Raw genomic sequence first — 103,084 nt, 5'->3', positions numbered from 1 at the left:
ACACGAGAAAAAATTAGATCTAGCTCGTATTTATGCTAAGCAAGTCTTTATAAACTTTCAAATTTTTGTGAACTGTTAGTGATGAATACAGCGGCAAAAAAATTAAAGCTCCTCAAAATAGAATTTGTTAAATTTAGAAGGGAAGTGAAAGACTGGCTCACATTTTGGAGTCGGTTCAGTAGAATTCATGACGATACTTATGAAAATACGTTTCAGTATCTCATGTCATGCCTGAAAGTTGCTAGTAGGGTTCTAGAAATTGTAGGTGTCTATTGGCCAACTGCAAAAGCCACTGATAGCCTAAAAACAAGGTTTAGCTAGGAAAAGCTACTTGTTGAGTATTATTGTCGCAAACTGCTATCATTGGTAGTAAAAGATGCTAAGAATGTGAAAACAAAGATGAATATTATGCAGCTGTATGTTAGATTGGAGTCACATCTGAGGTCTTCAGAGTCGATTTGCGTCACTACCGACAGACATTCTGCCATATTATTCCCATTGGTGGAATAATGCATTCCCAAAAATTTAAAGGGTTTGGTTACATAATCCAATCAATAAAGAAGAAAAATACTCTTATGGTGATAAACTATCCCAGTTATTGTTGTTTCTTCAAACAGAAGTTGAAGGTGAAGAACGAATTTCTTTATCTGAAACTGGTTTTAAATCAAATGAAATTTCAAATAAAAATCAAAAGTACACAAATGACAAAATTTCTGTTCCAACGGCTAAGGATCTAGTTTCAGGTACTAAAGTTATAAAACCCGCTTATGTATTTTTTGGCAAATAACATTATTCTCAACACTTGTTTTAAAGGCCAAGAAATGTCTTTTGAGAATAAAAAGGATATTTTAAAGAGGAGGGGGAAGAAACCTGTTTTGCATGTTTGAAAATCAGACACTTAAAAAAAGTTGAAGAAAAATCTTTGATGCATAATTTATGAAAAGAAACATTGGACTTATAGTATGTCCTGAACTGCTTGATGTTGATAAGAAAACTAATTCAAAGACTTCTCACATTGATGAAGATGTAACGTTCTCTAACCAAAACCAAACAGTTCATATACAAACTCTGCTTGTGTCATTGAAGCAGAAGAAAAGAACTGCAAAATATCAGTTGACACAGAGATCATATATTCTTAAATCTACCATGAACCAAATGAGGGTGATTGCTCAACAAAGTGAAAATTAAACATGTCATGTTTGAGGGTATTATTTTCTAGAAAGCAACATAAATGCTATAAAGTACTGGTGAATAATTAAAGAAGAATTAATTTTGTGAAATCCAAGTTTTGGACCAGCAAGTTACTTGCAGGCACATTGCTAGTTTTCAGGAAGAACCCTGGATGGTTGAATTATGGGATAAAGAATTGAAAACAAGTTTAGTGTAGAATTGGAAATGGCTGTATTGGATCACTTTCATAAGAAAAAATAATGTGGTAGAAATGAAGTCACTTTGCCAATGATCGACGATCGGGATAATTTACCAGTCAATATACAGATTGCTCAAGCAACAAAGAAACTTAAATTAGAAGAAAATTTGAAGACTATAATGCAATAATCCAATATTGGTTACAATCAAGAGTGGTAGAAGAAGTGCCAAATAATGCAGCAGAGGGGGGAAATACACTACCTTCCACAAACCAGTTTTTAAAGAAAATTCCTCGACAGCAGTTAGACCATTATTTGATGTATCGTGTAAAAAGAAAACACTTTCATCCCTAAATGACTACTTAGCAAAGGACCAAATTTTCTTACAGTTGCTTCCAGCAGTACTGCTTAAATTTAGAGAGTGGAGGACAGGTATTATTTCAAATATAAGGAAAGTGTTTTTAGAAATTTCTGTGGAACACTATGAAAGACATCTAAGGTTTCTGTGGTGGAAGGATGCTGAACAGCTTATGGAGAAATGGTACGACCCATTCAGAAAGTTTTTTCCCTGGAGATATCTTCAACAGTTCAAGAGGATCCGAAACAAGAAGTAAAACATTCTTTGCCTCATCCATCTCTTCCTGCCTAGTCAATGAAACAAGGAAGGACTACTAAGTTACTTTCTAGATTTCTGGAATAAACTTTAAGCTGAATTATTATTTTGAGCTGAGAACTTTATTGCATGTTTTTTATTAATTCTATATATTACAGCACAAAGTTTGAGATCAGGACTTTGGTGATTTCGGATTTTTCAAAACTTAACAGACAAGTTGTATTAGATTCACTTGGCTCGGGAGTCATGATAGGCATATTCACACAAGAATGAGATGCGAATTCGGGAATCTTATGCAACTTTAGCCATTTATTTAAATCATTTTGACTGAGAGCAGCCAAAATACATTAGGCAGTACGAAGTCTGAGATCTGGACTCCTCGGGACATCTGCGATTCTGGATTTTTCCAGATTCCAGATCATCATTGTAAATCTACTAAGATAGCATTAGAAATTATAAAATTAAAAATATGAAGTCGTGATTTATGAAATAATTAAGCACTTATAATCTAAAGGGGAAAAAAATTAACCAAAAAAAAAGCTTAATATTTATTTGTTTACTTTATTAAACATTTCTTTCAATGTAAGTTGTTTGCTTTTTTATGATAATATATGATAATATTTTCTAGTTATGATAATATTTTCTCTTTAATTCTGTGGGCAGACATAATTTCGTATTCAGTTAGCCATTCCATTGTTCAAGTCCTGTAATTGCTGTGTTGAGAATTCCGACTAACTTGTGAATAAAAAATTTTTCGTTTTTAATAACTTCTCTATCACTTTCTTCACTATGGGTAGTGGTATCTAGATCTAAAACCATACTACAGATGTTGCCGTCCATTAACTTATTGATAATTGAGGCATTGTTATCACAATGAAAAACTTCTGTTATATTGTCTTTATTTATTACCGCTTCTCCACATTTCTTTAAAAAATCCATTAAATTGGAAAATTTAACCTTTGATTTGTGATATCTGAATACCTTCACATTCGCGGCTATCATCTTCATCTTCCTCACCATGAAATATGATAGCTGGCCATAAATTATGCCAAGCAGGTTTTAAAGTATCTGGAGACACAACCTCCCACAGTCTTGCAATGCTCAGTGTTAAGTCATTAAGACTATTTAACTGTAAGATTACGTCATTTTTTCTCTTCTTGGCGCCTTGCATGGCGCAGATGTTCATTACAGCAACCCTGTAAACGCTTACTCAGTTTTATTTTTTATTGCTGTTGTTGTTAGTAGTAAGTCATCGCTTGAAAGATGGCACGCATTTGATTAAAGTTGTCGAATAAAATATTTAGTACAGTCGACTTCTAGTTAATTTGAAATTGTTGTATAACAACGCACGCATCGCATGAACACTTTATGGCCCGTCGAGCCACAGGTAAAAGACATTGTTGCTAAAATTAACTTTTTAGAACATTTAGAATACTTTCGTTTGGTTGTATTACGCATAACTTCATATAGAGTGTTTGGAATGCTTTCGTTTTCGTGTGGATTACGCAATTAAGATTGAATACTGTGTCATCGTTCATTTCCTGTGTTGCTGTCGAGAAATCTGCAATCACGGTAAGTGATAAATTATTTATTTGTTCATGATGAGTGAATTGAAAGCAATTAAAGCTAACAAAAAGAGTTTAAAATGCAGTATCAGAAAGTTTGAAAATAAGGTAAATTCTACAGTGGATGAAGCAGATATTTCCTTATTGGAGTTATACGAATCAAAAATATTAGAATTTAAAAAGGAATTAAGTAACATTTTCGATTCTTTATTTGCACATTGTGAAGAAAAGGACACTGACGAATTCATTAAGGAAAAGGAAAATGTAGTAGATAATCTTGATGAAATTCATTTGAAAATTAAAAGAAAAATTTCTGAGATCCGTTCTCAAAGGAATAGCTGCTCAAATGAAAACGGTTCGAGTAAAGACATAATTGTTTCGGATATAAAATTGCCTAAATTGTCTCTTCCAATATTTAGTGGGAAAATCGAAGAATGGATTGAATTTGAGGATTTATTTTCCGCAGCTGTGCATAAAAATAGCAAATTAACTAATGCGCAAAAATTGCAATATTTAAAGAGTTCGTGTAAGGCAGACGCTTTAAATATTATTCAGTCCATTCCAATTTCAGATTCGAATTATGACATTGCATGGAATCTGTTGGTTGAGCGCTATAGCAACAAAAAAGATTTGATCAATTCTATCATAAAGAAATTAATTTCTATACCTCAAACGAGTGATTCTACTTCGTCGCTTTTAAAATTTATCGATAAGGTGCATGAATGTTTACGATCCTTGGAAGCATTGGAGCAAAAGGTGGAAGAATTTTCAGACACGTTAATTGTTTATTTATTAGTTGAAAAGTTGGATAGAAATACTCGGTGTTGGTGGGAAAGGTCACTTAAAAAAGACGAGATAGGAACGGTTAAACAACTGACATGTTTTTTGAAGGAACACGCTCGCACCCTATCGCATTACAAACCTCCGCATGGGGAATCGAAACGTTCATTTAATACCAAGGCTCTTACATCACTTTCTGAAAATTCAAAAAATTGTCCTTATTGTAAAGCTGATCATTTATTGTTGAAATGTGCGCAATTCTTAAATCTAACAGTCAAGAAACGATTGGAATTTGTAAAGACAAAAAAATTATGTTTCAATTGCTTATCTTCGGTCCACACAATCAAGGACTGTAAAAGTTCTAATACATGTAGAAAATGTCAGAAATTTCACAATTCGCTCTTACATTTTGATCGAAATGAAGAAAATTTCGATAGAGCAAACGGCACATCGAATCAAATCACAAACAAGACTAATAAATTTAGCAGTAATCTTTCTCCAAATGCTGATACATTTACTCCAATGGCAAGCAGCCAAAAGGTTAGTGACACTAATGAAACCAACCAAACAAAGTCCATTAACGGTACTGCGCTGAATATTTCCAGTTCTTTTAATAAACAAGTTCTACTTTCAACTGCAATTATTTTCGTTAAGGGTAATGATGGAAAATTTATCTCGTTGAGAGCCTTGCTGGATTCCGGTTCTCAAAATAATTTCATTACTAAAGAAGGTGCTGAGTTATTGAATTTGAAGAAAAGAAAAATAAACGCTTCTATTTCAGGTATCAATGGTACAGTTATGGGTGTTAAGGAAAAAGCTATAGCAACCATCGCTAACGCTACTAGAGATTTTATTCGTACCTTACAATTTTTTGTTGTTCCAAAAATAACTCGAGTAACGCCTGCTAGATATATAAACATTTCTGATGTTAAGCAGTTGCAACTCATTGGTTTAGCTGATCCAGAGTTTTATAAACCTGGTCAAATACATGTTTTATTATCTAACGAAATATTTTTTGATTTACTGGGAACAAATAGAATAAATATGCAAGACCTGATTCTCCATCAGTCAGTTTTTGGATACATTGTTAGCGGGTCAGTGCGCATGCCGCAGCAAGGCAGTGTTGATAATTTTTGTGGGTTTGTGGAAAATGGGGATAATTTATCTGACAACATGAGAAGGTTTTGGGAGATTGAAGGTATTAATGAAGCAAAAAAAGTGAAAAGTCAGGAAGAGGAATTTTGTGAACAGCACTTTCTTCGTACACACGCGAGGCAAGATGATGGCAGATATGTAGTGGAAATGCCAATTAAGGAGGAAGGACTTAGCCTTTTAGGGGAATCGAGAGAAAACGCTAGCAAAAGACTGAATTATCTACTTAAACGCTTCACTCGCAATCCCGCAATGAAACACTTATACGAAGATTTCATTAAGGAATATAATAAATTATGCCATTCCGAAGAAATTGATGAAGGGGATAGCTCTAGTTTCTCATATTATCTTCCTCACCATGGGATTTTCAGACCCGAGAAACCTAGCACTAAACTTAGGGTAGTGTTCGATGCCACTGCTCCTACGACTACTGGAATTTCGTTAAACGATATTCTGCTGAATGGAGGGTTAGTTGAAGACGAACTATTTGATATTATTTGCAGATTTCGAACGCATAAAATTGCCTTCACAGCAGACATTGTAAAAATGTATCGTCAGATTTTGATTAAAGAACATCAAAGAGATTTATTACGCATCTTATGAAAGAGTAGTGAAGAAGAACCAGTTAAGGTCTATAGACTGAAGACTATAACTTACGGTACTTCCAACGCACCATATCTAGCAACACGCACACTTAATCAATTAGCAGAAGACGAGAAAAATAATTTTTCGTTAGCAGCGCCAATAGTACAAAGGGATTTTTATGTCGATGACGTACTCACAGGAGCCCATACTCTAATAGAGGCTAAAGAATTACAGTCGCAATTGATTAACCTATTATCACGTGGAGGAATGCGTCTGCACAGATGGTGTGCTAATCATCCTGATCTTTTGCAGTTTCCGGATGGACAAGAGGAATATTCTTTCAGTAATTTCGATGACGATCAGAGCATCAAAACTTTAGGATTATTATGGAATCCAAAGATAGATTGTTTTTCGTACAAATCAACCATCAAGAAACCAAATACTTACACAAAGAGAACAGTGTTGTCTGATATTGCTCGCATTTATGATCCATTAGGACTGCTTGGTCCAGGGATAACAAAAGCAAAAATCTTCATCCAAAGACTTTGGTTATTGAAGCTTGATTGGGACGATCCGCTACCCGAAAGGATAATTAAGGATTGGCAACTTTTTATTGATTCAATGCAATCTATCAACAATTTGAAAGTCAGTAGATATGTTTTACAGGATAGTTTTTCTGATATACAAATTCATGGATTTTCAGATGCATCAGAACACGCATACGGAGTAGCCATCTATTTACGCTGTAGAAGTGACAATAATTTATCTTCACATTTGCTTTGCAGCAAGTCCAGAGTAGCTCCACTAAAACCGCTGACAGTACCTCGACTGGAACTCTGCGCAGCTGTACTGCTAGCACAGCTTGTTGCAAAGGTGGTGCCTTTATTGAAATTGGACATCAGTAAAATATGTCTGTGGTGTGACTCAACCATAGTGTTAGCATGGCTTCAGAATCCCCCACATGTACTAAAAACTTTTGTTGCTAATCGAGTGTTGCAGATCCAAGAGCTAACACATACACGCCAGTGGAATTATGTGCGTTCAGAGGAGAACCCAGCAGACCTTATTTCCCGAGGACTGAGTTTTGACAAGCTGCATGATGCTGATCTGTGGTGGAAAGGTCCTCCATTCTTGAGTGAGGGTGTCATACCTAACAAGAACATTGACTTTGAACAATTAGAAAAAACAGAGACATTTTCTAATGAACTGAGAAAAAGAACTGACATTGCTTGTTTATGCACTTTGCCTTCAAACTTTATTGATAATGTCCTAGATATCACTAACAATTATTTAAAATTATTACGTATTGTTAGTTATATTTTCAGGTTCATTTGGAACTCTAGGTGTGCAAAACAGAAAGGAGCACAGAGAAGAACAGGAGGAGTAAGTTCAAAGGAGTTAAATGAGGCAGAATCCTTTTTAGTAAGAGAGGTTCAAAAATGTAGTTTTTATTCAGATTATAACTCCCTCGCACAAGGTAAACCCATTAATAATAAAAGTAATTTACTTTCTTTGAACCCTTTTTTAGATGCAAATAATGTAATGAGAGTAGGAGGCCGATTACAAGGGGCCAATGTAATGTTTTCACAAAAACATCAAATAATTTTGCCTGTTAAAGGCAAACTAACTAAGCTGATTGCTGAGCATTATCATCAGAAATATTTACACGTAGGTTCGCAAGCATTATTGTGTTTTATGAGACAGAAATTTTGGCCATTACAAGGTAGGAATTTAACTAGAAAGATTACCCATGAATGTATAATTTGTAGTAAAAATAAACCAGTCACTATCGAACAAATTATGGGGTCATTACCTGCAGAATGCGTAAATCCAAGCTCACCCTTTAATCATGTCGGCATCGATTTTTGCGGTTCATTTTTTATTAGGTACAAGGGACAGAGGAAAGGAACTCTTCATAAGGTATATTTAGCTCTTTTCATTTGCCTTATAACAAAGGCAGTGCATCTCGAACTAGTGAGTGATCTCACCACTGACGCATTTATTGCCACCTTAAAGAGATTTATTGCTAGGCGCGGAAAATGCTCAATCATTTTCTCAGACAACGCAAAAAACTTCGTTGGCGCAAATGCCGAATTGCAAAGAATTAACAATTTAATTAGAAATCCTGACAAAAAATTAGCAGATTATTTAGGTGAAGAAGGAATAGTATGGAAGTTTATTCCCCCACGGACACCTAATTTTGGTGGACTATGGGCATCTGGAATAAAATCCGTGAAATATCACTTAAAGCGGATTGTAGGTAATGCAAGGTTGACTTTCGAGGAGTTATTAACTGTAGTAACTCAGATAGAGTCTGTTTTAAATTCTCGCCCTATTACTCCCTTATCTTCCGATGTAAATGATTTAGAGGCATTAACACCAGGCCATTTTCTCATTGGAAGACCCTTGAATGCTATAGTAGAACCCGAATTAATTGATATACCTGAAAACAGACTCTCAAGATGGAAACGAACTACCAGATTTGTCCAGTTGATATGGAATCGTTGGCATAGGGACTATTTAAACACACTACAACAGCGTTCAAAATGGAAGGTAGAACAAACGAATATTAAAATAGGTATGCTAGTACTAGTTAAGGATGATGAGCTTCCTGTCTGTAGATGGGTGTTAGGGCGCATTACAAGAATTTTTCCTGGAGTTGACGGTAAGGTTAGAGTAGTAGAAATATAGACAGCAAAGGGCATCATTAAGCGTGGAATTACAAAAATTGCAATTTTACCCTAAGAAGAAGCTTCCTAAGTTAGTTAAGTGTTAGCTTATTATTATAAAACTTGTATTGTAAATTGTATTGTGCACAAAAATTTGTATTGAAAATTGAATATTATTATATTGAATTAAGAGATGTTATTCGTATTGCATTATTGTATAAGGTAGTAATTGTACAATTTTGTAGGTTATTATGAGTATTATCGAACGAAATTATTGAAGTAACCCTTCAATGCCGGGGGGTATGTTAAGTCATTAAGACTATTTAACTGTAAGATTACGTCATTTTTTCTCTTCTTGGCGCCTTGCATGGCGCAGATGTTCATTACAGCAACCCTGTAAACGCTTACTCAGTTTTATTTTTTTTTTGCTGTTGTTGTTAGTAGTAAGTCATCGCTTGAAAGATGGCACGCATTTGATTAAAGTTGTCGAATAAAATATTTAGTACAGTCCACTTCTAGTTAATTTGAAATTGTTGTATAACAACGCACGCATCGCATGAACACTCAGCAAAGCAGATTTTAAGCTAAAATATTTCAAAAAATTTTTTAATGTCTCGTCATTATTTAAAATAATCTATGTTAATATTGGCTACAATAATAATGACAAGACTATTAAAAATGAATTATTATTCAAAATAATTCATTTTTAATAGTCTTGTCATTATTATTGTAGCCAATATTAACATAGATTTTAAAAAATTCTACTTTCAATTTGCATTTTCAGCACGTGCACAATTCCAATATCTATGGGCTAAATGAACGTACAATTTGGAGGAAAAAATAATATGGATACATTATCTTTAACTGAAATTTTGAGCCGAACAGTTCTCTACAATCAGGACAATTTTTGCAACATTGGGTAAACCAACTGAATTCTCCCAGCCTTATGAATGAAACGTTTTTCAAACCAGCCATTCATCAACACTTGTGTCAGCTGTGTTCTTTTATCTGCACTATAGGTAATGGAAAACTCTTTACTCCTTTAAAATGCTCAAGGTATTTTTTCCTATCATGAGAAGTTTAAACTTGCATGTTTCTGCAGCATTTGTGCATGCTAAAATTGTTAAGTCTCACTTTGGAATCTTTCCTATATAGGTTGCCAAGTATTTTGTGTTGTATATTATCAGAAAAGACAAGTTTCACAGGGTCCGTACACATTTCTGCACACAGAAATTAAGTACTTATAAGGACCATTAGTGAAAAAAAATTAAGGACCTAAGAGCAAATGGGAACTGAATAAATTCAATTAAAAATACACTCATGTCCATAAATTAAGGATAATTTGGAGTCACGCGGAAATCGAACTCTAAAATAAATATATCACCTGTAAAATCACTATACACATCTTCAAGAATCGTATGCAAATTTCAGGAAGTAACCAGATGACACCGATGGTACGTCACAACGAGTGTAAGAGAGTGATATATAAGGAATACAGGCAAAGAAGTAAAATTGTTCGCAGGTCCCTTTATAAGCATTTCAGTGCAATAACTGAATAGTTATGGTACAAAGGACGCATTTGGATGATTTTTTACATTGTAGAATTATCGGCCGTCTGGAATGTGGGCGTACCCAACTGGAAGTATCAGACGAACTTGGAATTGCCCAGAGTGTCATCTCCAGGCTTTGGCAATGATTTCAAGATGATGGTAATGTGAGTAGGTGTTACAGCACAGGTCGCCCCCAGAGTTACAACTGCGAGTTAGGACCGGTATTTGGCATTTACTGCCAAAAGAAACAGGCGGAGCACAGCATCAGACCTGTCACGTCAGCTCTCTTCAGCTGTACATGGTACGACAATTTCAAGGCAGATCGTGTACAGACGCTTAGGGCAGATTGGTCTATATGCTCGTAGACTTGTCAGATGCGTTCCACTTACTGCAAGTCACTGTCGCTTACGGTTAGCCTAGAGTAGAGAGCATGCATTGTGGACACCGCGACAGTGGGCTTGTGTGATGTTTCCGACGAGTCGAGGTTTAGCTTGCAGTCTGATTCTCGCCGAACTTTCATATGGAGAGCTCCAGGTACCCGTTACCACCAAGAAAACGTCACTGAACGACACCGTTACGGTGGTGCAGGAGTGCTCGTTTGGGGTGGAATTATTCTGGGTTCCAAAACTGACCTGCATGTTCAAACCGGAACCATGACAAGCCAAATCTCTCGGGACGTCATTCTGGAACAACATGTACGTTTGTTTCGGGGCACCATGGGCACACAATTTGTGTTTATGGATGACAATGCCCGTCCTCACCATGCAAACATCGTAAGCGAATGCCTTCAATCTTAGGATATCACCCGTATGGACTGGCCAGCATTCTCACCGGACCTGAATCCAGTAGAGCAGATGTGGGACATGCTTGGCCGACGAGTTCCAGCCCGTCAACCTCCTCGTACGTGTCTACCGGAACTTCGGAGAGCATTGCTTTTTGAGTGGTGTAATATCTCCCAAGATCAGATCGGTAATTTGATACTCAGCATGCCTAGGCGTTGTACGGACTGTCAACGACTAACAATCATACCAACCATGTAATATTGGTTTTTTTTGTAAATAGGTTTTTTTTTTTTTTTTTTTTTTTTTTTTTGTAATTTGCTCCAGGGAGAAAAAATTGCTAATTTATTTAATAATATCATATAGCATCTTTTTTTTATCTTTACCTTTTGATTAATAAATAAGCTTTACAAATAAGTCAAATTTGTTTTGCTTCTAACTCTTCCTTTGCCTGATTTTGCATTATCCTTAATTTATGGACATGAGTGTATTATATCTATGCCTGAACTTCACTTTTTAATACCATTCTAAAAATAAAAGAGATCCGTAAGTAGGATGCATTATTATTAAACATAGCTTAATTAACAAAATTATTAATATGTTTGACAATAAAATTAATCTTATGAAATTTATCAAGTAGCATTAAATATTTTACACTTATAACTGGACATACTTGAAAGAAGATCAGTGACAATTTAGTTTCATTGTACTAACAGTTAGCTTTTTTATCTTTAATGTCTCATTTTGTCACATGCTTGCTCAGTCTAGAGGTTTAGTAAATAGTAAGTAGATTTTATGTCCAGCAGCATAGCATAAAATGAGCATTAAAAGCATAATCAGCATGATTCATAACAAAAGACTGGCTGTTGTCACGGCTCCTGCATGCCTAGAGAGAGACCTGTTGATCAGAACAAACCTGAAAGGCCTGATGTAGGCACAGTTAAAAAGTAAGTTTTGAAAGTTAGCTGAGCTCTGTCTGAGTCAGGCTCTGTTTAATGCAGTTAGTTTTGTAGGTGCATTATTTTATTTTAAGTTTTACTGGATGCGAAGAAGAAGTTTTACATGAATTTTTATATTTTTGTGTTTCACCTTGTGACCACTGTAAAGGTTAATGAAAGCCAATAACTCGCTTTAATATGCAAAGATAATTTTTAAGGGTAAACACTTTGTTATGATTTTTAAACAATATTAGGATAATTTCACATTAAGCGTTGTTTTGTAGCAACAAAACTCAACAAAATAATCATGCGTCTTTTTAATTTGAAGGCCTGCATTTTGGATAAATTTATATCAATTTCCTTCTCCTTAAGCATCTTTTCTAACAAATTTGTCTCAATATGCAAAACGATGTTCTCATTAGTTTCTGCCTGTTTTATCTCCTAACTGTCAACCTCTCCACAATGTACTACCTATGAGGGTTTTCAACTACTAAGGGTATGAGGGTACTATGAAGGTACTACCTATGAGGGTTTTCAACTACTAAGGGTATGAGGGTACTATGAAGGTACTACCTATGAGGGATTGTAAAAGTTAAATAGCTCACCTCCCCCTCCGACAGACGTGAAACAAAGTATGGCTATGTCTGAAAGTAACTATAAATCAGAGGTCTAAATAAGCTTCTTACTTAAAAAGAACTTAGAACATAAAGGCATGTTCTTATGCTAACAAAATCAATTACAGCTTGTGGTGGTGTAATTAAACAAGAGTTAAATTCAAACTAAAAATATGGACTAGTGGTCAATTTAATCTGGTTCAATAACTCTACATCATGATAAACTGAAATGTTAGCAGCGGTAATGGAAATTATCAGAGCTGATAGGAGCTAATACAGGGAGCAAGTGGAGGTCAGAAACACACTCTTCAATAATTTTGCTTTTCACTTTAGAATTTCATTAAAGATTTCTGTTATTCTAAAAGACAAAATGTATTTAGAATGTATGGAAAAAGCTGCTAATATTATTTCTTTAGTAATACGAACATTCAGAAGAAATATGAAATACATATGGTAAGGTCCGGTCGCAGAGATGGTGTGGCATAATTTTTAGAATTTAGTGACACACTGAGCAACAAAATCTAGAATTGGCAAAAATTTTAGAATTTAGAGCAGGCATTGGAAGCAGAATTTCGGATCCACAGAGACTGCATCAGTGCCAGCCCTGTGTATCATGCATTAAGACATATTAGATGAATATTTTGAATTGTCAAATTTCAATTTCTTTATTAATAAAAAAATTCTTTTCTACACTGCTTGCCCATAATGATAAGATTAGAAGCATTTTTGATATTTTCCATGCTTGTGTCTAGTGAAAAGTAGAGAAAGAGAAAACTGATGCATATTCTGAGAAATGGGGAAAAAAAAAAAATCTCTTACCATGAAAAAATTAAAAAGTCGTTTCTAATTAATTACATAGCTATTTTGCTTTTGCTAAAAACTGTTTCGTAAATTGTGCTTTATAGCATTATACCTTGCTTATTTTTCAGAATCAAAACATTGTATAATATATGGCCAAAGTGGAACTTTATAATATGACAGTGAAAAATAAATATGATTTATATTATTCTTAAATATAACTCTAATACATTACCATTATTTTAATGAAATTTATCAATGTTAGAATGTTCTAGAAAAGTCGGCAAAAATTTCCCAGATTTCGGAATTTTAGGAACAAATTATAACCCATAACCATATTTGTCAGTGAATCACCTAAAATATTCCTCCAAAATGCTAATTCACACTCAAAATGGCAGTCCTGGAAACAGACAGAAATTTTAGTTGATTAAAATTAAGGACCTTCTGCCGATTTTGCTGAAATTAAGGACTAAAAATTGATTCCAAAAAACTTAAGGACCGTATGAACCCTGGTTTCATCATCATTGTAAGTTTGTTCTGGAGATAACTTTCAACTGTTAATGAGTTCAATGAATTCATCTGCAAATAGTTCAACAGCTTCAGTGTTAGCTAAAGCTTCCGAAATTCTTAATTGCCTTATACTATGGAGTTTTTAAAATTTGTTTAACCAACATGCTGAATATGTGCACGCTGTTTTTAAGTTAATTTCTTGGTGAAATATTTTAGCTTGAGTCATCAATGGCACGCCCTCGCTGCAACACTATCTGACCCATTTAGTCATGATCTTTTTTTAGCAATACAAATCATTTTTCTGTTATTGATTGTGAGTGGGATATCAGAATCCACAAAATATTCCTTTTTGTTTTCTTATGTCATATACAGTTGGCTTTCCAATTCACCTCCCATATTGAGACAGATATACCTTTATCCATTTTTTATTTAATGGGCATTATATGATGCTTTCGCTTTGGAGATCCTGTTGCAGCTGTTTAGAACTAGAAACTCTTGCCAACATGATCAAAAGCTGAAACTTTAATTTTCATAATATTACTGTAATAAAACAGCCTCCCAATGTGAAAAATAATTAAGCTGGATCAAATCAGAACATTAACAAATTGCACAATCTGCTATATTAGCTGAAATTCCTTGGAATCGGTAATATTTTAGCCTAGCTTAATATCCTCTGCTATGAATTACTGGCTATGTACTATGATATTGGCGACAAAAGACAAGAAGTTCCTGTCAATTTTGTCTTGCTTATATCATGCACTGCGACAATTAAGCCTAATTGTATTAGTTCAGTTATTTATTATACTTACATCTATTTCTTGCATATGCTTTAGGCTTATCTGAGTTCTGAATAAATAAATTCCCACATATACTTAAGGCTTATTGAGGGAAGGCACTAGATATCTTACCGCCTAATGCAGTCTCTGTGCATTCTAAATTCTGCTACCAAGTACCTCCCTAAGATCTAAATTTTTTATCCCAGTGCTAGATTCCAAAAATATTTTCATTCCTTAATCTTGTTGAATTCTCTATATTCCGAAAAATCTTGCCTTCCCCAAGTTCTGGGGTTGTACTGTATTCGCAATGGTTGATTGTCTACTCCACTAAGGCATTTCTCTTATTCTTCAAGATCTTTTGCCTTCCGTTTCCTCCAAAGTTATTATTTATTAAGCTTATATACGAGGGCCATCCAGGAAGTAGATTACGTTTCCGTCTGTGTCCGCTAGGGGCGGGGCTAGCGCGGCCATCTTGGGGTCAGAGCGTTGCGCAGCTCAGTCTGCATCTAGCCGTGCTAGTGAGAGGTTCGTGCTGTGCTCCGTTCAGATACTGTGACGGTTTGAAATGTCTGCGTTAATTGAAAATCCCGCGAGCTGCGAGGTGCGCTCAGTAATAAGGTTTCTGACTGCAAAAAACTGTAAACCGATAGAAATCTATCGGCAGCTTCGTGAAGTGTATGGGGACAACATTATCACTGAAGGTGGAGTGCGTCAGTGGGTCATAAGATTTCAAAATGGCCGAACCAATGTTCACGACAAAGATCGAAGTGGGAGACCCAGCATAGTGACCGCCGAACTTCTCGAAAAAGTCGATGCTAAAGTCCGTGAAAATCGAAATTTCACAATAACGGAACTTTCTTTGAGTTTTCCACAAATTTCGCGAAGTTTGTGGCACGAAATCATCAGCGAAAAGCTTGGTTACCACAAGTTTTGTGCAAGATGGATTCCAAAAATCTTGACAGAGGACCACAAAATCAGCGAATGGCTGCAGCGTTGAACTTTTTGGACGCTTACCATAAGGATGGTGACTCTTTACTCGATCGCATCGTTACTGGTGACGAAACATGGGTGAAACATTCCCCCCCATTCCCAGCAATGAAGAAGTGGCTGGCTATGCAGCGTTTTGATGACGACGCACAGCTGCAAGAAGAGGTAACGAAGTGGTTGAAGGCGCAGGCGGCCGAATTTTTCGACGAAGGAATTTCCAAGCTCGTACATCGCTACGATAAATGCCTTAATTTGTATGGTGACTATGTAGAAAAGTAGTATTTGAGTGTGGCTTTCATCTGTATATAATAAAATTTGTTTCCTATACTTTGTTTATTTTTTTATTCCAAAACATAATCTACTTTCTGGATAGCCCTCGTATATTGATGCTGTATTTTCAATATAGTATGGAATCCTGTATCATGGAGATTTATTTGGTTTGAAAGAATGGAGAAGTAAAATAAATGTGTTATGAAATTTGACTGCATGTCACACACATATATAAAACAAATTTATTCAAAAATATACCCTTTTTAAGATTGAATAATAAAAAATATATATTTTTTTGAACAAAATTCTTATTTCTCTAGAAGCACACTCTTTACAGCAATACATACAGCTCCTGGACTTGGTCTTTGAGCAGTCTTCAGAACAGGCATGCTTAAATCAGATAAAGTTTTTTCAGTAGTTGGACCAACTGCTATACACTACAAGTGAATACATTTACAAATAAATTAAAAAAAGCTTAAGATATATTTTAAATGAGATTTTAATATACATTTAATAACAATTTGGTAAGAATGATGAATAAGTTTTACCTTCAGCTGCTTAAAATCACCTGCGTAAGAAGATTTGATCATTTTGTAACTAAATTCCACCCCTGAAGGACTAAAAAAAACTAATAATTCTGGCAAACCCTGAAATGTACAAAAGTTATTTATGCATTTTATTATTATATAGAACTGAATTAATTTAATTACAGGCACATACCTCAAGTTAGAAGACAAATCTTCAATTTTAGAAAAAATAAATATGAATCAATAAACATGTTCCCGATTCTCAGTTACACATCACTTTCACTTAAACAACCAAATCTTTCAAAAATTAGAAACCATTTTTCAATCACTAGAAATCAAATCAGAAACTTTTGGGAGGGGGGGTGAGGGAACCTTTTGCAAAAGAGTCAAATCAAAAGTTAGTTCTCGTCTCTTCTCAATTTTTTGAAAATAAATTTTTAAACCATTTCATTTTTTCAGTCTTTCATACAGAACATCTAGCATTTAAATAGATTGTATGCATTCATAATGAGCTGTGACACTTCTGTTTGAAGAATGATTCACATTCTACATGACTTTGAAGATTTCTATTCACTGTTAAAATATCAATGTAAAATAATTATACAGAAAGTTGAAAGGATTCATTGAAACAAGCAAAAATATGTTATTTACTTACATAACAGAGTATTCACGAGTTTCCAATAAATAAAAAAAGATATACAATTGCAGTACTTTCCAAGCAAGTTTATTCACATCTGAGGAATACACTGACAGTATACCCTATGAATGTCTGGAACTGTGATCTTGGATATAATTTTTTTCAAATAATGATTAATCTTCTTGCTAAATATATACATTAGTTATTTCCAAATCCATACACAATGCCAAAAAGCTGCAATTATAATAAAGTCTCTGACAGAAACCACTTTTCCTGAAAATGACAATCTTTTCTTAAACTGTACATAAATGTTAGCAATGCATATCACCACACTAACATGGTAACCCCGACTGAAGACAAATTCATTTGAAATTAGGAACCATGAAAACCATATGGAATCTTAATGGAGGTTTTAACTACAAGCACATAAATATGAATCTCATAATCATGTAGTCTACAATCTACCACTTTTAGCAATTCATTTATTTCTTAGATTGTGTCACTAAAATGCTATTTTTCAATTCAGATATGTAATAAAATAGCAGGAAGAAAAATGATTAAAACAAATAATTTCAGTGCCACCATCTAAACAATAAAGAACTATCTAAAAGCTTGATATTCGCAAACTAGATGATTACCATGAATCTTTCTCTGTAAGATACAGTACTGATATTAAATATGTTATACAGTCACAAGTCGTTAATCCGGACTCGTCGGGACTTCGGCGATTCCGGATTATCGATTTTTCCGGATTATAGATCATCAGTTTAAATCTCGTAAGATGGCATGCAGAAATTCTAAAATTAAAAATATGAAACCGTAATTTATGAAATAAAGAACAATTATGATCTAAAGGGTATCAAAATTTACAAAAAAAAAAAAAAAAAAAAAAAAAAAGAGACAGAAAGCAGCTTAATACTTATTTGTTTACTTTATTAAACATTTCTCTCAATGTAAGTTGTTTAAGTTGCTTCATTTTATGTGATAATACTTTCTCTTTAATTCTATAAAAAGACATAATTTCTTGTTCAGTTACAAAGTTCCGCTGTTCAAGTCCCGTTAATTGCTGTGCCGAGAATACCGACTAACTTGTCAATGGAAATTTTTTCGTTTTCACTAACCTCTCTGCCACATTCTTCATGTCTTTATCTATTTTTTGCAGCAATTTCAACTTTTTGTTTGCTGGACATCGAAACATACTTTCGTTTTGTAGATCCCTTGGATATTCTATTAGACATAATCGAAAGTTCAAGTTTACTTTTATAAAATTGCTCTTACAGTCTGCAAAAAATAATAAGCGGGATCCAATTCGAAGATTAAGGAACAACACAATCATGAACATTAACTGAAATAGATAATTTTAGCTTACACCGTCCGTTATACATAAAACGCGCAGGCGAAAACGTATTCTGCACTTGTGCACACGCATATGCGCAGTAGTCAAGGTCTTACATGCACGCGTAAAATGCCTGTGCGCATGTTCCAACGCGGCGCATGCGCAGAAAGTTTTTAGCTTTGAGGTCCGGATTATAGATCATTCCGGATTATGGGTGTCCGAATTAACGACTTTTGACTGTAATACATATCTCCTCATATTTCTTTTCACACACTCTTCTTGCTTCCCCCTCCTCTTCAAATGAAGATACATACAGTGATGTATTAGTAGCACATGGATTAAATCAAAATAAATTATACATAATTATGTGAAAATTTTACAAAAGCTTCCTTTCTACACAAAAAAAAAAAAAAAAAAAAAAAAAAAAAATTCATTTACTCTCTCACCTTATCTGACAACAAATTTTCCCACAAATCTCTCATGTTTGGATTAGAAACAGTTTCATAACAAATAACTTCTTCAACATGCACACCTAAAAATGGTTGAATATTTTTAGGAATTTAAGTGTGAATTACTAAATGCATTTGAAGTGTCAAATTTGTATTTTTCAGAAGTGATTTTTAAAATTGTTAAATAAGGTTTGATGGTATAGTCAAAATATTACTTACCACAACTCGGCAAAATTTCAGGTATTGTGTCTTGTCTTTTATTACTACAAGGAAAGAGCAGTGGCTTCTCTAATGGCACATAGTCTAAAATATAAAATACAAAAATTTTCAATGTTTTTCATGTAAGTAGATATAAAAATTATAAAATTTTGCTAAGTCCATTGTGCATTAGAATTTATACTACAGCACAAAATCATGATATAAGTTTTCATTACGCTTCTTTCATCATGTATCATGAAATAAATACAAATCAAAAACAATTTCTAAAATTTCTCTAAACTAAAAATTTTGCTTACCTTGAAATATTTTTTACAAACGAATATTATTTTATGCAAAATATTGTTTATAATGAATAGCCTAGGAGCATTTTCAAGGAACTGTAGAAAGAATTTAGGTTTCAAAATTTTATTATACAACTTTACAGGTAGCATCATAATACTTAAGAGTGACATAGAACTGCAGAGCTCAATATATAAAATTCTTATAACTAATAACAAAACCAAGAAATGAATTAACATTAATGTGAGAAGAAGCTTGACATTTGAAAGACATATTCTTGGATTTCCAAAGAATATATTATAATTCAATGAAAAATTCATTGAATGTATTTAATTCAAGGAAAAAGAGGTTACAACAGAGATTGCTCAAACCTGGTTTGATTAAGGAAATTGACAGAAATAAAATGTAATTAAAAATCTGTACTTCCATTCATTGACATTCCAAGGATAAAAGTGACATAAAAATATAATGTAGAAAATCAGGTACTTTTGTATTAATGTAACCACCCTGGCAGCATTAGGTAATTTTTTTATCGACTGCAAGTTGGTTTTTCACAAATTTCTTTTAGAAAGATTCCCAATCTATCAATATTTATTGTAAGTCAGCACACATTATCAGTGTATAAAAAGAAAACATACTTTAGCAATTTAAAATACAAATTTTAATTATGAAATAAGGATTACATGACACACTAAAAAAATGAAACACTTGCATTTTTCTCCTCCAGTACACAGCAATCTGTTTACACTTAAAAAATTGCAGAGACTTGGTGTCATCAAAACCTCTGCAACAACAGCTATTTATCAAACATATCTCCTTATTGTTTCCTTTACAGATTTTGTGGCAAAATTCTGTATTCCTCCAGAAATTTTTACATATTGGGTTGTTCGGAAAGTAATTTCATTTTTTTTGGGGGGGGGAACATGAAAGACAATTTTCGTATAATGAATAAATATTTTATTAAATTATATATTGGCCATTCTGGTCCAACACCTTTTGCCATCTTTCTGGCAGTAACATGATTCCCCGCTCATAAAAGTTTTGGTCCTTGCTGGCAAAAAACTGATTCAGGTGGTTTTTGACATCTTCATTTGAGGTAAACGTTTTACCATCCAAAAAATTTTGCAGGGACCGGAACAAATAATAATCGGAAGGCACCAGATCTTAAGAATATGGTGGGTGTTGCAGTATGTCCCATTCAAGCTGTAAAAGCTTTTGGCGAGTGACCAAACTTGTATGAGGTCTCGCATTATCCTGGTGGAACACTACACCCTTCCTGTTGGTTAATTCTGGCCTCTTCTGTTTAAGTGCATCATTCAATTTGTCCAGCTGATGACAATAGACTTCCAAATTAATAGTTGTATTGTCCGGTAAAAGCTTAAAAAAAAAACGATTCCTTTGAAATCCCACCAAACAGACAGCATCACCTTTTTTTGGTGAATGTTGGCTTTTGAAACGCTTTGAGCCGGTTCATCTTTTCTGCTCCATGACCTCTTGCGTTTCACATTGTTGTATACGACCCATTTTTCGTTCCCAGTAATAATCCGCTTCAAAACTGGATCGTTTTCCTGACGTTTGAGGAGCGAATCACACACGTCAACGCGACGACACAAATTTCGCTCCGTAAGAACATGGGGCACCCACACATCGAGCTTCGAGGTTAAGCCCAGGCCTTTCAAGTAGCCATAAACAGTCGAATTCGACAAATTTAACCTCTCACCAATCTCTTGTGTGGTTATTCGCCGATTTGCATCAACTAATGCCTTTATCGCATCATTGTCAGCTGCAACCGGCCTTCCAGACCGTGGTGCATCTTCGACATCAAAATTGCCGGATCGAAACTTTGCAAACCAGTTCTGGCACTGGCGTACTGTTAACACGCCTTCTCCATACACATCCGTCAATTTTTTTCTCGCTTGGACAGCATTTTTACCTTTTCTGAAGTAAAAAAGTAAAATATGAAGAAAATGCTGCTTATTGCTCTCCATATTTAAAAGGGCACCAACCAAAAACTATTGCGTAGAATTAATAGAACTTTTTCACACACAAGCCTTGTAATATCAGCTCTCAAGACATATAATGGTTATGCGGTTTAAGTGTGAAGTTGGTTTCGAAAAAATGTAATTAAGTCCTCTGACGGGAAAAAACGAAATTACTTTCCGAACAACACAAAAGTTTCTTTCACTGATGGCAAATCTAGAAGGGCATATGTTAAAATTGAGTTTAAAGCAAAAAAATACCTCGAGTTGTTTATAAAAACCATTGGAACTCGGAATTTAACGTAATGAAAATGGCGAGGTTGCACGGTTTATGAAGAATGGTTATGTGCATGGCTGCCAGAGTTTGGCTGAAAATCTGGTGATGTCTACTAAGGCGGTTGCAAGTACCAAAAATAAAAGAACAAAACAATGACATCACCCTAATTTGCAGATATTTAAATCACGTAACTATGGCTATTTCGCCCATGTAAAGAGAAGGCTTTTGTAGAACACTTTTTAAGGAAATATAATTTGTACCTATGCTATTCATGAGAAAATCTCAAATAGCCAGCAGGTGCTACAGCCAGAAAGCGAACGTAGAGCAAATTACTAGTACAAATATAATCTACAAATAAGATAATCATGTATTATTCATAAGACAATGGCAGGTTGAAATCAGTCAGAAGAAATGATAAAGCTTCTTTCCTCGATAGAAATTTCAGAGATCTTATAAATTGCTTATAACACAGCTTGTGACTATTTGAAGTTTATAGTAATAAATAAGGTTTTAATGCTATAACACTGCAAGTTTCAGTTCAGTAACACATTTTATGAATATGCTTCTGATAAAATTATGCATAGGAATAAAATCAATTTTAAATATTTAAGATTTTTATAATTTTTTAAAAAGCAGCTAAAATATTATAGCAAAATTTTGATATGTTTTAATTATATGACTTATCAATTCAAGGAATATAAGAAAAATATTTTTTAATTTCCCTAAAATACAACTTCCAACGAAAAACCTGAATACATTAATTATTAACACTAGCAGATGACACAAAATCCACATTTCATGGAACCTGAAGCTGAGTGAATTTCAAGTCATTAATGACAAATTATGCAATTTATATTAAAAAAGGAAAGAAGTGAAAATAAATGGGGGGGAAAGAGAAAAGCAATCCACTTTTGACTTTATTTTATAGATTAATATAGTATACATTATACTTTTAGCTGCCCAGATGGGAAAGTGGTTAGTGACTCTGACTGCAGTACCAATGTGCCTCGGTTTAAATTCCAAAGAAGGAATGGATGTAATTTGTCTGTCCCTTCATAGGAGGCAGAGGTGGCCCACCTATGAGGTGCCTCTATAATAAAGTAACTATGGCTTTCAGCCTTACTAGACAGTGCCTACATGGCTAGGCCTGCCACTAGAAAAAAAAATATTATAATTTCTTATAAAAAGAAAATAAGGACAAAAAATATTAAATTATTTCTCATATTTTTCAGTTTGAATCACCCCTCCTCTCAAAATATAGTGTCCTTACTTCCTGATCAGTCACACACTTTTGTTGTTCTAAATTCATTTTTTCACTATTACTCACAGGAATATTGTGAGTTTATTTACAACTTACCATTCTGATACGGGGAAAAAGTATTACTTTTAGGGTACTGTTTAATCATCGGAACTGAATTAAAAAATATATGGATATATGTGCATATATCCATTCATACATACATTTCTGAATCTGGTCCAGATAACAAGAGTACCTTGTTAGTTCTATTTGTAACAAAAAATAAAATTTCAAAATACATATGATATTTGAACAAAGCCTTTCAAATACAAATAACTATTTTCCCAAAGAATTAAATACAAAATTCTTTATCATTTAGCAATTTAAAAATTGTAAGATCCACCTCAGTTCCCTTGTGAAATAAGCAATATCCCTTAATACAAATATTAATTAACAAAATAAATAAATTAACCAATTTCCCATTGGCTTCTCTCAACAAACATCTAGTAGCCAAGAGAAACATTAAATTTAAAAACTGCAGAGAATTATTGCCCTCATTTTTCTGAGTGGCAACAGTGCTGATACAATGAGAGAGAATTATCAAACTGATGCAATTTTGCCAAAAATCATAAAATAATAATAAAAAAAAAACTCATTTGAATTTTGAAAAATATTGCTTCAAAGTGCACTGGCTTTTGTCTGTATACCAAATTTCGTAGCCCTGGGTCTATTAGCTTATGCGCAGCATGAACAAAAGACACACAGACATACTTTTCCTTTTATATATACAGATTTATATTAAATACATCAAAACAATTGTTAATAAATATAGTATCACACTGTATTTTTTTAGATTTAAAACTTGGGTGCATTGCAGGGAAAACTGGTAATTACTGGGCGGCATATCACATATTTATCCACCAGTAGGTCCATCAAAAACTGTTTACTGTCAAAAATATTTTGAATTTAGGATAGAACATATACAGTCAAAAGTCGTTAATCCGGACTCGTCGGGACTTCGGCGATTCCGGATTATCGATCATTAGTTTAAAATCTGGTAAGATGGCATGCAGAAATTATAAAATTAAAAATATGAAACCGTAATTTATGAAATAAAGGACAATTATAATCTAAAGGGTATCAAAATTTACAAAAAAAAAAAAAGCTTAATATTTATTTGTTTACTTTATTAAACATTTCTTTCAATGTAAGTTGTTTAAGTTGCTTCGTTTTATGTGATACTTTCTCTTTAATTCTATAAACTGACATAATTTCTTGTTCAGTTACAAACTTCTGCTGTTCAAGTCCTATAATTGCTGTGTCGAGAATACCGACTAATTTTTCAATCGAAATTTTTTCGTTTTCAATAACCTCTGTGTCACTTTCTTCACTATCGGAAGCAAATTATAATGACGAGGAATTTGATTTAAATCATATCAAAGACAGAGTACATTGAGATGAAGTACTACATGTAGTAAGGAATTATAAGCCGAATAAAATGAAAACATCTGCCCTGAAGATAAGGATAGTGCTGACAGATCAACTTCCAATTCATTGCACTCAGCGGCGTTTCCCTCCCCCCCCCCCACCGCAGGGCAGCATGGAATTGATAAACAGATTTCGGAGTGGTTAGAGAAACAAAGGATATTCCTTTATCCATTTTTTGCAGCAATTCCACTTTTTGTTCAATGGACTTCAAAACATACTTTCGCTTTGTATATACTTTACACATTAGTAAATATATATCGGACATTATATTTGACATAATCGAAAGTTCAAGCTTACTTTTATAAAATTGCTCTAACAGTCTGCAAAAAATAATAAGCCGGATAAAATTCGAAGATTAAGGAACAACTCAATCTGCAACATTAACTGAATTAGATAATTTTAGCTTAGCTTATACCGTCCGTCATACATTAAACGCACATGCGTAAACGTATTATGCGCATGCGTACACGCATATTCGCAGCCGTAAAGGTCTTACGCGCATGCGTTATGTTGACGCATGTGCAGAAAGTTTGTAGCTTTGAGGTCCGGATTATGGGTGTCCGAATTAACGACTTTTGACTGTATTAATTTTCAGCAATTAAAAAAAAATGCTTTTGGGGGGAGTCAGAAATTTGAAAAAAAAAATCCGACCAAGAAGAGGTCCGACCAAGTCATAAAAATCATGGCTTACAATGTAGGACATGGGTACTGTTCTGTTATGAGAACCGGATTCAGAAATGTATGTATGTATGGATGGATGTGTTCATGTTTGCATATATATATATGTAAATACGAATATATGTGTACATATACACACATATATACATTCACAACATTTCTGAATTATTTGCATGTGCATACGGTTCCACATAAGAATTCAGGAAATGTACGGAATTCTTATGCTTTTGCACAACTGTAAAGTAATACTCATATGCCTTAAACATGTTTTAAAAGTGAGGAGCCGGCACAGTTTTTGCATACTTGATTTAATAAGACTACAAAGTTTTTCACTACTGCCACAATCTTTACCTACAGTATGGAGGTCCAGTACAGTTCCTGGAAATAAAAGTAAACAACATAAATAAAGCTTTTATTAAAGTAATATCTGTTAACTTAATATCAGGTAAATATGCAAGCAAATATTAACAATAAGTATTAAAACAGTAGCTTTTATGCAATTAAACAAAAATAAAGAACATTAATACCTGACTGCACTGTAAAATATCTGACTACTGGATTTTTCTAAAAGAGCATACTTTCGCAGAAATTACTTTAAACACGTAAATCAGATCAGATAAATATGCAAGCAAATATTAACAATAAGTATTAAAACAGTAGCTTTTATGCAATTAAACAAAAATAAAGAACATTAATACCTGACTGCACTGTAAAATATCTGACTACTGGATTTTTCTAAAAGAGCATACTTTCGCAGAAATGACTTTAAACACGTAAACTCAAATGCAAACAAAATATAGCTTCAGGTATTTTAAAGATAAAATGACTACTTGGCAATACTTATGGATGGTTATGCCAAATCTTCTTTAAATACATTATAAACTAAAAAGTTATGCAAAACTCACGAGCTAGATCAGATGTTGATTCACCAACGGCAAAATTAGTCTTATATTTCCATTCAGATATAATACCTAAAAAGCAAGATTGTGTTTAAATTTAGTAAGCTTCTCAAGCAATATCAAAAGAAACATAAAATTTAATTTATGGTTATATAAACAAGAAATCTAATATAATATAGTTATTTCTTATAAGAATTAACATGAACTCTATCCAAACTATTGCACTTTTTTACATATCAGAATTTTATAACTAAGAGATGACTGAAAATAGTTTTTTTTTTTTTTTTTGTTCACTTTTTATTTATATTTCATATTTCTATGTCTTTAATAAGCAGTAAATAAGTTAAGCCATTATGCATAATTAGGATGTTAGTTACTATTTCTATAATACAGCAATCAATCAGCCTCAATATTTTTGGTACAACTCTGATATACGCCCTAATCTCACCAAATATGGCGATATGTGTCCTACGCTGGTTTTTGGCACGATTGCGTGCTGTATGGCAACCCTGTTGACGTTGAAAAATCTTTCACTGGAGCTTGTTGGTTCGCGTCTGTGTCTGAGAAGATGGGGGAAGGAAAAGATAAAAGTGGAAGTTCGGCACAAGGAAATATCATTGTGGCCATCCTGTTGAGGGACAGTGGGTGTTTGGAGGAGTGGAAAGAGGGTCTAGGAAATTATTTTTAGTTGCTGTGCATGATAGAAGTAGGGATTTTATGCATGATAGAAGCATAAAATCCCATTTGTGAACCATAGTATGAATTTTCCGGATAGTGTGTCTGGCTGTCATATAAATACGATAGTGATTACGTGGCGGCATGAAATTGGTATTTCTGCTGTTCGTAAAAGCTTTAATTCATGGTAAGTGCATTTCATTTTATTCTTGTTCTTATTTTGTAGAATGTTATGTTGTTTTTTTAGTATTAATTTCTGTTGTTATTCTTTTTTTTAGTTGTTTGAAATTTATTTTAGTTTATTTTGTTGATTAGTGCATAGTGTCTAATTTGTGAAATTTGTAGATGTTTCTTAAAGTTGAAACAGAACACTGTGTACATGGTATTCTTTGAAATTTATTGTTGTTAATTTATTAAAACGAGGTGTGAGTAGTTCGTAGATTCGTTCATTTCCTAAATTGTGCAATTCGTAGATTTTTTTTAAGTTTAAACAGGATGCTGCGTACATGGTATTCTTTGAAATTTATCGTTGTTAATTTATAAAAGTGAGGTGTGAGTAGTTCGTAGATTCGTTCGTTGCCTAGATTGTGCCATTCGTAGATGTTTTTTCAAGTTAAAACATATCGCATATTCTTGTCAAATATTTTTGGTTAGAATCTTTATGTTTTTGCTATCTAAATTTTTTGTTTTTGTTTCGGATTTTTAGCTTAAATTATGTGTTCAAAACGTGTTTTTTGCATGTGCAAAATCCACGTTTTTGGAGACATTTTAGGCTTAAAGTTCGAAATGTGAACAAAAAATTTAGATAGTAATATGGCAGCGTGGAGGGCGAGAAACTCCACGCTGCCAAAAATGTTTGGCGAGAAATTTGGCGACTTGAGGGCGCATATCAGAGTAGTTCCATATTTTTTATCAAAGCATCTCTATTTTAATTTTTGGAGGATAATTCACTTAGGTTTTCTATTTGTAATAATCAGTGCACATTACATAATGGTGAGTACTCAGTTCATAATCAAAAGACAAAACCCAAAATGCAGGAAAGTTGATATGAATAATAATTTAAATAGAGTAAGATGCTGATCATTTATAATATGATAAAATACTCAAAAACTTAGCTTCCTTACAAAGTTACACTATATGTATGTAGTATATAGTAGTGCTACACATGTACTAGTAATGTATACATTACCCTTGTACCTCATATGTATGCACTTCATGCTAGTATCCTACACCTATGCACGTATAGATTCACATAGCATTTAAATCTGCTAATTTTAGTGCTTGGCCATAGCAAAATCACAAAAAATGATAGCAAACTACGAGAACTGCCTGTATATCTGCCTGAACTATGTGAACTACCATACATCTTAATACGTATGCTAATCAACTCACTTCCCCCCCAAATATATATTCATGTGATATTACACATACATCAATGCTCATATTAGAAAAGAATATATCCATCAACGTTTCTAAGACAAGACTTACATTGATTAGAGTACTTCTGTTGTACTTGAATTTATTGAACATGCTTGTACTTGAAGCTGCATGTTCACTTTTTCCCCTTGCAAAATTTAGCCAATATTACTGGTTCAATTTTGCAGTAACCTTAACTCAGAAAAACATTTTTAGATTAAATCTCTCTTTACCTGAAAGTTTTTTTAAATTATGATTAAACACATTACTTGATGGTTACACACGGTAATTGTGTTTCATTATTAATCCCCGAGTATGAATATGAAAATATATATGGCATTTTGAAAAAGATTTTTTATTTTACATATATTTTGTTCACATATATCTCACACATGTTTACAACTACCCCGTCCTTCCTTAATAAGGCATATGCAGAAAATTTCAATCATTTTTTTTTTTTTCTGAAAAGATTACAGAACTTAGAAATTCTTCATAACAAATGTCTAAAAACATTCCTTCACGGAGAAAAACAGGTAAGCGGTGAACTATTTTTTTTTTTTTTTTTTGTTTGTTTATGTTGCCTTACACCGAGAAGCAATAAAAAAAACTGTTCACATGCGCATCTCTTCCCCATATATCACACGAGAAAAGAACCGTAACTTACTTTTATCACATTTTTTTAACACTCCAGAAACAGCTTCTACCGCTCTCTTGCTAGTAAAAATGATGCCACTGAAATCTTTAGGGTTTTTAAGGGATATTCCTAACTTTTCTTCATTTATAAATGCAAAAGTCAGAGGCGAAATTACTTTAGCTACGATGCCGGATTTCTGAAGAATCTAAAAAAAAAGAACAAAAACATACCGCTATTGATATTGTACAAACAATATTTTTAAGAAAAATCTTTCTATTCATTTTCGCGCGAAAACAAGCACAAAGTGCGAAAAATCTAACTGCTTTACTTCTACATAATCATCACGACTAGTGCCACCTGCTTCTGTTTTGAAAAGGACTACGTAGGTCATCTTCCTCACAACCTTTTCGACCAATTCTAACAATGGACTTGGATTAAGAACGTTGTGTTCAATGTTTATGAACAATACAACTAGCGTCTACATCCCAAAACAGCAGCCTATGAGAGAGGCGATTCTATTATTTTCATCGAGGAGTAGGGAAGTTAGAACGGTTTTCTGAGGAACGCCAACGGTAGTGCACGATGTTTGCTTACATTAGGAAGTTCATAAAATTGCAAAGGTGGATTGCCTTAGTTTCTGCGATTACTTTCAGGCAAATATTAGGCAGTTTTTTTTTGGTTTGCTGATAGAGGGAAAATAGATAATTTACCTTTATAAATCCGCGTTTATCTATTTAAACTTCAGAAGATTTAAGATGAAGCGAATATATTCAACACAACAGAACGCAAGCTTAAGACTTGTAAATCTTTTAAAAACAATTCATCGATAATTAAAAATATTCTTTACAGTTCATTATTAAAAACTTTTATAAATGCATAGTTATCATATAATTAACAATTCATCCGTGCATTATCTCATTATTTATTATAATTAGAAGAGAAGATATTTTTTTACAGTAATGTTTAAAAATTTGCTGTTGTCCTTTAAAAGATTTACAAGTCTTAAGATTGTGTTCTGTTGTGTTAAATATATTCGCTTCATCTTAAATCTTCTGAAATTTAAATAGATAAACGCGGATTATAAAGGTAAATCCGTAGAAACTACGGCAATCCACCATAGCAATTTTTTGAACTTCCAAATGTAAGCACTGCCGTTGCATTCCTCAGAAAACCATTGTAACTGCCCTACTCCCCGATGAAAATAATAGAATCGCCTCTCTCATAGGCTGCCGTTTTGGGATGTAGACGCTAGTGAACAATACATATTCTTTGCTTGTGTGATACGGGCATTATTTGCTTCGCCGGTCTGATACTGGAAAAATCCCTCACCTGTCTCTCTAGAAGTAGCACGTTAATCAACTGGGCTTTATCTCCACCTGCTTATCTCTGGTTCAGTATGAAGCGTCTACTCATCCGACATCAAGGGTTTAGCCTAGGGTAAGGCTACTATAAAGGGTAAGGTATCTCTAGTAGCTCTAGCCTAGGCTGCGTTCAAACGGTGACGTAATTGTCACAGACATAGTTACTAGGAATAAAATGGGACAATTCTGTTCACACTTGCGACACCAAGGAAGGTTCGCAGTTTCCTCCATTATCGGGGAATGAAACTCCACAGAACAAGCGGCGTCCATGTTCGTAACTTCAAAACATTGCAATACGGCAGTGAAACGTATGTGTTTCTAAGCTGCTCCGTGCATGTATTTTCCAGTAAAAATATTTTAAATGTATAATGAAATGCTTTCCTATTGTTAGTTTTTTTGTTTTAAAGATGATATCCGAACAAAAGAGAATAGAACAGAATTTCGAACTATTCCTTAATACGTACAGAAAATCATTAAGAAATAGTTCAAAATCTAAATGCATGTGCATAACATTAAAGCCTTGAAAAATCACGTTTCTGCATATTTCAAGAATTTTAGGTTTTATTAGCAACCTGTTGGGTGTACTTTCCAATTTTTTCTTTAAGTGATATTTCTGATTTATTCACAATATTATCATAATTTATTAAAGAATCATTTAAAATCATTTTAACCTGAAATTAATAGCAGATAATTATCTAAAAAAATAGTCACAGGTTGCATTTTTTTAAATGAAAGTTTTAAATAGATTCTTTTCACAACCAACAGCCTTATAACAAGAAGAAAATAAATATTATTGAAATAAAACAGATTTATGTGAATTCAATGATTTCAGTTTGTGCGCGGCAAAGAAATTGCCTTGAATTAAGCTGAATTACAGAAATATATCCATATAAATTTTTGGATAAATCTTTCCATATGCTCAATTGCGTAAATATTTTACATACTTTTATCGCTATACTGCCCAGAAATTTGTAAGTTTATGCAAAAAAAAAAATTTAACAACAGAACAAACAGTTTATCTGCATCAAATGCACAAATTATATTCGTAACTGTTCACAAAATTTAAAAATGAATAATAATTAATACATAAAGAAAAGCATTGCTTTATTTAACACCTTTACAGTTCATAAAAATAGTAACAATTGATTTCTTACTTTTCATGAAAATTATAAAACGAATTACCTAATCCAAATGGGAATATCCAAATGGCACTGCAGGATTTAAGAATTTCGGTCAAACAGAGAAAAAGCTATACGAAGTGCAGAATCTGTTTTGAGAACGATTACGTTGAGTTTGTTATAGTATCGAAGTTGGTATTAAATTTTCACAGTATTTCTGTTGAAATGAATCCAACAGGCGCAATAAATAATGGAATCGACTTCGGTAAGAATTAACTTTGGATTACAAGCTTAATAATTTAAATGTATATATTAGTGATATAGGTGTTTATATACTCGCCTACAAATTATTTATTGCAGTCATCACCTTTTAATAGATCATTATAAAACTTGAATATTTTTTATTATACTGAGCAGTTTTTAAACTTTGTTATGTTTGCATGTATTTAGATGTCTGTGTAAAGTTATGGTCCAATTTTAAAGATACAACAGTAAATATGGGCGGTGTTGAAGAAAGTGTTGTTAAACTGCTTGCAAGAAGGGGCTTGAGCACTGATTGTCAAGTGAGTAACAGATGTTTCTGAAATGGTATGAAAGTTTTGAAGCTTAAATCTTGAAATGTGATGTGTAAATGTTTATTTTTCATTGTTGTGGGGTTGGAATTTGGAGTAATTTTGGAACAATGAAGCATATGTATATATATATGGAAGCACTTCCGGAGAGAACCCGGTGAATGTAAACATTGCCAAATTTGGCGATAATAGTTAAAATCTGGTAACCCAGCGGATTCAACCTATTCGCTTGTTGCAACCATTCATCTTGCGTCCATTTTGTTTCGTTATCACTGTGGTTCTTCGATTTTGCAGATTTCTATTATTCTTCTTTTACTTATTACTTTTTTTTCTTAATTTTTTAACAACGAATAGATAGAAATATTTTCGTAGATCCCGGTTCTCGGTTCGGGATGAAAGGAAGAAAATAAAGCGGGAGGGGTGAATGCTAATTTGTAACACGGCTGCTCACGTTGTGTTCTTAATTATTAACAGCTGTACGCACGCAGAACCATGAGGTTCGAAACGCTCAAATAATTCGTTTTAGTACTCCGCAAAAATGTGCATTTTAAATAATTAAGTAATGCTTTTATTTTTGTTATTGTTTATTGTCAACTAAAATTATGATAATAAATCAATTTTTATGGAGTAAAATTGTAACAATATATTGTTAATGCTTTTCTTACAATAACCTTTCAGAGGATGGCAGGTGTGACATAAATAGATTATTAAATTTTAATAATAAATACTATTTATTACTGATTATCTGTGACAGAATAGTTTGATGTATTCCCATGGTCATCAAAATTAGCAAACCACTGCTGGGGTAAGGAATATAGTTCAAATGACTCTTCAAAAGTAATGAAATGTGTAATGTTCAAGTTTTATTAACAATGCTACTGAAGAAAATTTGATTACTGTTGAAGGTTATTAGTATTGTGAAATAAATTATGAAAAGGATGGGTATTTGTTTCAATGTAAATTGCTTTAACCTGCATGCAAGTAACTTAAAATAATAATAATAATAAAAATACTGAAAACTGTTAATCAGAGTTCATACACATTTCTGCACACAGAACTTAAGGACCATTAATGAAAAAAATTCAGGACCTATGAGTAAACGCGAACTGAATAAATTCAAAAATATTAGCGATGCCTGCATTTCACATTTGTAATACCATCCTAAAAATAAAATAGATCCATAAGTAGTATGTATTATTACTAAACATGAATTAACATAATTATTAATAAGTTTGAAAATGAAATAAACTTTAAGTAATTGATCAAGTAGCATTAAATATTTTACACTTATAATAGTTGGGCATATTTGAAAGAAGTGACATTTACATTTTACTAACTTTATGTAACTTTTTTTTTATGTCTCATAATGTCACATACTTGGTCAAGCTAGCGGTTTAGTAAGTAGCTGGTTGATTTTATGTCAAATGGCATAGGTTAAAATGAGAAGTATCATAATCAGCATAATTCATAACAAAAGTTAATAATTTAATAATTAATTTCTGTTTAAATTTAATACCAATTTATTTCCGTATATCACGTTTAACCTGTTAGTTTTACATCTACATGCTTATTATCTGTGAATTTTTACTACCATACGCTTAATATATTGTTTAGTCTGCTAACTAGAATTTACATGCACTAAAAATCACGTTTACGGCTCGCCTCAGCGTCGATGAAACGCGAGCTTGGCGAGTAAAAATGGAACGGCGGCAACGGGTTCGCTCCCGAAGCGCCAACGGGTTCTCTGCGGATGAAAACCCATATATATATATATATATATATTTTCTAAACAGTATTGATTACTTTGCAGCAATTGCGCAAGTAATAATAACTTGTATTCGCACTAAATGGATTTGAGATCATACAACATTATATATATATATATATATATATATATAATATCTCCTCTTTGGCAGCGCAGGATGCACATAGGGCATTGGGAAATCACTCCAAAACTTTTAGGATTTTAAAATTTCTTTTTAAAGTATTATGATTTTCAAACCTAATAATCAGAGCTGTTACCTGACATTCACATTTATCCACATTCAAGGAATGATAATATATTCTAGATCTCACTGCTGTAAAACATGCTTACTGTCATTTATGTGGAATAGAGTTTTTTATATATTTAAGTAATAGTACTCCTATATCACGTTTGATTTGCTTGTTTTGAACACTTTGTTCCAGTGCGAGATAACTGTTGTCCTCAGTATTAGTCAAAAAATAGAATCTACATGTAATGGACATACAATTTAATGTTCTTGTAATCAAAGTAGTGGTATGCATCCCATGGCCCATAGAAATAATCCTTCCTCTTTCTTCATGCTTTTACTTTTAAAATACTGATTAACTATTGCATCTATAATTCAACTTTTTTGCATTCATCACTGAAATGATGTTTAGGAAAGCTGGAACTGATTTTATGCTCTTTTCAGTCATGAAGTGGTTGGTATTTACTATTCTAGCTTTTGTTGTCTGAATTTTGGTACATCTGGTTATTTAACATTTCATGAATTCATCTTTTAAATATATTCCTTCACATAAAGTAACTTTGCTGTCTTGACCTCTTTTTTTTTTTTTTTTTTTTTTTTTTTTTACATACTGGGTATGGATTGAGAAAGTATTCTGAAATGATTCTTTAAGTGAAGTAGATAATTTATTTTTGTTGATTTTCCATGTAACTGTATGTATAACAATCTCCCAGTACCTTATATAAAATATGACTGTTGTGCATTTTAGTTTTATTTAATTTTCTGTTTGCTTTATAGTATATTTGCCATCATGTACATTTTAGTCACCTGTTTGTTCAAAAAAATGGGGTAGCTTTTGGAGGGAAAAAAATTTAATTGAATTATACCTAGTTATGCTTAACTGAATCATGAAATAGTGGCCTGCTTCTTATGAAATACAGTGTGACATATGCATGTGTGGGAAGATGTTCGGTTGTACAAAATATCCAATTCTCCAGTTAAAGAAATTGAAACAAGGTATTTTGAATTCTGAGAAGCAGTGCTTAAAATCAGCTGGAGCTGAATTCCACAACTTTTTAGTTTTTGGTAGAAATCATACTTCTAGCTGATGTGCACTGAATCTGCAGAAGGGATAAGCTCTTTTTTTTTTTTTTTTTTTTTTTGTTACAGAACTGAAATGCAGTATCTGTAAAAAGTTTTATTCATGTAAGTGTGTTTTTTAGCATTTAGTAAAACTGACATTGGCACTAATTACTGAATGCTTGCCCATTTTCCAATGTTAAATGTCCATTTACATTATTAAAGATTTGAGATTGGAGGAAGCATCCAAGACACAAGAAACGTATGACAAGCTCATCTACTTATTTGAGAATTTTAGTTGGACATATTTAACTAATTTTATTATTTATTTTTTATCATAAGTTATTATTTATATATATATGTCAAATACATTTTTAATATATATAATTACAGTAGTCCTTTACACAAGCATATTAAACTCCCCAGTTAATATAATCATTATTTTTTTAGTGTCTTGAAATGTTAATTTTTGAATAATTAAAATGCAGTTTATCATAAAATATTATGTAAAGTTTTTTTTATTGATTTTTAATTTTTAAGTTTAAAAAAGTGAGAAATTTTATTTTATATTATTTTGCTAAATTTTAATTTTTGTTTTATTTGCTAAATGTGTTTACTGGTTGAAATAGTCCTTTACATAAGCATATTAAACTTTCATGAATAGCATAATTATTATTTTTTGAAAAATTAAATTTAATAAATCTCACCTGCATTTGTGTTAGATTTTCATACTGAAAGTCCTAAATTGTACTCAACTTTTTAAGTTGTTGTTAAAATTATGCATGTATTTTGTGTTAACCATTGGCCGAGTGCATGGATTCTAGATGCTTGTAGTCTAACCTGGATTTAAATTGTGATGGATAGACCGAGTGACTGCATAGGTGTTTTCATGATATTCCATATATATATTTCCCAAAAGAGTAATACAGTACAAAGTCCGAAATCCAGACATCCATTATCCGGAATGATCTAAAATCCGAACCTCAAAGCCACAAACTTTTTTTTTTGTATGCTTTACACATGCACATTTGATTTTTCCTTCCGTAATAAAACATGGAGATTTTCACTTAAAAATTCTGATTCTTAACTTCACTTAGGAACTAAATAAAATACCTCGTTATGGAAAAATAATCATGTAAGCATAAATTTGTGCGATTAATAATTTGGCTCCATAGCTGAGTGTCTGCTTGGCATACATCGCAAACCGAAACATTCATCTATTTTATGTCCCTGATGCCGACCTGGCTAGTCATTATTTATTATATTTTGCTTTCATCACCGCATTTTTATCAATACATGAGAGCTTCAGTAATAACTCATGCAGTGATGTCTAAACTTTTTTTTTTATATTAGTAATTGAATAACAAGAGTATGGTAACCTTTTTATGTTAACATTATGTTTGGTGATGATTATAGATTTTTAAATGCTCTAAGAAATGTTGACGAGGAAAAATTCAACAAAAATTTCTTTTCATATGCTAAAATTAGATTTTGTTAATGGAACTCATAAGCCGAAAGATTACATTTAGTGCCATTTTAATTAAGAATAACTGATATGTTATTTCCCATAAATCCAGAAGTGGCGGCAGAATATGTCGGCACTGGACGGCAAAATTAAGGAAGATGAAATTTTTGGAATTTGGGGAAGCACCGAGTGGCAAAATTAAGGGATGAGAAGATTTTATGATTTAGGGAAAGCACTGGCATGCAAAGTTTAGGTGCGGTGAAAATTTAAAACTTAGGAAGGCACTATGTAGCAGAATTTAGGACCCATAGAGACTGCACCATGCGATCTTTAACGTAACTCTAGATAAAGCGGTAAGTATATGTGGGAGTTTATTTATTCAGGACTCAGATTAGTTTTAAGTATGTGCAAGAAATAAACATAAGTATAGTAAGTAACTAAACTAATACAATTCAGGCTTAATTCAGTGCGCAATAGGAGCAAGACAAAATTTAGCGAAACAACTTGGCTTTCGTCGCCCATCTTGTGATACATAGCCAATAATGTATAACGGACGCTATTAACTCTTTGAAATCCAGACCCTTCGCTAACCTGTATCCTCAAAATACCGGACCGCCCGAAATAGTTTTCCAGTTTCACAGCAATTTCCTCCCCTCCCCGTCTATTAACGCAGAAAATAAGTGTGAAGATTTCCAATGACATCCTTTGTACTTTCTAACAAATATTCCATTAGCCTTTGACCCCAATTAAAACTATTCTGAAGGTCAGACCAACAAGCCTTTTCGGCTTTGTTATGATCACGACTGAGATTTTGTTTATTTCCGTTATTTTTATAAGAAGGAATAAATTGTTTAAAAATAAATATAATCCTTAAATTTTTAAACTGCTCTTTTATTGTTGTTTAAAGCTTAAAAGCACATTGTACCACAAAAAAATCAGCAACAAAATGTCACGATCGACCAAAAGATAATAATGCCTCTTAGGACAAGCTGCCTGCAGTAAACTGATACAATGCATTTGGGGAAATTGCACCTGCTACTGCATACCTTAGGAGGAGGGAAGAAAACAAGATTACAATCTCAGCCGTTTTCGGTTGGTTCTGGTTGTTTCAATGTAGGGCCGTGTAGGGCGAATTGGATGTGAAGGGATTAAGCTAGGCTAAAAATTATCTTTACTGATTCTAAGGCATTTCAGTTAATGTAGCAGACTGTGCTGTTCCCTAATCTTGTAGTTTGATCCAGCTTATTATTTTTTGCAGACTGTTATTATTACGGCAATTTTATAGAAACTAAGCTTGAACTTTCGAGTATGTCGAAAAGAGTTTCCAATTCTGAAGCTGCGAAGTATCTACAAAATGAAACCATGTTTCATTTGGGAACTACTCTTATATATGCCCTGGCTTGGCGACAAATTTCTTGCCAAATCTCCATGGTGCCATATTACTATCTAAATTTTTTGTCTGCATTTCGAACTTTAAGAATAAAATGTCTCAAAAAATGCAGTTTCCACACATGCAAAAACCACGTTTTGAACAAACAGTTTAAGCTAAAAATCCGAAACAAAAACAAAAAATTTAGGTAGCAAAAATGTAAAGTTTCTAACTAAAATTATTTGACAAGCATTCATGTACACAGTGATATGTTTTAACTTAAAAAAAAATCACAGAATTGCACAATTTATGCAGTGAAGGAATCTACGAACTACACACACCTAGCTTAAATAAATTAACATAATAATAAATTTCAAAGAATACCATGTACACAGCTTTCTATTTAAACTTTGAAAAATATCTGCGAATTGCACAATCTAGGCATTGCGCACTAATCAACAAAATAAACTAAAATTAATTTCGAACAATTCAAAAGAACAACAGTAATGACAGAAATTCATACTAAAAAAACAATGAACATAACGTTCTGCAAAATAAGAACAAGAATAAAATAAAATGCACTTATCAAGAATGAATGCTTCTTCGAACAGCAGAAATACCAGTTTCAAACATCACTAAAACAATTTCACCCCAAATTTTTTAATAGCATCTTCTCCCGTTTCAGAACAACAATGGAAAAATATAAAAACCACCAAATAAAACACAAAATCGCATTTCCGATTATAAGTAGGCAACGTAGCTTTAACATGCCACCACGTAATCTCTATCATATTTATATAACAGCCAGACTCACTATCCACTAAATTGATACCATCTTTCACATATAAATGTTCAAAACCTTCTCCTCCTAAATACTTGGAGAATTTCTAGCCACCCGAAAAAATAGTTATACCATTCATGCGACTAAAATTTTGCCAACACGTCATAAATCACTTAATTATCACATACCACACCACACGAACCAACTAGCAAATCCAAGTTTCCAAGTAAAAAAGGGTTGGCATAAAAACCAACATTGGCCCCAAACCACCGCAGAACACGCAATTGTGCCCAGAACCAACACACCACACGTATCACCACATTTGTCGACCTGAGGGTGCATATAAGAGTAGTACCACAATATTTGCAACAAAGTCGAATACTTACAAGGAGAAATCACTAATTTAGTCAATATTCTCTAAGAAAATAAAACACTTCAATTCAAAATTTCTGTAGCATTAAAGAAAGCTGGTACTACTCTTTTTAAATTTCTCATATAAAGTGATATGATAATTATTTCTTAAACCTTAATTGGAGGTAATAGTCTGATGACTATGATAAGAAATTTAATGCATATATGTACAAAGATTTTGTATTTTTTCCCCCTTAATTATTTTTAAATATATATATATGTACTCTCTTTCTACTTTTTGTAAATTTATACTGGCAAATCTGGCTGTTATTAAAAAAATGGGGTTTCTAGTTTCTAAGTTGTATTGTACCCCAATTACGTGAAGACATTTATCTATTACAGTAAGACCCCGCTTAACGCTGTTTCGTTTAGCGCTGTTTCGGTTTAGCGCTCTTTTATTTCAACCCGGTGATTCCACGAAATCGCTCGCAGCATATGGGGATTCCCCGAAATATTATGCAGCGATAGGTTTCAAATACATATCCGAAAGAGTGTACTTGTATTTCTTGTTTGGTGCGGTATTGTACAGACATATTTTGAAGGGGTAAATGTGGAAGATGTCGAAGAAATAATTCAAGAAGCAGCGGCTAGTCTTTCTAATGATGAGCTCAAGGAATTAACTGAACAAGAAGAAAACAAAAAGGTTGACAGCAGTGATTCAGAAGAAGAGCAAAAAGAACTTTCGATGGCGTTTGTAAAAAGGAGTTTGTCTACCATAACTGAAATAATGGATCAATTCATTGAAAATGATCCGAATTTTGACAGGAGCTCAAAAGTAAGGCGTGGTGTTAGAGATGCTCTATCCGTTTATGAACTTTTAAGAGAACAACGCAAAAGAAAAAGGCAAACAACATTAGATGCTTTTGTCACAAAAAGGCAGAACACTGAAAACGCGGAAGGCTAACTAAATATGACTGAGAATTTTATTTGTTTTTTTTTAAGAATATTCGTTTTGTTATTTATATTTTGTTTTTATTTTTGCAAGAAATAATAATGTGGTATTAATTTGGGCTTTAAGAAATAAATGTTTGGTTTTATTTTTATTAAAAAAACATACTCTTTAAATTTAATACCTAACCAATTTCCTAGCCATCTTCCCCTAACCCCAATATTTACATGTAAAGATAGCCTCGTTTAGCGCTGTTTCGCATTACGCTCTACTTTGATGGAACGTAAAGCGGGGTCTTACTGTATAACATATACTTTTTCTTTTCCTGAAAGTTTGAGCCAGTAATGTTTTCGCACTTTAAAATTTTACAATAAAAAATAAAAACAGTTGGTTTTAGAAGTTTCTTACATTTTGGGCTGACGATCACCCCTCCTCGACGATAATAATTATTACAGCTAATAATTTTACCTATTGACACCCTGCACACAAAATATAATAGGATAGAACATTTTGAACACATGTTAAAATACTTTGTTCTGCTGTTGGATAGTTTGAACTTGTCGCATATAATCTTCCAAGAACTACAAAATTTCAGCTTCCCCAGAACAGTTTGAATTCTACTTTCTTAAGCAAGAACACCATGTGGTCATCTTTAGAATTCAGTAAGATTTCAGTAAGTTTATGCATTACAATTTTTTCAATTGTTGTTTCAAATAGGTTTTCAGTTTTTAGCTGTTTAAAGCTCAATTTTATTTATAAAAATCTCTAAATACAGTTTTTCGTTGTCTTGATATTAAAAATTTGTTTAGCATAATCGGGGACCTTCTAATTTTTAGTTTGTTTAAATGACAATTAGTTTTGCTTTTTATTAATACTTGATTTTGAATTTCGAATTAGTATATATTGGTTCTAGATCAATTTGTTGTTTTGAGTTTTGTTGAACTTTAATGAACATAATGTAAAAGCTCTATGTTTTTTTACTGTCATTTTGGCAATATATGTTTCATGTATTGTGTTTAGACCAATTTGTTTTTTTGAGTTTTGTGAATTTTAATGTACATGATGTAAAATTCTATTGTGTTTAACTCTCATTTTGGCACTGTGTATTTTTTGCTTTTTATTTTCCCTAAGTGTTTCGAAAATGTGTTGGAAAATTCTGGTACATTTGAGATTCGAGGTTTCGTTTTTATACGAATTTTAAAGTCTAATAAAAAATTGAAATCTTTTTATGGTTTTTGATCTCAAATGGACCAGGAGAATGAAACATATTAATCAGCTTTTATGAAGCTTTAATTCGTTTTCCTCTGATGAGTTCTGAATTGGAGTTTCAATAAAAGCAGATTAATTTTTCTTTGTATAATTTGGTATTCCTCTTTTCGCATATCTATTTTTCTGTATGAATTCCCTCTTTATTCTATTAGTTCTGATATTATAACTCTTATAAACAGTTGTAATTATTGTATTATAGAGGAATTGCTTTGCTTTTATTCCAATTTACTAAATAATTTAGATGTTTTAAGTTTATACATATATATTTGCAGCTTAATGCGCAAAATTCTTGACCACAAAAGGTCTTTTTTAGTTTGTTCTCCTTTCTTAAATTATATATATATATATATACATAAGGTGTGACATAAAAAAACGAGACTAAGTGTGTAGCTTGAAAACAGTGGAGTTGGCAGCAACTGTTTTGGTTATGGTGATGTCATGCCACACACCTCCTTTAACCATGCGGCCAGTTTCGACTTAACCGACCACGTCAGTGGGGAGTACTGCGTCATTGAGTGAACACATGCAACTACATTCTGCCAGAAAAATGTCTAATGTAAAAACCAAACAGCGAATCAACATCAAGTTTCTTGTGAAATTAAGTAATCAACCACTGAGGAAAAATTTCAAATGTTAACTGAGGCTTATGGAGATGAAACTTTGTTTGACTGGCATAAGTGGTTTTTCAGGGGGGACAGTGTAGAAGATGATGAACGTGCTGGGTGCCCTGTTGGGCGTTCAGCACGTTCATCATGATTGAATGGGTTCCCAGAGGTCAGACTGTTAATCAATACTACTACATTAATTACTAAAAAGACTTCATAAAAAATTAGTAAAAAAAAAGGCCACAGTTGTGGAGTGATGGATGGCTGTTGCACCAGGGCAATGCGCCCGCTCACACGGCCCTATCTGCCAAGCAGTTTCTGACCAGCAAAAACATTACTGTGATGGGACATCCTCCTTATTCATCTGATTTGGCTCCATGCAACTTTTTTTTTATTTCCTAAAGTTAAATCTTACTTAAAGGGAACCTATTTTACCTTATCTGAAGGGCCTTCCAAAACTGTTATCGGCAATGGCAGCACTGAATGCAGAAGTGTGTGAATGCTGAAGGGAACTGCTTTGAAGGTGATAATATTACGGAGAACTGATTCTATAAGTACAATGATTTATTGGACCAGGGTTTTTTTATTTTTTTATTTTTTTTTGTGTGTGTGTCGCACCTTGTATAATGAAAATATGATCCAGTTTCACTTTGAAAATTACTTTTGTGTGCCTAGCTTAATCAGATAACCAATCAACATAATATTTTTTTGAACTGCACATTTTTTAAATATCTTTATTTGAAAGATTCCTGACAGCATCCTATCACACTTTTAGTGTTAGAAATTGAACTCTGCCTTACAATATTGCTAAGCATGTTCGCTAGTAGTTTCTGAAAATTGTGCGAGTTAGTTCATTGTAGTTCTGTATGTAGCCTTGAAATGAAAATTGCAAGTCAGGTTAAGAGAGTATGGAACTTGTAAAAACATTGATGACAATTCGTTCGAGAATTTTTTAAGGATGCGAACTGATGCTTTTTCAGATATACAAAAGTGGTTCATGGTGAAATATGTATGACTTGATCATGCAATGTGTTTGATAGTACTTTGAAAGAAAGTACTTATACGAGTAAAAAGAGTATATGAATAGATGTATTAATATTATTATTGCTCTAATGTTATTTAGAAAGCTACTTATTATTGATATTACTCTACATTGTATGATTTTACATAATTTAATATTCACTATCAGTCGTTAGTACTTCCTGCTTTTACGAAACATGAAGAGCTGTCTTTTCAGGTTCATCCAAGCTAATAATTTTTTTCTTTGATACCTAATGAAACTATGTGTTAACTCCAGATTGTTTTTTTTAGGTTTGACACCATTCATTCCAGCAGATTTTAACATGCAATTTAGACATTGCAGTATAATTGCTAGTACAAATGCATAGCATTAGTAAAAAAAGAAACTGCAAAATCTTGCTTAACTGACAGTCGCACTTTCACGAAATTAGCACTAACATGAACTCTTCATTTCACAACTGCCCAATTCAACTTTTGTGGCATATGGAATAGCCCCTGCTTCGTATCTGAGCACTGCTGTTTTATATTGTTAGGTATGTAGTATTTTGTTTGCCATAAAAGGCCAAGTGTTCCAATAGCTGCTTTGTCAGCTATTGTTTACTTCATGAGCAGCTTCCCCCCCCCCCAGAATTTAAAAAAAAAAAAAAAAAAAAAAAAAAAACTTTACCAGTTTTCCTGAATTGCTTAGATTCATATTCCCTACATATAATTCTTTTACTTGCTTCACAATAATAGATTGGATAAATTAATTTTTTCGAATATTCATAGCTATTTCATTGTATTTTATAGTTAATGCTTAAAATGATAGTGTTACTCATATTTAATTTGATAATTAGTTTATTGTGTTTGGTCAGAGAAATTGTTTCATTCATTCGTGGAAAATGAAAGGTCAGAGAAGTTGAATTTCAGAAAGGAACCTTGCTAAAGCTCCATTACCCTTTTTGTCTCTGAATGAGAAAGCAATAGTCTTGTCTAAGACTCTGAGCTTTGAATGAATGGCCTTTTTGAAAATCCTCGTAACATTGCCAAACTCCCGGGATAGATGACATTAAGGTTGCCTTTGCAGATATTAAGACAGGATATATTTTAAAACTTAACAAATGAATTCGGTTATAACAGAGTTTGAATTCGTGTACAAAAATATGGTTACAGCAAATTTTGACACAAGCGAAAGTCAAAGGCTTCCCTAATGCAAGATGTGCCTTACTTTGACATTTTTCGGACAACTCTTCATTCTTGTGTTGCAAAACGAGAAATGGGTCACCCAGCTGGTAGGCAATTTAAAAGAACCTCTTTCAAGCACTATCACTTGCCCAACCTAGTGCTATCTAGAAGGATTGGAGATTTTCTATGAGAATAGAAAGTTGGCTAATTGCGAACACATATTATTTGCCACAACTCCTTCTCTTTTGAGAGGAAGACTGTCGGAGAAATCCAGAATAGTTCCTAATAATTACCACTGCTAGAGTTGCATAATGTCTGGGAAAACAATTGCAAATATTTACACCTTGAGTTCCCAACCGTTTTGTACCAAACCTTTTTGCACATTCTAGAACATCTGTTGGATGGCAGGCATCATTTACTTCTTTCAAAGTGAATTTATAGTTAGAGTTAATAAACCATGCGCATAAAAAAGAGACTGGTCACATTTCACTTTCTGTTGGACACAATTTCTGTTTCATTTAAAATGAGAAAACTTTCATGTAGAATTTTATTTAACACTTTAAAGGGCACTGATATATAAAATATACCAGTTGTTTGTCAATTTTTTAACCTCCTAAAAAATGCTAATTTTTTCTACACCAAAAAGCTATAATCGTCAATTTCTAGTGTTTCCTTTCGATTCTAAATGGCAGCATCACCCTATGAATGCTCAATATTTTGCAGTTAGGAAATTAATACAGTCAAAAGTCGTTAATTCGGACACCCATAATCCGGAATGATCTATAATCCGGACCTCAAAGCTAAAATCTTTCTGCGCATGCGCCGCGTTGACACATGCGCATAGGCGTTTATGCGTGCGCGTAAGCCTTTTACGACTGCGCATATGCATGTGCGCAAGTGCAGAAAACGTTTTCGCGTTAATGTAAAACGGACAATATAAGCTAAAATTATCTTATTATCTATTTCAGTTAATGTTGATGATTGCATTGTTCCTTAATCGTCGAACTGGATTCGGCTTATTACTTTTTTCAGACTGTAAGAGCAATTTTATAAAAGTAAACTTGAACTTTCGATTATGTCAAATAGAATTTCCGATGCTGGAGCTCCCAAAGGATCTACACAACAAAAGTATGTTTCAATGTGCATCAAACAAAAAGTGGAATTGCTGCAAAAAATGGATAAAGACATGAAGAAGGTGACAGAGAGGTTAGTGAAAACGAAAAAATTTCGATTGACAAGTTAATCGGTATTCTCGGCACAGCAATTACGGGACTTGAACAGCGGAACTTTGTAACTGAACAAGAAATTATGTCTGTTTAGAGAATTAAAGAGAAAGTATTATCACATAAAACAAAGCAACTTAAACAACTTACATTGAAATAAATGTTTAATAAAGTAAACAAATAAATATTAAGCTTTTTTTTTGTAAATTTTGATACTCTTTAGATCATAATTGTTCTTTATTTCATAAATTACGGTTTCATATTTTTAATTTTAGAATTTCTGCATGCCATCTTACGAGATTTAAACTGATGATCTATAATTCGGAAAAATCGATAATCCGGAATCTCCGAAGTCCCGACGAGTCCGGATTAACGACTTCTGACTGTATACCTCATTCCAAGGGATCATGTTTGAAGATTCATAAATTCTATTGGAGGGGAAGAAAAAATTCAAAAGCTGCAAATATATTATGTATACATGCTGAATCTTACAGATTTACTTAATTTCGGTCAGAAGTGATAATTAACAGATTATTTATACGATTTTAAAACCGACAGAGGGTACCACACAAATAGATAGCAGCACCAGTCTTCTCCTTTTCTACTCTGTGAGATAACAGAATTTCTATATATTATAACAGTTTATGATGTAATAAATTTTTTATAATTAATTTATAAGTTGTTCAGGATTCAACATAATGTTCATAAAGGGACTGGTAGTTTACTGACCCTGCGCTAGGACAGAATTACAAGTATATTAGTTTCTTTTTATTCTTTGTTTACTCCACTCAAGTTTCATTCACCTCTGTTTAGCTAAAATTTTAATTTCAGCACTTCACCCTTTCCCAAGAGAAAGTTTCATCAATTTTAAAATTGTCCTCTGTGGTCAAAACTTTATATGATTGTAGAGGTTAAATGGGGCATGTTATCCCCGAAAGACACCCGTTGCTTCGCGTTTTCCAAAATCCTAGAATGCAGGGAAAATTAAAAGGGGTGATTGACAACTAATTTCTCATTTGAGGGTCATGCCTTCTTTCCTTTGTGTGATAAGATCACACAAAAGGAAAGCTCACTTAAAAATATGGGAAATGGAAATTCACTTAAGGTCCATCTCTTAATGTAATCACAAAAACTGCTGATTTGAAAGCATGCTTTTATTCTTTAGAGTACGGTCTTTGTTAATTTCAGATGAAAGACTAGGAAACGCAAGAGAAATTTGCCCTCTGGGTTATGATACAAACAGGTTGTTTTCGAAATAAATTTTCACAGTTGGTGAAAGGAGGGAAAATATTTTGAAGGCCCATTTTAGATGCAAACCAAAATTTATCCAAAAGTTGAAAAGGAGCCCCTAGGAGGCCAAAGGGGTTGAAAATCGAAAGAAGAGCTTTGAGGTGTGTCAAATAATAAAATTGTTTAACGTCATTTCTTTCTGAACAGAAACATATATTACAACCTATATGAATAAAAAAGTGGCCCTACGGTTCTCGATAATTTTGCATTAATCCTGCATTCTTGATAATCCTGCATTCTAGGATTTTGGAAAACGCGAAGCAACGGGTGTCTTTCGGGGCTAACATGCCCCATTTAACCTCTACAATCATATAAAGTTTTGACCCCAGAGGACAATTTTAAAATTGATGAAACTTTCTCTTGGGAAAGGGTGAAGTGTCTGTGTGGCAGGGGGGGCAGTTCTTGGTATCATAGCATGAAGCATGGTCTTTTTTACATGTTATCTAAAGCATAAAATATAACTCCAGAAATGCAACATACTTTCTCATCTGAGTCATTAGTGTTTCATTTTTCAATTTTTAAATTTTTCAGATGAGTTACATCTCCTTGTAATCTTAGTTCAGTTACAGCATGATACGGTTTACACGTGCAGTGTTATATTTGCTAATTTTTTTAATAAAATAATATTGAATTTAAGTCTAGTTCAAAAGCTTTTTACCCAAATTTTACATAAGTATGTAAAATATAAGTTCAGCTGGCTTGCATCATCAAGGTGCATGAAAACATAAATCTTATTTTTAAAATTTTAAATTTCTAGCGAAATTTAAAAAAATTTTATCTTCAGACTTATATAACTATATTCAAGCACCCATCTCTACAGATGCACATAAAAAATATGCAAAATTAACTTAAAAAGCAAAAATTAACAACTGGCAGCTAACTGGAAATAAATGTCTTAGAGGGGCAGCGGTATAAAATATATACCAGCTCTCAAAATTCAGGATTTCGGTCTGGATTTTTTTTAAATCTCAATTTTGTGTTCTTAAGGTCCATAAGTTGAAATTCATGCAAAATTTTACCACAATTTAAATTATTTTATATACCACCCCTCAAAGGGTTGAAACTAAAACATTTTTATTGTGGTCACACGTTAAATGACTGGCGGGCGCCATGGTTGCCTATGGGCTTAGGGTTGGGAACCGCTGATTTACACTAAAATTAGGTCGAATATTATGAATTAAAAATTCAACTTTACATTGAGACCAGCATAAAAAATATAATACTAATGGTTAAACTTAATTACGCTCGAGCAATATGCAGTCTTGCAGACTTTTGTGCAAATGAATATTATACATCCTTAAAACATTATATTGATTTATACATTTTCCAGGTTCAAAAGGAAAGCCTTGTGGATATTTATTTATCAGTTTATTGAAATCTCGGTTATTGTATATTTTAGGGTGCCCTTGGATTATCGGTAATTTGTTGTTTCATTTATCGCCAAATTGTTGTTTCATTTATAGTAACCTGAGTAGTTGAATGTTATAGAAACCCTATTATGACGGGATTGGGTACGTGATTGCGGTGAATTTGCCTGATTGGAAAATATTTTGTATTTTATTTCTGGATTCGATGTCGCTTAAGAAGTACGTTATTTATTTCGTCCTTTACATTGTAAAATGGCTGTTGGTGATATAGACCCAAGATGATGGAAGGTGGGTTTTTTTTTAGTGATTGAGGACAGAAGAAAAGAAACTGTTGGATGTAATTCAGTGAAATATTTTACCCGGAGCAACGATCATATCCAACTGCTGGAAGTCGTACAAATGTCTTTTTGATAATGGCTTAATTCACTTCTCGGTGAATCACGAAGTGACATTTTTAAGGATCCAGAAACTGGAGCTCATATCAACACTATCTAAGCTTTGTGGAGTGTAATAAAAAGGGATTTTTGGAAGAAATACCACCGACAATCCAGCACTATGGAGTATATTTTTTACTTTTATTTTTGTGAATTTATGTGGCGACGGCAGTATGCGTATTCTGGGTCAGAAAGTTTTTGGATGCTGCTAAGGGATTTTGTGTGCCACAGATTGAAGATACAGAAATTTCTAAATAAAGTAAGTCGATATTTCCTTTCTGTAGTGCGTATATGAGATAATATGTATTTCCTTTTTTATGTTATTTCATTGTTTGATTTAAAATGCAGTTTATTGAGATTATATTTTTTTTGTTTGTGTATAGTGTAGAATTGTGTGCCCCTTCGATTTTAAGTGAAATTAGATCTATGTGTACATGGACAAAGTGAAGGCAGTGCGCAGTGCCAAGTTTATGCAATTCTTTTATTTATTTATTTTTTTGTTTGAAAATAGATTGATGTGTACATGGGCACTGAGTTTGTACAATTCTTTCACTTGTTATTTTGGTTTTGTGTAGTGGCCATCTTGAAATTGTGCCTTGCTGGTGCCGAACTTGACGTCAAAAAAGAATTGCCAAAAAAACAAGGTTGACCCAGTTGTAAACTTTTACGTTTTGTTTTAATTATGTTTTATTACATTATGTTTTGGACGTCATTTTACTGGGGAGGGCATTGGATGTAAACAGGAATGGCACCAAAAAATTACCAATTTTCGCTGAGGGGCACCCTGAAATATATTTTTACCGAAATCTCTTTGTAGAGACCTGAAACTTGATCCTGAATTACTGCAGTTAATGTCTTCAAAAATCAGATTGGTTTCAGAAATAAACAATTTTGTTAACATAATTTTTGAAGTAAACATAATTCTCCTTATAAGGCTTTAACATAATAAGGTGCCCAATTGTCGATGTTCCTTTCTTCTGTGGTAAATTTTCAATACATATTGTTTTGGATAATCTACTTAAGAATTTTCCAGGCTCTTCATTTCCTGAACAGCTTCAGGGACAACCAATAGTTTCCGATCATTTCTCAGGTCTTCCTGGCCTCTAAATAGAAATCTATTTCGTATTAGATAATTGCTTTCTAAAGAATGATTTTGTTCAAACAAATAGGTAAATGAGTGATTTTCAAATCATTACTTTCTCTTTGTAAGTAAGAAATTTAAAATATGTCAAGTAAAGTAGTATCTCGTAAGTAGTTTATTTACCTCTGCCTTGGGCTAGATCAATGCTGCGCCCCTCAGTTTTTCATTAAAAAAACTTGCTTTGCTTTTGGGAGCAGAGTTTGTCATGAATGTGTAATTGCCTTATTAGCACAGGGTGAAATTTCCTCTGTGGCTATACACCTGTCATTCTCACTCTATTCATTGTATTTTTGTGCATTTGAAATTTCGGTTTTGACAGTTTTGCGATTTCTTTGATGGAAAGCCCGGTACATCGTTCTTGATAAAGGAATCCTTCATTTCGATTTTTTGCTAATTTTTCAGCAGCCTAGTTCCTGAGTAAATAGCGTCTGATGTCCAGATTGTTTCGAATGACTGTGGCCTGCAGTTTCAAATTGGTTATTTATAATTCTTCTCTTATAATTATATCCTGCCTCTCTTCTTTTTCTCTGTTAAATCTATCTTGCCTCTCTTTTTCTGCTCTCCGAAGTTTATCTTTCCTTTCTTCTTCTTCTCTTTTCATTCTATCCCATTCTTTCTTCTTTTTTTTCATCTCAAGCCTCATTGAAGTGATGTTTTCCAAGAGACTTTTCACAAGTTCCTCTTCGTAGGCTTTGTTACTCGTGATCCTTTGTCTTAGATCCATTATCCTAAGCTCAGGTCAGACTTCCTTCCCCAACGTTTTAGCCAAGGCTTTAAGATCCTCTTTTCTAGCTTTTGCTAAGAATGACATGGTATAGCCAAACAATGTAATCCAGATCTAACGACTCCTATTTTTCAAACAATAGCAATTTCAGCTATTAGGAGCAAAATTTAACCCTTAAATTTTTGCAACAAATTCAATTGATCTGAAACACAAATTCAAGATAATTTTCATTATAATATGCATATTATGCATTCCGTTATTGTTGGTTGACTTGAGGATTCAAACCATTAAAATCATCACTTTACATTCAGACCATCAAAATGTTCTGTCTGTATTAATATATGCATTCAAAAACAAATTTAAAAGTAAATCTTCATAACAAATATCGGCTTAATACCAGTTCAGACATAAGATACTAAGAATTTGTTTTTTTCCTGTAAAAACATTCAATTGAAAAATGATCAATTCTTATAATTTCAAAATAATGGCTTAAACTCCACAACAGAAAATTCTTATATTTAAAACATTCAAAAAATGGCTTAGAAATGATATGTCAAAATACCAGCTAAAATTTAGAACGTCCAGAATTATAGTATTTCTTTCTTTTTTTATGCATTCAACTGTATGAAGTTAATCATAGCAGACTAGCATAAACACTTCAGATACTAAGAGGTCTGTTCACATGAACTCAAATTGCTAAAATGTGTGATTTCTTATTAAAAACACAAAATCAAATGCAACACATTTTCTTAATGTTTAGAGTAAGCAATAATGTGGATTGAAAACAGTTACTTGAACTCATATGAATTAAATTTAAAAAGTAACTTAAAATGAATTAATTCACTACCTCAATATAGAAATCCAAGGTACTCACCCACCTGAATTTGTTGACTTGACACATTGGTTGATGCTTGAAATATGAAGATGTTATGGATGACGTAAGATTTGTATGATTTGTATGTGGATTTGTATAGATAGCACTTATCAGCACAAAACACTTTACACTTCACAATTCATCCCTTATTGGACGCTGATGGTCTCATGAACTTAAAGACGATGTTGATTTTTGGAGCCTTACAATCCACTTCTTAAACATATGAAATTTTGGTACTACGTATTAACACAACCACCTTAGTGAAAGTCGCCAAATTTTCAGAATGTGCAAAACTTTGGCAACCATGCGCATAACCATTCTTCCGACAACTATAAATCTCTAAGTCAAGCAACCTGCAATTTTCATATGCATTCTTTTCTGTTGTATTCCAATTTCCAACAGTTTTTATTAACAAAGCATGATATTTTTTGCCTTAAACTTTGCCTTAAGTTTCAAAATATAAGCTTGTGGAATTTGCCAGCAATGGAAGAAACTGTGATAAAAATTTTTCAAGAATATAGAATTTTGCTTAGAATTTTTGGAAAGGAACAACGAGGAAATGTACTTTTTTTATAGCTGCTGTTGCCGAAAATTGCACAAAGCCAAATGTCCTCAATTCTGTGATTTTTTTTTAAGTGAAAACAGCTTGCTGTGTACTTTGTGAGAAAAATAGAGGGAAAAAAAAAAAAAAAAATGGCAGAAAACTCTGAAGAAGAATGTATTTTATTTTTTATTGTATTACATACTCCTTAGTTAATAATTTAAATTTGTATTTTAAATTGCTAAAGTATATTTTCTTTTTATATGTTGATAACTTTTACAGACGTACGATAAGTATCAATAGTTTTGAAATCTTTCTAAAAAAAAAAAAAAGTTTGTTAAACCACCAGCTTGCACCGATAAGTAGTGTTTACCTTCTTATTTGTAAAAAATTGCCAAATTGCACCAAGGTAGATGTGTTAATGTGTAAGTTCCAAAATTTTTGTGCTTTCCCGCACGAAGGTATTTACAAAGCCGCTATGGTCTCACAAGATGCTAATAATCTTTGGACCTTGCCACAAAACTTAAAGATGCTGATGATTTTTGGATGCTCATTGTCCACTTCAGTACCCATATATATTGATGCAAGAATTCTCTGCAGAGTAAAACACAAGCGTTCTCAATTGCTGAACAAACTAAGATTGTTTCTGTGGATTTTTATCGTAACATGGCAATGTTGCCAGACTTCTGGGATGGAAGCCATTAACACAGATTGTCTTATTAGATTTATTTTAAACAAGTGAATTCTGGGTTATAATAAGGTTTGAATTGGTATTCAAAGAGAACATTACAGCAATATTTTTACACAAGGCTTACCTGTTACAAGACACGCCTTTTCAGACAACTCTTCGTTCTTCTTGTGTTGCAAAATAGGAAATGGATACACCCAGCAGAAGGAGTGATAAAAAAAAGGCCTCTTGAAAGTACTTTCACTTGCTGAGCCTCCAGCCAGCTGGAAGGTCTGGGGATTTTCCCCATGAGACTAGGAAACTCTCTAATTCCGAACACATGCTATTTGTTACAGCCTGTGTAAAAAATACTAATAAGAGAAATTCTAAAAATCTTGGGAAAGTGGGGTGTTGTGCAAATAAATGTACAATTTTTTAAGTGATGTGTTAGAAAAGGTAGAAGAGAATCTGCCCAAGAGAGAAATACAGGAGTAAATGCAATGTTAGGAAAAGATCCAATTCCAAAATTTAGCATGATTTTTTTAATAAGTTTAATGTTATTTTTTGTGTTATTTTTGACATTAATAAGTAACATAATAGTTTACCTGCTTGCATATGTTTTTATTTTTTAACTTGTTGTTTAATATTATAGATAGTTTCACTATTAAGAGCAGTCACTTGTCTTGATTTGACATCTTTAAGTGGTGATGATACTAAAGAAAGTGTTTACCAGTTATGTACCAGAGCGCTAAATCCTATTAATAAAGATTTGCTGATAAACTTAGGAATGGGAACAGAAAGTAAATATGAGCTGTTTTATTTTTCTGATTTGTGTATTAATTATATTTCAAAATGCTTAGGTCAGTGGAAATCTTTCTTTCTTGATAATATATTTTGAAATAACGGGTGGCCATAATTAAACTGACAGTGCTCACAGTGTTCTGTAGCACTATCTATTTGCGAGAATGACATCACATTTTGTAGGAAGATTAAACAAGACGGGAGACGAAGGATTCTGCGAAAAAAAAATTAGTTCCAAAAGTCACCGCTAGGGGAATATTTGGCGCTGTGTAATAGAAAATAGATTGTTAACAAATGCAAATCAATAAGGAATAAAATTACCTTTTATTATACACATTTTCTGATTTAGTTCAGGTGCAATATGGCAACACTTTTAAAAAAGCATAAAATCTACATAAACACCGCTAAAGTCTCGTGATCTGCAATATCACGTACGCTGAGCAGAAGAGGAAGTTCTTTATTGAAATTTCACATTACATCCATTCGCACAGTGCCAGCTGCTTGTTTTTTAAAAGGCAGTGTGTTACGTTTCGAATCAATCGGATTGAAAGTTTATGTGCAATGTCTCCTTCTTTAGTCGAGCGTGCGTTACTGGTCAAATTCTTTAAATTCTGTTACCTCAACCAGTGCAATGCGTCAGCTGCTCTTCGTGCTTTTAGAAAGCACAAAAAAAAAAAAAAAAAAAAAAAAAAATGCATAAATGTAATGGTCCTGTGTCAGTTAATGGGCTGAAAGCAATGGTTGCGACATTTGAGAAAACAAGTTCTCTGAAGGTTCAGTCAGGCAGAGGATGAAAACCTGTCCCACAGAATACAATCGAAGCAGTTGCCACGGCAATTGTCGACAGTGGACCAGACAATATTGCTGCCACCTCTATCGCTCGTGGAGTAGCTCGGAATATGGATATGCCTTACAGTACGGTATGGAAAATCTTACAAAAGATTATCAACTTCTATCCATACAAGATCAGCCGTGTACAGGAGTTACTGTACCCCGACCCTGATAAGCGATTGACTTTTGCTCTTTCTTGCCAGAATGGAGGTGGATGATGCTTGGGCGTGGAAAATCTTATGGGGAGACGAGGCCCACTTGTACCTGAATGGAACTGTGAATACCCAGAACTGCCGAATTTGGGATGACAAATAACTACATGCAGTCACAGCAATTTCCTCACATTTACCAAAGGTAACTGTTTGGTGTCGGTTCAAAGCGGAATTTATCGCAGGTCCATTCTTCTATGAGAACTTTGCCCGACAGAACCGGAAACCTGTTCTGTTACCGGAGAAAAATATCGCCACATGTTGAATAGCTTTGTCATTCCGGCACTTCAGCAAAGACAATGCCTGGGGGATATCATTTTCTTGCAAGATGGAGCCCCTCCACACGTTGTTGTACGGGTGCAACAGATGCTATAACAGAAATTCACAACAGAAAGAGTCATTAGCCGCTACTTTCTAACTGCATGGCCACCTCGGTCGCCTGACCCCATGCGACTTCTGGCTATGGGGTTACCTCAAGTCCAAGGTCTATCAAGGAGTGGTTCAGGACCTGGCTACATTGAAGGATAACATATCATGGACTGCACAGGAGATTCCTGAAGACATGTTACTTTCTGCTGTTGTGCATACTGTGCACAGAATGCAATATGTGGTCCACAGTAATGGCAGCCACGTTGAACCTCATTTGAATGCAAAATAAAAGGTAATTTCTGTATTGATTTGCATTTGTTAACACTCTATTTTCTATTACACAGCACCAAATATTCCCCTAGTGGTCACTTTTGAAACTAATTTTTTTTTTTGCAGAATCCTTCATCCCCCGTCTTGTTTAATCTTCCTACAAAATGTGGTGTCATTCTCGCAAATAGATCACGCTACAGAATACTGTGAGCACTGTCAGTTTAATTATGGCCACCCGGTACTTAATTAGAAATTATAATTTTTATTAGAAATCAGTACATTATAAAAGTATACATATATCTCTGAAGCTTGAAATGTATCTATGGCAATGTTTTATCACCATTAGACTTCCATCAGAAGGCCATTAAAAAGCCTAAAATTCACAAACTTAGCTAACAGTTAAAACCAACTTTATTTAACATTTAAAAAAGGAAAGAGCATCTCGCAAGGGGCTGAATATTTAAACATTAACACGTGAGCCAATATCAAACATTGGCCATGAACAGGCAATTAAAAAGTGTGACGTAAGTAATAAGTCTTGGTGAAAAAGTTCAAGTTTTTATCCTCATGCTATTATGAGCACATATGAATATTGCGGAGCAAAGATGAATATTGCCACTCACTGCAATGAGGATTTCCGTCGTAGTTCTTCCCCCTTCACGTGCCAAAGGCACAAAAATTTAGAGATACCAAGAAGGGTTAAACTTGACCCTTCTGCCCGAATAGTTAGTATATGCTGGTTGTGTTTAGTTGGCTTTTATGGGTATTTCAGCTGTGGTGCCCAATGTATTTACTGTAAGGGTCTGCTCAGGAACATAAACTGATACTAGAGTGTCTGAAACTAAATATGCTGGTTTCAGGCAATCAGTGCCAGTTATTGATTCATTTCCTTTAATGAGGGATGTAAAAGGGCCATTTTATGGGTGAGTCAATGTTGGTTTCAATGTATTGTGCCTCGCAAACATGCGAGTGCATGACTGTAAAGCTTGGTGCACAAAATACTTACTGTTTACATGAGCTAATTGTGGGTACTGGAGACATCTCTTTCTCTGCCTCACACAATTTCTGTGCGAATGAAATCAGGTCAACAGCATTAGAAACTTGGGTGGATTGCAAAAGCTCTGCCGGAAGGTGAAAAGTAGTTCCGTAGACCATTTTCAAATTCCACCCAAATCTTCCTTGTACATTGATCGAAGACTGAGAAGTACAATTGGAGATTAACCATCCACTGGCAAGTCAATGACTATTTTAGTGAGGGGTGAAATCCATTCGGTACAGGGTTGTGTGGGTAGTCCGAGTTGGACGAATACCAATGAACATACGCCAAGTCAAATTGTTGAGTCTGATCGATGCATATGGTGATGGAACTCTAAACCTAGCAATCCAATGGCTGAAAAACATTTGAGTGACAGTTTCTGCCGAAATACCTTTCATTAGTATTGCTTCTGGCCATCGGAGAATCGGCTGATGAGAGTTAAATGGTAGGGGTATCCTTACGAGGGCGGTAGGGGGCCTAACTATATTTAAATGCACATACTCAAAATGTTGACTATGTACAACAAAAGACTGCAATGGATTATGAGTATGACATATAACTTTGGACATCTGGTAGTTGATGCAAGCACGAGTCCAGGCAACATAATCTTTTGACACAGAAGGTCAAAAAAAAAAACAAGAAAGAATCAGTTTTTTAGTCAGTCATATATCTGAATGAGAAAGTCCATGGAAAGAATGAAATACTACTCTCCTTAGTTGGGTGGGAATAAAGGGATGTATCTTGGTGCCACTTACTTTACTATATGTATATTTAGCCCAGAAGACTGTTTTATCTTTTGTAATTTTAATGAGCTACCTTCAGTGGACAGCAGATGATTCAATTCGGGATCATTATGTTGAAATTCAGCAGTCTCTGCAAAACTTGATACATCCAGCTTATTAATAGGAGTAATTCATGACACTGTATCTGTCATAATATTTTCTAGTCGAAGAACATATTGTATGTCGGTACTGAATTGAACAATATAATTTATGTGCCTAATCTGCCTGAAATATGGAGAATCTAATTTTTTTTAAACAAAAGTATTACAAGGGCAATGATCTGTATAAATTGTAAAAACTTGTTCCTCAGGATTATGAAAATACTTTACAGTACAATAGATAGTGAGTAATTTTCTATTGTATATGCTGTATTTACTTTCAGCTGGAGTCAATTTTCAGGAGATAAAAGCCAGTGGTTGAAGGCCTATATTGCATTGTAAGTGCAAAACAACTCCAGTAGCCAGTTCTGAGGTATCGACCATCAGCGACAACTGTTGACCAGGGCCATGGTAACTGTCACTGACTTTATTAGGTTTTACATTTATTGTTGGCTGCAGTTATTTTCACTGTCCAAGGAACAGGATGTTTGTTATTCTTAAAATCTTTTTAAACTGTGATGTGGAGTTTGGGTGGTAGCAGAATTGGTAAAAATCGATAAAATCTCATTACTACCAAAAACCTCTTTATTTCAGGTATGATTATCAAATTTAGAGAAGTTAGAAATTATTGCAGTTTTTTCAGGAAGATGCCGTACAACTGAAGGGGTAAATAAACAGCTAAGAAATGATACTGATGACTTTCTCAGAATACATTTAGAAGGATTCAGTTTTAACCCATATTTTTTGAATCTGTCAAAAATCAATGTGTGTGTGTGGCTAACGTGCTGATCTTCATTTGCTGAAGCCACAGGCAGATCATCAAAGCGAAGAACACAAAAGTCTAAGCCAGAAAGTAATAATGAATAAATCTTTATAGTGTTTGGCTTGTGTTTTGCAAATCATGCAAAGTTTTAAGGAACATGCATTATCCAAATGAGGTATTCACAGCTGTTTTAGGTACGTCCTCTAGGATAACAGGATTTAATGGTACGCCATAGCCAGTTCAAGTGTTGAAAAAGTATTTTACCCCCAGAAAGTCTTTGTACAGTCCTGAATATGCAGTACAGGATGCAGGTCAGGAATAGTCACATCATTCAAGCAGTGGTAGTCACCGTATGGCTGCCAGACAACCATTAGCTTTATGGACCATGTGAAGAGGGCTTGCCCAAGCACTTTTCGATGACTGATTGATTCCCTGTTACATAAAGATGGTGGATGATCCCCCATATCAAGCAACATCTAAGATGACTACTGATTGCTCAACAGGAAGAGGTAGGAAAACTTTTAAAGGACATGTAAGAAAGCCATTTTAAAGTTAAACCCTGCCAATGTAAATTGTTCAGACATGAAGTGAGTTACATCAGACATGTCATTTCTGCTGAAGGTGTATGTCGGCAGTTAAGGAATGGAGACGCTGCAAGAATGTCCATCAGCTGAGTTTTCTGGTTCTAAGCACCTACGATATTAGATTTGTGAAGGGCTTTTCTTCCAACACTAGACCTCCTTCACATACTGATTAAGAGACAGCAAAAGTTCTTGTGGACAAAAGAACGTGTTTTACAAACTAAAGGAGGCTTTAACGTCTGCAACAATTCTGATATATAATCTGCTCAGCAAACCATTTATTCTTGAAAAAGATGCAAGCAATAAGAGTGTCAGTGCTGTTTTTATCCTAAGAAAGGAAAGCTTAAGAATCTGTCATAACATACTGGAGCAGAGAGGAATTATCATGTCACCAGGAAAGAGTTCTTCATCATACTAAAAGTTGTATTACATCTCCACCATTACCTCTATAGCAGAAAATTCCTGCTCTGTACAGATCATGCATCATGGACCTGGTTGTTAAATTTCAAGAATACCAAAGTCCAAATAGCCAGATGTGTACAGAGACTCCAGGAATATAACATGACTATCTGTTGGAAACAATTATCACATGGAAACACTGACACCCTGTCTAAAAGACGCTGTCCAGATTGCTGCCAGTACTGTTCCAGAATTTTAGTGAAATACGAGTGGGTTAATCCTCTCACGCATTAAGTTGCACATTGAACACCATCTGACCAAGACGCATGGAGTAACAAAGAAATCAGGTGAAGACCAGTTGGAAGATGGTGACATTAAACAAGTAATTGACTTAATGGAGTCTCCAGATAAGAAGCCTACATGTCAGGACGTTTTGATCTAGAATCCTGCAATAAAATAATATTGGGCTGTCTGGTACTCACTCCAAATTTGAACTGCTTCTTGTACCAAAATCAGATGCTGGAAAACCATTATAGTGGCAGCTGATATTTCTAACATCTCCTTAAAGAAATACATAGCTCAGCAGGAGACTACTTTGGAATAATAAAGTCTGCCTGGAGTTTGAGAATGCTTCTACTGGAGTAAAGCAAAGGCTGGTATGCAAAAGTGGTGCCAATCTTGTGATTTCTGTGCAGGCTGGAAAAGACTGGAGAAACACAGCCGAGGGAAGCTGCATCATTACATTGTAGGAGCATCTTTTGAATGCATTGTCTTTGACATCCTGGAACCTCTGCTAAGATCTGCAGATAGCAATAAATACATCCACCCTCATTGTCATTGATTACTTTACAATGTGCCCTGAAGCATGTCCTGTTCCTTATGAGGCTGTCACAGTTAAAGCACAGTATTGGATTTCCAGGTTTGGAGTGCTTCTTCAGTTGCATTCTGGTTAAGGAATGAATTTTATCTCAGTTTTAATTAAAGAACTCTGTAATCTTCTTGACGTAGACAAAACCCCAATGACATCTTAATAATCTCTCCATGATGGTTTCCAGAGAGCAACAGGATTTGGACCAGAAGTTGCCTCTGGTCTTACTGACCTATCACAGTGCTATTCACAAGACTTCCAGCTACTCTCCATCTCAGACGCTCTTCAGTCGTGACCTTCATTTGCCCTGTGATATGCTGTTTAGTTCCCTCTGATTACACCTTCATCATGAAAGGAGTACATTCAGTATCTCCGGGCACAGATTGAAGTGATGCACGATTTTGCACGAGGGTAAAATCACTTGGGACTGAGAAGATGAAGACCTGAGAAACACGAGAGCTACAGGACATCGATACAATGAAGGTGACAAGGTGTGATTATGGTATCTGATTCAAAGGCAAGGACTTTCTTCTAAACTACATGCATTTTGGGAGCCTGCATACATAGACTAAACAGGCTGAATTACATCATAATTGGGATACTTATGTTATCAAATTCTAAGCCTAAAGTTGTTCATTATGACAGGCTAGCCCCTTATTATGGCTATAGTATGTTTTCCCCACAGTGTAGGTAATGTAAATTATATACTAAGACCATGGTCCTATGTGTGTATAAATTTGTAAATGCCTGCATTTATTTTTTCATTTAATATTTTAGTATTGCATTCAGTGTTCAGTTTTTGATATTCCTTTGTTGTATGTATTGCTTCCTGTACAAGGATTGTACTGTCCGTGATGTGTCCATAGGAAGTAAGCAGTGTTACAAATTTTGTATATATGTAAATAATTTTAGTGAAATTATATGAAAATTATAATTCTCTTGCATAACGTAACTTGGAAGGTCTTGGAATGTGAAATATCTTCAGAAAAATAGCATTTTCAAAGGAAAGCCCATTTAACATTGAGGTAAATTTGGCAAGAAATTGTGAAAAGTCCTGATGGCATTTGGACCCGATCCCTGTGTAACTGTAATTTATGTGATCCCTTTGTAACTGTAAAGGCCCATCCACACAAGTTCACTCCCGACGTAGTTGCCGTAATTTTGTTATTGCCGGCGTAAATTCGTATTACGCAGAGGACGTAAAACTGAGTTCACTCATGTTCAGCTTTTTTGCCTGCGACGTGAATGAACAGCCAATAGCTGACTAAGTTCTTATCACATGCCATAGTCGGAAAAAACTTCTTGTTTACACTTTTCAATATGGCATCGGAACCACATAGTGATGAGTTTTTTCCGAAGAGATTGTAACTGTCCACAGAAATAAAATCATCAGCATTGTTTACAGCATCCTGAATTCTCTCAAACGATATGGATTGGTATAAATTTCAAATTCTCATTAAGGGGAAAAAATTGTATTTTTATAAAGCAATGATCCGACTAGTGTATCCATATGCTTTACCTATATGTAACACTGTAAGTAATAGGAACCTAAATAAATTACAGTTCCTACGAACTCGAATTTTCTTCCTTACAAAATTCTCCTTAATTATTACAAATATTCGTTATTTCATGTGTAACAAGAAGCTCTATCCCAATATTGAATAACCAAATACTAACTTCAACAATGTAACAACTTTTAAAATAAAGCAGTTGACTGTGAAAGAGTATTCAATAAAATACAGTTACGAAATTTTCGAGGACAGTTACAGTTTAAGTCATACAGCACTCATTTATTGAATATTAATTAAAATTATTCCTGCTGTGACTTCTATTTGTTACATTATTTTCTATAGGAACTGATATCACAGATAGCTGAGTAATCAGCACACTGAACTGCAAAGGGAACGATTGCGAGTTCGGACCTCGCTTGTAGCGACTGTAAAACAAAGTTAGGTTTTTCTCATTTTGAAACATGTTTCTTATATTTAATCGTGAATCATTTTATTCTTATTTTATCTATATATTATTATTGTTTTCATTTCTTATTTTATCTATTATTATTGTGATCTATTTATTATTACTATTGTTTTCATTTCTTATTTTATCTATTATTATGATCGTTTTCAATTTAGTTTAAAAATGTTCACTGTAAATAGAAACCATTAACCCATTATGTAATGATATATATGCATCTCTTGTAAAAATGATTTCTTTATTTTTATCTCATTGCATATTTTATTCTCTACATATTTTACAAAATCTGTCCAAAATTTGAACCTTATTCCAAATTCAGAAATAAATAAAAATAGGAAATAAAAAAAAAAAAAAAATCTGGAAGCTTTCAGATTTTATATTACTCCCGAACGGGTGTGTTCCCCCCCCCCCATTTACAAGCACATACACATTTTGGGAGCATTTGGGCTGATGGTTACATTGTTGTTAATTGTGGGCTAACGGTTACATTTGTTTACATTGTGCTAAAAGTATGTATATCTTTAGAAATTTTATTCAATGAACTTTTTTCTTCTAATTTATTTGTGTAATAATATATGCAGAATAATCAAATTATAGAACACTTTACTTATTACAGTCAAAAGTCGTTAATTCGGACTCGTCGGGACTTCGGCGATTCCGGATTATCGATTTTTCCAGATTATAGATCATCAGTTTAAATCTGGTAAGATGGCATGCAGAAATTATAAAATTAAAAATATGAAACCGTAATTTATGAAATAAAGAACAATTATGATTTAAAGGGTATCAAAATTTACAAAAAAAAAAGCTTAATATTTATTTGTTTACTTTATTAAACATTTCTTTCAATGTAAGTTGTTTAAGTTGCTTTGTTTTTTATGTGATAATACATTCTGTTTAATTCTATAAACAGACATAATTTCTTGTTCAGTTACAAAGTTCTGCTGTTCAAGTCCTATAATTGCTGTGTCTACCGACTAATTTGTCAATTGAAATTTTTTCGTTTTCAATAACCTCTGTCACTTTCTTCGCTATCGGAAGCGAATTATAATGACGAGGAATTTGATTTAAATCAAATCAAAGACGGAGTACATCGAGATGAAATACTACATTTAGTAAGGAATTATAAGCCAAATAAAAAAAAAAATTGCCCTAAAGATAAGGATGGTGCTGACAGATCAACTTCCAATTCATTGCGCTCCGCGGCGTTAAAAATAAACAAAGTTTAGATAAACAAACGTTACAGTTTAGATAAACAAAGGATATGCCTTTATCCATTTTTTGCAGCAATTCCACTTTTTGTTTAATGAACTTTGAAATATACTTTCGCTTTGTAGATCCTTTACATATTAATAAATATATATCAGAAATTCTTTTTGACATGATCGAAAGTTCAAGCTTACTTTTATAAAATTGCTCTAACAGTCTGCAAAAAATAATTAGCCGGATCCAATTCGAAGATTAAGGAACAACGCAATCTGCAACATTAACTGAAATAGATAATTAGATAATTTTAGCTTAGCTGATACCATCCATTACACATTAAACGCGCACTCGTAAACGTATTTTGAGCACGCGCACAAGCATATTCGCAGCCGTAAAGGTCTTACGCGCATGCGTCAAAGGAACGCATGCGCAGAAAGTTTGTAGCTTTGAGGTCCGGATTATTGGCATTTTGCATTGAAAACTTTAAATGTCTTTTCAGATTGTTGCCACCAAATATAAGAATCTTATATTATATTTAAAGAAATTAAATAATGAAGAATCTGCATAAATGTATATATGTTTCTTACATTGTGATATAAAAAACAATGGTACCTAGAGCCATCAAATTTTGTATAACGTACGTATCCACCCGAATATGGGCATCTGGAAACCCAAATTTGGAATTTGTTTTATTATCTTTTTCATATTTTGTAAAACTTTAACGAATTTTTGATTAATGAACTCAACGTTTTCAAAGCGTACAATGGCAACGCTGTACAAGAAAACAAATTTTTTTTTTTATCTCCAGCACGTGAGACTGTGTATTTAAAGATATACTCATTTTAAAATTATTTTGCGATATTGCTGTTGAACTGAATTTTATGGTTTAAGTGCGAAGAGCATGATATTTAATAAATAAAGGTAACACACAAAACGTTAAAAAAATGACCGTTTGACGTAATGTAAAATCTGAAAGCTATCAGATTTATTTTATTTATTTATTTTGTCTGTTAAATGCTCTTGTTAATGAATATTTCATTTATTTCATTCTTTTTATTCCAGAACTTACTGTTGGTTCTGTTTGTGTGTACCCTTCTCGAGTTGCAGAATGTGCACAAGCCTTGGCATCACTAGGACATAAATTACCTATTGCTGCTGTTTCTGGCTGTTTTCCAAGTGGTCAAGGTCATATGTCTGTAAAATGTGAGGAAATCAAAAGTAGCATAGCTGAAGGTGCTACAGAAATTGATGCTGTGATATGCCGTAATTCAGTCCTTCATGGAGAATGGGAAGGTAAATAACCAGCCCTATTAGTAGTCTGAAATCACTTTATAAAATAAAAACCAGACTTCTGTTAATTTCACTCAAAATTTGTTCATCTTTTGTGAAAGAAATGTGTTTTTCAAATATATTAAAACATAGATACATACATACATATTGTCCAAAAAATGCAGCCTTTACTTTTGAAACCATTGTCATATACTTTTTACTATAAAAGTATTTTACATACTGCAAATATTCATATTTTGGCATTTTTAAATATTAAAAAAAAATCAATTTTGAAAAATTTGTGAAGTCTAACATTTTATAGGTCTGTATGGTTAAAAAAAATAACAGCAATGTAGACAAGTGAGCACTTGGCTACCCTCTGCCCCACATGGTCAAATTATGTAAAAAATAAAGTACATTTCAAAACTTCTGATAGATAAAATTTACAAAGAAGGGGAAGAAAGAAAATATTTTATCAGGAAAAGCTGTCAACTCTGATATAGTAATATAATTTTTAGTATAAATTCAAATAAGATCTAATCTAAACTGCTTTGCTCTTAGTGGTAAACCCACAAAGTATGCCAGAACATAGGAGTTAATAGACATGCTGTTAGTTCCCCTTTTTGGTTATAATAATATGAGTAAAGGCTGAAATGGATGCTTAAGAGCAATTTATGAACAGGTTTTTCACTGCTAGAAAACATAATCTGGGAGAAAAGAGAGCATTCATTTTTATTATATTACTGAGAGTCTTAAAAACTGTACTCAGTTTTATTACTTTCCTGATGTTTTCCTTTTGCTGTCTGAGAAAACAAAATTAACATTAAAAAGATTAGTTTGATCACTTACCAATTATTGAATATTTAAGAAGTTGTAAAGTTACACTCTTTAAAGTTTAGCTTCATCTGAAAACTAGTCTGACCATCTCTGCTTGACAGAGAATTCTTGACCTGCTTTTTAACCATTCTATTATCAGATCACTAAGTAAGTGCAACATGTTGAAAGAATTAATGATTTAATTGCACTTTGGCTTAAAGTTATGGAAATAAAACAATTAGCAAAATTAATTTTTACTACTTGCAGGATAGGCAGACAACAATAGTTCAAATTATTTACAAGGCGAAGTATAAATTTAAAAGTCTGACAACCTGGCTTTCCTATCCCATGAATACTAACTTAATTACAGTCAAAGATGCTCACTAGGTGATGGCAGCAGTTCTAAAGGCAAGCAGTAATAAAAAGTTTCCTCAAGAAGGTTGAGGCTCCCAGTCCTCTTAGAGTCTCACTCCTTATTGAAAACTCACTTCATATATATATTCTGGTGAAGTAGACAAAACGTCAGAAATGCAGGAGAGATTTTAACATAAATAATGTAGTAATTAAAATAAACCTTACTAAATGAAATGCTGCTTCATATTTTGCATATTTTGAGGTTATCTACAATTTGTTGCATTAAATCATTTTTCTATTTGAATTATACCCGCAAATGTACAAAACATTAGAAAATTGCTTTTTGGTTAGGTGAACTGTGTAGATTTCATTTGTTTTGTGTCATAAATTTTATTTTCTAATACAATTTTTTCTCTTTTTTTTACTTATTTTTGATCAAACCTTTTAATTAAGAGTAATTTTTTGGCAATTTAAAAATTTGTTCAGTCATCTTTCTTTAAGCCACAAATTTTTTAAAGAATATCCACCAGCTTAAGAAATTTTGTTGCTTACATTGATTAAGAGTTGCTGTAGCAAAGGGTAGTAATATAATAATTTCATTCAGGTTTACTGTTTTTAATATTTTATACTGAGTCCGAAGTAAAGACAGATTTCAATCCATAATTGATCTATATTAAAACATCTTTTAAGTATTCCATTCACAATCGAATCTAATTAGGCAATGAACAATTATTTTTGTTATGCAAAAGTTCTTATTTTAAAAGAAAATATATAAGTTTCTGTTAAAAAAATTATTTGGTACCAAGAACTGTGAGTGCCTTTGTTTATCACGACTATAATTCACAGTCAAAAAGTCACACTTAGCACAAAATTAAGAGAATTTGCACATTATCTGGAATTTCTGAAAAATTAATGGACAGATTTTAATGAAATTTGGTATGAATATACATTTATGACTGAGAAGAGATGGGTCATTGAAAAGCCATTTTGTAAACTTATGATTGTCAGTAAAGCTGATAGTACAGGATGTCTAAAACCCATGCTGTGATATTGAACTGAAAATGAACTATAGCCCCTCTCACAGTCAGACAGGTCTCGCAGCATGATGGCATGCTGGACAGGAGGCAGTTGATTGTACTCTGCAGCAAGGCAGTTTTCAATCTGGGGTGATTCTTGGAGGGGGCTGATGAGATGAAAGTGCCCAGAGCATTCCAGACATGCTGTATAGTATTAAGCTTCAGGAGGTCTGGCCAGCCACTCTATCACCAGTCAGCTGAGCCGTATGTGGACGAGCATTGTCATTCATTAACAGGAACCCCAAACCAAATGCACCTCTGGATAGTCAACATAATGCTCATAAGATCCCTGTATACCTCATAGCAGTCATGAAAGCTTTCTGTAACACATTTAGAGCGTGCGCCATCTAACATAATGTATGTCCAAACCATTACACCTCCATCACTGTAATGATCCTTTCCTCTGAATGAGGGAGGGGTGGTATTATGTTTCAGGCTCTGTCCAGACACAGGTATGCAAAAATTTAGTGTCCAGACTGAATATAGACTCATCTGTAAAGATCACTGTGTTCCACCTAAGTCTTGTGTAAGGTTGTTTGAACCATGCTAAGTATGCTCTTTTGTGTGCTGTAGTCAGCAAGACACAAGCATCAAGTTTTTGGCATACAGCCCCATCTCTAGAAGCTTTCGGGCAACCGAAATTAATAAATTATATTTTTGCATTATATTTTTGCAGAATAATCACAATTTTTTTTCCTAATGAATTCAATTCGTAATGAAATTTAAGAATTCAGTCCAATTAAAAAAGTTCTTGTTTTTGTGAAGTCCAAATGACTGTGACTTTGCAGAGAAGGTTTTTCTTACTTTTAATACAAAATACAACAAATAAAAAGCTTTTACTTATCTTGATTAATTATGACAAATCTAAACATTTTATAAAATACTAAGTTTCATATTTATAATCTATTTTTTTAACATTGTAAATATTGTAATGTTTTATGTTTTATTAAAGTAAGGTTACATTGTTATATTTCATTTCCAGTTCCTTATTTTACACAATCTGAAGGTTCTATATTTCTCCAGAAACAAACACTTTTATCGGATTGGGTATATTTACCATAACTAACTGATGGTTACTGTGCCAGTGATTGAAGGGGTGCAATTATTTGTAAAGGCTTCCTTTGCTTACAAAAGATAACTCTCCTTTGAAAATTGCTTAAATCATTCCAAAACAGAAAAATTATAAGTCAATTTTAAAAATATTACGTTTTAGCCTTCAACCTTTCTCATATGAAAGGGTGAAAGGAATAATTACTGAGAGTTACAAATACACTCCTGTGACTCTGAACCAGTAGTTCATACAACATTCAGTATTCTTAACTTTTAAGTTGTTCAGTAATTCACATATACTATAATTTCAAATTCACACATACTAAATTTCCACATACAGTGGTACCTTGACATACGAGTTTAATTCGTTCCGTAACATTTCTCGTATGTCAAATTGCTTGTATCTCAAAGCAATTTTCCCCATTGAAATTAATTGAAATGCCATTAATCCGCTCCAGTTCCCAAAACACCACCTCAGTTGTTTTTGTTAAGTGTTTTTGAATAAAAAATGTATTTACAAGAAGAAACATTTATTTATAAATAACAAATATATATTCTATAAAAACATAATTAAAAGAAAAAGTGAAGTGCTTACCGAAACGCTTAATTTTCATCACTGGTCTTTCATCACACTTTGCTCATTTTCACCTGCATATCGTTTAAAAAAACTGTCCAAGGAGGTTTATTTCTTCCTCCCTTTCAGGATATTGCGGAAATGAGTTAGGCAAGTTTCGTTGAACAACTCTGAATCACGACCAGTTGCAACTTTTTCGAGGTGATTTTTATCCACAAACTCTACAACTTTCTCCCACATTCCCAAGATCTCCTTTATATCTCTTGTAGGGATAACCTCCTCCATCTCTGGCTCCTCTTCAAAACTAATGTGCTTGAATTTGTTGAACTACCGTATGCTGCTGCGAATATAGATTGAGTAACTTCTTGGTTGTCAGCTCCTGAGGCAGTTCCTCGACGAGTTCGTTCACATCTCTCTCATCCACCTCCAGACCCTTGGATTTTCCCAGAGAAACAAGTCTAGTCTGAGGTGGGAGAAACTGTTAGACGCTGCACACGACACCAACATGCGCGTGCATGTTGCGGTCGTGTGCAATGGTGTAGTGTGCGATTCCTCGTATATCAAATCTTGCTTTCATTTCGAAGCAAAATATCGCTCCCTGGGTGGCTCTTATCTCAAAACACTTGTATATTAGGGCACTCGTATGTTGAGGTACCACTGTATACTATAATTTCAAATTAATTTTCCCTATACATTTTGGTTTTCAAGTACTCTGCTGTATAAGATATTTTCTCTGTCCTTTCTGCATGCCATCGTGGTTTAACGTTGTAGAGACATTAGGTATTTTTTTAAAGCAGGAGTCAAGAAAAATGAGCAATGCTCTCACTGGGACTTAAACTATGAACCTCTCAAATACACGGCAAGCATGCTGACCATTACACCATGAAGGCATGCAAAGACGGCAGGAGAAATACTTTATAACGGTAGCACACTCAGCTTGTATTCGAGAGGTCTAAGTTCGAGTTCCGATGAGGATGTTGCTCATTGTTGATGTTTCCAGCATCGAAATTACCTAATAGCTCTACAGTAGCACCCAAACTAAAAAGGTAGTTGATGTTTTTCACCACCAGGATTTGGCAATTAGGTCCCCTGTTTCCCAGTTGCCTTTTGAAAGGGGGAGGGGAGTGTATTAAAGTATTTTCTCCCACCTTTCTGCATGCCTTCATGGTGTAATGGTAGCACACTCGGTACATGTTTGAGAGGTCCAAATTCGTATCCCAGTGAAGGCATTGCTAATTTTTTTGTGTTTCTCAAATATCCTAATTACTTCACAACTCGATCATTTTTATTATAATTTTTCAACTTCATTATATTTTCATATTGGTTTTAACAAATCACCAAAGTATCATAGCCTTTAATGTTTTCTATATTTAATTCTCGAAAATACAATTTTATATCATTTTCTAACATTCAAAATTGTTTAATTCATGGTTCACCTTTATCTCATTCTCAAAGTATAAAATTTTTAACAATAATCCAAATTTATGGATACATTTAATTTCTGTTGTCTTTCCTAAATGAAATGAAACCTTTTAAAATTTGATGCAAAATTTATTCAGCATAATTATTAATACTTAAACTTTTAAAACCATAAATTTTTAATGTGATATCATTTTCATATCAGTGCTGCAGTTTAAAAATTCATTATAGTAAGAAAAACAGAAGTACAAATTTAGAATTTAAAATAATTTTTATTATTAGAAATTTTTTATACAATGATTATATTTTTATGATTTTTTTAGTTGTATTAATTGATGAATAAATTAAATGGCAAAATCAAAATTATAGAGCTTTAAAAAATAAGTACTGAATGTAAAAAAAAATAATAAAAAATGTGCATATTTCATTTATATGTGTTGTCAATTAAATCTTGGTTCAGATTAGATCCATATATTTACTTTTGCAGGGTCACACAACAAACCACACAATATTCATCAATGTGGTAGGCTTATACATTTATATAGCATAAGCAATTAAGGGGATGGCAGCAAAGCATGAGAAATTTTCATAGCTTACTAATCTAGACAAAAGAGTGGGTTTTCTGAAGCTTATTTATAAAATGTGTAAATAAATTTTGGGTGTCAGGAAGATCGTACCTCTGTGTAGCAAATAAATTACCTTAAGTAGAAATTCTGCCACTTTTAATACATCATGCACAAATAAACAATACAGTACAAAGTCCGAGATCCGGACTCGTCAGGACTTCGGCGATTCCGTATTTGGGATTTTTCTGGATATTAGATCATCAGTTTAAAGCTTATAGGATGGCATATAGAAATTATAAAATTAAAAATGTGAAATCATGATTTATGAAATAATTAAGCATTTATGATATAAAAGGTAACAAACTTTACGAAAAAAATATTTATTTGTTTACTTTATTAAACATCCTTTTGCTGTAAGTTGTTTAAGTTACTTTTTTGTGCTAATATGTTCTCTTTAGTTGTGTATATATACATAATTTCTTATTCAGTTTCAAAGTTCTGTTGTTCAAGTCCTGTAATTACTATGTCGAGAGTTCTCACGAACCATAACTACAGATTTTGGTGTCTTTTGATTGATGTTGAATATATGCGCTCGGTTTCTAAGTTAATTTCTCAATGAAATATTTTAGATTTTGCCATTAGCTTTTGACCCGTCAATGGCACACCCCCTCTGCGATGCTGTCTGACCCACCATTTTTCGCAGCAGTTCTGCTTTTTGTTTAATGGACATTGAAACATGCTTTTGCGTTATAGATCCTGTTGCAGCTAAAAAACTAGAATCTCTTTTTGACTGGATCGAAAGTTGAAACTTTAATTTTCATCAAATTGCTGTCATAAAAACAGCCTGCAAAAAATAATTAATCTGGATCAAATCAGAAAGTTAAGGAACAGTGCAAACTTATATGTTGGCTGAAATTGTGTGGAATCAGTTAAGTATAATTTTAACCTAGCTTAATATCCTCTGCTATACATTATTGGCTACATATCATGAGATTGGCGACGAAAGACAAGAAGTTCCTCTCAATTTTGTCTTGCTTCTATTGTGCACTGAGGCAATTAAGCCCTGGTTGTATTAGTTTAGTTATTTATTATACTTATGTTTTTTTTTTTTTTTTTTTTTTTTTTTTTTTTTTCATATGCTTAAGGCTTATTGGAACTCTGAATATAAAATTTCCACATATACTTGTGGCTTATCGAGGGCCAAAGCTAGATATCTTTACTGCCTGATGCAGTTTCTGCGGGTCCTAAATTCTGCTGCCAAACGCCTCCCTAAGTTTTAAATTTTTGCCACTTCTAAATTTTGGGTCCCAGTGCTTTCCCTGAATTCTAAAAATATTTTCATCCTTTAATTTTGTTACTCGGTTCTTCTCTAAATTCCAAAAATTTTGTCTTCCCTAAATTCTACCACCCAGTGTGGCCATACGATGTCTGGTGCCGGATCTGGGTTTATGTGAAAAACAAATCAGTTATTCTTAATTCAAATAGTAAATGTAATCTTTGAGTATGATTAACAAAATCAATTTTTAGCATATGTAAAGAAGTTTTTATTTAGTTCTTCCTCTTCAATATTTTCTAGTGCATTTAACTTAAATCTGTAATCATTGTAAAGTGTAATAATGTCAACAAAAAAGGTTACCATACTCTTTGTACTAAAAAAATTACTAATTTTTTTTTTTTTTTTTTTAAAGAATTTGTGTGGGCATTGCTGCATGAGTGATTACTCAAGTTCTGATGTGTTGATAAACATGCGGTGATGAAAACAAAATATAATAAATAATGATTTGCCAGTTTGACTTCAGGGATATAAAATATTAGTAGGTGTAAAATCTATGATGTTTGTATTTAGAATGTTTCAGTTTGAGATGTACGCCAAGCAGATATGCAGCTATGGAGCCAAATAATTGATCACACAAATTTATGCTAAATTATTGTTTCTTCAATAACAAGGTATTTATTTAGTGCTGAAGGGAAATTACATCTTTTTGTTGAATTTAAGAATGCCTACAACTCAGTAAACAGAAAATATTTCTGAAAAACTTATAAATTTTGTCATCATTACACTTACTGAGACAAAACTTAGGGTTAAAATTCAGAATAATCTCTCAGAGCCTATTGTTGTTTCAAATGGGCTCAGACAGGGTGATGCACTGGCTTGCTTGCTTTTTCACCTTGCCCTCCAAAAAATCATAAAAGACTCCAACATTAATGCTCGTGGAACTATCTTTAACAAGTCTGTTCAAATTTTTGCGTTTGCTGACGATGTTAACATAGTCGCACATACTCTCGAGTCACTTAGAGAGGCTTTTACATCTCTAGAGGCTGCAGCCAGCAAAATGCATCTAGCATCAATCTAAATAAAACTAAGTACATGCCATGTGATAATAACAGCAGCCCCTATTTTGAAATTGGGAATTACAAATTTGAAACCGTTAGCAAATTTAAATATTTAGGATCAGAAGTTAATACTCTCAAAGATTTAATGCCTGAGATCCGTAGTAGAGTCACAGATGCTAAACGATGTTTTTTTGGTCTAAAAAAATACCTGAAGTCCAACTTCACTAGCAGAAAAACGAAGATTCTAATTTACAAAAGCTTAATCAGACCCATTCTTACATATTTTGCTGAGACCTGGGCAATGACAGAAAAAGTTAAAAGTATCATTTCTGTCTTTGAAAGAAAAAAATTGAGAATTATTTTTGGTGGCATAAAATGTAACAATGTCTGGAGAAGAACTAACTCTGAACTGTATAAATCTTTTAAAAAACTATATATATAAGGATTCAGAGAATTAAATGGGCGGGACACCTGCACAGAATGGATGAAAATCGTGTAAGTAAAAAGATCTTCTCGGCCAGACCATTCGGCACCCGAAAAAGAGGGAGACCTAAACTTAGGTGGCATGACTGTTTGGAAACAGACTTAAGAATTTTAAAAATAACTAACTGGATGTCTATGGCCAAGGATAGAAGGAATTCGGCTCTGAGGAAGACAAGGGCCCATCGTGGGCTGCCTGGCCATTGAAGATGGAAAAGCAAAATTAAGAATCGGGACTGTCCACATGTTTTGCCTGCGGGGGAATCAAATGTGCATGCATAAAGCATTAACCTTCCAGCATGCGCACTTGGCAATTTTACATGAGCACGCGCACGTCGTATTTTTTAACGACATCCGTTATTTTACAGTTTTGGGCACGAAAAAACGACAGAAATGAGTGAATATTTATAATAAATTTGTTAAGAAATAAAATATTAATCTTATTATTGCAAAATACAAATGATATCACATTCAAATATAAGTAAATTATTTTTAAGTTCTTATGTTAGTGAGATGGAAATGCAATGATGTATTTCATTATATAAAATTTTAAATTTATTATTTAATAATTATATTTTAAAATTGATGCTAATTTTAATATTCATCAAAGATAAGTATAGACAATAAAAAAGGAAAACACCTTGGTAGGAAAAAAAGTAAGTTTAGCATTACTTACTTCTGCAAGGAAATTTACTTTTTACTGGTTACAAGCACGCACTTTAAACTAACTTTAATGTTTTTATTTATTTCTAAGAAATAGAAATAAAAGAAAATAAAGAATGGAAATCGCTATTGTTCTCCCATCCAAAGGTTTCCTTGTCTTTCTTTTCTTCATCAGATAATTCTTGAAGAATCCGAGCAAAATCAGCTGGTTACACATATTTTTTTGCCATGAAAACTGATATAAAATTTACAGAGACAAATGTATTCAAATTAAAATAATAGACGGCAATTAATAACACAAAATTATAAAATACTTGAGAAAAAAAATATTTTCCGAATTTTAAAACACAACCACGCGCGTGTCGTAACTTTTATGAAAAAGCTGCCACGTAGCACAAAAGCCCAGTTAAAGAAAAAAAAGTCAAATGACTTCCTGTTGGCACATTCCATGATGTGGGGAAGGATAGAAAGGAGGAATAGAGATGACATTCAGACATCTTAGCTTCGATATGCGAAAAATGTGCATTAAAAGCTGAATTTGTCATAAATTTTGCGCATATGCGCGTGCTGGAAGGTTAAAAAAAAATAAAGAAAAAGTGGTTGGCAGTTTTGAGGTTTGGATTTTAGATCATTCCGGATATTGGACATCTGGATCTCGGACATTCTACTGTAGTCTTCTCATCAGTGGCTGAATGGCTGGATAGTGGAAATTTGACATGGGTTCAGTTTCATGTAAATAGGCTGGCTGTGTGGTTGGTTTTCATGGTTTGTCCCATGTGAAATGCAAATACAAGCCAATTGTCTTAGATAATCCTCCAAGAAGGCACTCCTCTCTTCTTAAGTGGATAGCCTTCATGTAGGCTGCCACATTCTTTAACATAACCTAATAACCTTTAGTTTTTGATGTATAACTCCTCTTAGAAAATGTAAACACAGCAGTGAATCATAACCTCAGTTAAACAAATTAAGAATGGTATTTGATTGTCTGGCTACTTTTTAGTGTCAAGTTGGAGCACATATTATCTACGTTTTTCCTTCTTACTCCCATGGTTGTTGATAAAAATAAGTTTTGAGAAACCTAGGTAAGACTATAAATAATAGTCTAAATCTCACAATGTCATAATGTGTCTCACAGTAACCATGGGAAAGTTTACATTACATTCAAATGCCAAACACTGGAGCAAAAAACCAGCATTGGTTTTGCTGAAGGAAATGCACAGGTATCTGACCTTAAAAAGTGTGCAGATATTAAGGATGGACATCATTGGGAAAGTTGTTGCTGCGGTATCTAATGAATCAACTTGTTGCAGTTCTCAGTTAAAATATAGATAATAGAAGAGTTCTAGATATATAATTTCAGTTTCTTGTATGCTGTGTCAATGTAACTTGACAGCAGGTGAAAATTAAATTAGCTTTCCATTTGTAAAAAATTCTGAATGTGGCAAACAGATCTACATATGTGAAATTTATGTCATATTTCAAAGATATCATCTTGTAAAATGAAATATGAATAGAAAAGTTAAAGGAAGCTTCTTGATCACATAGAGTTGCAATGGAGTTTGAAAAATTTTGCCAATTGTCTCTTAAGTGTTAGGCTGATTTCAAATGACTGGAATGTTTTCCAAATATACTGCTGAAGGTTTCCCTGCCTCTACAGTTACATAAGATCAATATTTAACAGCAAGAGCTAAATGCAGTTGATGCTACATGGTCAGCCAAATTTCAAGTTGTGTTTGCTGCAGCGGGGAATAAGAATATGCTACTAAACTGTTCCTTGATATTTGAATTAAGTAGGGCTATATCCTCAAAGATTAATTGTGTGCTGGCAGTGCTATAGAAAGCTTTTACAATGATATCAGATTCATAAACAAATAAAAAAAGTTTTTTGATAAAGAATTTTTTTTTTTTTTTTTAGAAGAAAGTATTAGCTTTAATCATCCATTTTCTCTGAAAATGTTGATAAAAATTTAATTAATGAGTAAGAGCATACAGAATTGCCCAATCCAGTCACATTCAGGGGAACTGTAAGAATTGATTTAAATGCAACTTTTCAATGTTTGAGAACGTCTAGGTTTTTAATGTTATTATTTTTTCTATTACTTTTATTAACATAAATTTATGCTCCTATTTTTAAAAAAAATTGAAAATTTAAATTGGTTTATTAATTCATGTTCATAATTTTTAGATTAAGTTTATATAAATGGGTATTTACAACCTCACTTTTAGTTATACTTAAGAAACAAAATTAAAATTCTAAACTATTAAAACTATTCAAGGACTTATATTATTTAAAATATTAATTATAAGGTGTAATATTTATGTTATGAAACTCATTAATCTTAATTTTTTTTTTTGAAATTTTTGTCAGGGATCAGGTATTTCTTGATATGGGGGTATAATGATCCTCTTTTTTAGGGTGTATGAGGGGCATGTGCTTCTCTTGTATTTTTTCAGGAAAAGACTTGTTAATTAATTCTGTTAAAATTTCTTAAAATGTTGATTTGCTGCAGAGAAAAAAAGTAAAAACTGTGAAAATAAAAAAACTATCCCCAATCTCTAAGTTTTAGGCATGTCTTTTCATTCAATAGATCAACAACTTCATCATCACTAATAATGTCTTAACTGCATATTCTATCACAGTGCCCTACTGTAACAGAATATGGAGTTAAATATTGTTTAAAAAGCTGATTATAGTTTTGGTAAAAAGGAAATAATAATAGTCTATTAAAGATTTTGCTAACGACCTTAACAAGTAAAGTCTATTCATTATTAGTTTAGACTTGAATTAAATTTGATGTGTAGGGAAAAGCAGTTAAAAAATATTTTTCTCTCCAGTAAATCAGTGATCCTGTGTTCTGATTGTAATTTAGCTGATTCTTATTTTAAACCTAGGTTATTTCTTTAGGTAAGTGAATTAATAATAGTAAGTGTTTAGAATTGCATTAGTTTAATAAATTTTAAAGCCTATAATTAATAAGCCATTCTTAGCCTATAGTTAACAGCTGTTTTTAGCCATTTAAGCCCTGGAAATTCTTTATTAAAATTTATGCTAATACAATTAAGCTCATGTATATTTAATTGTCTCCTTGAATTTTTTTTCCTTCATTGGTGTTGCGTAAATTTTAAAATGATGGGTACAATTTGTATGGAATTCTGCTTACTGATCTCTTTTGCAGAACTTTATGCAGAGATATGCAAAATGAAAAAAGCATGTGGAACTGCAAAGTTAAAGGTGATACTTGCCGTTGGTGAACTGGGATCACTTTTAAATATATATAAAGCTAGCATTGTATCCATGGCTGCTGGTAAGTATTTTTTGGACTTTCCTTTCATATATTATTTTAATATAAATGTATAGGATATGTTCTTTCATTGTAGGAAAAAGTCAATATTTCAATTCATTAGTAATTGCATGCTTTTAACATTTACATCTGTGTATTTCTATTTTCCAGCTTCTTTAGTATGACTACCAAAATTGATATGCAGGCTTTTATGTGGGAATATATTTTGCAGTTTAGAAAATAAAAATCTTAAGATAGATGCATAAACTGCAGTTTACTTATAGTGGTTAATTTCTCTAAAATGTATGGAATTCTTAGTTTATGATATGAGTAAAATTTGTACTTTGCTATTACTCCATTCTCTTAAATTAAGCTGCTCATCTAAGAATATACTGTCTTTTCCATCGTACTGTCGGGAATAACTATAAGACTGGGATATATATATGTATATATATATATATATATAATAACTATAAGATTGAGAGTAATATAAATGAATTATGTTGATAAATCATTTGAAAAATCTTTCAAATGACCAGCTGAATGTGTCAATGAATTATTTTATGAGTGGAAGCTTATCCTGGATCATATCTATGAACCAATATTGATAAGAAAATCAAATGTGTTGTATCCATAGTTCCTTTTTTAGATGTGCATAATGCTCCAATTCATAAATTTCTTTTCTGTTTATGTCAGTTGCTTTGTTTTATGAAAGCAAAAATCAGCTTCGTGAGAGCTGATATTCTATATGTTTGAATAAATTTGTTTGATTAAACAAATGAGCCATCTAATTACCTATAAATTTACATTGAACAAGACATAGTGGTGATCCCAGATGTGAATTGTGATCTGAGTTTGAAAGGCCAGTTGCATTTTTTTTTGGGGGGGGGGACTTTTCAGTTTTGCCGGCGCAAATCTCGCCAAGCAGACTTTATTGGTGACAACACACAGTATACACATAAAAAATTTTAGTTCTAAGAATTTTTTACTTTGGAAGCATAAACATTTTAATATTGTTTAAAGTTTTGTAAAAAGACAATAAATTTGTAAAAAGACATTAATTTAAGCATTTACTATGCTTTCATGGTACAGCATCCTGATTCGCCGGTTCATGTCACGTGACACGGTAAATTAGAATCCTATTTGAGGTCACTTGAGTCTATTGGTATAACTTCTGATAAATATTATGCTATGTTGTTCTCTTTATTTGAATCATGCATACTGAAGAATTGCTTAGAGTTTGGCTAAGGAATCCTATGTTGAACAAATGTAGAAATTCCTATTCTGATAAATTACCACGATTATTGTGTTTCTTCATATGGAAGTTTAAACTGAAGAACGTGTTTCACATGCCAAAGTAGGGATTAGACAAAATAGTGTTTCATTGAGAAAGGTAAAATTTAGAATATTAAATCGATGCTGTTGATTGTAGCATCATTTGGTCAAAGGGAGAAAGTTGCATCGATGGTTGCTTTTTTACACATGCATGACACTCTTAACTCATAAATTTCTTTTCCATGTATGGCAACCTGTTTGCTGTTCTATGAAAACAAAAGTAAGCCATGAGGGAATTGACACTCTATATATTTGAATTCTATTATTAAAAGAAGGAATCATCTAATTAACTACAAATTTACTTGCAACAAGGTATGATGAACTATTTTGAGTTGAAAGACATACTAGATCATATCTGTGAACCAAAAATGATACAAGAAGCTAGAAAAAGTGCAAACTCTGAAATTCTGGAAAAAAAAAAAAAAAAAAAAAAAAAATTGTTTTCTTAGTAAATGGGTAAATATTGGTAATCTGTACTTCTTGATATAATCATTTAATTTTTTTTAGAAGTGTATTTCGCTACCGAGCAACAGACAGTGATAAAGAATTTTTTTGATATGGCTTTCACAAAGCTTTAAAAAATGTTTAGTTAAGAGAGATTTGAAGTTGAATGATGAAAATATTAAATTTTGGCTTTTATTAATTGCGGCTTTGCATTTTGTATTAAGAAAAAGAGCTTTTGATTAGCTGCTTCGTAAGACTTAAATTCATAAAACTTGATGTAATTTTAAGTAAAGTGCCACTTTTTTTATTTTTAAATCTAATGTCAAAAATATCCTTGTACAAAAAGATTTGACTAATTTTTACTTGGAGCATAGTTTTGTTTAATAGCAGCAGAAATTGATTAGTTAAAAAGTTTAAACAGAATACTTCTTTTAGGACTTGAGTTTGTTCTTTGGAATCTGTAGTTATAATGAACATTATTTTACAAATTAAATTTATGTAAACTGCAAAGTTGGAACTATTTTATTGAGCTTACTATCATAGTCATGTTACTTTTAGAGCAGATAATGGCCATCAGCGTAACACACATGTATTTGTACGAGGCCCAATTTAAAATTAAAGCTGTGGAATGTTTTTTCCTGTGGTTAATTTTATTTCAGATAGTTCCTGCTTATGTTCCTTCTGTGTAAATTATTTGCTTTACAATGACAGTTGTGATCCATTGCCATGGAAGATTTGCTATTCCTCATAGGATACTTGTTTTGCTCAATCTTTGAATAGTTAGGGTAAGTGCTGAAAGAACCTCTTTCATGGAGGGAAATCATTGTCCATTTGGTAGCTCCCTTAATCTGTGAAAAAATATGAAATCTGTGGATTTTATAGTAAGTCCTTTTACAAGTGAGCTTTGAAGTTTATTCTCCGTTCTTAAGCAAGTTAGGTCAGTTGTATGTGATTTTCTTTGCATTTTTTGCAATCACTCGCGAAAATTCTGCTGTTACACTCTTTGCACCTGAAACACATTTCCCCCCATTTCATATCTTTCGCAATAATGCTTTGATAATCGTAGGGAAAATTTATCATTTACGTAAACAGTGGTTGAGCAGTGTGAAATTTTTGGTGTCGTGGAGAGAATAGACTTTACTGGAATGGCAATTTCAATTCTGATGAAAATTTTTTATTCGTATTGTATCAATTGCCATTATTTGCAAAAGAAAGCTTTCACCTTTATCATCAAACCTTCGTTTCAATAATGTTGCATCAATCAATGAGTGCCTACTTGAAACAAATTTCTCTTTTTCTAATACACAGTTTCTGTCAAGATACTGATGATAGTGAAATCACTTTAGCTCGTGATTTTTTTCGCATATTACTTGACGAACGTTTTCTTTTTAGTCTTCCACAAATATCACAGGTTAGAGCTGGTGTTTTGCTCTGTGCCGCCTGATGCTTCTCACATTTTTTGCCTCTTCATTATGCAGTCCAGTGCAGCTGAACCAGTATCAGCAGCAGTGCAGCAGCAGTCCAGATTCTGGTGCTTGCACTACAATTCTTTAATCAGTTGATATTTTATATTTTCTTAATTTTCAATAATCTTGTATGCCTGGCATACATACCCTTCACAAAATCTTAGTAGCCCTAAGTAGTGTTCTACTACTATCCATTTCCTGATCACCAAAAATTTCACGTAATGCATTGTGAAGTTTTGCTGTATTTTAGCTTCTTAAACATCTCGCTTTGAACTGTGAGCTTTCATTTTATAAAGTGATTCTATATGCATACAGACTCCATTTCAAAGAATTATGACTTGAAACTGTTGTTTTCTAGGGAACCCAAGTAGACCTTTACTTTTGCCTCAGACCTTTAGCTTCAAATAATATAAATATATGCAACCTCTCTCATCTTTAATAGATCATTGTAGAACATTCTATAAGGAATGCAGAGCGCATTTTAAAGCTGAATGGAAAACTGATGGCACTATCATTTAATCTGATGTGAGATTCCTACATTCTTGAACTATTATGTAGCATTTGCTAACTGCTAGATACTTAATTATACTAGATATCCCTCTCCTTGTTTACGTCTGTATTTATTATTAGGATATCAACAAACTTTAGCATAGATAAACTTTAACAAAGGTAAACACTTGAGCCTCACTTTCTCGGCAAAATTTGACAAAGTAAGGTAATTTAAGATGAAAAATACAAAAATAAACCATATTTGTGATCCCTATAATAAATTTACTTACAGAGAAAAGGAAGAACGGAAAGGTTAACTCTCTAACTTGAAAATACTTTAAAACTCATTAGAGATGATGACATTCAAAGTGGCAGCTTCAACGAAAAAAAAATCACTGTGGGTTTGAACACGCAAAAACTTTATAATGATTGTTTAGAGACATTTCTGAATTTTATTTGCTAGAAATGCATATTACTGCCACAATGTAGCAAACCAAATGAAATGGTTTAAAGGCAGGAGTGGTTAGATCGAGAAAAAGCGCAAAATTGCTGACATTTGTGCAGGTCAACAACTAAACAGAAGTCAGTAATGGAATGGCAGAAAACATTTGCATCATGTAGCTTTGAAGCCTCACAAAGTGCATGTATCATGCCAACAGACAAGAAAGCAAAATTATGGCATGTGTTACACAAACTTCTGCAGTTCAAGTCTTACAAATTTGACAAAGCACGGGCACTGCCAAAAAGTCAAATGGAGGAAATTTAACATAGATGATTTTGTGAGTAGACTTGCGTTCTATGATGAAGACATGTTTCATTTAGGTAGCAAAGGGAACAAATATAATATGATAATTTATTTACGGAAATCCTGCTATTTATATAGGGAATATTCACTTTTCTGAAGATGAACTTTTCCTGGCCTTAACAAAACATGACCTTTTTTCTTCGCACAACCTTATAATTAATTCCTTGAGGATACTTGAAAGAGAAGACTTTATGCCCACTTCTCAACAGGACTCGCAGCAAATAAAGCAGCGGTCAGGTGAGGTGGTTGGCTCAATTGATTGAGCAATATTATTGCCTGTGGAGAGTGCTATGTTTATTAATCTGTCATCTTATAATTTTGCCTTAATTTTCATTTCTACTTTCGTCGGCTTCCAGTGATATCTACATTAGTTCATGTATTGAGCACAGAGTCCTTAAGAGAGATCTTTAGCTGATAGATCTAAGGGAGATCTGTAGCTGATGTCTCGCTATTACTTCTCTTAGTAGCTATGCTATTTATTTCATCTCTAGTTTGCTAGCCATAACTGTTAGGTTTTAAACAAAGCCTGTAGTCCCCCTTTGTCATGTAATGTAATACTCTAATTTTATTTGAACTTTTTTTTGATGATCCTACAAGATGAGTAGATTTATTTTTTATACACAGGTTATATAAACATAATTAAAAAAGATGATTTGTTTTGAAATACTGAATCACAGTTATTTTACTTATAATATTAAGGCAAGGTGATAAGTCATCTTACTGTCTTCATAGGCCCGATAGTTTACAGTCAGAACAGGGTGGCTACGTATACATATCGTGCTAGAACTCAGGAACTAAACGAGTGTGTAGATGTACGCTATGTGACAAAGGGTTTTCAAATCCAATATTTGTGCATGTTTGTAGAAATTTGGAGAGCTAAGCTTTCATATTATATCTGTATTTGTGAAATAAATTCTTTAGAGTAGTTATAAGTATCTTTTCTTTCTGTATTATTAGTTTTGATTTGCTGTGTTTGAAAACTGGCTAAAGATTCAACAACTTTTGATGAAGAGTTCAAATGGTATACAGATGGAATATGTGACCGAAGCAACATTTATATATCATGACATAAATTGCTATATTTATTTGTAGTAGGTTATCTATGAGAAAATTATTGAGACAATTCGAGAGATAGTTTCGAAAATTTTCCGTGATGCTCAGAGTACTGATCACTTAAAAATTCTGGCAAACTTCGCTAGAAATTATTCTGAAACAATGCAGCACTCTGTGCTCGCATAAATAAAATGAAGATTCCAGTACCACTAAAATTCAATTATCTTTTTTTAGTGAATTCTTATTTACTGGGCATCTGTGCAGCAAGTCATTTCAAAGTTTTAAACAGTTTGACAGTTTTTTAGTTTAGGGTTCAAAAGATTTGAATGATAAAAATAGTTCTAAAATTTGAGATTTGGAATTTAAAGTCTTCTTGAAAAATCGAGAGGTATGAGGTTTTTGAAAGTATCAGCCTTAAAGGGGGGAATTTAACTTATAATCGAGTTCACATCTAATGAATTCAATTATTTAAATTGAGATTTGATCTCAGTATGTTGGCCCTTATATTAATTGTGTGGAAAAATAAAGTTATCAGTTTTTACTCAAAAGCCTGAGAAATTTAATAGCTTATTTTAAAATAATTTTTATTTTTCAAATAACAGTTTCTTTGATATGTGTGCTGTCCTATATCATTTATTTTATTTTTTTAAAATGCTATTTAGGAGTCAAAATTTAAGAAAAAAACATTCAATTTGTGTTTTAAAATGAGAGACTCTTTGCTCAAATTAAAAATCTTTTCCATTATGTATTTCTGAAGACAACACATAGTCTTTCGACTTCAGTTCTAATAAATGCAAACAACAATTATGAACGAAGAGTAATAAAGGAAACCAAAAGAAAATGCTTGTTTTCTACCTAAAAGAATAACGCTGAAATACATCGTATACTTGTTTCAATATAATTTTTTGAGATGTACGTGCCTGATTGTAAAGTAAGATAAATAAAGTTCTGCATTTTTATGAAACCATATTAATTATGCAAAAATGAAAAATTCTCATTAATTTACTTGAAATGTTTCTTTATTTTTTAAGTACTATAAATATGGATTTGTGACCTTTGGAAAATCCAACTGCGGCTCTTATGGTTTCATAAAATTTACTATGTGGCTCCTATCATAGTGAAGTTCGGCCACCACCACTGATAAAACTCTGGTATTCCACCTCATTTCTTTCTGTCCTAAAATATTTGTCTTATTCAATCTATACTCTGCTAATTGTCATAATCTTCTCAAAAAGACAAGTATTGTTAAAATGATATACCAAAGCCGATAAAACATAGCTGTCATTTTTAAGGCTATCAGTCAAAATGGCTAGGTAGAAATTAAATATGCATTAATTATTGGTAGCTGTAATTCTGATTGTTTGGAGATTGATAAATCAGCATCACTTCAGAATTTTGATTATCTAAATATTAGTCGGTCGTTATATTAGTAGTTATATTTAATGACTGGTAAGCTTACTTTGCTCGAGAAAAGATTTCCCGTAAGAAATTTTTCACCTAAAATTATTATGAATAAAGTAAATGTGTTTTCAATTATACACGTGTAACAGATTTGAAAGTAACCAATTTCAAATTAGTTTGCTGCTTTTTAAAAATATTTTTTGAAATTTATGTGAAACTGACATAGATTTTCATACTGATATTTTTAGTAGTTGTTCTCTGTGTTGTGTGAAGTTACGTTTTTATTTATTCAGGCTAGAATTTTGACTATCACAATATAACTATTGCAGTTTTTGAACTAATATAGTCCCCATTCACAAAACACTAACAAAGAAAGAACATTATGCGAGTTGACAGCCACTTTCCTCTTAATTATCACATATTTTATAAATAATCATGTCACTACATTTCTTTTTAACTTGCATATAAAAAAATTAAACTAGAATGACAAAGGTGATGCCCATATGAAGAAGGAAAAAATCCATAGCAACCATTACTAGGTGAACTGGTTCTGATTGTTAAAATTGTTTTATTTCTTACTTTTGGGAAATTGCGTTCATCACTTTCTCTTCTGCAGACATCTTTAAAATTAGTCAATTCAAATGCATTACTTGCTTCCCCAAAATTAGTACCATTATCAGTATAAATTATGGAAGATCTACCATGCCTAGAGGTAAAATGATGAAAAGCTTGCAGAAAAGATTCTGTTGACATGGAAGCCACAAGCTTGAGGCGAACAGCTTGGTACACAGCATACGTTAAGAGACAAATGTATGCTTTCATACTGTCTGTGAGTAATAATAGCCCTGCAATATCTATCCCTGTAATAAGAAACATAACAGTATCTTGAATGCCATCCAATGGTAAGGGTGGAGCTGGCAGGTTTGGACTTTTACTGGAGTACCATCTACAAGAGACACATGTACACAAAACAAGTAATACAGTTCTTCATCCTTTCAATAACCAAAATTTTTCTCCGGGATTATTTAAGTTGTCCGAAACTTCGTTATGACCTTCTCTTTGATGTTCATCCATCTCTAAACTTCTGACTGTTGGATGATATCCTAGCGAAATGGCTGGGGCTCTGAAGTACTTTTTTTTTTTTTTTTTTTTTTGGAAAATGGCATTTTTTGTATGCAGAATTTCCTTATAGAGAAATGGGTGGAGGAGATTTGATATTTTGTCATTTATTCCACTAAAAGTTTCTAGTTGTATAAAACAGCTAATAGCCTTTTTGCCTTTGATACGTTTTTATACAGAAAGCTGTCCTCTCAACTTCATTCTATGGTTACAGTTGTAGAGAAATAGTTTAATCCAAGACATCAGTGTCAGTGTTTTCAGCTAACTTGAGAAACGAGTGCTTAGCATGTTACTAGCACCAAGAGTAATTAGAAATGAAACAACTTTCTTCCCTTTTTCTCTAGCTATTTCTTCTCCATTAACAATAAATTCAACTTTTGGCCATTCTTCTGGTGAAGAGTAAAAAAACTGGGCCCCTCCCACCATTTAGAGTTTGTCAAATAGTAAGCTGAACAGCCTGTGCTAGGCAAATCTTCAGGGTCGATTGCACCAGATATATGTCTGCAAGATTCCTCTGGCATTAACTGTCTTTATCTCTTGCACCTGGTTGTTAACAAATACATCCCAGAGTTCTCTTTTTATTCAGGTTGAAGAAAGACGAGGCAATTTGGGCTTTTCAATAACTTTAACTGCACGATGATTGTTCTTTTCTTTGCATATGGAGAAACTTTGCTCCTAATGTGCAAGAATTGTACTTTTGCATAATTTTGGGTGTAGATTTACATATGTACTATAACAGTATAAGTTAATTAGCCTGCATCACTGAAAAAATGCAAAGAACAGCTTTTATTTCTGTTCTCCCAACTTTTTCTAAGTAGGATCTGCTCTTTAACAATTTCAAGAAACTAGATTATGTTTCATCTACATCTTGCTTCCAGCTGAGTTTCATCTTCCATGTTTGCTGGAGTAATATTTCAGGAAACAACAGGGCATATAACTCCTAAAAGATCAAAGATATAATGAGTGGTAGCTAACATTACGCTTTTAGTAATTTTCTCAAAACACATATCACTAAAATTAGTTGCATGGATGCTAATCATTTTCTCTGTTTCATAGCATTCCAAATATGCTCATCACAGGTGCAGTATCTGTATTTGGGTCTGTGTATTCCCAGCCTCAGACCCCAAATTTTCACTGTTCCGTCACATTTATAACAGTTTTTATAAATGTTTCTAACTCCACTTAGTTTTAGATGCTGGTCATGCAAATGTCAACATAAAAAAACTGTTGAGAAGTTTTTGTATCAAATATTTTTCATACTCTAAGTCAGTCTTTTTTATAAGGATTTCCAAATGATAATGGATGTTAGCATAAAGTAGGGATGGACTAGAAGCCACTCCGAACACGATGTTGTAGTATCAATAAATTTTCAGTATCCCCCCCATGGGAATACCAAAGAAATCTCAGGAAATTTTTATCACTTGCATGCAGGTTGATTTGGAGGAATGCTTTACAAATGTCCACTACAACTCTTATTTTATATGTATGGAATCTATCCAGAATTACTGGGATTAGCTATATTAAACTTGTTCCCCTTTCAAGGCATTCATTCAGATAAGCGAATCTCTCTTGTCTTGAAGAGGCATCAAAGACCTGTCTAATTTGGGTAGTACTGTGGTTTTTGATGATCGGTGTATGGGGCAGATAGTGGCATGGTGCATTAATTTCACTTTCTGGAACTTCTGAAATTATGCTTTTTCTGCACCATTAAAATCAGTTCTTCATATGCCTTATAAAGGCCTTTTTTTAGTTTGCTTACTGTCTTATTAAGGCTTTTTAGAGCCATATCATAGTTATTTTTAGTTAAAGGCAAATATACCTCGAAATAGCCACTATTCACTTGGACAGCATCCAGAAAATATTGCTTTGAACTTTGTGTAATTCATGCTTAGTTTTCTTTTCTGATGGATCAATGATACCGAAGAATCAAGATCCATAGTACTAAGATGCATACATCTTTTGTTGACATTGATGCCACAATTAGCATTTCACTTTCATCTCTAAATTCATATGTGCTTTTCATTATTGTCCAGCCAAGCTTGGTTTCAATAACTGTGGGGCCAGATGAAAGAAATATATACCTTCCTTTCAGAAGTTGCCCAGCTACAAACGCACCTAGTAGAATTTCATTTGGGCTAGTTTGTGGTTCTAAGTTCTTTCAAGCAAAGTTCTTGGCCTATAAGCTGTATGATTTCACAAGTAACAGGCTGATTAAGAACATCTAAGGAACAGCTATATTTTCCAGATAAATTAGTCAAATAGATAGTATAAACATCGTGTACAGGGATCCGTACTAGTACCTCGAAACAGTGAATGGTGCAGCTTCTCCTTTCTGACTGACTTATATCTGATTTGTTTAGCTGTATTTTTAAATATGTATGACCTCAGAGAAGCCAAATCAATTATTATGTTCCCTTTTCATGTAACTGTGTTTTCTTTATATAACAGGGTTTGTAACAAAATGGTAGTTGTTTTAGAGAAGTTAGGTTGTGCTTCAAACTTAACTACAGATTCAACTGTTTGATCTCTTTTTCCCTGTGACAGCTTCGCTTCCTGAAAATTTGCTGCACAGAAGTGTGGTGTGACGTTTGATGCAGATAAGACACCACACTTTGCTTTTGCAATTCTTAGCACCATGACTCATTTTTAAGCATAAAAAATGTGTTTCTTTGTTATATTCTGCCTCTCTCGCAATGGCATATTCTTGGCTCTGTTGCATTTCCAAGGATTATGATGACCACTGCAAAATATCCTGAACTTCTACTTTGTTTGTGGAGACATGAATAAATTGGCTGCTCTGGGTATATGTAGATTTTTATTGTCTTTTTCCTGTCTACCCTTAGTAGGCTCAATTAAACCAAACCTTTAATGGCCGGTGATATTCTCTCTTCTAATTCATCTTGAAGAAACATAAGTAACGTATAGAGTTCTGTTTAAAGATATTTTATCTGTAGTATGCTCATCTGACTCTTCTTCCTCTAGTGCTTCTTCAGTTGAATGATGATGACTGGACTGAAACCTCTTTCTTGCTCTAAATGTTTTGTCCAGTAGAGTAGATTCAACTAAAGGATATAACATTGCTGCATATTTATCTCATGCTACACCTAATGACTCTAAGGTGTGCAGTTTTTCTTTGATTTCATCATATGGTTTCCTTAGAGTACTTTTATCAAACTGTGTTTCTACGTATTAGAGAGAAAATATCTAACTTATATTTCAGTAAGTAATTTGTCTCTTCCAAAACATACTTTAAGTTGCTTTGAAGCTCTTTTATTACTTCCTTTCCCCCAGGGGGAAAATTCAGTAGTAACTCCTTGCCTGGCAACCGTTTTTTACCTTTGATTCTAATAAATAGGCAAATTAATCATGATCATCTAAATTTGGATCAGTGTCAATTTTTGTAAACTGTCCCAAGAAGCCTAACCAATTTTTAACATTACTATCAAATGTGGGAAGATTTAATTTTGAGTAATGCAAATAATGCAGTTAGAGTAATAGTTGTTTAATTAGAATTAAAATTTCTATTCCTTCTCATTTAGAAATGTTGCCAACTGATATTCTAGAACTTGCTGTTTGTCAATATAAGATTCTGGCTCATCGAGCTGTTTTTTCAATTACATTTTCTGTGTCATCTGACTCAGAACAATTCTTAATTGCTTTCCAGTATTTATCATTGATTTTGCTTGATACACTTGAATAATTTTAACTTATTTTCATCTACCATGATTCACATTTGTGATACTCATTGTATGCAGTTGTAAACAGTCTCCTGTGTTGCTTACAGCAAGATTTTAAGTCTTCCATTTTTCTCATTTCCATTTTACATAAAAGTTTTAAAAGTAACATAATTAACAGAAAATAAAAATTCGGTAGTTGGTATAGTCCTCTTACAAGACGGCAACTGTTGGGTGACTGTTCACAATATAACTGTTATAGTAGTTGAACTAATGTATTCCCCATTCGCAAAACACTAAGCAAGAAAAAGCATTACTCAAGTAGATCACCACTTATTTATTTGTAATAAATTTCCACATATTATACAGATAGCTGTCTCCACACTTTTTTTACATACATATAAAAAATTAAACAACTGGTACACCAAAGGTGATTGATGCCATTACGAAGAAAGAAAACCATTGCTAAGTAAACTGGTTGTGAGGATTAAAAATTGTTTTATTTGTTTCTGTAGAAGAAATCGTTTAATTTCTGACACTCTGCATAAAATAACTGTATTAAATTATTATGGTTAATACATTTAAGTTATTAATATAAATACATTGCTCAGCACAAACATGTATGAGTATTTTGAGTGGCATAATTTTCTGAAATGTTTTTAGTATTGTTATTGTCTAGCACTTTAGTTGTTGAATTATGTATACATTCAAGATAATAAATATTGGTAGATTCACAAGAAATGCATGCTGTCTTGAACATGAGTAATTTTTCAAGAGACAACCTTTTTTATGTGGAAATGATTTCAAATGTAATCAGTGCCAAATGGCTCGATTGTGTTAGTATAAAATATGTTAGTATAAAAGGAAAGTATACTAACCCATGCACCGGTTGTTTTCAAATGAAATCAATTGTTTTTGGATATTCTGAGGTGATTACTTACTATTATAGGTACTTTTAGTAAAGTAAACTGTTAAATGTTATACATATGCCAGTATGTTTTCTTTTTTATAGATTATTGAGAGTTGCACAAAGTGTAATTCGGAGAGTTCTCAAGTCCAGTTAAAAATAAATGGGCATTAATTCAGTTGTGTCTAGTTTATATGTCAAGCAAAGCAACAGCAGAAGAGTAATGAAAACTTGTAATAATGTTATTCTTTTAATAATTATTATGTAGCAATTTGCATATAAAACATGATAACATTTTTATGAATATTGTGCCTTATGGGAGTTAAATTGGTTAGAAATTGCATAGCTGCAGTCGGTAGATTTAATCACTCCAGTTATCGAATGGAGAACTTGGTCTTGTAACTTTTGCAAAATGCTTATTGTTTTAGTTGAAGTAATTATTTTTCACTTTTCCCTAATAACATCAGTGCATTGCATTTAATATTAGCATCTGCACCAAAAAAAGCTCCATTGTCAGAAATATTTATATAACTGGATCTGCATAACATCCCCTAAGTCTGTCCTTGAGTGTTAGTGAAGAAATATTTGATCATTGAATGGACTCATATCTACGATTCTACCAATTAAAATGTCAATGGTCAGAAATTCTGAAGATGGATATGCTTTGTTTAGTACTATGATTTGTTTTCTGTGGGAGGGCTTTTGCATTATGTCTTGACTGTGTGTGGGGAATAAGGGTTCTTGTATTTTCCTGAGCCATGAAATGTAAACTTGCCACCAAATGAATTTGATTTGTACAGGGGTGTTTGTGCTCCGGGAAAACCCCGGAATTCCGGGGATTTTGAACTTCGATCCCCGGAAATTCCGGGGATCGTCGTTCAAAAGGAAGTAGGAATAATAATGAATTGGGTAATTTTGTTTGCTTTGAAAGCAGAAAACGCAAGGTCAATGTGTGTCGTGAAAACTTTTCGTTTCTTTCTCCAAAGGCAGTGATAATGCGTGAAAAGGGGGAAAAAACTTCTTTTTTGTTCTTTCCTTATTGCGAGTTATGACTCATTCCCCCGGTTCTCGGACATTCTCTTCTGGATTCTTTTCGGCAAGTAGGCGCGGCAGAAAAAAAAGGGAGAGACTTCGTTCGACCAGATGTGCGATCACGTGACTCTGGGTTCAAAGGTCTTATCTCTCCTGGCGTGGCGCCAATAAGTAGAGAAGGGGGATTTTTTGCCGTATTAGCTATTTGTCATTGATCGCTTCTCAACTTTTTTTCTCCGCTGTGTAAAATTTTCATTTCATTTATTGATGCATGTGTAAATTTTTCGTTTCGTTTATTGAAATATTTTAAAATTTATGTACGCAAGAGAATATCACTATGAAATTTCTCGATATAAATAGTGATATTATACAATTAGAAGAAGGTGTCCGGAATGCATTTAGGTGGAATTGGATTGAACGGAGAGATGGTAATGGGGGATACCATCGGCACATGGTGCAAGAAAATAAATGTTGCTGGACAAGCATATTGTGTTTTTTGTAACACACTGCTGAAGTATGGTGGGGAAGGATTCAAGGCTTTCACAAATCACTCTAAAACTGTGACGCATATAAAATATTCAAAGTGCATTAGACATTCAATGACTTTAAGTAATTATGCTAATTAAAAAAATACTGATGACTTACTGGAGACTTATGCTCGTCCATTGGATATAGTGACAAGAAAAGCACGCCAAGAGGTATTAATAACTTCGTTTATCGCCGAGAATTCTCTTTCTTTCAATATAGCTCCCAATTTAATTGAACTCTGCAAACAGTTGAGCCGCAATCAGACAGCACTAAACTCGTTGGAAATGTCCAGGACTACTGCATGTTATAAGATGAAATATGGGCTCGCAAAAACTATTAAGGAAAATATCATTAAAACTTTAAAGGAGACTCCATTTTCTCTAAATTTGGATGAAAGTACTAGCAATGCTCAAGAATGTATACTGACAATATTGGTGCAGTTTTATGACAACAATCAAAATGAAGTTGTAGTTCATCATTTTGCATCTCTAAAGATGGAATCTTGCAATTCAGAAGCTGTTTTTAAAGCAGTTGTTAATACTATTGAAGATAATAATATTCCATGGGCAAACTTAATTAGTGTATTAATGGACTCATGTAACACCATGCGTGGAAAAAAAAAGGGTGTTGAAACCAGACTACGGTCAAACAAAGCACCTCACTTTTTAGATATTGATGGTGACACATGTCACACAGCTAATAACTGTGCAAAAAAAATTTGCTTCATGTTTTGATAGATACTTAGATTTGTTTGATGACATTTATTTTGATATGAAAAGCTGCAGTAAAAGAGAAAATTTTTTCAAAATCTGTGAATTCCTTGCCATTAAAAAACTTAAGCCCTTGAAGAGACCAGACCATAGGTGGGTGTACATTTTATGTGTTTTAGAAAGAATCAAAGATCTGTGGGATGCTCTTATTGCATTTTATTTTCACTGCTTGGATAAAACTGATAAAGGGGATTATTTTTCTTATGTTGAAACTGTATACAATAAAAGAAATATTTCTGCAGCTCAGAAAAAAAATTGTTGAAGGGGTGTATTCTTGCTTGCATTCCCAACAACTCACAAAGGATGCTTTAGCTCGGAAAAAAAAGAATACTAAATGTGTTATTTGTTATGCAAAACAAAACTTTATTGCATATGGCATTATATTCAGCAGTATTACCAGAGTTCAACACATATATTAAATTATTTGAAACAAAAAAAACCAATGCTTCATTTAACACATTCTAGTATTTATAAATTGATGGCAAAATTTTTCTCTTTTTTTATGAAGCCAGAAAATATAGAGTGCACATCTTATAATGATTTATTAAAGGTTGATGTCGCAAATCCAGAATTCCATCTACCTAGCAAAGTAATATTTACTGGTGCAGAAGCTTCCACTCTCCTGAAGAAATTATCAAAAAATCATCCAATAGCAAAAGAATTCCAAATTTCTCTGATGAAAGCTTATACTAATACAGCACAGCATATGAAACAGAAATTACCCCTTAAAAATTCATATCTAATTAGTTTTACAGCATTAGATCCAGAGCTAAGAGGTAAAACCAGTACAATATTAGCTTTTGAAAAATGATCATCTTTTATGTCCCATATTTTTAGTGATAATGAAAAGTCAAAAGTAGAAACTGAAATAAGGTTATACCAGAGTGATATTGATATCACCAAAGAGAAATGCTCTACACATCTGATGAAAGTGGAAATCAAGTCAAGTGTACAATTGATAAATATTGGTCTAAAGTTTTTAATTTAAAAGATGATTTCACAAATGATTATAAGTATCCTACATTGGCTAAATTGGTCAAAGCCTGCCTTAGCTGCTTCCATGGCCCATTAGTGGAAAGTGCATTCAACTTACTGGATACACTTGTCACTGAGTATAGAACCTCTCTTAAGATTGATTCCCTAGATGCAGTGCAGACTATTAAATATGATTTAATGGCTTCTAAAGAAACCTCATGTGAAAAATATGGCTCAAAAAATCCAATGACTGATCCAATTCACAAAGATCTCTTACTGAATATGAACAGAAGTTGGAAAACATATCAAGAGGACTTAAAAACATGTATTTCAGGTGAGTCACCTATAAAAGTCTCTGAAAAACCTTCTACATTAGCAGAAAAGCAAACTGCTTCTACCTCTGCATGTGCAGTTCTCGAGGAAATTTCTTCAACTGTAAATGAGGAAAATAAAAGTCAACCTTCCTGCAATTATGAAGTTCATGGAAATATTTACAGGGAATATGCTAGGTTATGTGTAGAGTTAAATATGATAGCTATGAATGTGTGCAAATGAACATGAAGAGGGAAGATGCAGAAAGACACAATGTTATGGAATTAATGTGTATGCTGCTAATGCAGTGTAGATATATACAAACAAATAACAAGACTAAATTAGCAAGATGTGTTACTGTGGCCTAAAACTTAAGGTTGATCTATGAACATGTACACATAAAAAAAAAAAAAAATTTTTTTTGCTACTAGGGTGGCTGATTTGAAAGTAAATGCATAGCAACTTGAAGGTTCACATAATTGCTAAAAATGCAGGATGACATTTATATATGCACATTTGAATACAACATACTTGTGTACTTATATGCAGGGTTACCTTATTTCATGAAGTGAGGAAAAGGACATCCAACAGAAATGTTTATTTATGAGCATTGATTGAGTGCAAATGCTTTTTTATCATTTAAACAGCTTTTCCTTTACTGTTTTCCTCAACTTTAAACATATTTTAAATAGTTTTAAGCAGCGATTCTCAACTGGTGGTATGCAAGAGAAAAATAAGTGGTATGAAAAGAAAAAAAATATTTTTGACTATTAAATCCAAAAATTAAATATCCCAACATCCTGTTTAATTTAACACTCTTAAATCTGAGCTGTGTTCAATGTCAATAGCTGCTCGTAGATTTTTAGCGAAATATTACCCCCCCCCCCAGACAATTAAAAGTGGATCCTAAAATTAAGTGAAAAGAAAAGAAATTAATCTCTCTTAAACAGGCTCAAATTTCAGACTAAAGTTTAGAATTAAAGTATTATAACTTAAATTTTAATAATTAAAATAACCAATTTTTAATCTTAATTTTTTTACGTGTGCATATTTAACTTTCCAGTATGCGTGCTATACACAAAATTTACGACAAATTCGGTTTTTAATGCACACTTTTCGCATATCACAGCTGAGGCGTTTGAATGTCATTTCTATTCCTCCTTTTAACCCTTCTCCACATCATGGAATGTGCCAAAAGGAAGTCATGTGTCATTTTTTGTTTTTTTTACTGGACTTTTGCACTACGTGGCAGCTTCTTCATAAAAGTTACAACATGCGCGTGCTCATAGGGGAAAATTCGTTATTTTGTGTTATTAATTGATGTGTATAATTTTAATTTGTATAAATTCGAGTCTATAATTTTTATATCGGTTTTCATGGTAAAAAAATATGTGCAACCAGCTGATTTTGCTTGCATTCTTCAAGAATTATCTGATGAAGAAAAAGAAGCCAAGGAAACTTTTGGACGTGAGAATAATAGCACTGTTACCTGAGTGGAAATGATGGCCTAATTAGAATTGTTATATATGATAGGCATAAAAAAAGGGGACACCATATAAATGCAAAAGAATTGTTCTCAAGTGATAGCATTAGAATTGAAATAACAAGAGCTGTCATGATCTACTAGGGATTTTTTTATTTCTAACAAGTTGTCTTCGATTCAATGATAAATCAACAGGACAGGACAGATGAATATTAAAACTAGCTTGGATTTTACGATACAGTTATTAAATAATAAATTTTAAAATTTTTATAATGAAATTCATTCATTGCTTTTCTACCTGACTGATTTGAATATTTAAAAATAATTTACTATAATTTAAATGTGACATCATTTGTATTTTGCAGTAATATTTTATGTTTTAACAAATTTATTATCACTATTCACTCATTTCTGTTATTTTTCGTGCCAAAAAATGGTAAAATAACAGATGTCGTAAAAAATATGATGTGCTCGTGCTCATGTAAAATTCCCAACCACACATGCTGGAAGATTAATACAAATAGCCATTAGGTTGTGGAAATGGCAAAATATATATATTTTTAATATTTCTATTCAGCAGCTGAAAAATAATCTCTGTAAAATGTAGTGGTGGTTCCAAAGAGCATTTTCCCGCTCAGCGCCAACTGTCATGTATTTGTGCCAGTGTCCTGGAACGTTTTAAAAACTATAATTTCTGCCAGAAGATGGCACTGTATGTCCATATGGTTTCAGATACATGTACATTAGACCTTCTACTCGAAATGAGAGAAGCATGACTCACATACACGTGTTTTTGATTATATAAACAAAAGGGGAAATAAATGTTTCCGAATGGCGTGATTTATGACATCTCTTTAAATCGCACTTTATTCGCACATGGTAGTTGTTTATTGTAAGTAGAGAAGTTTTATTTGCGCTAAAGCGTTGGGTATTTCGGTTTGCAGTTCAGTTTTTAGAAAATATTGTAAGTAGAGAAGTTTTATTTGCGCTAAAGCGTTGGGTATTTCGGTTTGCAGTTCAGTTTTTAGAAAATAATTAGATCTTGTTAGACGTGAATTCTTTCTGCTTTTACCGTTGCAATGTCGAAGTGTCAAAAATGCTTAACAGAGAATGAAATAGCAGAAATGATGCAAAATATTTCAGATATTGATTCTGATATTCTGATATTGATTCTGAAAGATTAACTGAAAGACATTTTCCAAAACTTTGTTCAGAAGAGACTGATAAGAAAATGAGACAACGATGCTTCGTTTGTTCACATTCCCGGAAAAATCCTCCAAAATGGCAAATGAGTTATTACAAGTGTAAGGAATGTAACGTATTACTGTGTGTAGATCCCTGTTTTCAAATTTTTCGTATGAAAAGAGAATTTTAAGTAATATATTTAGTTTTCAGATGTATAATGTTAAAAGTCATAAAATGGTGAGTACTGAAAATAAAATGTGTAAAATATGCATTTAAACAAGAAATAAGGTAATTAAAGTATATATATAAAAATATTTATAAAGCATAAGCCATTTAAATACTCTATAGAGCATTATTAAACAATGCGTTGATACTTCGGAAATTTCATGGATTTAGGCTTAATAGCAAAAAAGCCCCCGCCCTGGACAGATGCTCGCGTAAGACACTGCCGGCCTCCGCGATAAGCGTGCGTTTCCGTTACGCGGCGCGAAGGGGTTAAGTAATTAAAACAGGAGGGGAAAATTTTTGCCAAACTTGCTCTCCTAGCAAGCATGTAGTCTGGCATTTGTTTATTGTATTCCTTATTTTACAAAATTATACCTAACTAAAAATTATTAATATAAGTGCTGTGACTACACTTTCATTGAAAATTTCTCAATCTTTGTGCATTAATTCAATCATTCTATCCTGTCTTTGACCACAACAACATCAAGAATATTTTCAGAAGAAATATTTTGCTTCTGCAACTTTTATCATACTTTTCCATAGCCACCTTCCTTCATTCATGACTTCTTTGGTTTTGGGGGTGCAAATTTGGAAGCCACTCTGTTTTCAGGTGTTTTGATTTTGCATGTTATTTGATTACATCTTGGCCTTATTTCGTCAGATGACATTTAGAACATACTCATAAGAAATGAAGTAATGGAATGGAGAAAAAAGTATAGATTTCAGAGAAATTATTCTTTAAAAATGTTCTATTGGTTGTTTGGACTAAGGGTGAAAAAAAATAATTTCAGTTCTGAGACCATTTCACTCAGTCTCTGTACAGCAGGAGATAATGGCAACTATCAGGTTGCACACTAATATAAGAGCTGTTTTAATTCTGTAGTCAAAAATTTATAAGAGTCTTGTAGTAACTCAGTTTTTACTGTGCATATTGAGAAATAGTTATAAACTTTAAAAAAATGTTCTGTACATCAAGTGAATCCATTCTTTACTGTAGACATGGAATATATGTGCTTAATTATTACTCTTATTAAGTGGAACAGATTTGCTTGGTGTTACGGACTGTACATCAAGTGAGTCCATTCTTTACTGTAGACATGGAATATATTTGCTTGATTATTACTCTTAGAAAGTGAAACAGATTTGCTTGGTGTTATTCGCTTGACATTGCTTTCTCCAATGTGGTATTTTTGGGAATGAGCAGGTCAATTGGCTCGCAGAAAAGGGTGTGAGACTATTACAAATGAATGTTTTGAGATTTTCTTTCAATTCTATCAGGCTTTATATCAAGCAAATAATGGAAAAAAACTTTTAAACTGCAAATTCAAGATAGGATCCCCAGCAGCCCATGGCGGGAAGTTGTTTCCCAGTTTTGGCTCCTGACATAGTTGCTTGTAAGAGCACCTCTATTACATTGGAATTTTTTTTTTTTTTTTTTTTTTTTTGAACCCTGGCTATCGTTTCTGAAGTTCGGCAGATCTAACGAATAGAGACGACCTTCATCGATATGCGTCACTTCTTGGCAACTCTGAAACAGCACTTTACTGGCATGCTAGAGAACTTTTGAAGCAATGACTTTGGTTACATTTACATTCATTTTTTATTGTTTGTTTGCACTTTTGTATTTGCCTTGTCATTGAAATTAATAAAAAAATTTTCTGCAAGATGATTGCTTGAATGAGTACATAACACAAAAAGTAATTCCAGAAGTTGTGTTTAGTATAGTCTCAATTGCATATTGTGAAATAACAGAATTAATCATTGCTTTTATCTTGATATTTGCACTTGACATTTTCTGGTCAGAAAATATTTTTCCTTGAGCTTATTTGTGCAAAAATTCGATGTACAACTCTGGTGGTGCCTTACGGTATAAAACGTTAATGTCTCTTCAGCTGCACGGATTTCATGAACTTATCTTGCACAAAGAAAGCTTACACAAATTTCTGTGACCCTTGAAAATTTTTCTTGTGTTTTACAATCATGATCCTCTAAATGCATTCTTTTGCCACTGAGACGTAAGTGCCACTGTAGACAGTATATTTTATCTAAATTTGTTTCTACCATTTGAGAAACAGATGTACTTCATTTTAAGTTCATCAAAAAATTTGCTTTCACATTTGGCCATTTTGTATGCAAAATAAACAGTTTAACTTGATTTACAAACACACCTAACCATCCAACTTCTTTGTACATTTATAATGCTTGCATGAGTATCTGCAGCAGGTTGTTTGATATAAATAGTTGCAAGAAATTGGACAGAACTGTTTATTTCAACTTTTTGTGAATTGATAGAAAACCCCAAAAATTCCATTGTGAGAGAAAATTTGCTCAGATGCTAATTTTTCAGTTAAAAAACGATATAACTGGATAAAAAAATTCAGTGATATTCCTGCATATGTATAAAATACTTATATGCAACATAATACAGTCAAAAGTCTTTAATATCTGGACTTGTCAGGACTTCGGCGATTCCAGATTATCGATTTTTCCGGATTATAGATCATCAGTTTAAATCTGGTAAGATGGCATGCAGAAATTATAAAATTAAAAATATGAAACTGTAATTTATGAAATAAAGAACAATTATGATCTAAAGGGTATCGAAATTTATAAAAAAAAGTATAATATTTATTTGTTTACTTTATTAAACATTTCTTTCAATGCGCGCATGCGTAAAGCATACATTACACATAGTCAAAATTAGAAAATTGAGTAAAATCCTAGCATACGGTGCAGCCTTGGCGCAATTTTGAAAATTATCGCCAACACCAAAATTGACCCAAAGAACGTCTGTGATTATACTATACACTATATACTATCACTATGTACATAATATATAATATGTATAACTTATATGTATTCTTTGAATGACCCGTTTACTACTCATCGTATATGTCCAGTTTTTACTGCTCATCATAAAAGTCGCCAAATCCCGTGTGCACCGGATACTAGGAATAATCCGAAAATTGCAACCAGAAAACTCTATTTTATGTGTATTCATGATATTTATAATGAATTTGATTTAAATCATATCAGAGACGGAGTACATTGAGATGAAATACTACATTTAGTAATGAACTATAAGCCGAATAAAATAAAAACATCTGTCCTAAAGATAAGGATAGTGCTGACAGATCAACTTCCAGTTCATTGTGCGCTGCGATGTTCCCTTCCCCTGCAGAGCAGTGTGAAATTGATAAACAGATTTCAGAATGGTTAGAGAAAAAAAAGATATGCCTTTATCCATTTTTTGCAGCAATTCCACTTTTTGTTTGATGGACATCGAAACATTCTTTTGCTTTGTAGATCCTTTGGCAGTATCCAGCATCGGAAATTCTATTTGACATAATCGAAAGTTCAAGTTTACTTTTATAAAATTGCTCTAACAGTCTGCAAAAAATAATAAGCCGGATCCAATTCAAACATTAAGGAACAACGCAATCTGCAATATTAACTGAAATAGATAATTTCAGCTTAGCTTATACCGTCCATTATACATTAAACGCGTGCATACACGCATATGCACATGTGTAAAGGTATTATGCGCATGCGTGAACGCATTATGCGTTGACACATGCGCAGAAAGTTTGTAGCTTTGAGGTCCGGATTATAGATTATTCCGGATTAACGACTTTTGACTATTACAGTCAATATTACTTATGCTTATATTACATAAGCAGTCATATTTGAAGCCAGCTAACTTGCTTTAAGACAGGAAGTCTGCTCTCAGCTCTTATTTTTACATCTTGAGCATGTTTAGCTAGATATAATGAATAGATTGTCAACTAACATTATGAAGCTAATGTTGTATGTGTCAAATTTTAATTACTTGCATTTTTAGGAGCTGATTTTATAAAGACATCTACGGGCAAAGAAACAGTGAATGCTACATTACCTGTTGGGACTGTCATGGCAAGAGCTATTCATGATTATTTTGATGAAACTGGATGTCAGGTATCTGATATGCCTAGTAGCTGATTTGTTTGATACTAATTTTGGTTTACAGTTTAACTTTCCGGAGACATGTATGAGAAGCTGAAAAGCTTCAGTTTTTAAAATAGACAAAATTTGGCCTTAGATTATTTTTATTATATGGAAATTTTTACTTGAGAGACCTATATCATATTCTCTCAAGAAACATAGTATATTTCTTAAACCCTGTTTGCTGCTGAATGTAAACCATTAAGTTCTGTTCTATGAAGCTTAGTAGTAATTTCCACTTATAAGAATGAAAAATAACAATTTTATGTCTGAAAGAAAGAAAATAAAAGAGAGAGGTCTGATGTGGACAATACCTTCCTTGTATGACCTATTAAATTATACACATTTTTTTGCTTTGCTTCATTTAAACTTATTTACTCGAATTTCATTAGAATTCATTTTATGTTTCTCCTTCAATGAATTCAGTTTTCCCTTCGTGGCAGTGCTAAAGTACATAAAACTCAAGACATCTTCATTAATTGTAAAATACAGAAAAAACTAAAGCACCAAATGCAGTTAAAAACAGTTAAATAAACAATTGAAATTAGAAGAGTTTCTATGCAAAAAAAAGCAACTAAGTTAGCGGGTATGAAAAAAACATTTTCAGTGCACAAAATCAAAATTTATGTTTTGATCTCATTGGGCTAAAAGACACTTAAGTTGATGCACCAACTGACTTAATTCTTTATTCTACCAAGAGTTTCAAATGTAAACAAATGGTGGCCTCCTTGGGCTGAGTGCCATTTTAAAATTGATGATAATTCTACAACTATTGCATGATGCAGATTAACTAAAGCCATAAAAACCTTAATTAGAACATAAGAACAACATAATCTGATCACTTTTAAAGCAAACAATGCACAGTTTACCAGCGTGTAAGAATAAACAATGTGGCCTCATTGAGCTGGGTAATAGTGTGGGAATATATATATTCATATATGTTTGGTGCAGCCGATTGCAACAAAAAAGGGAGATGTACATACTGACGTTACAAAAAAATCTCTTCTGAATCCATTTTACAATTTGTTTTGGAAAAATGAGCCTTTTATTCTCTTCATATGTACAGATGTCATGCGAATACAACCACTCAGATGGACTCGAGCGGTCAAAATGGATATCTTCATTGATATATGAAATCCAAAATTTTTTGCGATTACACTACTTACTTCACACAAGGATGTGAAAAGGGATTTTTGTTTGTTGAAAGGTAGGCGTATAAGGCAGATTTTTAGCATAAGCAAAGCATGTTAGTTAACTTAAGACCTTTCATCCTCTTCTCATTTATTTCTCTCCTAAAAGTAGGATATAGGTGGAAGCCTGGATATAGGTGGAATTCTGGATTTTCAACATTCTCAAATGCAGAATTTCCGAGTTTGTGTAATGTAGACTCATTAATTCTCAATTTTTTTAAGAAAAAATATGCCATTAAGAGATTACATAAATTTAAAACTTTTACATTTCTAGCAGAAGTCAGAGAGAAGTTGAGGCTATAGAAATATTGAACTATTGAACTATAGATGTGGAATTGTTGAAAGTTCATTTAATTATATGGGTAATAATATAAGAATGTAGAATATCCTTGAACACTGTTAACCTAGATATTAAATTGGTTTGTAGTTACCCCTGTAAGGTGAGAATTCTGATATTTCATGCTGATCAGATGCAAAGATTGCTGGAAAACTAGTTTACAGTGATTTTGAGCATGTGTGTTATTTTTAGTCCTTCCTAAGCCAACTTTGAGTACATGCATATATATTTTCTTTCTTCCATAATTTTTTTTTTACTGTGATCCATATTGTTTCACATACTTACTTCGAGTCTCAAATTGCAGAACAAGGTTTTAGCAATGTCAATAGTGTACAGCAACGTTTATAGCTCTGACATTTAAGAAAACTATTAGCTCACTCAAGCCATTGATTATAATACTTGACTGTAATTCACTCATTAAAATATACCCAATTTTTTGTACATTTTGAGCCAGTTTTCATTATTAGAAACGAATTTTAATTCCCTTTTAACTTTCTTATATTAAGTATTAATTGCATTCTTGTGGAAAACTGGTGTAACTAACATTGTGTTTAATTTATAAGCATTGGTTCTTCATTCTTGCAATTTTTTAATACTCCTTTAAATCAGAAAAATTGGTTAGTTATGTGCAGAGCAAAATTCAGGAATTCAGTCAGCATGGCAGGCACATGTTGTACAGAATATATTATTACAGATTCAGCAGTGAATAATAAAAAATAGTGCAAGTCTAAAGTGTGAATTTTGCATAATTTTTTCCACCAATAATTATTATGTTTATATAATAATAATGAATGAATAAGTTATCTGTGAATATACTTAGCTATTATGTCATAAGTTTGGATAGAAATAGTGTGCTAGAAAAAGATTTAGACATGTAACATTGTGTCTATGCCATATTTGCACCTTTCTATGTATTGGATATATATTTTAGATATGAAGCTCACATTTTATTTGAAAGGTATTCATTATTTGAGGTAAAATTTTAGGAACAAATGTAAAAATTGTAAATTAGTAAAAATAGTTTACTCAATAGGAATGATAATTTGGAGTATGAAAGAAACTATTATTGACATAGTATATTTAGGAATTTAAATATACAAGTATAATGTCAACTTGTGTAAACTGATTGATTATTTAATGATAATTTTAATATGAAACTGGTTAGTAGTTTCAAATAATTATATAGATCACTTTAAATTCTATATTGCAGATTGGTTTTAAACCGGCTGGAGGAATTAGGACAGCAAAAGATGTTTATTCATGGCAAGCACTTATGGAATATGAACTGAATGATGAATGGCTTACTTCCTCTTTATTTCGTATTGGTGCAAGTGGTTTGTTAGATGACATAGAAGAAAATCTGTTTCGGCTTGCCACTAAAACCTGTGTGAAGAATCCTTTAGTTTCTTATGTACATTGTCCAGAAATATATGGGTAATTTTGTGAGATATATGTAGATGTTTTGAAGAATTAAAAAAGAATGTGACAATTGCTATTCTATTTGAAATATTTATGATACTTACTTGAGGTAAAATGGTAATAAATTGAATGTAGTGTCTTTAACTGTACTTCACAGAAATCCATCTGTTTAACTGTTTTTTGTTGCACAGCATGAAGGAGGACTTCAAATGCTAACAAATTCTCTCCTTTCTTGTTATCTGCTGTATTTTGATTTGTAAATAATATTTCTTTACATAATAAATTATGTATCTAAAATGTTACCTCTCAAATTATTTCATTGCAAAGTTATTTTTTTTTATGTATAATAAGTCTGAATTTTAGTGATCACACTATTAAAAATTGTTTTTGTTAGAGCAGTATTGCTATTAATGTCAACTTTGACAGTGATACAATATTAAATGTACACTGATAATATGTATTTGAACTTTCTAGAAAACACTATATATTGATATGTAGTATAAACATTGACAGCTAGTTGTTTTTTTTTTTTTTTTCTAATAGAAAGAGTAGGCTAAAGTCACTTCAGCAGCAGTCATAACAGTACTTGTAACAAGCCTTAATTCAGCAATTCAATTTGTGTAGTGTTTAGCGATGAATCACGCTTCACTCTTGAAGCAGATTACCACCGTGTTCATGTCTGGAGAGGATGGGGCCAGCAGTCCCAATCAGCCTTTGTTTTACAAAGGCGTACAGCCATAACCCCTGGAGTGATGGTGTGGGGTACTATTTCTTATGACAGCTGGTCATCTTTATTCATCCTCCATACATCTTTAACAGCTCAACGATATGTTGATACCATCCTGCGGCCGGTTGCATTACCCTTTA

General features: G+C 32.9%; 2 protein-coding genes across 5 annotated transcripts; one reads left to right on the top strand and one right to left on the bottom strand.

Annotated features, from left to right (window-relative positions):
• Positions 1-16,181: 16,181 nt before the first annotated feature.
• Positions 16,182-29,264, bottom strand: LOC118181668 (uroporphyrinogen-III synthase-like). Of its 4 annotated transcripts, none has more exons than XM_035350847.2 (8): positions 29,012-29,264; positions 28,714-28,888; positions 25,965-26,030; positions 25,411-25,437; positions 19,122-19,205; positions 18,900-18,985; positions 16,502-16,600; positions 16,182-16,343 (listed from the first exon to the last, which is right to left on the bottom strand). In XM_035350847.2, exons 1-8 carry the CDS (start codon positions 29,072-29,074, stop codon positions 16,200-16,202), a joined length of 744 nt encoding a protein of 247 aa, XP_035206738.1. In that variant the 5' UTR covers positions 29,075-29,264; the 3' UTR covers positions 16,182-16,199. The 4 variants fall into 4 exon arrangements, with proteins under 4 accessions (XP_035206738.1, XP_035206736.1, XP_035206737.1 ...); XM_035350845.2 differs by having other exon boundaries at positions 25,363-25,437; positions 29,012-29,257; XM_035350846.2 differs by having other exon boundaries at positions 16,182-16,390; positions 25,363-25,437; positions 29,012-29,249.
• Positions 29,265-31,206: 1,942 nt separating this feature from the next.
• LOC118181670 (deoxyribose-phosphate aldolase-like) lies at positions 31,207-102,519 on the top strand. The gene is made up of 7 exons (XM_085810108.1): positions 31,207-31,427; positions 31,613-31,725; positions 52,671-52,818; positions 63,268-63,498; positions 75,983-76,111; positions 99,132-99,244; positions 102,009-102,519. The coding sequence occupies exons 1-7, from the start codon at positions 31,250-31,252 to the stop codon at positions 102,234-102,236; spliced, it is 1,140 nt and encodes a 379-aa protein (XP_085666234.1). The 5' UTR covers positions 31,207-31,249; the 3' UTR covers positions 102,237-102,519.
• Positions 102,520-103,084: the final 565 nt, after the last annotated feature.

The sequence above is a fragment of the Stegodyphus dumicola genome, chromosome X2 (assembly GCF_044657685.1).
Source record: "Stegodyphus dumicola isolate Sdum_Otavi_A_Nest chromosome X2, ASM4465768v1".
In the NCBI taxonomy this organism is placed as follows: Eukaryota; Metazoa; Arthropoda; class Arachnida; order Araneae; family Eresidae; genus Stegodyphus; species Stegodyphus dumicola.
Note: the sequence above shows the minus strand (reverse complement) of the source record. Positions and strands in the feature narration are given on the sequence as shown.

Bases quoted from the DNA above. Each gene is read 5' to 3' on its own strand.
- LOC118181670 (XM_085810108.1), top strand. From the start codon at position 31,250: ATGGCACTGCAGGATTTAAGAATTTCGGTCAAACAGAGAAAAAGCTAT. The intron at 52,819-63,267 runs GTAAATATGAGC...TTTTTATTCCAG, and splicing joins CTTAGGAATGGGAACAGAAA to AACTTACTGTTGGTTCTGTT. The intron at 99,245-102,008 runs GTATCTGATATG...TCTATATTGCAG, and splicing joins TTGATGAAACTGGATGTCAG to ATTGGTTTTAAACCGGCTGG.
- LOC118181668 (XM_035350845.2), bottom strand. From the start codon at position 29,074: ATGACCTACGTAGTCCTTTTCAAAACAGAAGCAGGTGGCACTAGTCGT. The intron at 25,438-25,964 runs GTGAGTTTTGCA...TTTTATTTCCAG, and splicing joins ATCAACATCTGATCTAGCTC to GAACTGTACTGGACCTCCAT. The intron at 16,344-16,501 runs GTAAAACTTATT...ATCTGATTTAAG, and splicing joins GTGATTTTAAGCAGCTGAAG to CATGCCTGTTCTGAAGACTG.